This window comes from Neophocaena asiaeorientalis, unplaced genomic scaffold, assembly GCF_003031525.2.
Source record: "Neophocaena asiaeorientalis asiaeorientalis breed wild unplaced genomic scaffold, Neophocaena_asiaeorientalis_V1.1 scaffold689, whole genome shotgun sequence".
NCBI lineage: Eukaryota > Metazoa > Chordata > Mammalia > Artiodactyla > Phocoenidae > Neophocaena > Neophocaena asiaeorientalis.
Genome location: NW_020175666.1, coordinates 1,865,424 through 2,009,602, shown reverse-complemented (window position 1 = coordinate 2,009,602; position 144,179 = coordinate 1,865,424). Strand labels below are relative to the sequence as shown.

The window sequence follows — 144,179 nt, the reverse complement described above, 5'->3', positions numbered from 1 at the left end:
GCATTTAATGCAATCACTAATGAGATATTATTTACATTTGCCATTATGTTATTTGTTTTTACATATCTTATGTCTTTTTTGTTACTCCAGTCCTCCATACTGTGTCATTGTGTTAAATATTTTCTAGTAGTTTACCTTAAGTCCTTTGTCACTTCTTTTACTATACATTTTTTAGTTATTTTCAAAGTAGTTGCCCTGGTGGCTGCCAGGCCACTGAGATTGTGATGTTTTCACTGAGATGTTTTCACTGAGATTGTGAGCTGTTGGTCTTCAGGGCAACTGCAGAGCTGGTGAGAGATGAAAATAGGACAAGCTAAAATGCTGTATGTCAACTGTTCTTATCAAAAATGCAGCCATTTTTCTTGTATAAATGCCCCTTGGATTTCTGCAAGGCTTTGTTAATTTTCAGAGTTCTGAAAAAGTTGATTCTGAACATTTTTGCTAGTGTTATTATTACCTTTATGGAGCAGAGAATTTTTGGAAGCTCTTACTCTGCCATTTTCACTGATGTCTTTGTTATATCTTTTTTTCACATAAAAGTTAATTTTAATTTGTATTTCCTTGGAAAGGTTTACTTTAATTTGTATACAGTTAAATATATCTCTGCTTTATTTCATTCATTCTGGGTGTCCACTGTTCATTAGCAGAGTCTGCTCAACCTTAGACCGTAGTCTCCTAGGTTAATATATATAGAAATGCATAAGTACCCTATATGTAATATAAAGGTATAATATTATGCATGTATATGATACATACAAACAATATACATCATATTTGTGTGTAAACACACATATATATTCAATTTATTTATAGAATGGTATACTGACATAATGATATAATGGATTGTTTTAATAGATACTCTCATAATGAACCACCCTTAGTATAAAATCTACTTAATCACAATATGTTTTTCTTTAGATCATTGCCAGATTCTATTTGCTAATATTTCAGTTTGAATTTTGTACCTATACTTATAAGTGATATCGGGATATAGTTTTTCTTCTTTGTTGTTTTGTCAAGTTTCTATCATCTGGAACACTTAAATGGAAATTACCTATTCTTATGTTATATAAAATCTTAGCTTATAGGCCTAATGACATTTTCAGTGATAATTCACTAATCAGTTTGTCTATTTTTTCTCTAGTAATTGATCAAGTAAACATTTTCATTTCCTCTTAAATCAATTCTAATTGGGAATGTTTTACCTAGAATTAATACATTTACTCTAAGTTTTAAATTTTGCTAGTATACAATTCAAGCACGTAACAGTGGCATGTCTCCTTTTTCATTTCCAATCTTGTCTATGTTTATCCTCTCTTATTTCCCCCCTTAACGAGGCTTGCAAGAGATGTATCTGTTTTATTGCTTTTCTCAAAAAAAGTAGATTTAGTATTCATTTATCCTTTCTATTTTTAAATTTTCCATTTCACCAATTTCAAAGAAGGAATTAAAAAAGAAATTACTAGCTTCATACCAATGAAAAATATAACACTTTATATAAAAATAATACAAGACACTATAAAAGCAGCACGCAATTATTTACAGAAGGACACTGAAAAATAAAGGAACCAAGGGCTAACTTTAACTATAACAGTGAAATAAACCAAACAATCAGGAAAAAAGAGTAAGTAAAGAAAAAATTAAAATCAAAGAGCTCTTTCAACCCCGAGTCTTCCTTGCTTATGTTTTATCTCCACCTACAAGGTGAAGACCAGCTTCTTAGCCTAATGCATGGCACCTGAAGCCATTTATGATCTAGTACCTGTTTGCCTTTTAGCCCTATCAGTTGCCACTCCCCAGCACAATTCATGCTTCAATAATACCTAATTGCTTGAATTCCCAAAATACATTACATTGTCTTCCTTGCCTTCATTTTACTGCATGTACTCTTCCCATTCTCTGGAATGAATTTCCCATCTTCTTCCACCTGGCAAGCTCCTTTTAATTGTTCAAAATCCAGCTTTATGAAAAAGAGTCATGTACCACAATGTTCACTGCAGCTCTATTTACAATAGCTAGTACTATTGGAAGCAACCTAAGTGTCCATTGACAGATGAATGGATAAAGAAGATGTGGCACATATATACAATGGAATATTACTCAGCCATAAAAAGAAATGAAATTGAGTTATCTGTAGTGAGGTGGATGGACCTAGAGTCTGTCATACAGAGTAAAGTAAGTCAGAAAGAGAAAAATACCATATGCTAACACATATATATGGAATCTAAAAAAAAAAGTGGTTCTGAAGAACCTAGGGGCAGGACAGGAATAAAGATGCAGACGTAGAGAATGGACCTGAGGACACGGGGAGGGGGAAGGGTAAGCTGGGACGAAGTGAGAGAGTGGCATGGACATATATACACTACCAAATATGAAATCGATAGCTAGTGGGAAGCAGCTGCATAGCACAGGGAGATCAGCTCCGTGCTTTGTGACCACCTAGAGGGGTGGGATAGGGAGGGTGGAAGACACAAGAGGGAGGAGATATGGGGATATATGTATACATATAGCTGATTCACTTTGTTATAAAGCAGAAACTAACACACCATTGTAAAGCAATTATACTCCAATAAAGATGTTAAAAAAAAAAAAAGCACAATAGATGATTTTTACCAAAAAAAAACCAGCTTTGTGGCATCTCTGTAGGAAGTATCCCCAACTTCTCCACCAGGTGGAACAATTTTTTTCTTCTTCTGAGCTACACCTGCACCTCTTACGAGACTATGAGCACCTTGAAGGCAGTAATTATATCTGACTGGTTTCTATAATGACTCCCAGTTCAGTACCTGGAATGTATTATCAGCTTGAAAAATGTTTATTGAATGAGTGGATGAATGCCATGACTGTAATATCCAGTCATTCCAAGTCCTTCTTTGCTGGAATACTCTATCAGAGTGTTTTATATGCTTGCTTTCTCTACATTCTGGACTTCTGATTCCTCATAATCTTTTACATAATGCATTCTGCTCCCATCATTTCAATAAAATGGCTTAACCCAAAGTCTCCATTAGCCTTCTCGCTGCTGAATTATTCAGTGACCCCCTTTTCCCCTGGCTTTGTTTGGCCTTCAGGGAACATTTCTCCTGTAAAGCCCCTTCATCTTTTTATTTCCCTCCCTTGATTCTAGGGCAACATTCTTCCTAAGCATGTATTTTAAATTTCTTCACTTACCTCCTTCTGCATGAGTTTCATCAGTGTGGCTTAGTCTTCTTCTTCATTCTTTTCTGAGTGGCTTCATGCATTCCCCTGGGGAAAGATGGGAAATGTATTCTTTATTTATAAATTCACACTTTTATTTTATTTTATTTTTATTTATTTATTTTTTTTTGCGGTACGCGGGCCTCTCACTGTTATGGCCTCTCCCGTTGTGGAGCACAGGCTCCAGATGCACAGGCCCAGCAGCCATGGCTCACAGGCCCAGTGGCTCCGCAGCATGTGGGATCTTCCCAGACCGGGGCACGAACTGGTGTCCCCTGCATCGGCAGGCGGACTCTCAACCACTGCGCCACCAGGGAAGCCCTAAATTCACACATTTAGATTGAAGATCCTCTAGTCACTAGCTCCAGCCTGGACTTATGAGATCCAAGCTGACACTTCCATCAACTTACAAGCTGTTCCATAGGCACCTTAACGTCAACTGCATGTTTTTCCTGTAACCTCTCCTTTCTTCTGTATTCCTTATCTTCAAGAATTGCATAAATATTTCCCAAGTCACTTAATCTGTAAACTGTATATTTGCCTTTCTTGATCATTGCTCATGTCACCAAATCTTGTTTGTGCCTCTGAAATGCCTTTCAAATCTCTCCCCTTGTCTTCATTCCCATGGATATGGCCCTGCATCCATTCTCATCCTCTTTTTCCTAGATTGTAGTAATAACACTCTAATTGCTTTCTCAGCATCCAGTCTCTTTCCTGCTAATGTAGTTTTTACTTGGTTTTAATTCTAAACATATATCTGGTAATGTTTCTCCACTACAGAAATCTTTGTTGGTTCCCCACTACCTAAAGGACAAAGTACAAACTCCTTAGCAATGTACTCAAGACCCTCCACAATCTTTGAAGTTTGTATATTTTCAAGCTCATGTACAGTTTTTTCCCACCGCACCCCACACTTCAGGCACACAGGCTTGTTTATTTCCTAAGACCACCTTATTCATTGATATGTTTGACTTTTTAATACCTGTCCCTACCCGCTTATCTGTGAGCTCCATGAAATCAGAGACTGTCTTATTAACTCTTATATTCCAAGTACCCTGAAACCATCCCTGGCATTCCACAGGCGAGTGGATATATTTCCATGCTTCTGCACCGTTGCTGCTCCCTTCACCTGGGGAGCTCTTCCCTTCTGTTCTCCATGGTGAATGTCTGTTCATTCATCCTTCAAGGTCTAGTTCAAATATCAATTTCTCCATCAAGTCTGACCTAACACAACCTTCCCCAACTCAAAACGAGTGACTTTTCTTCTCTGTGCTCCTGTAACATTTTCTACAAAGTGCCGTTTTAGCATCTACCTCCTTGTACTACAATTATTTGAATATGTGTCTCCAACTTCAGTAAATTTGGACTCTTTGGAGGGAGAGGAATGTGTCTCACTCATGTACGGTTTCAAACACTGAACTTCACACTGAATAGGTAGGTGCTCGGTAAGTGAGCAGAAAGAAGGTGTCTGCCTTTTGATGATGTAGAGTCTTTTTTTTTTTTCACTTCTAAGCCTTTTTATTTTAAAAATGTATCTTCTTTTTTTAACATTTTTTCCAGTTTTATCGAGATATAATTGACATATGTCACTGTATAAGTTTAAGGTGTACAGTATCACGGTTTGACTTATATTGTGATATGAGTATCACAATAAGTTTGGTTAGCATCCATCACCTCATATACATATAACTGAAAAAAGGAAAAATGTCTTTGTGAGAACTCCTAGGGTTTACGCTCTTAACAGCTTTCCTATGTATTACACAACCGTGTTAATTATAGTCCTCATGCTGTACATCACATCCTTAGTACTTATTTACCTTATAAGTGGAAGTTTGTACCTTTAACCACCTTCCTCCCATTCTCTCTCCCCCTAACCCCTGCCTCTGGTAACCAGAAATCTGATCTCTTTTTCTATGAATTTGGCTTTTGAGGGTTTTTTTGGGGGGGAGTCCTCATATAGGTGAGATCATACAGGATTTATCTTTCTCTGTCTGATTTATTTCACTTAGCATAATGCCTTCAAGTTCCATCCATATTGTCATAAATGGCAGGGTTTCCTCATTTTTTTATGACTGAATAGTGTTTCATTGTATATATACACCACACCTTTATCCATTCATCCGTCAGTGGACACTTAGGTTGTTTGCATGTCTTGGTGACTGTAAATAATGCTGCTATGAATGTGGGTGTACAGGTAGTTTTTTGAGTTAGTGTTTTTTGTTTCCTTTGGACAAATAGAAGTGGAATTGTTGGATCATATGGTAGTTCTATTTTTAATTTTTTGAGATTCTCCATGCTGTTTTCCACAGTGGCTGTACCAGTTTACAATCCCACCCACAGTGCACAAGGATTTCCTTTTCTCCACATCCTCGCCAGCATTTATTTTCTCTTGTCTTTTTGATGTTGACCATTCTGTCAAGCGTGGGGTAATAGATGATGTAAAATCTTATCTCCCGTTTGGACAGGGGTCCTCTTCGGTGAAGCACTTCTTCTGCCTGCCTCTCTAGTTCACCTGTCATTCTCTTTCATTGAAGTATAGAACCACAGAATGTCAGAACTGGAAGGGGAAACTGAGGCCCCACAGTTGGAGTGACTTGTCCAAGGCTACATGGCAAGGATAAGAGCCAAGGCCAGGGCACTTTAGGACAGTATCTTCCCACTTGATGCTCTCTCGCTGCTCCCTCTTTGCATCACCTTCAACCAGCTGTCACCCTAATGGGAGACATTGGAAGGAAAAGTGTCAGAGAGTGAAAGGAAATCCATGGGCCATGGGGTCCATCAAGTGTGTATGTGCGTGTGCGTGTGTGTGTGTGTGTGTGTGTTTTGTGTGTTTGCCTCCTTTCTACACTATATACAGCCCTCTGTGTGGCTGCACTGGGCTCCTAGAAATGAGCAGAGAAGTCTCTGATCTTGTCAGGATCTGTGAGGAGAGAAGTCATCACTCCTGGCTCTTCCCAAGTCACTCACCTTCTAGAAGATGCCCAAAGCCCACCCAACCTGGGCTATGGCATACTTTACCACACCAGGGTCAGAGGTGAGCCCTGAACGGCGAACCAAACAGCCTTGAAATGTCACTGTTACCCAGAACCCAGATCCCTAAACATCATTCAAATTGATGAACATACGTCCCATCTCACTCCGTCACCTTGGCAAACAGCAACCCAAAGACAGCCTCTGACCTCTGTCCTGCTCTGGCCACCGTAGCCCAGACACAGAACAAAGAATAGCTCAAAGGGATGTCAAGTTCTAGCATCCTCCAGTATCAAATTTTAAAAACTGCATTACCATCGATAGATGTGGTTTTATTGTAATTGCTTGGAATTTGAATAGCATGCTATAACCATCCCCATAAATTGGACTTCTTTAGATTTATTCAGCTATTTATTGAATGGTGGGTAATAAACATTCAGGATTAACAGCTCTGCAACTGCTCCAAGACAGTTACATAGAGAGTTGCTAAAACCCCATGAAATAATTATGAATGAGTTACCATGCTGACAAACCATAATTGTCAAAAATTTCAGTGCAGACTTGGGGGCCTTATTTAACTGTTTGTTCTTGTTTGCAGCTTTGAAGTTCCTCTTCCTTTCTCCTGACATCCCCTTTCTTTCCTCTCTTTTTCTGCTTTCTTCCCATTCAATCTGTATTCTTCTCCTCTCCCACCGTTCTTCTTCCTTTCTTTCACTTATAATATATGGGAGAAGTAGCATGGTGTGAAGAAAAGAGCAGAGATGTGGAATCTGTGACATCTGAGCTCAAGACAGGGATCTGCCACCTGCTACCTCTGGGACCCTGGGCAAGTCTCTCTTAGGATTTATCTCCTTATCCATCCGTATGGAGGCACATGCAGAGCATCCAGGATATAACAGGCTTTTGATGACTTTTGGCTTCCTTCTCCTCCCCTGCCCCTCCTGCTTAGTTCATCCTGAGACTGACTGGTTCCCCTGCAGTCCCATTCTCTCCGTGTCTCTTTCCCATAGCTCCTCTTATGTCACAGCTCAGCTGGGCTGTCAAGGCCCTAGTCCACCATTTGGCCCACTGCCTTTCAGCTTTGTCACCAACTTTATCACTTTATCTAGGACCTAGCATTATCTGGATTTTAATTCAAATCAGATGAAAATAAACTTTTTAAAGTCATGGTAAAATATACATCACATGACATTTACCACTTTAACTTTTTTTAAGTGTACAATTCAGTGATGTTAAGTACATTCACATGGCTGTGGGACCATCACCACCATCCAACTCCAGAACTCTTTTCACCTTGCAAAACTGAAACTCGTGCCCATTAAACGGTGACTCCCCATTGCCCTCTCCCCTCTTCCCCGTTAATCACCATTCTAATTTCTGTCTCTGTGAATTTGACTAATCCAGTTTCCTCATATCAGTGGAAACCTTCTATGACTGGCTTATTTCACTTAGCATAATGTCCTCAAGGTTCATTCATGTTGTAACATGTGGCAGATTTCCTTCCTTTTAAGGCTGAATACTATTCAGTGTATGTTTACACTACATTGTGTTTATCCATTCATCCATCAATAGATACTTGGGTTGCTTCCACTTTTGACTATTGTCAAATAATGCTATGAATATGGGGGTGATAACATCTGTTTGAGTCCTTGCTTTCAATTCTTTTGGGCATGCACCTAGAATTAAATTACTGAATCATATGGTAATTTTATATTTAAGTTTCTGAGGAAGTACCATGCTGTTTTTCATAGTGGCAAAAATAGTTTTAATATATTTTCCTTCATTTTAAGGATAATATACATGCTTTATGAACAATTTGGAAAATATAGAAATGACTGTAAAAGAAAAGGAAATTTACTCATAATACCATCATTCAGAGATAAACTTTGTTAACATTTTGAAATGTTTCTGTCCAATCTTTTTCTCTGCAACTTTACCCTTATGGGCTTCCGATGATCTTATTTGTGTTTTTCAAGCAGAATTATTTAGATAGTACTATCTATACAATTATGATTTTTTTCTTTTATTCCACATTATATTGTGAGCATTTCCAAGTGTTGATAAATGTGTGTGTATGTGCCTGAATGGCTATACAGTATCCCACTGCATAAATGTTTCATTATTTATAGGACAGAGCTAAATGAGATCAATAAAAGTATCTATTAAAATTATTCTTGTATAAAATTCTTTTCCTTTTTATTCCAGCTTTATTGAGATATAATTGATACATAAAAGTGTGTACATTTAAGATGTACATGTTGATATGATACACTTACATATTGTGAAATGATTACCACTGTAGTGTTAACTAATACTTCCATCAAGTCACATAATTATCATTTATTTTTGTGATGAGAATATTTAAGGTCTACTCTCTTAGCATCTTTCAAGTATATAATATAATGTTGTTAATTATAATCACTGTACTGTATATTAGATCCCCAAAACTTATTCAGCTTGTAACTGAAAGTTTGTATACTTTGCCCAACATTTCCCTGTTTCCTCCAGCCCCCAGCCCCTGGTAATCGCCATTATACCCTCTGCTACTGTGAACTTGTCTATTTTAGATTCCAAACATAAGTGATATCATACAGTATTTGTCTCTCTCTAACTTATCTCACTTTGCATAATGCCCTCAAGGTCCATCCACATTGTCACAATGGCAGAATTTCCTTCTTTTTCATTGCTGAATAATATTCCACTGTGGAGTGTATATGTGTGTGTGTGTGTGTGTGTCTGTGTGTGTGTGTGTGTGTGTGTGTGTGTGTATGGCAACTTGCATTGCTTCCACTCTTTGACTACTGAATATATATATCTCACATCTTCTTTATCCATTCATCCCTTAATGGACATTTAAGTTGTTTCCACATCTTGGCTATTGTGAATAAACCTGCAATGAGCATAGAAAGGCAGATATCTCTTCAAGATCCCGATTTCATTTCTTTGGATACGTACCCAGAGGTAGGATTCCTGGATCATACGGTAGTTCTGTTTTCAATTTGGGGGAGAACCTCCATACTGTCTTCCATAGTGGCTGTACCAATTTACATTCCCACCAACAGTGCACAAGTGTTTCTTTCTCTACACAAACTCACCAACACTTGCCTCTAGTCTTTTTTTTTTTTGCAGTACGCGGGCCTCTCACTGTTGTGGCATCTCCTGTTGCGGAGCACAGGCTCCGGACGCACAGGCTCAGCGGCCATGGCTCACAGGCCCAGCTGCTCCGCGACATGTGGGATCTTCCTGGACCGGGGCACAAACCTGTGTCCCCTGCATCGGCAGGCGGACTCTCAACCACTGCACCACCAGGGAAGCCCTGCCTCTAGTCTTCTTGATGATAGCCATTCTAACAGATGTGAAGTGATATCTCATTGTGGTTTTGAATTCCATTTCCCCAATTACTAGTGATGTCAATAATCTTTTCATATATCTGTGGGCCATTTGGATGTCTTCTTTGGAAAAATGTCTATTCAGTTCCTCTGCTCATTTTGTTTATTTTTTAACTTATTTTTATTTTTGGCTGCGTTGGGCCTTTGTTGCTGTGCACGGGCTTTCTCTAGTTGCAGCGAGTGGGGGCAACTCTTCGTTGTGGTGCATGGGCTTCTCATTGCAGTGGCTTCTCTTGTTGTGGAGCATGGGCTCTAGGCACATGGACTTCAGTAGTTGTGGCACGTGGACTCAGTAGTTGTGGCTCATGGGCTCTAGAGTGCAAGCTCAGTAGCTGTGGTGCACGGGCTTAGTTGCTCTGCAGCACATGGGATCTTCCCAGCCCAGGGCTCGAACTGGTGCCCCTGCATTGGCAGGCAGATTCTTAACCACTGCACCACCAGGAAAACCTGTCTGCTCATTTTTTAACTGGATTGTTTGGGGGGGGGTGCTATTGGTTTGTATGAATCCTTTATATAGTAACCGCTTATCAGATACATGGTTTGCAAATATTTTTCCTATTTCATAGGTTGCCCTTTCATTTCATTGACTGTTTATTTTGCTGTATAGAAGCTTTTTGTTGCTTGTGCTTTTGGTACTGTATACAAAAAATTATTGGCAACTCCAATGTCAAAGGAACTTTCCCCATGTTTTCTTTTAGGAGTTTTATGGTATTAGTTCTTACATTTAAGTCTTTAATCCATTTCGAGTTCATTTTTGTAAATGGTGTAAGACAGGGATCCAATTTCATTCTCCTGCATGTAGTTATCCAGTTTTCCCAGCACCGTTTATTGAAGAGACTATCTTTTCCCCATTAAGTATTCTTGGCTCCCTTATCTAGTATTAGTTGACCATATTTGTATGGGTTTATTTCTGGGCTCTCTATTTTGTTCCATTGGTCAATGTGTCTATTATGTCAGTTCCATACTGTTTTGAATACTATATCTTTGTAGTATAATTTGAAATCAATAAGTGTGATACCTTCAGATTTGTTCTTCTTTTTCAGGATTCCTTTCGCAATGAGGGGTCTTTGTGGTTCCACACAAATTTGGGGGTTATTTTATATTGATATGAAAAATGCCATTGGAATTTTGATAGAGATTGCATTGAATATATAGGTGGCTTTGGGTTTTGGTTTTGATGAATCATCATTTTGATGATTTTGTATTTAAGTAGTTAATTTGAGTAATTATACTTTAAGTGACCATATGAACATTTAACTGTGAGTTACGTGATTTCCCCTTTGTATATTTTTTATTCCTTTATCAAAAATTAATTTACCATATAATATGGGTTTATTTCTGGGCTCTCTTTACTGTTCCACTGATCTATATGTCTATATTTTTGCCATTACCATATTGTTTTGATTACTATACATTTGTCCTGTAGTTTGAAATCAGGACTATGATTCCTCCAATTTTATTCTTTCTCAAGATTGTCCTTTGTGGTTCCATACAGATTTTAGGATCTTTTTTCTATTTCAATGAAAAATATAATTAGAATTTTGATAGTGATTGCACTGAATCTGTAAATAACTTTGGGTAATATGGGCATTTTAGCATGGAACACCTTTCCATTTACTTGTGTCTTTCTCAATGTATTTTACCAATGTCTTTTAGTTTTCATATGGCCTTTCACCTTCTTAAATTTATTCCTAAGTATTTATTCCTTTTGGTACTTTTACAATCCCATGTAAATGGGATTGCTTTCTTAATTTCTTTTTCTAATACTTCATTGTTAGTGTATAGAAATGCAACTGATTTTTGTATATTGATTTTGTATCCTGCAGCTTTACTGAAATCAGTTATTAGTGCTAACAGTTTTTTGGTGGGGCCTTTAAGATTTTCTACATATAATATCATGTCATCTGCAAAAAGAGTCAGTTTTACTCCTTCCTTTCCAATTTGGATGCCATTTATTTACTTTTCTTGCCTAATCGCTTGGGCTAGGACTTCCAGTACTATGTTGATTAAAAGTAGCAAGAGTGGGCATCCCTGCCTTTTTCCTGATCTTTGAGGAAAAGATTTAAGCTTTTCACCATTAAGTTTGATGTAAGTTGTCAGCTTGTCATATACGGCATTTATTATACTGAAGGACATTTCCCCCATTCCCAGGTTTTTGAGAGATATTTTTCTTTTTTAATTTTATTTAATTTATTTTTTTATACAGCAGGTTCTTATTAGTCATCAATTTTATATACATCAGTGTATACATGTCAATCCCAATCTCCCAATTCATCCACCACCACCACCCCACGGCTTTCCCCCCTTGGTGTCTGTACGTTTGTTCTCTACATCTGTGTCTCAATTTCTGCCCTGCAAACCAGTTCATCTGTACCATTTTTCTAGGTTCCACATATATGCGTTAATACACGATATTTGTTTTTCTCTTTCTGACTTACTTCACTCTATATAACAGTCTCTAGAACCATCCAACTTGAATGCCGTGGCTAGGACTTCCAAATCTATGTTGAATAATAGTGGCGAGAGTGGACATCCTTGTCTTGTTCCTGATCTTAGAGGAACTGCTTTCAAGTTTTCACCATTGAGAATGATATTTCCTGTGGGTTTGTCATATATGGCCTTTATTATGTTGCGGTAGGTTCCCTCTATGCCCACTTTCTGGAGAGTTTTTCATAAATGGGTGTTGAATTTTGTTAAAAACTTTTTTGTACCTATTGAGATGATCATATGAGGTTTTTTTGTTGTTTTTTTTGTTTTGTTTTTTTTGTGGTACGTGGGCCTCTTACTATTGTGGCCTCTTCTGTTGCGGAGCACAGGATCTGGACGCGCAGGCTCAGCGGCCATGGCTCACGGGCCCAGCCGCTCCACAGCATGTGGGATCTTCCTGACCGGGGCACGAACCCGTGTCCCCTGCATCGGAAGGCAGACTCTCAACCACTGCACCACCAAGGAAGCCCGATCATATGGTTTTTATTCTTCAATTTGTTAATATGGTGTATCACATTGATTGATTTGCATATATTGAAGAATCGTTGCATCCCTGGGATAAATCCCACTTGATCATAGTGTATGACCCTTTTAATGTGTTGTTGGATTCTGTTTGCTATATTTTGTTGAGGATTTTTGCATCTATATTCATCAGTGATATTGGTCTGTAATCTTCTTTTCTTGTAGTATCTTTTTTTTTTTTTTTCTTGTAGTATCTTTGTCTGGTTTTGGTATCAGGGTGATGGTGGCATCATAGAATGAGTTTGGGAGTGTTCCTTCCTCCACAATTTTTTGGAAGAGTTTGAGAAGGATGGGTGATAGCTCTTCTCTAAATATTTGATACAATTCACCTCTGAAGCCATCTGGTCTTGGACTTTTTTTGTTGGAAGATTTTTAATTACAGTTTCAATATCATTACTTGTGATTGGTCTGTTCATATTTTCTATTTCTTCCTGGTTCAGTCTTGGAAGGTTATACCTTTCTAAGAATTTGTCCATTTCTTCCAGGTTGTCCATTTTATTGGAATACAGTTGCTTGTAGTAATCTCTTAGGATGCTTTGTATTTCTTCAGTGTCTGTTGTAACTTCTCCTTTTCATTTGTAATGTTATTGATTTGAGTCCTCTCCCTCTTTTTCTTGATGAGTCTGGCTAATGGTTTATCAATTTTGTTTATCTTCTCAAAGAACCAGCTTTTAGTTTTATTGATCTATGCTACTGTTTTCTTTGTTTCTATTTCATTTATTTCTGCTCTGACCTTTATTTCTTTCCTGCTACTAACTTTGGGTTTTGTTTGTTCTCCTTTCTCTAGTTCCTTTAGGTGTAAGTTTAGATTGTTTATTTGAGATTTTTCTTGTTTCTTGAGGTATGCTTGTATAGCTCTAAATTTCCCTCTTAGAACTGCTTTTGCTGCATCCCATAGGTTTTGGATTGTTGTGTTTTCATTGTCATGTGACTCTAGGTATTTTTTGATTTCCTCTTTAATTTCTTCAGTCATCTCTTGGTTATTTAGTAACATATTGTTTAGCCTCCATGTGTTTGTGATTTTTACGGCGTTTTTTCCCTGTGATTCATTTCTAATCTCATAGCATTGTGGTCAGAAAAGATGCTTAATATGATTTCAGTTTTCTTAAATTTACTGAGACTTGATTTGTGACCCATGATGTGATCTATCCTGGAAAATGTTCCGTGTGCACTTGAGAAGGAAGTTTAATCTGCTGTTTTTGGATGGAATGTCCTATAAATATCAATTAAATCTAACTGGTCTATTGTGTCATTTAAAGCTTCTGTTTCCTTATTTATTTTCAGTTTGGATGATCTGTCCATTGTTGTAAGTGAGGTGTTAAAGTCCCCCACTATTATTGTGTTACTGTCGATTTCCTCTTTTATAGCTGTTAGCAGTTGCCTTATGTATTGAGGTGCTCCTATGTTGGGTGCATATATATTTATAATTGTTATATCTTCTTCTTGGACTGATCCCTTGATCACTATGTAGTGTCCTTCCTTTTCTCTTGTAACATTCTTTATTTTAATGTCTATTTTATCTGATATGGGTATTGCTACTCCAGCTTTCTTTTGATTTCTATTTGCTTGGAATATCTTTTTCCATCCCCTCTCTTTCAGTCTCTTTGTGTCCCTAGGTCTGAAGTGGGTCTCTTGTAGACAGCATATATATTGGTCTAGTTTTTGTATCCATTCAGCCAGCCTGTATCTTTTGGTTGGAGGATTTAATCGATTCACTTTTGAGGTAATTATTGATATGTATGTTCCTATGACCATTTTCTTAATTGCTTTGGGTTCTTTTTTGTAGGTCCTTTTCTTCTCTTGTGTTTCCCACTTAGAGAAGTTCCTTTAGCATTTGTTGTAGACCTGGTTTGGTGGTGCTGAACTCTCCTAGCTTTTGCTTGTCTGTAAAGCTTTTGATTTCTCCATCAAATGTGAATGAGATCCTTGCCGGCTAGAGTAATCTTGGTTGTAGGTTCTTCCCTTTCATCACTTTAAGTATATCATGCCACTCCCTTCTAGCTTGTAGAGTTTCTGCTGAGAAATCAGCTGTTAACCTTATGGGAGTTCCCTTGTATGTTATTTGTTGTTTTTCCCTCACTGCTTTCAATAATTTTTCTTTATCTTTAATTTTTACCAATGTGATTACTATGTGTCTTGGCATGTTTCTTCTTGGGTTTATCCTGTATGGGACTCTCTGTGCTTCCTGAACTTGGGTGGCTATTTCCTTTCCCATGTTAGGGAAGTTTTCGACTATAATCTCTTCAAGTATTTTCTCTGGTCCTTTCCCTCTCTCTTCTCCTTCTGGGACCCTGATAATGTGAATGTGGTTGCGTTTAATGTTGTCCCAGAGGTCTCTTAGGCTGTCTTCATTTCTTTTCACTCTTTTTTCTTTATTCTGTTTGGCAGCATTGAATCCCACCATTCTGTCTTCCAGGTCACTTATCAGTTCTTCTGGCTCAGTTATCCTGCTATTGATTCCTTCTAGTGTAGTTTTCATTTCAGTTATTGTATTGTTCATCTCTGTTTGTTTGGTCTTTAATTCTTCTAGGTCTTTGTTAAACGTTTCTTGCATCTTCTCGATCTTTGCTTCCATTCTTTTTCCAAGGTCCTGGATCATCTTCACTATCATTATTCTGAATTCTTTTTCTGGAAGGTTGCGTATCTCCACTTCATTTAGTTGATTTTCTGGGGTTTTATCTTGTTCTTTCATCTGATACATAGCCCTCTGCCTTTTTTCATCTTGTCTGTCTTTTCTGTGAATGTGGTTTTTGTTCCACAGGCTGCTGGATTGTAATTCTTCTTGCTTCTGCTCTCTGCCCTCTGGCCCTTGAGAGATTTTTTATCATGAAAGTATGTTGAATTGTGTCAACTGCTTTTTCTCTTTCTGTTGAGATGATCACATGATTTTTCTCCTTCATTTTGTTTACATGATGTATCACATTGATTGATTTGTGAATGTTGAACCATCATTCTTTTCCTGGAATAAATCCCACTTGATCATGTTGTGTAATCCTTTTCATGTGTTTGGTTTGCTAACATTTTGTTGAGGATTTTTGCATTTTTGTTCATCAGGAACATTGGCCTATAATTTTCTTTTCTTGTAGTTTACTTGTCTGGCTGTTGTAGTGGGGTAATGCTGGCCTTGTAAAATGAGTTTGGAAATGTTCCTTTCTCTTCTATTTCTTGAAAGATTGTGAGAACAGTTGGTACTCTTTAAATGTTTGGTAGAATTCACCAGTGAAGCCATCTGGTCCTAGTCTTTTGTTTGTTGGGATGTTTTGATTACTGTTTCAATCTCCTTGCTAGTAATTCATCTATTCAGATTTTCTATTTATTCATGATTAAATCTTAGAAGGTTGTATGTTTTTGGGAATTATCCATTTCTCCTAGGCTTTCCAATTTATTGGCATATTGTTATTCATAGTACTCTCTTATCATCCTCTGTATTTCTGTGGTATCAATTGTAATGTCTTCTCTTCCATTTAAAAGTTTATTCAGTTGAATCTTCTTTTTTTTTTTCTTGTTATGTGTACATAAAGTTTTGTCAATTTTATTTATCTTTTCAAAACAACAGATCTTGGTTTCATTAATGTTTTCTATTGTCTTTTTACTGTCTGTTTCATTTATTTCCACTCTGATCTTTTTTATTTCCTTCCTTCTCCTAACTTTAGGCTGACTTTGTTCTTCCTTTTCTAGTTCCTTGAAGTATAAACGTAGCTTACATATTTGAGATCTTTATTTTCTTTCTTAATGTAGGTATTTATCACTGTATACTTTCCTCTTAGAACTGCTCTTGCTGCATATTACTGCTTTTGGTATGTTGTGTTTGCATTTTAATTTGTCTAACAGTATTTTTTCAGTTTTTTCAGTTTTATTGAGAAATAATTGATATACATCACTGCATAAGTTTAAGGCATACAGCATAATGGTTTGATTTACATATATCATAAAATGATTATCACACATCAAGATTTTTTATTTCTCTTTTGTTTTCATCTTTGATGCATTTGTTGTTCAGGTGCATGTTGTTTAATCTCCACATATTTGTGAATTTTTCAGTTTTGTTCTTGTAATTGATTTCTAGTTTTATACCATCATGGTCAGAAAAGATGCTGATTTCAATCTTCTTAAATTTATCAAGCCTTGTTTTGTGGCCTAATATATGATCTATCCTGGAGAATGTTCCTTGTGTGCCTGAGAAGAATGTGCATTCTGTTGCTGTTGGATGGGACGTCCTGTAAATATTTATTAGGTTTGTCTGATCTAACATGTTGTTTAAGTCCAATATTTCCTTATTAACTTTCTGTCTAGGTGATCTACTCATTGACGAAAGTGAGGTATTGAAGTTTCCTACTATTATTTTATTTCTGTCTATTTCTCTCTTTAAATCTTTTAATATTTCTTTTATATATGTATGTAAGTACTCCTCTGTTGGACGCATAAATATTTACTAATGTTATAACTTCTTGGTGAATTAACCCCTTTATTATTATATAATGGACTTCTTTATGTCTCGTCACTGTCTTTGGCTTAAAGTCTGTTTTGTCTAATATAAGTGTAGCTACTTCTGCTGTCTTGGTTTCCATTTGCATGGAATATCTTTTTCACTTTCATTCCATTGTGCCCTTTAAGCTAAAGTGAGTCTCTTATAAGCAGAATATATTTGGGTCTTATTATTTTCTCCTTTTGGCCACTCTATGTCTTTTGATTGGAGAATTTAGTCTATTTACATTTAAAATAATTATTGATAGGTATTGACTTACTATTGCCACTTTGTTAATTGCTTTTTGGTGTTCTGTAATTCTTTTGTTCCTTTTTTCCTCCTTTCTTTCTCTTATTTTGTGAATTGATGATTTTCTGTTGTAGTATGCTTTGATTCCTCTCTACTTTTCGTGTATCCTACATGAGTTTTTGCTTTGTGGTTACAATGAGTCTTACATAAAACATCTTGTATTTATAACAGTCTATTTTAAGCTGATAATAACTTAACTCCTAACACATAAAGCTCTACATTTTTAACCCTCCCCCATTCTATGTTTTTGATGTCACAACTTACATCTTATCTTGTGTATTCATTAACAAATTATTGTAGTAATAGTTATATTAACACTTTTGCATTTTAGTCTTCATACTAGAGTTATAAGTGATTAATCCACCACCATTACAACATTAGAGTATTCTAAATTTAACTCTATATTTTCTTTTACCCCAGTGAGTTTTATACTTTCATCTGTTTTCATGTTACTAACTAGTGCCCCTTTATTTCAGCTTGAAAAACTCCCTTTAACATTTCTTGTAAGAGTGGTCTGGTGGCGATCGAAAGCCTCAGCTTTTTTTGGTCTGGAAAATTCTTATCTTGCCTTCAATTCTGAAGGACAACTTTGCCGGGTAGAATATTCTTGGTTAGCAGGATTTGTTTGTTCTATCAGCACTTTGAATATATCAAACCATTACCTTCTGTCCTACAAAGTTTCTGCTAAAAAATCTGCTGTTAGTTTTATGGTGCTAATGTAACTTGGTGCAGGTCTCTTTGGGTTCATCTTTTTTCATACTTTATGGTATTCCTGGGTCTTGATGTCTCTTTCTTTCCCCAGATTAAGGAAGTTTTCAGTCACTGTTTCTTTGAATAAGCTTTCTGCCCCTTTCTCTCTCTCTTCTCCTTCTGGGACCTCTATAATATGTAAATTGTATGCAGACTGATAAGAAGTTAGATCCTCAGGCAGCAGCTGGGAAAGTATGTACTTAAGCCCCTTCCAGGGATAAACTGGAAGATAGGTAGTTTTGTCTGCTCCCTCTAGACTGAGCCCATGTGTATAGCTGTGGTGCAGGTGTTCCTGCACCCATTAAGAACTGCTTCTTTGATTGCTACAGCACTATGGGACTCATGAATGGAAGTCTCTTTGGCTGTTGGAGTCATGGGATCCAGGAACCCATCCCTGTGTGGCAGCTGCAAAAAAGTAGAGCACAGAGGTGTGTATAAGCTCTTTTCAGGTAGATACTGGCAGTTTGGATCCGAGTATAGGAAGATAGCAGTGGCGGTGTCCACCAGTTTCCCTGGTCCTTAGGGAGGTTGCAAGCCAGCCCCTAGATATATGATAAATTAGAAGGCTGACACTTTGGCAGCAGCTCATAAAGTATGAGATGAAGTCTTTTCAGGAAAAGACTGGGAGATGAGCATTTTGTCTGTCCCCTCTGTGTTGAGTCAGTTAAAAACTCCTTCTTTGATTTGTATAGTCCTGTGGAATTCATAAATGGAAGCCCCATCGGCAATGAGACCCAGGCAATTGGGGGACATGTACCTTGGGCAACAGCTACAAAAGCTTTGGTGCAAATGTGTGCCCGAACTTCTTTCTGGGAGAAACAGGTGACTTGGAGCAAGTTATAAAGAGACAATGGGGGAGGTGTCTGCCAGCTATCCAGGCCCTGGGGAAGATCATAGCAGCCCCTGGATGTGTTCTAAATTAGAAACCTGACCCTCAGGCAGCAGCTTTGAAAGTTTTCAGATGAACCGCTTTCAAGGAGAGACTGGGACGTGGGCGGTTTTCTCTGCTCCCTCTGTACTGATCCTAGAGAGTGCCTGTATGCCCATTAACAGCTGCTCCTTGGTTATAGTCTTGTGAGTCTCCTGGATACAAGCCTCCTTGGCTTTCAGAGTCAGATGTTTTGGGGGTCTGTTGCTCGGGTGGCAGTTTTAAAAGTTGGAGCAGTAAAATGTGGGGTCCCAACCCTTCACACCTCACAGAAAAGCTGGGAGTTAGGAGTTCCCTCCCAGTTGTATGATGTTACGCCATGCATGGGGTTTATGACGAGCGTGTGTCTCAGCCTTTCCTATCCATTTCTATGTGAGTATTATGTCAATCACCTTATGTGTAGAAGTTGCTCAGCTAGTTTCTGAATTTCTTTGGGAGGTCGTTGTTCTGTGTGTAGCTGTACATTCACTGTGTAGGTAGGAGGAGGGGAGTCCAAGAACTTCTATGTTACCATCTTGGTTGACCTCCCAGCGTTCATGATTTTAGACAAGGCCCTTTATTCCCACTGCATTTAGACCCTGTTTGAGTCAAACAAATCAACTTTCTACCTACCATCCATGGGCTTCCCTCTTTTCTAGAAAGTCCTCCGCTTTTCTTCCCTGTTGAACCATGTGACTCATCTCCTGAAATCACTGCTCACATGTTTTGCCTCCTCCTGGAAGCTTTCCCTGACTGATCCCACTTGACATGACCCACCTAAATACTTTCTGATCCAGTTAGCATTTAAATACACACACAAACACTGAGAGCCAATGATAAACAGAGAGAATAAATTTCCAGATATATTTTACAAATAATACCGAGTCCACCTTCCTGAATTACAAACTCCCTTCAAATTAGTGTTCTCCAAAACAAAGTGATCTTTGATTCTCCATGTAAGGGATTATACGTGTGGACAACCCCAAACACATGGAATCATCACAAAAGCAGATAGTCTGACGTTTAGAAGGAGATTGCCTGCATATCAACCAGTGCTATATCTTACTGTCTGCATATCATTCTCCCAAGGAACCAACTAGATTAAAAACACATTTTAAAACAAGCTTCAGAAATGAAATATTGTCCATAGGGAAATCTGCCTACTATATCTCTATCATAACAGGCAGGATTCCAAGCCATATCCAAATTCAATCTAGCAAAATCTTACTTAATCTTTTCAAATAAAATAAAATACCAAGGTAAAATAAAATAAAATAAGCTTCCTTCAGAAGGGTTTAGATCACAGCTCTTTAAAAAATCCTTGATATGAAATCTTCTAGAAGGTACAGTCTCACATAAAAATTTGAAACTAAGAGAAATTCCCTTGGTCCCATATCACAGTCAGTTGTATCTCAGGTTCAACCAGGAACCTGAGATCAAACTGTTGGCAGGTCCCGCTGTGATCAATATGGTTATCTGAGGAGTGAACATTTATCTAAATAGTGAACCAGACTCAAAGTATACACACACCTCTATTAATACATAAGCATTTCTCAGGAACAGGGTGTGTCTGCTTTATTTTTATTTATTTATTTTTCTTAAGTTTTTTTTTTTTAATGTGGACCACTTTTAAAGTATTGAATTTGTTACAATATTGCTCCTGTTTTATGTTTGGTTTTTTGGCCCTGAGGCATGTGGGATCTTAATTCCCTGACCAGAGATTAAACACATACCCCTACATTGGAAGGCTAAGTCTCAACCACTGGACCACCAGTGAAGTCCCTAGGGTGTGTCTGCTTTCAAATCTTAAGCTGTTTTCTTAGTAAGAGTAGTCTTGTGATAGACTTTTCCCCTTAGACAGTGAATTTCTTAAGAATGGGTATATTATCTCTTTGTAATTCTTTGATAATTATTTGAAGAAACAGTTCCACTGATTCTTTTAAGAAAATATACTTTCAAAATGGCTAATCTCTTTCATCTCCCATTTTCTAGGCCAGGGTTCTTTCAGAGTTTTGCATTGCCTTATACACAGTTGCATCCTCAGGCAGTTACACCTTCAAGTTCCAAGTTTCTTTTTAATTATTAGAGATAAATCTTTCACCATAATGATGGTATGGCATTTTTCCAGCCAAATCAGTGTACTTGACAAGGTGTCGACAGATTAGAATTTCACGCCACATTCCTAGAAACAGAGATATCTGAGAAAAAGGTAATTTCTAATCCAGGGGCCCCTCACTGCTTTGTGAGCTCCAATGCAACGTACAAGGTAAAGAAAGAAAGGAGAGAAAGCACTCTTGGTCTGACCCCCTTGTCTCCAAGACTGGTCCTGGCCAGACAGCATCTCTGACAGCCGTGTGTCCCTACACCTCCCTTCTTACTGAAAAAAAAAGAATTCAGGGGCTTCCCTGGTGGCGCAGTGGTTGAGAGTCTGCTTGCTGATGCAGGGGACGCGGGTTCGTGCCCCAGTCCGGGAAGATCCCACATGCCGCGGAGCAGCTGGGCCCGTGAGCCATGGCCGCTGAGCCTGCGCGTCCGGAGCCTGTGCTCCGCAACGGGAGAGGCCACAACAGTGAGAGGCCCTCGTACCGCAAAAAAAAAAAGAATTCAGGTGCTGGACTGAAGGGATTCAAGGAAAACTTTGATTAACAATGGGAAAGGAACGATATTTCTTGCATTTTATTCATCACCTGCCTCTTTTTTTTAATAGATCTTTATTGGAGTATAATTGCTTCGCCATACTGTGTTAGTTTCTGTTGTACACCAAAGTGAATATGTCCCCATATCCCCTCCCTCTTGAGCCTCCCTCCCATCCTCCCTATACCCCTCTAGGTGGTCACAAAGCACCGAGCTGATCTCCCTGTGCTATGCGGCTGCTTCCCACTAGCTATCTATTTTACACTTGGTAGTGTATATATGTTGATGCTACTCTCACTTCACCCCAGCTTCCCCCTCCCACCCCGTATCCTCAAGTCCATTCTCTATGTCTACATCTTTATTCCTGCCGTTCAACTAGGTTTATCAGTGCCACTTTTTTTTTTTTAGATTCCATATATATGCATTAGCATATGGTATTTGTTTTTCTCCTTCTGACTTACTTCACTCTGTATGACAGACTCTAGGTCCATCCACCTCACTACAAATAACTCAATTTCATTTCTTTTTATGGCTGAGTAATATTCCATTGTATATATGGGCCACATCTTCTTTATCCATTCATCTGTTGATGGACACTTAGGTTGCTTCCATGTCCTGGCTATTGTAAATAGAGCTGCAATGGACATTGTGGTACATGTCTCTTTTTGAATTATGGTTTTCTCAGGGTATACGCCCCGTAGTGGGATTGTTGGGTCATATGGTAGTTCTATTTTTAGTTTTTTAAGGAACCCCTATACTGTTTTCCATAGTGGTTGTATCAATTTACATTCCCAGCAACAGTGCAGGAGGGTTCCCTTTCCACCACACCCTTTCCAGCATTTATTTTTTATAGATTTTTGGATAATGGCCATTCTGACTGGCGTGAGGTGATACCTCATTGTAGTTTTGATTTGCATTTGTCCAATAATTAGTGATGTTGAGCATCTTTTCATGTGCTTCTTGGCCATCTGTATGTCTTCCTTGGTGAAATGTCTATTTAGGTCTTCCGTCCATTTTTTAATTGGATTGTTTGTTTTTTTTATATTGAGCTGCATGAGCTGTTTGTATAGTTTGGATATTAATCCTTTGTCTATTGTTTCATTTGCAAAGATTTTCTCCCATTCTGAGGGTTGTCTTTTTGTCTTGTTTATGGTTTCCTTTGCTGTGCAAAAGCTTCTAAGTTTAATTAAGTCCCATTTGTTTATTTTTTTTTATTTCCATTACTCTCGGAGGTGGGTCAAAAAGGATCTTGCTGTGGTTCATGTCAAAGTGTGTTAAGCCCGTCTCCAGGCTTTCATGCTAACACACCTGGTCATTGGGTCAAGCCAATATAGCTTGATTCCTTAGTTAACGGCACTTGGGAGCTTATCGGGTCTGTGACTGATGCTTGCCTTTGAAATTGAAGAAGGAACAGAAGCAAGTCCAAATATTTTATTTCATGACCCAGACCTGAGCTCTCCTGTTCTGGTCCAGAGTCAGGCACCTTCTGTGGAGCCAGGGCAATCTCTTGATGGACGTGTTGTGTGTGGCTGTACCAAACCACAGACAGTATTTAGTTTCTTAGGTCCTTGAGTGACCAGCGGAGTTTCCAACTTTGCAGCAAATAATCTAGCTTGTCTGTGAGTTTCCAGTCTCACTGTTAACGGTCATGAGGTACAGGGTTGGCATAGATGACTGAATTCATAGATTTTCCTCTTCTATCCAATAGGGCTAATGTTGTAAGTCCTTCTTCTGCCAAACCTTTTGTATTAATTTGCCAGGATTTGCTGTAATAAAAGTATCACAAACTGAGTGGCTTAAACATCAGAAATTTATTTCCTCACTGTTCTGAAGACTAGAAGTCAGAGATCAAGGTGTGAACAGGGCCATGTTCCCTCTGAAGGTACTCAAGAAGATCTATTCCAGGCCTCTTTCTTTGAGATAAAATTGATATATTATATTATATTAGTTTTTCAGGGGTACAACATAATGATTCAATATTCATATATATTGCAAAATAATCACCACAGTAAGTCTAGTTAACATCCATCACCGCACATATTTACAATTTTTTTTCCTTATGATGAGACCTTTTCAGATCTACTCTATCAGCAACTTTCAAATATACAATATAGTATTACTAACTATTGTCACCATGCTGTACCTTATATCCCCAGGGCTTTTTTTTTTAATTAAACAAAAGATTCTTTAAATTCTATAGTGCTTTATGAGTTTCAAAAGTTTCACAAACATGATTTCATATAATCCCATTATAACCCTTTCTTTTAATCCCCTACCCCTATATTTCCCCTCCCCGTTCTCTCTCCCCACTAGTAACCATTAGTTTGTTCTCTATATCTGTGAGTCTGCTTCTTGTTATACAGTATTCACTAGTTTGTCATATTTTTTAGATTCCACATGTAAATGATATCATATGGTACTTGTCTTTCTCTGTCTGACTTATTGCACTTAGCATAATGCCCTCCAATTCCATACATGTTGCTGCAAATGCAAAACTTCATTCTTTTTTATGGCTGAGTAGTATTCCATTGTGTGTGTGTGTGTGTGTGTGTGTACATATATATCATATTTTCTTTATCCATTTATCTGTTGATAGACGCTGAGGTTGCTTCCATACCTTGGCAATTGTAAATAACACTGCTATGAACATTGGGGTGCATGTATCTTTTTGAATTAGTGTTTTTGGTTTTTTAGGACATATGCCCAGTAGTGGAATTGTTGGGTCATATGGTAGTTCTATTTGTAGTTTTTTGAGAAATCTCCTTACTGTTTTCCACAGTGGCTGCTCCAATTTATCATTACATTTCACCAACAGTGTAGGAAGTTTCCCTCTTCTCCACATTCTTGCCAACATTTATCATTTGCGTTCTTTTTGATGATAGACATTCTGACAGGTGTGAGGCAATATCTCATTGTGGGTTAGATTTGCATTTCCCTGATGATTAGCCATGTTGAGCATCTTTTCATGTGCCCGTTGGCCATCTGCATTTCCTCTTTGGAGAAGAATTCAGGCCTGAGTCATAAAATAAAATCAGATTTGGACTTGCTTCTGTTCCTTCTTGAATTTTAAAGACAGGTGTCATTCACAGACCCCAAGAAGCTCCCAAGTGCTTAACTAAGGAATCAAGCTCAACTGGCTTGCCCCAAAGGTCCCAAGGCAAGGCTTATAAGAACTGGATGAGCAGTGGACTATCGGAGACTAACTAACCCACGTCCCCTGCATCGGCAGGCGGACTCTCAACCACTGCGCCACCAGGGACGCCCGGAGAATATGTTTTGAAGACAGATGGGACTTACCAGGATCCGTCAAAGCTTGCTCCCACCAAATGCTCCCTCCAAATGCCCTTCAGTTCTACTTACAGCTTCCAATTCCCTCAGACATCTGGTATACCAGCCTTCTCACACTTCCACCTCGGCCCTAATACCTGGGCTGCAGTCTCCCTCTCTATCCCACAAAGAGAGCTGCTCATGCAGAACTACAAATGTTGTCCTTGGTGACAAAATTATCCTGTGAGGGCTGGGAAACCCACCCCACACAGTAGGCAGCCTGCAGCTAAGCATGAGGTACCCCAAAACATTCAGCAGCCAGACTCCAAGCACACAAGTTTCTGCCTTGCTAACATCTCCTCATACAGACATCTGCGCCTGTGAAAGTGAGACGAACATCCAGCTTTGCACGCCCCTTGCAGGCCCGTTTTCACCCGTGGGGGAAAACCAGTGGGAAACGTCGGCCTGTGCGTTCCCCTGGTGGGAGTGCATTTTCAGTTTTCTTTCCCTACCCCCTGCTCATTGTGGAAAAGATTAAAACTATAGAAACATGTAAAGACGGCATGAAAGCAATCAGCCACGATGTTGCCATACAGAGGCAGTTATGTGACAGCTTGGCATTCTTGCTACCAGAATTTTCCTGAACCATTGTTTAACATAGTTGAAATCTTATTGAATATATTATTTTGAGACTCACTTTTTTTTTTCCATTTGATAGTCTCATAGCATTTTGCTAAGGCTGGTTGTTAATCAACTTCATAGTGAGTATTATCTGGGAGACTGGCAACCCATTGATGAAGCAGAAATCCAGTTTGAGTCAATTCTTTGGCTCCACTGGTGGTTGTCCTCCACACTGACTTTGGGATTTCTTCAGGTCCGGGAGGGTTGGGGGGTCTTCTTTACCATTCTAACTCTCTTCGCAGATTGTAAGCCCCCTCTTGCCAGGCCACCGCTTAAAGGAAAATTAGTCAACGTACTGCTTGGTACCCCAGTGAGAAAAGTGGGGATCTGAGAATCAAGGAGGTCTAGGACCAAGCATGGGGCAACAGTCCCTCCAGGGACATGAGCAGTGTTCTCTCGGCATCTCAGCCACCAGGACCGGCAGCATGAACTGGAGACAAGTGGCTCCTAAGTCTTGTCCTAAATGTCCTGTGGGGTCAGAGATGGGGAGAGAGAGCCCAGGTGGGCAAGGCTCAGTTCACACATACTCCATTGCCCCAGATACTTGCCCACCTATTATACTTCTTTCTTGCTTGCCTGCTTGCTTTCTAAATTTTTATTGGCGTATAGTTGATTTACAATGTTGTGTTAGTTTCAGGTGTACAGCAAAGTGAATCAGTTATACATATACATATATCCACTCTTTTTTAGATTCTTTTCCCATATAGGTCATTACAGAGTACTGAGTAGAGTTCCCTGTGCTATATCGTAGGTCCTTAATAGTTATCAGTTTTATAAATAGGAGTTTGTATATGTCAATCCCAGTCTCCCAATTTATCCTTCCCCCACCACCCATTCCATTTAATCTCAAAGACTCCACAAGGTACTCATTCATCAGCCCCACTTTAAAGACAAATTGATGCAGACCTAGAGATTTTAGGTGTTGCCCGAGATAAGTAAGGGGCCATGCTGAGATTCCAGTCCAAATTCAAAGTTTTTATACCACACTCAAGTTGCCTCTCAAGGTCACTGAGAAGCCGCCCTTCCTTGAGGAAACTAACTAGTATGCTCTTATACTGGCAGCCTTCTCTCAAAAAATAAAGAGCCTGGGTATGGTTGGTATAGTGGTGTGGCGGGTAGACCCTGGTTCAGGACTGAGACGTTTGGTCCTGAATGTCATTCCCCTCCTTCTGGGCATGTTAACAATGGATGGTTCTCAACTGAATCCCTCTCCAGACATTTCCCTGAATTGCCCTTGACTGAAGAGAATCACCTCATCCGAGGTCATGCCTCCTCCCCAAAGGCAGCCTGCGTCCCATTACTGGTCCACCTGGGGGATTTAAAGGGCTTGCCCTCTTGCCAGTAAAGTAGGATAATTCTGAAGGGCCGTCCAGAGTCTAGACCTGCCAGTGGAGTCAGCTGAGACCTTTGCTGCAGTGGCCTCGATCCATTTGCTTCTATCCATAACCTCCCTCTATCCGTACTTCTTCCTTCATTCCCTTACCTGGCAAGCAGTGATCCCAGCACCAGTCCCCAGTAAACCTTGTATACATAAATCTCTTAGAGTCTGTTTCTCTGGAACTTGCCCTGAGACCACTAAACCATTAGTCATTGACACACTGTGAACGAAGGGGATATCGAAATGCACATCTTCCCTGTAGGACTCCTGAAGCCTGGCATACTCCCCCAGCACCGGGAAGAGAGGAGTGTGCTTAGGGGATGCACAGGTGCTCTGAGAAAGGGCAGGCCTGGATGGGGTGGCAGAACAGGGGCCTTTAGGCAGCCAGAGGGTGTGGTCTGAGCGCTGAACTATTAGAAGTGCCCCAACCCACAAGGGAGACAGAAGAGAAGGGACCCAGGAGGTAAGAAAGAGACTAAACCCGTGGTTCTCAATCCTGGCTGCATACTAGACTCACCTGAGGATCTTTTCAAATATATCATTGCCAGGAGCACCCTTACTCATCAAGACTGTGACTTGACTGATCAGGGGTAGGGCCCAGGCTTGAGCACTTTTTGAATCTTCCCAGGTGATTCTAATGCATAGGCAGGATGGAGGATCATTTGGCTAACAGAGGTGGGCAGGCAGGGAAGGCTAATGACGTCCCCTAAAACCTACTCTGCAAGTTTACTTTGCCCCCTGCTCAACGAACCCTGACTCACCACTTCCTGGGCCTCAGGCTGAGCTCACAGAGGGGAGCCCCACCTCCTGACCCTGTGACGGCTGGAAGGCCCCTCTGACAGCACCAATGTCTCAGCAGGGCCCATGTGTGCATGTGATGAGGGGGTTGCTTTTTCTAAGCAGGGGACCAGCCCCAGCCAGGCTACTACAGGGGTTTATTCTCAATGCCCCATCCTCATCCAAACCCTGAGATGCTTGTCAAACCTGTGGATTCTCTGGCCCTACCCCAAACCTACTAAATAGGAATCTCTGGAGTGAGGCCTGGAAATCCACCTTTTAAACACACCCCTACCCCCTCCAACGAGTCACGTGCACCTAAGTTTGAGAACTGCTACTGAGAGCTCACTTCCAGGGAACTTTCTCTTATGCACCAGTTTGCTGATATGAAAGCTTTGCTTTCTCTGCAGCAAAGGAGTCCTGGCCTGCTCCTGGTTTTCTGACGCACACTGGAATAGGCAGTCAGGTTCCTGGAGGATAAGATCGGCCTGCCAGTGACGATCTGAGCAGAGCCTGAGAATCCTCTTCAGCAAATTCTTTCTTTTTTTTTTTTCCTTTTGGCAACTATGGTAAACATGGCTTGTGAATTGTCCCAAATATTTTTTTTTGGCATTCTGCAACTGAATCGACAGTTTTGCATAATAAACGGTTAACACGATGAGCAAATAAGAAATGAATAAAGCTTGATTGTTCGGAGGCAGATTTGCCACTGAGCACCCTGTACTTCTCTTCAGGCTCGGCCCATTGTCTAATGAGTGCCCTCTCAAGATTAAGTGTGGCCCTGAGGTGGATAAAAATAGGTATTTATAGGCTTGTACGCACCACACCCCCCAGTAGCATCTTCTCATCAAAGAGGCACAACTGGGCTTCCCTGGTGGCGCAGTGGTTGGGGGTCCGCCTGCCGATGCAGGGGACACGGGTTCGTGCCCCAGTCCGGGAAGATCCCACATGCCGCGGAGCAGCTGGGCCCGTGAGCCATGGCCGCTGGGGCTGCGAATCCGGAGCCTGTGCTCCACAGCGGGAGAGGCCACAACAGTGAGAGGCCCGCGTACCACAAAAAAAAAAAAAAAGAGGCACAACTATTTCTTTGACCTCCCATCTTGGCTTTCGGGAGTCAAAACTGGTATATCTGAGCTTGACTGAAGTCCGATCTTTATGAGGCACTTCTGTGTACTCCTTATACACGGTTCTGGGCAGTTTAACGTCCTCATTTAGTTACTTTGTGAGGGTGCCACATCCATAATAATGAAATTATTTTGATTATCTTTCATAGAGAGTGTGTCAGTGGACAGTTTGCCATCCCCAGAAAGAGCACAGTGCAGATCTTCTGCTGGTTCAGACCCAGGGTTTCCCCTTTCTTTTCTCTCCAAGGCTCCCCCCTGCTCTCTCTTCTTTTTTCATGGGGATTCATTCATCTGCTCTGTCGTACTTCCTTTTGTCACCCCAAGACTGGATTAGATGGAGACAGCCTCTTCATCCCTTTCTTGCTGTCTCCACAATGAGCATAGGCACCCTTTTTAATTAGCTTTCTTGTCTATTACATTGGGAGACAGATGGGGAAGCCTAGAAATCCATAGGCAGAAGCTGCATTGGCCTAACCAGGCTCTGCAGGATCGTTTTCTTAGAGGTTCCCTGGAGCTCTCTGCCATCAGGACTGAGAGCCTCTTTTCAGGCAAATGACTCAAAATTAAGCAAGCCCGCTGTAGCCCCACGTGCGTTTGGGTTGATGCTGCCACCAGTTTAGTAGGATTCCCAGTCCCTGAAAGAACCCGCTTGTCATCCTTTGTCCTGGGCACACTGCCTCTTCCTCCCTGAGGTCTGCTCACCTCCAAGGTCAGTCACTGACCTTTCTGGGCAAGTGCGGTGTTTCCCAGCCTGGTTACCAAATGCCCTTCGTCTCAAGCCACTCTGCACCAACTTTGAACCCTTCTTATCTGTACTTGTTCCTACTCCATCCCATTTGTCACCTTTCAGGAAGAAGGGAGAGTTTTCCACAGTCCCCTGGGGTAGCTCAGGAATGAAAGCAGGGAGTAAGCTGACTCTAATCCTCCCTAATCCACCCACGTGTGTTGGTTGACCTAGGCCTTCTTGCCTCCAGTTTCTGAGAACTTCTTTACTGGGGACATAACCCAAGAAGGAAGCAGCAATAACAGTCCTCTATCCTGTCCCCTCACCCATACTGTAGTCTCAGGACAGTTCTGGTCCATGTGTCCTCCTCAGGCTGCAATGACAGTGACCACCCTTAGACTGTGCTTTTGTGGAACTGGGCGTCCAACAACGGAGCTTACCCTGAGGGATGCTGGAACGTTGACAGGGCCAGGGCAGCGCCCAGGGACCATGCCCCGACACAGACACACGTCTCTCAGGGTGCTGGCTTCCTGCTCCTTCAGCACAAGCAAGATGTGGGTTTCCCCAGTTTCCCTTCACCATGGCCACCACATCAGAAGGCAGGGAAAGGGGTCCAACTCCTTTCAGCCCCCTCATTACGAAGGTTTCCACTTTGGTAGCAGAGCTCCTTTCTACTTGGCCCGACGCCTCTGTCTTTCTCAGGTCAGCGACATGTGGCAACACCAGAAACAAACACATCATGCCGGTCTCTGTTGGTTTCTTCAGGCAATACTTATGTGGATTTACTTGGTTTTGGTTTGTTTATTTTTTGTTTGTTTTTAAATTTTTATTGGAATATAGTTGATTTACAATGTTAGTTTCTGCAGTACAGCAAAGTGAATCAATTATACATATATCCACTCTTTTTTAGATTCTTTTCCCACATAGGCCATTACAGAGTACTGAGTAGAGTTCCCTGTGCTATACAGTAGGCCCTTATTAGTTATCAGTGTTATATATAGTAGTGTGTATATGTCAATCCCAATCGCCTAATTTATCCCTCCCCCACCCTTACCCCTGGTAACCGTAAGTTTGTTTTCTACATCAGTGACTCTACTTCTGTTTTGTAAATAAGTTCGTTTGTACCCTTTTTTTAGATTTTATATATAAGGGGATATCATATGATATTTGGCTTTCTCTGTCTGACTTCACTCAGTATGACAATCTCTAGGTCCATCCATGTTGCTGCAAATGGCATTATTTCATTCTTTTTTATGGCTGTAAAAAAGCCATATGTTGTATATATGTACCACATCTTCTTTATCCATTCCTCTGTTGATGGACAATTAGGTTAGATTTACTTGTTACTGAAACAGAATTTTAAGAAATGAATGAAGACAAGTTTCATTTCCCTTTCCAGACTTTCTCTCCAACAGTGTAAGGCTCTACTTCCCTAGCCTGGGGCATCACCTTTATCCTTCCCAAAAGAGTCCATGGTTTCCACCTTAGAAGTCCCAGCCTCTCTGACGTAGTTCTCCTCAACTCCCACCAGCCAAGTACGGTCTGGCTTTACCAAATAACAGCCGCCCTTTGTTGCATAATTACTATGTGTCAGACTTAATAGTAAGCAATTCACCTGCCTTTGCTTTTTTTTTTATTATTATTCTCATAATGGCTGATGAGTTAGATTCAGTTATCATCGCTGTTTTGGAGTGAAGGAAACAGGCTTAGCCTTAAGTTGCTTGTCCAAAATTCCACGATAAGTAAGTGGTAATGCCGGGACATTTTGGTTTGAAAACGTGAGTGTTTCTAATGCTTCTCTTGAAGATACTGTTAGATTTGTCACCTACTGCTCTGAGTCTAAGAACATGACTTGCCTAATTCATCCAGAATGCAGCCCACAGCACAGCACCGAAGCGGCGTGAGCCTGCACTTCACACTGCTTGGCACTAAAAAAAAATCATCTCACTTTGTTGACGACTTTTTCCACCCAGAAAGGAATGTAAAAACACGTGAAATCTGTTAGATGAGCCATTTGATTACATGGCAAATACTCTGTACACCTGTTTGCCCTACCACACTTGTCTCCTTTGTCATATTTTGCAGGGACATTTGATTTAATCCCCTAAATCAACAATGAATTTCTTTTCTTTTTTTTTTTCTTTTTTTTTGTTTTTTCTTTTTGGTTTTCTTTCTCAGCTTTATTGGGGTATAATGAACAAAACACTGAATCTGTTTTCTTAAAAATGAGGAAGAGGATGGAGCTTATCAAAATGCACTGCAGGGGGGCTGGGGATAGTTTGCCTTGAGGCTATCCTGGAGGATAGTGATGGGAAGGGGGGGTCCCAAGTGGGCTTTGGGGTACTGGTAATGTTGTCTCTTTATCTGGGTGCTGGTGATTTGGGTCTCACTTCATGCAAATTCCTCAAGCTGTCCACTTGGCATTTGTCCTTTCTCACTGTGCTCACCCTTGCCTGGACTACATCACCAACCTCTTCTCTTGGCAGGCTCCCCACCCTCCATCACTCCCATGGCTCATGGGTAGAGATGAGGTTTCCCTCTTTTAGGCTGTGAATGAAAAATGTTCCTGCCATTATCAGCAGACAACGGATGTTGCAACCATCAGCCCCTAAAGCAGCCCCTAAAGCAGCCCCCGCTGGTGAGCCCTGAGGGAACTCAGGCTGGAGACAAACAGGGCTGCCCACTGCCAAGCCTTCAGGCACTGCAGCACGCCCACCCCCCAGGGGACTCAGGATGGGAAAGCACAGGATACTGGCTGTAGATAGCTAAGGTGCAGATCAAAGGAGTGATTTCAGTGAGTCCCCGCTCTTGCATCTTCCCATGCACAGAAAAGCGCCAAGTTCCTTAACGTGAGATGTCTGCTTTTCTTTAATTAACAGTAACCTTTTGATGTTCCAACTACCTGGTGTTTGTTGCAAAAACTCCTGTGTATCCTGACTCCTCCGTTACCTCTTCAGAGCCGTCCCTCAGAGCTATGTGAGAGGCTGCCTCCTGGGCTTGAAGTCCTAATAAGTCTCAGCTCTTAGGCTGTGCATTTTTTTTCAGTCAACACCTATTACGTAGGGTGAGCCATGCTCTCGGGAGTCTGGAGTCAGGAAGCGCCTGCTTTACACGCCTCATCCCTTTCTCCTTGAGCCGTTAAGCAGGGATGATGCGGAGACCTTCCCCGGGTCTCTCCATGGCCAAGGGTTCATGGGGTCTGCCATTTATATTTGTGGAAAGATCTTCTTCCTGCAGAAAGCCCAGGTGGTGTGATTTACTTTGAGCATCTGCTCTTGACGTGCAACACCTGGCGAAGGCACTTCCGGTGTGGGAATGAGGCACAAAGGAAGGACACTTCCCTGTCTCAGCACTTCCTCTGAAGGAGAAGTTGCTGAAGTAAAAAACAAAGCGGACGACCACAACTCAGGCAGCCAAGAAGTCGAAAGCTCGGGGCTCCAGGAAGTGAGGTGGGATCAGGTGGAGAGAGGCTTAGGGTGGAGCATCTTTGGGGAAGTTTTGCAATTAAATCCAATATCCTCTCTCCGGGAGGGAGGCACCCGGCGCCAGGCTGGAGTCATTGTTTAACTAAGGTGGGGAGGTAACTGCTGTGCCTGTATGAGGAAGAGCCTGAGGGGACGAAGCAAGCAGAGGCCTGCGCTGTGGGGCTCTCAGCCTGCCTTTTCTCCAGAGGGACTGCCACTGTCCTCCACCACCTGTCTCCTATGCCACTCTCCATCCCGCCGCAGAGCTGCTGCTGCCACCGAGCCTGTGGGACCCGCCCGGCCCCAACTCTGCTCCCCACAGGAATCCTGCTGACTAGGCCCCATCAAACCACCTGCCTCTGAAACAGGTAGGATGCGAGTGGTGACCTCCCAGGGCTTCGGACTAAGACAGTGCTCCAAACTTGAGTGAGCACATAAATGTTTCAGGGACAGTCTTAATTCTGTAGATCTAAATCTCCACCCCCAGAGATATGGATTCAGTAGCTCTGAAAAGTGGGTGTTTCTGATGCAAAGGGCCCAAGTATAAGTTTTAAGAAAAACTGGGGCAAAGGGAGAGTTGACTCCCTAAGAGAAGATAACCTAAACTTTGCACACTTCATACAGTGAGAGGATCTCTTAATCACTGCGTCACCTTGGCTTTCTGCTCATTTAGTTACAACCTAGAGGGCTACATTGTCATAAGGGATACCCTGATGGCAGGAACCATGTCTTTGTTCACCATTGTATAGTTTCTGACACATAGTCGGTGTGTAATATTTGCTGGAGGAACGGGGCCCAGGGCTTGCCTTTTGTTTTCTAATGATCTAGATGAATAATTATACCAAGTTGAAAAACCTGTGTTAATCCCCAAAGGCTGGTCAACACCACTGCAGAGATTCAGGTGGTTCCTATACCCCTAGAGCTGCTTCCTGGTCAATGCATGTGCCTCCATGGCTACAAATGTTGTGGAATCTGAGATGTGATTCTGTACTTGGGGAGACAGAGCCACAGCTATTTTGTCTGAACCCAAGCTGACCAGATTAGAATGAGTGCAGACATTTTTCCTCTGCAGTTACAGTTAAGTTATGACCTGCCAACTACCCTGTTTGTCCTGGGACAGAAACAGAACTTTGATGACCCCAGATGGCATTACCTGAATATTTAGTGAGCAATTCTCTTGGATTGGCCCACTTGTACCCAACTGGACCTAATTTTTGTTCTTGTGGGTGATAGCTGCAGGAGGACTCTGGTTAGCACATTGGTTGTTGAGAATATAATAATCTACCAATTGTGTAATAAGCGAGAGTTATATGTAACATAAACTTATTATTCCCAATTTGTAGATGGAATAAGAAAGGTACCCAGTGAGCCACTTGCTACTAAGCAAGATGCAGATGACTAAGAGTTATATTATTCCTGGCATGCTGTTTGTTTCTAGAAACTTGTCCATTTCTTCTAGGTCGTCCACTTTGATGGCATATAGAACAGTATTTCATAGTTCATAGTATTTTCTTATGACTTTTTGTATTTCTCCAGTATCAGTTGTTAATTCTCCTCTTTCATTTCTTGTTTTGTTTATTTGGGTCCTGTCTTTTCTAATTAGTGAGCCTGGCTAAAGGTTTATCAATTTTGTTTATCTTTTAAAAAAAAACAGCTCTTGGTTTCATTGATCTTTTCTATTGTCTTTTTGATCTGTTTTATTTATTTCCTCTCTGATCTTTATCATTTCCTTCCTTCTGCTGACTTCGGGCTTTGTTCTTTCTCGAATTCTTTTAGGTGGTAAGTTATCAACAGGTTGTTTGCGATATTCTTGTTTCTTGAGGAGGGCCTGTATTGCTATGAACCTCGCTCTTAGAACTGCTTTTGCTGCATCCCAGAGATTTTTGGAGTGTCGTGCTTCCATTTTCCTTTGGTCTTGACATATTTTCTGATTTCCTCTTTGATTTCTTCACTGGTAGTATTTAGTGAGTGATTTCACTGGAAAGAATGCCTTAGAAGAAAAGGTGCTGGTGAGAAATATACACATTAATGATCCACCTACTGACCCTGAGGGCTTACTCTATGTCTAGCACTGCGCTTGATGCTACCATGTGTGCTGTCTGATACTATCATCTGGGCATGTTACGGTAACCTGTCTGAGTCCCAGTTTCCTCATCACTAGAATGTAACAATAAATTAGATTAAATGAGATAATATATGTAAAGTGCTTAGCAGTGCCTGGCACATGGTAGGTGTTCAAAACATTTTAGTAGTTACTATTGACATTATTTGAGCCTGGGTCCTCTACAAAACAAAGCTTGAGGCAAAGCTTAAGTGCTAATGCCTCACTGGGAGTTGCAGTACCAGGGCAGTGAGAGTGAGGGAAATGAGAAATGGGGAGAGAAGGATGGGAAGCAATATAAGATGTTGTGTCACCCGCCTCTCTTCACATAGAGATATAGCCAGCTACTTGGCTAAAGCAGGACACCTGTGGACTAGCTTTGCAGAAATGCTGTGTCTTGGAAGAGTCCACAGGAGAGAGGCTGGAGAGGAAATTTACATGTGGGCTCCCTCCTGTCTCCCATCTCTCATTGCTCAAAGTTTGCCCCGTGGGGAATTCATGCTTCTGAACCTCTGGCTTGTGCCATGTGGCCCCTTGGCAGCCACTGGGAAATCCAGATCCTTCTCCTTGTGGCTTGGCACCTCATCTGAGTCCAGAAGTGGTGAGAAGAGCCACTTCTTTTCCTGGGGTCAAAGAAAACCCCCCAAAGAGGGGTAAGAGACCCAGAGACAGGTGAGACCAAGAGGACCTGAGACAGCACATAAGATTAGTCCAATACGGATCAAGTTATCATTATTATTTGCAGGACACTGTGCAAGGCACTAATGTTTCCTGATCTTAGGGAGTCACCTCCCCCTTTCTCCCATGAGGCAACCATGAAAGAGTCCTCAGGTCTACCCCATCTCTCCTCAGTGTTTGGAAGAGGTCAGACTGAGCACATCCTTCACTTTCCCAAACCTTTATAAGGCAGCGCATCCTTTGATAGTAAGAAAGGCTACAGCTGTGCAAAAGAGCAGAGCAGAATCGAGAGCAGAATGTTGATTTTTTTTTTTTTTTTTTTCTGCTACCTTTGGGGACTCTATCTCTTGGACAAGCATGCTACATGGAACACTACTTCTAGGAACTGTTGCTGGGAGCTCCTTGATATAAAGTTTCTGTGATCAAACGTGGGTGAATGTTGCCTCCTACCTTCCCCTCTTCGGAGAGTCATGACTCAGATTTACATAAAAGGCTTTGAGAAGGCAAAATAAAGAAACTGGTTGAACTGAGTGCATCAGCAATTCCCATACTCAACACGGGTCGGGAGCACTGCTTTGGACCCTAGTGACCCTGGGTTCGATCTCTCTCTGTCTCTATCCCTGAATTCTCAGGAAGCTCTTCTCTACCATGTGTGCTCACTAGTCTGCAAAGCTGGCCCTCCCAAGAGAAAAACAGGAAATCTCGGCCAAACACAATTTCCTCATCTTAATTTTTAAGGTAGTTGAATAAGGTGATCCCTAAGGAGCCTTCCAAACCATTGTAATCTGTGAGGATCATGTTGAAAGGCAGCTGAAGGTCATCTCACCCAGCTCCTGAGCTGCCTCAGAGATGACCTATTTAGCTAATAAACAAATGCAAATTTTGAAGCGATGATGTGGAAGTGAAGACTTGCCCCACTGCCGCCCCCTCTGGTAGAGTTTTTCTAAGATGAGAGAAGTACTGTGTACTAAGGGTAATGACCCTGGTGATGGACTGCCTCTGAGTCCCTGGGCTGGTAGAGAGCTGCAGCAGTGGGGTTAACATTCTCACTGTGTCACATCGGCCACAAGGGACCTTTAAAACTGAAAGTGGCCAAGAACTTTGACTTCTCTCTGAAAGAGTGGTCCCTTGGGCAGTACTCTGCCCTCTGATCACTGGCCAGGTCTGCCCTGCCATGCCTGTGGATCCAGCCTGACCAAGAATTCCCACACAGCTCAGAGAATTGAGCCAGACCCCATCACAGCCTGGGGACTAGAGACCCTGGGGGCTTGTCTCCATCCGGACAGACCACACATCTGCCCTCTGGAGGCGTAGCCGATGACTCACATCTGGATCCAGTTGGTTCTCAAGTAACTGAGGTAGGAGAGGTCACAGGACTTGTTCCCTGGGTCTCTTAGCCAAATGTCCTGTTTTCTCCCCAGTCTAATCCTTAACGAGAAGAGGCTGCCAACCAGCCGAGCTACATCATAACGCTCCATGTCTGAAATTTTCGGCTTCTCTTCAGGAACCAAAGTGAAGAGACTTTCAGATGGCATTGCTGGGGGGAGAACTTCAGGTCAGAGGCGTTCAGGATGGGCCAGCTGCTAGGACGCAGGCATGTGGAGTCTGTCCCGATCCAGACGCTGTCTCCCTCTGATGCTGTTTGAGGACCCTGGCTACCTCCTCAACCCGGTCACTTCCTCCAGATGGGCACAGGACTCACCTGCCCCCCTCACCTGTTCTGACCTGCAGCCCAGGCAGCAGAAGGGAGGCCGAGGTTTCCTGTGGCAGCGTCTGCATTCCGTCTTCCGCTGGAGGGATGGAGGTGTGGTCCCTCTCCCACCTGGCCTGTCGTTCCCACCACCTCCCCTCTGGCCCCTCCTGCAAGCAGCGGCTCCTAGACCATTTCTGCTCCTCTCTCTTCCTACTGTCTCTGATTCTTAAGAATGAAGAAAAGAGCATGGGAGTCCTGAGAGGCTTAAAACCCCCCTCAACCTGCTTTTCAAAACTGCTTCACTCACCCGCTTATACACATGTTTATACACATGCTCACACACAGAATCGTGTTCTAAGTTCATTCTCTTTCGTGATGCTCTTCAACATAATTAATTCAGAAAGCTTTTTTTTAATTTTTAAAATATTTATTTATTTATTTGGCTGCCTTGGGTCTTCGTTGCTGTGCACAGGCCTTCTCTAGCTGCGGCGAGCGGGGGCTGCTTTTCGTTGCCGTGCGCGGGCTTCTCATTGCAGTGGCTCCACTTGCTGCAGAGCATGGGCTCTAGGCGCGCGGGATCAGTAGTTGTGGCTCTAGAGCGCAGGCTCAGTAGTTATGGCGCACGGGCTTCGTTGCTCCGCGGCATGTGGGATCTTCCCGGACCAGGGATCGAACCCGTGTCACCTGTACTGGCAGGCGGATTCTTAACCACTGCACCACCAGGGAAGTCCCTCAGAAAACTCTTATTTTCAAAGAGACTTCTCCCCTTTTGCTGACCCGTGCCCTGTCCCCAACCCCACAAGCATGACTCCATCTACTTGGATGGAAGCCTGCTTTCAGAAAAGTCTCAGACCAAGTAGCTTGGCCTGGGCCTTTTGAGAACATACCATCATCTTATGTCCCTGAGCTGGTCAGAAAAGGGAGTCTCTCCCTTACAGTGCTTGGGTGCTGGTGCGAGTGTACCTCTCTCCCCACCCGCATCCTCACACCACAGTAAGGACTGGACACTGGCAGAACCAGAAGCAGGCTCCAGTCCAAGGCTCTGCCCACTCACCTCTGTGGCCTCCACAGGCCTGAGATGCCCAGAGGTGGCCGGGTACAGACCGGGATGCCCGAGGTAACCTGGCCAGAGGTCCAACTGCTGGTGTCCGTCTTTTTCTCTCCCCTGGGTGATCCCCTGGATCTCCACACATGGCTCTGTCACAGCAGGCGGGAACTTCAGAGAGCTCCACCAGGGAGTCTCAGCCGTTGCACATCTGTTTTCCAGGTGTGCCTCAAGTGCTCACGTCTGAGGGGTGAGAAAGCATGGTGATGTTTGCATATGACTTCAGCACGGTCGTATGCTGGCATTGCACACGGATGCACATGGATGCTTTTTATTAGTGGACTTGTCCTTCTCCATATCTTGGGCCTCTCGTTCCTCCCACTCTCTTCATCACCATCTCCGTCTCCGCTGGCTGGCTGTCTCTGTCTTTGTCTCTCTGCCCCTGTCTGTCTGGGTCTCTTTATCCCTGTCTCTCTGTTTTATCCGTTTTCTTTCTCTTTGTCTCATTTCATTGAAAGCCTAAGAAGACAGGCCAAGAGGAAATCGTTTAAGAATTCACTGATTATCTAAATGTGGTGTCGCCTTCCAAAGAAATTATTTAAAAGGCCCTAAACTCAGCGGGCTCAGTGCTTGCCTAGGCCTCTCTGGTTCCTGCCGCTGGGAAGTGAGCCGTCTGGAGCGATCTGGGGAGGATGGCTTGGAAATAGTAGCTCTTAAGACCAGATTATCATTTGATACATGACAGGCCCCAACTTCCTAAATCCCCCTAATTTGCTTAAAAGGGAGCTTGAATTAGCTAAATGGGAAGTATATCCTCTCTTTATAGATGGGGGGGAAAATATGCCCAGAAATCCAAGATCATACCGAATATTACAGGGTGTTTCCGGGACACATGTAATTATAGAACCCAGAAAGAACGCTCTGCCTTGTCCTCAGAATACACTGACAGTCTACTCAGGAACTTTCTAGGCCTCTTCGGTAATCGAATGACACATACCAAAGCACTTTGGGGTTGGTAAGGAGAATCATTTCATGCCAAAACGTTTTGATTTTTCGTGTTTGCACATGGCGAACCTAACTGAAAGGAATACTGTATTCCTGTTTCACTGCCTGCTCAACAATGTCACGTAGGGTGCGTAAGAACTCACGTTCCCAGTTCCAGAAACACAGAGCATTGCAGCTGAAAAGCACTTGGAAGAGTAAATCCAACTTGCTCAGTGTTCCAAATGGGGAACCTGAGGCCCGAGGAGAGGTGCGGCTCACAAATGCAGTGGAGCAGAGCAGGCTCCTTTCTGCCAGGCAGGCGTTCTCTTTGTTACCCCATAGCGTGCCTGGGAGGGACCCATCAGCTGAGGTCTCTGAGCTCCCTTAGGCCGTGAGTCCCCAAAGAGGCTGGGTGCACATGGCGAGGCCAGCAGAGAGAGCAGTGAAGGGTTGCATCGCCTGTGGCCATGCAAAGCGGTTTCTGCTTTTTGCCTCTCTCTTTCCAGGAGGCTCATCTCCTTGGCAGTCGGCCTGGCCCTGAACCCAGAGTCCCTGGCAGGCCATGGATAGTTCTATTCTGAGCACTCACTTCTCTGGCACCTGTTCCCCATCGGGGGCGCTGCGGCACTCTGTATCTGAAGCCACGTGAGAGGCTTCTCTCATTACTCCCTCTCCCGTGGCCCTTGGATCAGAGATTCTCTCAGACCCCTCTCAGCCCTAATGAAACAGAAGGTAAGGTGCCCCTTGGCAGAGACTAGGACAAGCTTTGTGTCCAGGCCAGGGCATCAGCCTTGAAGCTGGGGGCTGGACAGCTGTCCACTCCAAGCACTGTCCAAACGCCTCTTGTTTGATCTTAAGCCTCAGTTTCCCCTTCTGCAAAGAGAGCCCTGGGTAGTCTTCCTCTGAGGACTGCCTTTTTGGGGGCCACAAACCTCACTCATGGCTTTCAGGCCCCCAAGGCAGGGAACCTCACTGAGATGGTTCTGAAGTGGGAGAGTAACCCAGGGAAAGCACTGGTCTAGGTGTTAAGTTACATTTTAAAACCTAAAATGTATGTTCATTCTCACCTTTACACCACCACATACCAGCTCTCCTTGAGAAATAGTCACGTGAACTCCCAACTCACAGTAGATTTGCACATGCACAAAATTCCCTCTCTCCCTCCCTCTCCCCTCTCTTTGTCTCTCCTTACCTTCCCTCCGTCTCTCTCTTCCTCTCTCTCTCCGCCCCCAAAGCCCTGAGGTGTGCGAGGTATCACACAGCTGAGAGTGGTTTGCACGGGGCTTTTTTCCTCCAGAGAGCAGTTAAGTGCCTTATTTTCTCCACTCGGGTGGCTAAATTATTCTCAATGCATTAAACAGTGTAATTAAACACATACGCCTGAAATGCGCCGGTCCCCTCCCCCCACCCTTCCTCGCTCCTTGTCGGCAGAGAGCACATTAGCCCCAGCCTTCAAGCTCTGTTAGTTTTAATTTGAGTTGTGGAATTAGTAATGGGTTTTGCTGGAACACTGTTGTGGGAAATAGATCACTCCTCGTGCAGGGTGTGGGCACCATTTCAAATAAGTATTTGTTAAGGGGAAAACTGTCCCTTGTCGTGTTCTGCTACATTACATCAGATTTATTTCCATTGTTCTGGAAAGCACCAGCCAGGAGAGCGCGGTGTGCATCACTCCCTGGCAGGGAACAGTTGAACGCTGCTTCCTGTTTCTTAGCGGATTGAAAACAAAATGCAAAGAGAATCCCTCTTTTTGGCTGGGATGTTCTAAGCTCAGCCTGGAGGCCGGGTCACCAGGGCAAGCCTTGCACCTGTCACTGTGAGGTCTGTCCTATCGTGTCACTGACAGAAAGCAACTGGGTGGTTTGGTGGCAAAAATATCGTGTTGAAGAAAAGCAGTTGAGTGCAGAGAACCCCAGCAGGTCAAAGTGAAAGGATCTAACTCAGGGATACTTCTGCACCCCCCCCTTTAATAATCATCCAACCTCAGCTTGACTATCTCCCGTGAAGGGTGCTCAGGGCCCTCCTGGTTCTGTGGTCATTGCTGCCATTAGCAGCTCTTACTCTCGGCTCTGTCCAACAAGGTGGCCGCTAGCCATGTATGGGTATTTAAATGTAAATGTAAATTAATTAAAATGAAATAAAACTTAAAATTCAGTTCCTTAGTTGCATTTACCATATTTTAAGTGGCTACTCTATTGGACTCAACTTTGGGGACCTGAGGAGACCTACTGTTGGAAGTCCAGGAGTAACTGGCCAGTGCCTAGGGTGCCCCACCTGTCACAGGGACAGGGCAGTGGGCACCTGGGGAGATCCTGACAGGGTGATGGTCACGAGACCTACCTACCTAGACTTCATTATGTTCCATGCCAAGCTCTTTACAAGAAGCTTCTCCTTTAATACACACCTAGTGCTAAAAGGCTGGTTTTATTACCACCACCTCCAGTGCATTTTATACGTAAGAAAAGGAGGCTCAGGGCTTCCTTGGTGGCGCAGTGGTTGAGAGTCCGCCTGCCGATGCAGGGGAAACGGGTTCATGCCCCGGTCTGGGAAGATCCTACGTGCCGCGGAGCGGCTGGGCCCGTGAGCCATGGCCACTGAGCCTGTGCGTCCAGAGCCTGTGCTCCGCAATGGGAGAGGCCACAGCAGTGAGAGGCCCGCGTACCGCCAAAAAAAAAAAGAAAAGAAAAGAAAAGGAGGCTCAGAGATAGTAAGGGCTTGGCATTGCTCAGTCAGTCAGTCACTAAGCCACATCTGGATTTGAACCAAAGTTCCAGCCTGATTCCACATGCTCTTGACCACCTTTCCAGGATGTCTTTTTTTTTTTTTAAGAGACAAGGCAAAGCCCAGTTTTCTGAAAGGCAGTATTACCTTGGGGGTTAGAGAAACAGCAAGGAGGAGCCCAACTGTGGGACCAGAGGTGCTTAAATCCATGCTGTCTCAGACGGGGATTATTGTAGCGAGCTGGGGATCAGGACTACGGGACTGGCTCTGACAGTCATCGTAAGTCTTTCAGTCTGTCTTTCTCCCTATAAACGTTTCTAGATTTCCAATTTCCCAGGAAGTAATCTCTAGGTTCCTTGCATGCTTAGCTGATGGCATGTTTGTGCCAATTAGAAAAAGTCATCACGTTTTCCCGGTGGCTATAACCGCGTGCCAGTAAACCATCCTTGCAAGCAGCCCTATGCTACTCTAATACCTTCTCTGGACACCGCTGAGGTTGTTGATGTACCTCTTGAAATGTGGCCCCCAGAACTGAACAGGGTGGGTTAGACGTCCATGCGGTGTCAAGAGCAGCTTTGTACAGGGGGCTGGAGCTATCCTGTCTAGAGCAGCCCCTTACTACTGTGATAGCAGTTCAGATTGTGTCAAGTCTTTCACCACATTGCCTCATTTAAAACAGGAAGTCAAGTAAGCCACACAAAATATTTCTGAAATGAAATTTAGCCTAGGAAGAACCCACTCACTATTCACTTGCACAGTTAACTTTTAAATGTGAAGACAGATTTGCAGTTCCTTTGGTTAAATTCCATCTTGCTGGTTTTGAGGTCCTTTAGAATTTGGATTTTGCCATCTGCGTAGTTAATTGTTCTTGTTTTCTTTCTATCATTAAAAATGATGGGGCTTCCCTGGTGGCGCAGTGGTTGAGAGTCCGCCTGCCGATGCAGGGGACACGGGTTCGTGCCCCGGTCCGGGAGGATCCCACATGCCGCGGAGTGGCTGGGCCCGTGAGCCATGGCCGCTGAGCCTGTGCGTCCGGAGCCTGTGCTCCGCAACGGGAGAGGCCACAACAGTGAGAGGCCTGCGTACCGCCAAAAAAAAAAAAAATGATGAAAGCGTTAAAAAGTAACTTCATTTTCATTTCAACATCTTCATCCGGGACCAAGATTAAAAATGTTAGTGCAAAGGAAAGAGTTCTGTGACTATTACAGTATGATGATTCCAAGTTAATCCAAAATCATTCATCTATGATCTCTGGTTCAAACTGTGAATTATATTTACTAGATTTTACTTTACTGTGCTACTCTACACTGTACTTATGTAAAATACTGTAGGATATAACCTACCCAGTCTAGTGGTCTTGTTTGGTTTTACCATCTTATATGTAAGGAATAAAGGATGATTTTATCAAACACTTTTTAAAAATCAAGATATGTTATCTATCTGTATTTATATAAATCAATACATATGACCATATATATGGCATTCTCCTGTTCATCTGGAGTTGAAACTCTATTTTTAGAATCAGAAAAAAAAAGAGCAGGAAAGTTAAGTAACTGATTTTGGTAAGGCTATATTTGCTTCTAGAAATACACACATCATTTCCTAAGTACTCAATGTTTCTTTGCAAGTCCATTTCAGAAGTTTGCTATGAATATTATACTTCTTAAAAACATTATTATAGAGCTATAAAAACTTTTAACCAATGCTTTGGGGGAATGAATGTGTAAATTACAAATAAGCCTTCTGTTTATAAAAAGAGAATCACAAAGTTTCTTACATTAAGTTCCCATAAAAATTAACATTTGGCTCAATTTATAAAAATGAAATGTCTAAGAAAAGGTTCATAGCACATTTATATTTGTATAAAGTGAAGAATATCTCTGTTCATCCAAAGACATTGTAAAGGAAGTAAAAAGATAAGCCACAGACTGGGAGAAGATGCTTAGGACACGTACGACCAACAAAATATGAATATCCAGAGTAAATAAAGAATTCCTACAAGTCCATAAGGAAAAGATAACATAGACAAATGGGCATAAGATATGAATATTCATTTCATACAAGGGGGAATGTGAATGAAGAATATACATATTGAAAGATGCTCAGTCTTACCAGTAATTTCAAGGAGACATAAATTAAGACTGCAAGGAGTTACCACTTTACACCCACCAGATGCATACAAATAAGAATCCTGCCAATACCAAGTGTTAGCGAGGAGATAGAGCAGTGGGAACTCTTTTACATTGCTGGCGAGATTATAAATTGATACAATCTTGGAAAATACTGTGGCATATTTAGTGAAGTTGAATATATGCAAAAGCTAAACCACTGGTACTCGGTGGTCGTGCCATTTCCCATATGCACCACTAGTAAATGAAAGTTCTAGCTGTTCCATTGTCTCACCAATACTTAGTGTAGTCAGTATTTTTTTTTTTTTTTTTTGCGGTACACAGGCCTCTCACTATTGTGGCCTCTCCCGTTGTGGAGCACAGGCTCCGGACGCGCAGGCTCAGCAGCCACGGCTCACGGGCCCAGCCGCTCCGCGGCATGTGGGATCTTCCCGGACCGGGGTAGGAACCCGTGTCCCCTGCATCGGCAGGCGGACTCTCAACCACTGCACCACCAGGGAAGCCCATCTATTCTTTATTTTCAATATTTTATTCAATCTGTTCTTGACTTGGATACTTTTTATTGATCTTATTCTTTCCTCTCATTTCACTTATTCTTTCCTCTGTCACCTCCATTCTGCTCTTAAGCCCATCCAGTGAATTTTTTTATTTCAGATTTTATATTTTGCAGCTCCAAAGTTTCCATTTGTTTCTTTTTTATAACTTCTGTTTCTCTATTGAGATTTCCTATCCTCTCATTGATTTCAAGTGTGTTTTCCTTTATCTCATGGAGCATAGTTTAGTAGCTGCTTTAAAATCTTTTTCTTATAATTTCTACATCTGTCACTACAGCGTTGGCACCTGTCAGTTGTGTTTTCTCTTGAGAATGGGTCACATTTTCTTACTCTTTTATTTTGAGAAGTTTGGGATTATATCCTGGACAAAGTGAATGTTATGTTGGGTAGACTTTGTGTCTCTTATAATCCTCTGGGGAATGTTGATTTTTTTTTTTTTTAAAGCAGGAATCAACCTGATTAAGTTCAGACTATGCATTCTAGCTCACCTTTTGTGGGAAGTGATTCAAATCTCAATTCGTTTCTTTAAGCCTCTGCTGTGCTGGTTTGGATCCATACCACACAGCTGTAATACAGATGGGTTAGGCTAAGACTTGTGCAAGTTTACTTACATAATTAGAGGATCTCATTCTCTGGTGCCCTCTCTTCTCTGCTTCTTTCCCCTGGTGTTCTCCCCCGAGGTCTGTAGGAACTCCTTTCCCAGAAAGATGGCAGGGTTTCCTTCAGTCATCTGCACCAGGCCACTTCATGACTGGGGCCCACCCTCATGGCAAAAATGTGAGAGACAAATATCAAAGACCTGGAAATTCACCCTCGTGCTTGCTTCTTCTCCAAGTTTTGACTCCCCCATACAATTTTCCAGCCTTTGTTTTCAGATTCTCAGGTAGTTGTTTCCAGAGGTTATAGCTATAAGAAGCTCAAGAGGTGGGCTGTATAGGGGGCTTCTTACATTGCCATAAAGGAATTGGAACTGCTGTGTAATTTTTTTTTTTTTTTTTTGCGGTACGCGGGCCTCTCACTGTTGTGGCCTCTCCCATTGCGGAGCACAGGCTCCGGACGTGCAGGCTCAGCGGCCATGGCTCATGGGCCTAGCCACTCCGCGGCATGTGGGATCTTCCCAGACCGGGGCATGAACCCGTGTCCCCTGCATCGACAGGCGGACTCTCAACCACTGCGCCACCAGGGAAGCCCCCTGTGTAATTTTTAAAAGCTGAAAAAGAAGCAAAATTAAAACAAGGCAATGTAGAGATGCATAAATATGTGATAAAGCTATTTTTCAATAAAAGCAAGAGAGTGATAAATACAACATTCTGATGTTGGCCTCCTCTGGGGGAGGTGAGGGAGTGGCATCAGGGAGGAAATCATAGGTACCTTCATAAGTATTGGTAAGTTCATAACCTTGGCGGTAGGGTCATGGGTGTTCATGAGGTTATGATATTTTATAACCTATATAGCTTACATATTCTCTTATATGTATCTAAAGTGGCCTAATTTAAAAATTAAAGAATGTGTTGGTTTGTATAGTTTAAAGAGTTTGGTTACCTGTTGTCAAAGCATCCTTAGGAAGATTTCTATTAACTGAGAGACCCACTGGGGGAAAAAAATCCTGTTCTTAAATATGTCTGAAGCTCACTTGTCTTGATAAGATGATGACTACTCTTCAAAAAACAAAAACATTAGGAAAATTCACAGGAAATTGTCTTGGTATACATTAAAGTTATTTCTAAGAGCATTTATACACACACCCATACATGTTTATCTTCTCCATTTCCAAAGATAACCCAGTCTGTGAATTTCCATGTAGAACACCAACACAATTGTGTGTGTGTTGTGGGGGGGGGGCGTCTTGTCTGTGGGCTAAGTGCCCTTAATCCTGTGTCCAGGCAGAAGTATTTGGATCATCCAGCTGTGTATTCTTACAACTCTCCATCTCTGAGTGGGAGCAATACAAGAAAGGTTAGAACAAGATTATTGGAGTCAGAGAAATAAATAATATCTTTGTATAATGCTTCATGATTTAAATCCCTTCCCATATATTTTTCATTTTATTCAACAAAGTATCATTATACACATTTGACAGGAGAGGAAACTGAAGTTCTAAGTGCTTAGAAAACTTCCTCAGGCTCATATGGCTAATAAGGGACAGAATAAGGACTTGAGTTGGGATCTTCTGCAGTCATTTAACTTTGGGGCTTTTTTTTTCTTCTGAAGTCTTTTAACTTTTGTATATCTTCTCCACACATTAATAAGAACTTGCCAATAAAAAGACTTGCTGCTTATATATGTCTGAAACACTGAAAGCAAACTTAAATTAGTTTCTTTATTGAAGGACTTCTTGGAGTCTTTTGTGAATCTTCATAAAGTCTATTCAATATGAAATATTTTCCAACAGTTTGACCTCATAATTTGTTATTCATGGAGGCTTCTCCGCGGAACATGCTTGAGAATAGTTGACATGTGACATTCATTCCACCAACACTCATAAGAATTTTATAGAATACCTACTGTGTGCCAGGCCTGGCACGAGGTGCCGGCAGACCAAAGATACTAAGATCTAAGTATTGGTAGGCCCCCAGGTCCTCTTTGATCCGCACACTCCCTGAAATATGCAGCTGGGGTCGCGAGAGTTGTTTGTACAGCCTGGGGTTAGTCACTGCTGTGGACTGAATTGTGTTTAACCCAAATTAGGGTTTGAAGCCCTAACCCTCCATGTGACTGTATCTGGAAAAAGGGCGTTTAAGCAGGTCACTAAGGTTAAACCAGGTCATAAGGCTAGGGCCCTACTCCAGTAGGCCTGTGGCCTTATACGAAGAGAAAATGAGAGAGAGAGAGGTCCCCCTCTCTCTCTGCCACTCTGCCATGTGAGGACACAGCGAGAAGGCTGCTACCTGTAAGCCAGGAAGGGAGTCTTCACCAGAACCGGACCATGCTGGCTTCCAGATCTTAGACTTCTAGCCTCCAGAAATGTGATGAAGAAAATGTCTGTTGTTTAAGCCCCCCAGTCAGTGACATTTTGTTGCATCCAGAGCAGACTAACACAGTTGCCCATATCAATAGAGGACAGAGGGAAGGACTGAATCAAACTCATTTTATAGGCACTGATGGGAGCAGAAGAACAGGCTTGAACCACCAACTATATGCCTCTTACCTGCTTCTCATAATAGTTCTGAGGCTTGAGTCATTAGCTCACACAGTTCTCACCTTAAGAACTTTAACAGTTAGTGTCCAAAATATACAAACTGTGCATACAACTCAATCTGAAAAGAAAACCCAATCAAGAAATGGGCAGAAGACTTAAGTAGACATTTCTCCAAAGCAGACATACAGATGGCCACCAGGCACATGAAAGGTATTCAATACTGCTAATTATCAGAGAAATGCAAATCAAAACCACAATGAGGTACCAGCTCACACTGGTCATACTGGCCATCATCAAAAAGTCTACAAATAATAAATGCTAGAGAGGGTGTGGAGAAAAGGGAACCTTTGTACACTGTTGGTGAGAATGTAAATTGGTGCAGCCACTATGGAAGACAATATGGAGTTCTTTAAAAAACTAAAAATAGAGCTACCATATGATCTGGCAATGTCACTCCTGGGCAAATATCTGGAAAAGATGAAAATTCTAATTCAAAAAGATATATGTACCCCACTGTTATAGCACTGCTGTTTATATTAGCCAAGAAATGGAAGCAACCCAAGTGCCCATCAACAGATGGTTCAAGAAGATATATACGTATACAATGGAATATTGCTCAGCCATAAAAAAGGGTGAAATATTGCCATTTGCAGCGATATGGATGGACCTAGAGAATATCATCCTAAGTGAAGTAAGTCAGAAAGAGAAAGACAAATGTTAAGTGATAAGATATCACTTATACATAGAAGCTACAAATTAATGCAAATGAATCTATATACAAAACAGAAACAAACTCACAGACATGGAAAACAAGCTGGTTACCAAAGCAGAAAGGGAAGGGGGAGGGGTAAGTTTAGGAGTATGAGATTAACAGATACAAAGTATAATATGTAAAATAGACAAGCAGCAGGGATTTACTGTAGAGCACAGGGAACTGTATTCAATGTCTTATAATAACCTATAATGGAAAAGACTCTAATATATATAAATATATATAACGGAATCACTTTGCTGTGCACCTGAATCTAACACAATATTGTAAATCAACTATCTTTCAATTTAAAAAAATAACTTGATATCAGCTCTTTTTGCCGTTTTTCTAGCTCCTGTGCCATTTTTCTCACTAGACCCAAGAGATACCCCAGCAGCAAGACTGGGTTTTATCCTGAATATCAGGTAGACCTTCTGTCTTTCTTTCTTTATCCAGAGAGCAGAGTCTTCTCCTGCCTTTGTTTTTTTTTTTTTTTTTTGCAAAGTGAGGCAAGTAGGTCATAGAAGAAAAGAAATAAGCCAAAGAGCCCTCCCCAAAGTGACAGGTGGGAAAATTGTTTGGCCTTTCCTGCTGCACACACCAGCAAGATGTCAAATTCTGTAAACCCTTCCTGCCTGAGAAAGTGAGTCTACAGGCTGTTCCCTGGGAAAGCCATTAGCAATTTGGAGAGCAGGAAGGTGAGTCCAGTAGGTGTGAGGTCTGTTAAGGTGGAGACTGCCTTTCCAGCCTGTCTTCTCTTTTCCACATCAAGATTCTCCTTCTCCACAAAGCAGCGGACCGCCTCCTCCAGCAGCGGACACCCAGACCTGCCGCCAGTCCCCCAGAGCCTTCTCCTTCCTTTCTGGGCTCTCAGAGCAGTAGCTGAGCTGAGGGCACAGGTCTGATGTCCCACCCCTGGCCCTCACCCCTGCAGGCCCCTCTGAGCCTGGCCTGTCATTCATAAGAGCAGGTCCTCCTCTTAGAGGGTGTGGGGCTTCTGCACCGTAGGTAGGTGGTGAGAGCAGAGAGCAAACTTCAAAGCTCGTTTGATTGTTCGCTGCACTGCCTCTTCTTCTTCCTCCCCCACACCCTCGACCTCCCGCCCCTATATTCATCATCGGTTCCTATGGGTTCTACCTAAAAAATGACTCTGGAATCTGTCTCTCCACCATCTTCACTACCATTGCTCTAACACTGTCTCTCCTGTGGACAGATATGCAGCAGCCTCCAAGCCTCTGCCCCGTCTGAGACCCTCCCCATCCTGCTGTATGGCCTCCAACTTGCTCCACGATCCCATACACAGATCTGATCATAAGCCACCTCTTCAGTGGCCCCGCAGTGCTTGCAGGGCATAAAACGAAAGCAGTCCAGTTTTCCAACCTACCTTCCTGGCCTTGTCTGCCAAAACTCTCTACTCCCAACCCTCACTCCACTGCCTCTCCAGCCCCTCCCACCCCCTCTAACACCCATGACTTCTCCAATCCAGTTCCTGGTCCTCCATGTAGTTGCTACTCAGGGCACCTGAAGGGACTTTTTTTTTTTTTTTTTTTTCTTAACCTACCTGCCAGTTCTCCACCCGGCAAATTCTTCTTCTCTCAAGGCCAATTCCAATGTCAGTGCTTGTGGGAGAACCACCCCAGACTCTCCTTGGCAGTTCCTAGCTTCTCCTCTTTATATCCATCCACAGGACTCTGTACACATTTTTAATTAGACCGTTTCTGTTGAATGAGAGCTGGTTGTTGAAATGTCTAATCTATTTTTCCCACTTGATAATGAGCCCCCAGGGCATAAATATCATGTCATATTTATCCTTGGATTGCCGGCATTCGGAAAAGCGCTTGGTATAAAGTCAGCACTCAATAAATGTTCATTCATGTATGAATAGTCTCTCACGCACGTAAGAGCATCCTGAGAAGCTGTTCAGTACAGCAGACTGAAAACTGAACTAGAAGGAAGGATGCTTGGATTGTAGTCTGGGCTCACCTACCAACTGGCTGTGTCACCAGGGATAGCACTGATCTGGGTCTCGGTCTCCTCACTTGTAAAAGCGGGGGACATCTGAGTGCCTTTCAAGGGTTCATACCTAATGATGCAAAGGACTTGATGGCTTACCCCTAAAAATATCTTTTTTCTCACTGAAAGGGAAAGACCTTATACCTCTTCCAAGAAGAGTCATGGCGCACAACCAGGAGCTTCTAGCCAAGACCCCCATCATCAAGTTCAGGCAACAGGACTTTTACTCCTTGCGGGATTATTGCCTAAACAGAGGGCTGCTGTTTGAGGATGAGACATTCCCTGCTGAGACTTATTCCGTAGGTCTACAGCTGCTCAAGGGAAGAAACCTCTCCAGCCTAAGCTGGATGCGGCTAAACGTAAGTGAACCTCCTCTCTAGGGACACGCCCAGCTCCTGGACCCTCTGACATGGTGCCTCCCATGGTGCCTCCCCCTGAAATGAGGGGCCTGAGACCTGGTTTTCAGGGCTGGCCCAACTCAAACTGGAAGGAGACAAGTTCATCTGGTCCCTCAGCTACAGAGTTGTATCCACAGTGGGATGGAATGACCCTGTACCAGGAAGCAGGACCCCAGTTCTAAGACAGCATGTCACTAGATTACATGCCTCATTCCCACATAAAAAATGGGGATGCATGGGGAGGAGGATTGTAGTAGTAGCTGTGGGGTCTCTTCAATCTCCGTAAATGAGCCCCTCTGTCAGTCTTCATCATTCTTTAATCTGTCAGGTATCACTGTCTTTATCTTTTTTCTTTCCTTATTAGAATTTACTCAAAGGGAAGATAACATGTCAGTCACTTATATAATAGGATGAATTTCAACAATTGCCTTGCCTCTGTCGTGTATATTTGTATTTTCAATCTTGTAAAGGCTGATCACCTATAAAAGAGTTGTAAACACCAGCTGTAAAATTAGGGAGGTATTTCATGGCAATGTTCAAACCCCCCGACTCCCCCACCCCAGTAGACGACCACTAACTCCACCTTGAAGCCAGGCGAGCCCTGTTGGTTTTTTCTAGAACTATCTCAGTTTCAGGGCATGAAGCTCCAAGGGAAATTTCTCAGCCCACTAGACATTCTCATAATATCATTTTCATTGACGCACAGGACCTGGCTAAGGGCCACTTTGAGGGCCCTGATGCTCAAACCTCCTGTTCATGCTTCCAAAAGCAGCCAGCAGAACCTAGAAGAAGAGGAAAGAATCTAATGTCTGGTAAGCTAATGACTATGATTTCAGCAAGCATTACCGAATGCGAATGAAATGCCAAGCACTCTGTGTAACACGCTCAATGAAGCCAGGTTAGGTTATACAGAAGAGGTGTTTTCTGATGACAGAGAACATGACGGAAACGCTAGAGGTAACAACTCTTGTCCTAACTCAGGACCAATTTGTAGCTTTGGGGAATGGGAGGGTGAGTGGGGATCAGGTGGGGCTTAGGATGCTACTTAGTTAAGATGGGGGTGCTTCAAGCTTCTAGAATCCATCTTACCATCCAGAGGCAATAAGTCCCCAACAATGACTCCCTACTTGTGGACTTCACTCCTAAGGAGAGCTGAGCAGAGAACTCTATTTAGACCTTGGAAGGATTATATTTTTCTCCCTTTGTTATTTTCAGATGAGGTTCTTTTAGAATGTTTTTTTTTTTTCACAAGGTACTGAGCAATAGATGTGAGACCATATTTATAGTGTTAAAGAATTTATAACATTTTTATTTAGAAAGGGTTGAGAGTTTTTTATTATCTAATTCCAGCAACATCTCAAACTGTGATGTCTTTTGAGGTCCAGGAGAAACTGAGGCAAACAGAAATGAAATGACTCACACAGAATCGTTCCAGGAACCCAAAACAGAGGCAGCCAGGGGCCAGATACTTTTTACTCCTGTTCTTCTTTTACCCATCCAAAGGCTCTACCAGGGGGTCATTTTTCATTCCAACATTTCTTTTATAATGTATATGTGGATATGTCATATCTCTTTGTATCCCTTATCACAACTGTCAGCACTTACGCTTGTATAGCATTTTCCAGAGCTTTCCATAGGTCTTCTCTTACTTTGTCTCATGTTCTTTCCCAGTTTTATGAGAGAATATGCTCAGACAGGTGATGTGACTTGCACAATGTGACACAGTTAGTGAGGGAGAGAGCCCGGATTTAAACTAAAATTTCTGACTCCCCATGTTGTACTATTCCTCACATAGGATTAGGATTTGGGTGAATGAATAAGTGAGTGAATGAATGATTCTGTCCACAGGCACCTGAAATGGGTTTCAAGCTCTACATGTATAATAGAGAATTCTTGAGTTGACCTGTTTTCCAAGCAAGATGGTGGAGGAGAAAGCTGACGTACTCACCCCTTAAACATGGTGACGTCCTCAACTGCCACAGCTCACAGCTGCGACTGAAAAGAGCCTTGAAGGAGAAGCTCCAGCCAGCACGGAGCAATCCTACCTGTAATGGCCAACACTTAGATAGTGCTGACCACATGGCAGGCCTGGCTTTAGGTGCTTTGACTCACTGAATCCTCATCATAACTCTATGAGGAGGTACTATTATTAGCCCCATTTTACAGTTGAGAAACAGAAACAGAGAATTAAGTGACCTGCCTAAAGTGTTAGAGCTGGGACTTGAGCCCTGGAGTCTGGCTCTGAGACGTATTCCTAACACCACAACTGTGTCGCCTCCTGTAAGGCTTCATCATAAGCTCGTGATGTATTTTAGGCCCCTGTTTGCTGCTAATAATATCTTGTGCACCAGTAGAATCTCCTACTTGTCTGGGTAACGGAATCAATCCCTGTCTACCTTCTGCCCTTCTGTCCATTTTTATAGGTGAAAAGAATGAGGATAAAAATGGTGCCAGTACCTAACAAGATTATTTTAAGGAATAAATGAAGACAATACTTAGAACATTGTCTAGCACATTGTAAGCACTTACTAAACACTAGCTATTGTTACTATGGCTAATTTGGGAGGGACGGCATAGAGTAGCAGCCACAGGGACCATGCTCTGGGATTTCTTGGGCTTTCACTGTCCAGTCATCTCAGCTTCAGTGTTCAGCCAATTTCAGCAAACACTTGTAAGGAGAAATGTGGGTCAGAGGGAACCATCTGGGGAGGCCGGGGTAGCCTGGCAGGGAGCGTGCGTAGTGCTTTTCTTCTCACATTTTCTTGCCTATCACTATTAGAAGGTTGCCTCCCAATCTAAAGCTTGCTCAGTGCCTAACCAGAGGCCTGACTGGCATCCCCTAAACTTCAGTTATATAATGGCTGAGGTGGCACCAAGGCTCCTTAGGCCATATCTGCATTCTAGGCTTTTCTAGATAATGGGAAAGCTTCATACTCTAGGCAACTGTTAAACCATCATGGGTATCATTCTACCTCACGTACTCATCTAGGCTAGGTAGGTTCAACAACGGTGCAAGAGTCAGGGGCATGAAACTAGGATCAGCTTTCTACACCTCATGAAGAAGAAAAGTTGCTTCGCATCCCATAGTTCATGTTCTCTCTCTCTCTCTCCTTTTGCCTACCTCTTCCTTCTTCTTGTCTTCCCTCTCTCTAACAATTAACCCTAATCCATTTTGCTGCTGTAGAAGCTCCTTCTATTGCTTCCTTCAGCTTTTCTGGGTTTGAGGAATTGGTAACCCACTCCCCACACCCTCCCCTCCCCCCACCAGCAGGCAGTCAGGTTCTGTAAATGCCCGTGACTGCGCCTGGAGCAAATGGCACTGAAAGGATCCAACTCCTCCTCCTCCTCAATGTTTCTGCAACACCAGCCTCAGCAAGAGACAATGCTGAGAATTACACTTATACCTGGAGACTCTACGTGATATTTCCCCAAACTGAATTTGGCACTTAGAGTCACTTTCTTCTAAAAATTTTATTTCATGAATAATAACAAATTCCATTTATCAAGCATGTACCTATGCTAGGTATTAATCTAAGCACTTTACATACAACATTTCATTTAATTACCATAACAGGCCTACGAGATAGATAATATTATTATCCTCATTCAGTAGATCAGCACCGTCCAATAGAACTTTCTGCAATGATGGAAATGTCCTGTCTGCCAATACAGTAGCCGCCAGTCACATGTTGGTATTGAGCAATTGAAATGGGCTAGTGTGACTGAGGTATTGCAGATTTGATTTAATTTAATTTAATTTTATTTTATTTTATTTAAATGTAAGTTGCCAATATGGCTTGTGGCCACCATATTGGAAGACACAGAATTGTAGACGTAGATCTTCACAGCAGAGTTGCCACTGTGTCAGACTGAGGAATTGAAATTTCATCTTTGTCCCCATTCTTTAGTGAAAAACATGTCCATTTCTCAACTGAAGAATGGGCTGGGGGCCCAAAACATGTTCAGGACTCAGCACCCAGCCCCACTGTGGATTTTGGCCTGTGGCCATCCCAGAATGAAGTGTTGCCTACCCAGACACTGATGTTCATCTTCCAAGTAGCCAGAGCAGAGTTTCCGAAAGGATCATTTACTATAAATGATTCACCTTGGTTTCAGCATGAGTTATTCCGGAAAGGAAGGGGTTAACAAAGTGGAGCTCTTAATGTAGGCTGTGAAGGCAACAGGTAGCAGAAGGCGACAGAAAGAGAGCATGCCAACAGCCAATTGCCACTGAGCCAAAGAACTTTGATTCCAATAAAGCAAAGTTCTCTAGCAAAAATAGAAAAGGGAGTGACGCTGCCACCTGGCGCAGCCTGAATTGTGGCCACCGGCTGAAAGGGCCTGTGTCTGAAGACCAACACACTAAACCGGGTGTTTCCTCATCCAAGAGCAGCACACCATCTCGGGGAGGGCATGAGGAGCCTTTGACAAGAACACAGGAATCGCTGTCCAAAACATAGGAAGTGATGCTGTGTTAGAAGGGACACCTCCAGAGACAACTGCAGGGGAGTGCCTTGTTTGGTACCACTTCAGGTATGGGTTATGGGTGTGGATGCAGAGGGGAAGAGGGAGGAGGAGAGGGGAGAGGTCGAGATCTCCTACAGGACATAACCAACAGGAGCTATATAGATATATCCTATTGATTTATTTATTATGAGGAATTGGCACACATAATTATGGAGGCTGAGGCGTCCCAAGATCTGCTATCTGCAAGCTGGAGACCCAGGAAAGCTGATGGTGTAGTTTAGTCCAAGTGGGAAGCCCTGAGGACCAGGATGGCTGATGATGTAATTCCCAGTCCCAGGACAGGAGAAGACCAATGTCCCAGCTCAGCAGTCAGGCTGAGAAGGGGCGAATTCTCCCTTCCTCTACGTTTTGTTCTGTTCAAGCCCTCAGTACATTGGATGATGTCCATCCATATTGGGGAGGGCAATCTTGTTTACTGAGTCCACTGTTTCAAATGCTAACCCTCCTTAGAAATAATGTGTAGCCAAAAATCTGGGTACCCCATGAGCCAGTCAGATTGGCACATAAAATGAACTATCACGGCTTCCTTCTGTACAAATGATGTTGCAGAGACCTCAAAGGACCAATCCATCTCACAGAGTCAGAAAACACTGAAGACCCTGCCTGCCAGTGTGGTCCGTGGGGAAGGCATTATGGGAGCGGAGTGCCTGATGCACAGCCTGATTCCTGTGGGACCTAGGATAAATCACTCAACCTCTCTGAACCTGCTCCTTGCCCTGGCTGGGCCTCAGAATCACCTGAGGAGCTGTGTGGATCCTGAGCTCTACCTCCATCTGACCTACTAAATCCAGGTCATGGGGGGCGGCCTCCAGCAGTCTCCATGTCTGCGAAGCTCCTGCGTGATTCTGAGTCGCACTCGGGGTAGAGACTGCCCATAGCCAGTCTTACCACATTCTCTAACTGCCCTGGTGTGCCCAGCCCACCCAGTGACAGGGGACCTGCCCAGAGCCAGGGGATTTTTATCTGCCAACCATCTTGATCTATTTTCTCTGTGGGCCCGGTCTCACAAAGTCGGCCCGGCAGACTGAAATGCTTCTGGGTATAATTTCTGTCTCCTCCTACCTTTGCTCTTTTTGGATCACCCAGGACCCCTCTAAAGCCCAGAGTGAGGAAGGAACAGGCAGCTCAGGACAGGAGATAAAAAATGCTAGTTTGGTACCTAACTTTTATGCACACAATTCTAGTGTTTGCCCATAAATTTGATGTTGACAATTGATTTTTGATTTGAAATAATTATCCTTTAATTTTCATAACGTATCTTTCTATTCCTAATTAACTAAAATTTTGTTTTTTTTCATTTTCGATTTTGTTATTTTGGTAAATCAGAAAGTTGTGCATTTATCAAATGCCTTCAAGGCATTTATTGGAAAGATAGCAATTGTTTCTCCTTTGACCCACGTAAATGGTATTTTATACCATTAAATATCCTGATAGGAAACCATGCTGGCATCCTGCATTTCTATGGCAAACCCTACTTAATGGTAGTGGGTTAGTTGTATAATTTATTGTTGATTCATTTGCCGGGTATTTATTTCAGTATTTTTCCGTAAATGAAATCAGTCTGTGATGTGATGTGTGTGTGTGTGTGTGTGTGTGTGTGTGTGTGTGTGTGTATGTGTTTCTCTCTCTCAGGCTGGGCATCCAGGCTGTGCTGACTTCTTAAAATAACCGGTTGCAGGATTCTTTCTTTTTTTAAACACAAACTGTAGGCGACACAGGAATTATTTCCTAAAAGTTTGAGAGAATTCAGCAAGAAAATTTTGAGCTTAGAAGCCTTGACAGAGATAATAGGGAGATATTCTTTGATCATTTAAAAATACTGTTTCAAGGTTATTGATTTTCAGGTTATTTACCAACTTGGATCATTTTGGCCATGTTAATTCTTGTCAGAAAATCATCAGTATGCTTAAACTGATTAGTATAGAATTTTATGTCATGTTTTTATACTGCTAAAACCTCCTTTCTATTTCTAATTTTATTTGGGTTTCTCTAGCATATTAGCCAAAGGTTGGGTCTAAGTAAACCTTCTCCCCAAATACAATGTATTCAATATTTGCGTTACTGATCTTGCTGTGTTTCTATTTTGTAACTCACCAGTTGTTCTGTTTATCATTTCTTTCCGCGTATGTTTGTGAGGCTCTTTTGGTCTTTCTAATATCTAAAAGTAGACTGTGTGATCCACGTTTTTATTCCCTTTCTTCCTTCTTTGTCTCTTCTAATAGTCCTTATTTTAAAGTCTATTTTGTCTGATATGAAATTTGCTACTCCAGCTTTCTTTTGGTTTCCATTTGCATGGAGTATCTTTTTCCATCCCCTTACTTTCAGTCTGTATGTGTCTCTAGGTCTGAAGTGGGTCTCTTGTAGACAGCATATATATGGGTCTTGTTTTTGTATCCATTCAGCTCTCTCTCGTTTTATAAGGAATGCATTTGAGATGCTGGGTTTATCCATGAGTGTGGTCTTTTTAATTTTGCAAATATTACAGAAACAGGGAATCAATATTTATTGAACAGGTCCCTTGTCTGATGCTACACTCAGTATTTCACATCCTTCCTCCTTTGTAAAATGCAGACTCCTGCTTTGCAACTCTGTCGGGAGACCACTGTGAATGAAGCATCTAGTCCTCAGTGAGGGTTTGGTAACAGCAGCCAGGGCACCAATGGCTTTCTCATTTGACTCCCACTTTACATATGAAGAAACTGAGGTTCAGCAAAGTAAAGAAAATTGCTCAAGCTCACCCAGGGAACAATGCAGGCAGGATTCCACACCAGGCTCGGTTCAGTCACTCTCAGCACACCTACCCCTCCTCTGTCCATCATGGGGGTAAACCAGGGGTAAATGACGAAGAAGCTGCAGCTGTGCTGGGTCTAGAAAGCTGAGCCACACTGTCTGTTTTACCCCATCCAAAAACCTGATGGCCTCTACCCTCTTCTTTAATCCCTGAGTGGAGGATCTCCAGCTAGCCTCCACTGAGACCTTGAGTTCCCTTTTCCAGTAGAAGGTGAGGGGACAGCTAAAGCCACTGAAGTGCCCCAAGTTGCTTTGACACTGGGAGAGTTGCTTCCTCCAGGGCCCTGTGGAGAGCTGCCCTTCCTGCTGGTGTTGGGAGAGACCCCAGGTTCTGAGCAGCCAGGGGTAGGGCATAGGGTCAGCTGGATGCCTCCATCGCAAGGGCCTGAGCCTGAGCGCCCTGCCCTGGTCATCAGAGAGGGCTGGTTATGTGCAAAAAGATGGTGGGAGGAGGCCTGGTGAGGTGGGCTGGCTGACTTGTTTGCAGACACGCACACCTTTGTTTTCCCCTTGGCGGCTCCACCAGGAAACTGGCCGGCAGTATACAAAGGGCTGACAGGTCTCCCAAGATACAGGACTCCACACGTTCATGGCTGTTGAGTAGATGAATCTACTTTGCCGCCCTGCTCTCTGGGGACTTATTTGTCAATGTGAAAAGGAATGATACAGGAACAGTTACCAAATTATACAAATCCACACAATGGAAATCCAGGAAGAGCTGCACAGAGAGGATGCTCAGAATAATCCTGTGGGCTCCTGGTAGCAGGAAAACCTAGAGGCTGCTTGGGGTCTTCCAGAATCCGTCTGTGTGTTAGCCAGGGAGTGGGCAAGGTCCTGAATAATGCACATCCTCTGTCCTGTACAGCACATGGCTGGACTTGAACCTGGAGCTCAGAATGTCTACACTGACTTCTGAGAGATGACATTTCACGAGGAAGGCGTGGTCATGCTTATAAAAATTTCCTCTAATAAATGCATCCTCTTCTTTTTTGGTTGTTTATAAACTCCTAATGAAACAGTGCTGTTGGTACCAGGATGGCTGATCATTTGATGTAAGGATCCTGAGTCCTTATCTCTTGGCACAGATTGCTTATGCATTTATTGCCTTTTTGGTCAGTTACATATACACCCTTTTGACATCTGCCTTGCTGTTAGCAATAAAACCTGAAGAATGAGGGCAGCTTTCCTACCTCATATTTTAAACACCTGTTTAAAGAAGTAACCTCTACCCCTCAAAGACAAAGAGAGTGACGTCTTGGGTAGCACACTGGGAGATAGAGGAATGAAAGATGCTCATGGCTTTTCTCCCTCTTTTCTAAGGATTTATTGAAGGGTAAATCAGAGCCTCACTTCATCCTGGAAGGTGTGAGCAGTTTCGACATCCAACAGGGGGAGGCAGGTAAGAACTCAACCTCTTCCTTCCCAGCCCTGGATTGACGCAGGCTGCCCAAAGTCAGCCTCAGAGTAGGGGGGGTCAAGAGCAGTGCCCACCCAGACCCCCAGAATGCTGCCCCATCTTCTGAGGAGGCAAGGCTGGCACCCTCAGTGTTGCTGTGGACGGACTGTTCACACCCAGACCCTCAGCCTGGAAGTCGGCTCAGTAGCGTGTGTGCAGAGCCCTTTGGGGAGAGCAATTATCAAAGAAAAGAAGCAAATAGACAGAGAGTTTAATCTGAGTAGAGAGAAGCATCAGGGAAGCAAACGTTAATTGAACTTCTGCAAGGCTGTGCTAGATACTTTGTATGTGCTGTTTCGGTAAAACCATTACTCCCATCACCACCACCCCCCCATCACTCCCATCACCACCACCACCCCCATCACTCCCATCACCACCCCCACCCCATCACTCCTGTCACCATTCACCACTCACACCCATCACCACCTCCACCCCCATCATTCCCATCACCACCACCACCACCCCCACCCCATCACCACCTCTACCCCCATCACTCCCATCACCACCACCACCCCATCACTACTCACCTCATCACCACCTCTACCCCCATCACCCCTTTCACCACTACCACTATCTCCATAACCACTACCATCACCTTCTCTATTTTGCTTGGAACTGAACCCAGTGAATCTTTCTTCTGGTTCTCCTCTCTCAGACAGAAAAAAATGCATTATTCAGAAGGAGGTATGCTGACTCTGTGCAGTACATGGGATGGGGCTTCCAATTGTGTCCAGGCAGCTCTCATGGCTTATGTCCCCTCCCAGGAGATTGCTGGTTCCTGGCAGCACTGGGCTGCTTGACACAGAACCCACAGCATCTGCAGAAGATCCTAATGGACCAAAGCTTTTCATACCAATATACAGGGATTTTCCATTTTCCGGTAAGTGTGCTGCTGGGATGCTCCTTAAATGGGATTCTCTGTGAGCACAGGAAGGCGACCGTCGTGAAAATTCTATTGGTCTGGCAGCCCGAGATGTGGAAAAGACACTTATGTGTTAGTTACTCTGTGTTGGCTCGTGATCTGACGACACATAGGGAGGATGAGAGTTAAAATGTTTTCATGTAAATATAAAGAACGGCAGAAACAATCAGCAAAAGAGAAGAGTCATTCATCAAGAAGCCTGTACATCATTGAGATTTTGTCTGTCTATTCCTGTGCCATATCTGGTTATTTTGACTACAGTAGTTTTAGAATGAGTTGTAATATCTGGTGGCATAGGTTCTCCTTCATTATTCATTATGCTTGCCCCAAAAATATTTTATCTTGGTGATTCTTGCACATTTATTCTTCTATGAGAATTTTTAAATCATGTGTCTATTTAAAAAGAAAAGCCGGGCTTCCCTGGTGGCACAGTGGTTGGGAGTCCGCCTGCCGATGCAGGGGACATGGGTTCGTGCCCCAGTCCGAGAGGATCCCACATGCCACGGAGCGGCTGGGCCCGTGAACCATGGCCACTGAGCCTGTGGGTCCGGAGCCTGTGCTCTGCAACGGGAGAGGCCACAACGGTGAGAGGCCCGCGTATCGAAAAAAAAAAAAAAGAAAAGAAAAGCCACTGTGATGCAGAATAGAGCAGCATTAAATGTATGTATTAATTTGGAAAAATCAAACTTTTATTACTGTAGTTATTCCTTTCCCAAAAGACAGTATATCTTTCCATTTATTTGGAACTAGTTTTATGCCCTTCAGTAAAATGTTATAGTTATGTTTTGATATTCATGCTATACCCATCTTGGTAAATGTATTCTCAGATATTTTACAAGTTTGTAGCTAATATGAATGATTTTTCTAACTAGACGTTGCTAAAAAGAGGAAAGCTATTCCTTGTTTTATATTAAGTTGTATCTAGCCACCTTACCAAATTCTTTTATTAGTTCTAATTTTTTTCTTTAGTAGTGTCTGGATTTTTTTTTAGTTATCTAATATTATCCACAAAGATAATTTTGTCTCTTCTTTTAATATTTATAGAGCTTATTTTGCTCTTTTGCCTTGTTGCATTAATTAGAAGGTTGCAATTTTGAATAAGAGTGACAAGAGCAAAATCCTGCTGTCTCTTGGTTTTAGTGACATACTTTCCTGGTTTGTCATTCTTTTAATCCACTGTTAGATTAAATTTGCTAAAAATTTTATTAGAATTTTTACATCTATATCACATGTAGAATTGGCTTCCCATTGTTTGTTGTTTTTACTATGGAGTTATGCTTGCTTTTTAATATGAACCTATTGAGATTTACTTTGGTCTGAAATAATTTGTATAATGGCTGTTAATCATTGATTATCTGTTCTTTAAAAGTAAAATAGGCAATAGTTAAATTGTCTGGACCTATCTCCTTTTTATTTATTTATTTATTTTTATTATTATTTTTTTTTGCGGTACGTGGGCCTCCCACCGCTGTGGCCTCTCCCGTTGCGGAGCACAGGCTCGGACACACAGGCCCAGCGGCCGTGGCTCACGGGCCCAGCCGCTCCACGGCACGCGGGATCCTCCCAGACCGGGACACGAACCCGTGTCCCCCGCATCGGAAGGCGGACGCCCAACCACTGCATCACCAGGGAAGCCCCTCTATCTCCTTTTTAAATATGATTTCTTAAACTCTTCTGATGTGTTCAATAGCTGTTGATCTGCTTGGGCCTCTTATTTCTTCTAGAGCTAATTCTTGAAATTTATATTTTGCCAAGAGAACCAACTGTTTCTTCTGTAGTTCCAAATTTATTGCACCAAAGTTGCTTATATAATTCTCTGAAAATTTATTTTATTTCTTCTAATTTGTGATTAAGTCAACTTTATTAATCCCTAAACTATATTTTTATTTTTCCTTTTTTCTTAATCCAGCTCTTCTTAATCCAACCAATCTACTGTATTAGTTTTTGAATGACTCAACTTTCAATTTTCATTGTTCTTTCTATTCTTTTTCTTTTAGGGTTTTGATTTCCATATAATTAATTTCAATTTATTTTTATTAATTCCCATTTACTTTCTCCTGGTCAATTTTATTGGTTTTTTGTTTTCTGAAACTATACACTTAATATTCTTTCTTTTTTTCTTCATGATAAAAGATTTAAGACTAAAATTTTCCTTCTCAGATCTTTTCTGTATCCATCAATTTTAATGTCAAATGTCTTTTATTAATTTTAAGTTAATATGTTTTTAGCTTTTTTATGATGTTTTTAGTTTTGATTAAGTTTTATAGGGGATCATCTCTTGGTTGTAGAATTTTAGACTTATTAGATGATGATCAGAGAATATAATTCATAAACTCTCACATTTGGGGAAATTATTAAAGTTTTATTCATGGCCAGGTCCACAACAGTTTTTATAGATGCTTCATGGACATATGAGAAGAGTATGTATTATCCATGATAATATATCCATGATATATGGAATCAAGCTCTCTGATTTGCACATTGTATAATCTGCAATTATCTCTTCTATCTTGGCTTATTTTTTGTCTATTTGATTTGTCATATTCTAAAAGAAGTGAGTTAAAGTTCTTCCCCAAAGTTATAGTTTGGAGGGTTCCTCATGTTCTGGCTTTATACTTTTCCTGCTCTATTCTTTGGTGCCCAAATATTTACATTCTTGCTCTCCAGTTGTTGCAATAAAGCTTACACAATATCCCTCTTTGCTATATTTATGCTTCTGAACTTGAATTCCTCTTTATCTGATATTCACATTGCTACTCCAGCTTCCTGTTACTTACATTTCCCTATTATATTGTTGATCATCCTTTCACTATCAATTTCATTTTCACTACGTTACCAGTATATTTCTTGTCCAAAGAATATTCAAAACTCATTACTCACCATTGTTTCTTTCAGCCTTCATTTCCTCTTAAGATTTTTGTTCTAATTTCATCCACATTTGGTAGGAGTAGTTCCTTGAATAGTTTCCTCAGATTACGTGAGTATTTTTCATTTGATCTTACTTAAGAACAATATTTCGGTTGGGTTTAGGATTTTTGGATTACATTCCTTTTCCTCAAGAATCTGTAAACATTTCTCCATTGTCTTGTACCTTCCCCAATGTTGCAGAAGAAAAATCCAATGCTAATCTATTCTCTTGGCCTTGTATGCAACATATTCTCTCAAATTGCAAGTTTATATGAGGCGATCTCTCTCCTTGGTTCAGAAATTTCTCTAGAAATGTCCAGATGCATGAATTCCAGGCAAGATTAATCTTGCCTGGAATTCAGTGAGCACTTTCGTTCTGAAGACCTGCCTCCTTTTTCTGCTCAGCTGTTTCCCTCCATTTTTTCTGGGTGTCCTCCTTTATCCTGTTCTGTCTTCCTGAAGTCCAATTATTTGCATGCTAGGTCTTCTAACAAGCTCCCAGTTGATGCTGATGTTGCTGGTCCAAGGGTCACACTGAGGAGTTAGCCAGAGGGTGCAGTGTTTAGCTGTGTCTGGGCTCACCTCAGGGGTGCAAGTGTTGGTGGGGTGACAGGTAGTTAGGACAAACTGAGGCCCAGGCTGGACATGCTTTGCCCTTCTGGGTGGTGAAGATAGTCCCACAGTTCCCCAGAAATAGCTACAAATGCTGACCTCTGTACATCTCATCATTCTGAGCTCGGGCACACTTCTCTGGAAAGGGCCCAGTGCCTGGGCAACTTGGATGCTTTGCCCAAAACACTTCTGGTTTCCCTCAGACACTTGGGTACTGGCTCAATGGCACCAGCCAGCTTCTTGAAGGGCACAGACATTTTCAAGGTGCCAGCCCTCCTCACCCAGAGCAGTGAACCAGGAAACACAGATCGGTGGCCTCATTCTTGACCACCAGTCAGGCCATTTTCATCCTTTTTGGGAACGATGATCTTATCTGAGGTTCCCTTTGTATAGGGAGAACAAGTCTGGTCAGCATTACTGGTGTGGGAAGATGTGAGTGAGGGTAGAACCAACAAGAGGATCTCGTTCAAGCCAGGACTCACTCATTCTTTATGGCCTACTGTGTGCCAGGCACTAACCTAAGTGCTGAACGAAAAGCCTGTCGAGAAACAGTTCTTACTTTCAAACCTGTGATCTCACCTTCACACACTCACCTGATCCCATCACAGTAGGAGGTAGCTCTTACTCTTAGCACCATTTGACAGATGAGGAAACTGAATCACAGAGAATTAAGTGTCTTATCCAGTATCTATTGCTCAGGACAAAAAACCAAAACCAGGACTGGAGCACGGTTCCACTGACTGGATACCACCTACTACACTTTGCTATCCAATTAAACCCCAAATCCAGATGGGTCTGTCCGTCTAGTATCCTCCTTCAAGGAGCTAGAGTTAGCTTCCTTGATGCTTCAGACAGGTTTCACGATCTCACTGTAATAGCATCCCTGTTGGCTCCCAGCCTCACCCTCCTGTGTATCTTACTGCAGTCGGGATGCAGATCCACAGCTGGGGCAGCACCAGCTCCAGTGCACTGGTTCATTAAAGACTGCGAGGACATCTTCTTTGTTTTGTCTCCACTGACATTTCTGTCTTGGTCTCCCTCCCTGCTTCGAAAGTGCATCCTCATGTGTATGCAAAAGCCCAGCATCTGGGACATCCAGCTGTGGGCAAGTCTCCCTGTCACCACCCAGCAGATGATGGATTGCATCCACCCAGCTTTACTCCAAGCCCAACTATCGGAGGCTTGCCTGAATCTTGTCAAGACTCAGGCCTGAAGCCAGAAGCCCTGTTGCTGATCCAGAGACCAGCAAACCAACTCCAAAAAGCTGGCTTTGTTATGAATTATCCTCATTTGGCAATGCCCCCGGGTGAACCATTAAGAGTTGAATGCTGAAGATTAAACCACTCTGTTTTGAAGAGGAGCATCTGGTTCATTTGCACGCTTAGCAGCAACAGTGCCAGCGCGCCTCATGGCGGCTGCTCTGCTGGCAAAGACAGCTGGATGTGAGGAGAGGAGGGCCAGGGGGAGGCTGTAACTGTAACAGTCCTCCCGAGCAACCTCACCATTCGGCCCCTAGGCTTCCGCCCACACTGTCGCCGCCGCATCTGGGATGCCTTCCCTGCGCCTCGCCACCTGCTGGAATCCTGCCTCCTCTCTCAAGCCTTCAGCTCCCTAAAGGCTCTCCTTCCCCATCACAACACTCTATATCTCCCATTCTCCTTTGCTACTCAGCATCTGCTCCCCCTACTGCCATTTTGTACACAAGATGTACCCGGAGAGTCTTCAGTGCGCCTGAATCTCACAAAGGACTTGCCGAAGTGAGGCAGGAGTCAGCCACAAAGTCCAGCTGGAGCCCAAGACTCCTTCCTCCCTGCTGTATTTTCCTTGATTAACTTGATCTGTGACTCACCTGTCAGTGGAGATGACAGTCCGGTCCCCCGTCCGCCAACCTGGGCTGGGATTTTGGTCTGGATAGACTTCCTTGTTGCACTGTGGTGGTGAAGTGGCGAAGGTGGTTATCTTTTGACCTGGGTCGGGGGGGCCAGCACCTCCCTCCTGCCCCAGCTCTACTAGGGCGTATATTCCTCAATCTCCTCCAGTTCTGGCAGTGTGGCCAGTGGGTGGAAGTGGTGATTGACGATCGCCTACCTGTCCTGAACAATGAGTACTTCTTTGTTAATCCTTACAGCAAACAAGAGTTTTGGCTGAGCCTGCTGGAGAAAGCCTACGCCAAGTAAGGATGGGCCCGTCCCTCTGCCCAGGGCCTGGATGCTGGCCCTGCCTGCCCAGCCACTTGCCCTGACTGACGCTCCCCACCAGCCGGCGCTAAGACTTTTGGCAGCTCTGCTCAATGCAAGCGATGCCCCTGGGAGCTTCAGAGCCTTTGCCACCTCGCTGGGCATCCTCTATAAATAATCACTGTGCGCAAGGCTCAGCTGGAGCCAGAGGAGGGACCCAGAGACACATGGCGGGGGTGGGCAGGGCAGAGCTGGACAGAAATAGGCACTGACAACGGTATCACTGTAAGGGCTGGTGTACGGGCCCCAATAAAATGTAGTATCATGTTCAAAGTCTGCTGAGAGGGGCAGAGGAGAGAGACAGCAGTTCTGACCCACAGACACTCAGCTGGGACTGCACAGAGGAGGTGGCGTTGAGCAAGGCCTTGAAGGATGGGTAGGATTTCAGAAAAGAGAGAGGAGATATGAGGGGGGGAGTGATTTGAACAGTGACCCGGGCGGGACACTTGGGGACCTGGTGTGGCTACCGTGAGATTGCATTTATGACTGGGGGGCAGGGCGGGAGCTGCTTCTTATTATATGGTCCAAACACCATGAGTCAGGGACTACCTTCTGGTGTTAACAAGCTCGAGGACTTATAAACTCCCCAGGTCACCTGTTTCACTTAGACAATTTGGGTTGCTTTTATTCAACAGCTGTGTATGGAGCATTTAATCATAATCCAGGCACTGTGCTGGGCACTGGGAGAGACGCTCACGCTGGCACAGTCGGGGTGTGCAAGAGTATGTGTGTGTGTGAGAGGTCTCTGTCATCAAGACCCACACAAGTGAGGGACACATCGGAGCTGGAAGTCAATGCTAGGAGACAAAAGGTCAGGGGACCACACATTTCAGGAGAAAAATGAATAGTGGAGAGTGTCCTGAAATCAGGTTCCCCGAAGATCTTCCTAACCAATGCCTCATAATGACACATGGGGAAGCCAAGGCTCTGAATAGTGATGTGATGGCAGGTGTAAGCGATTAACCTGAGTCTACCGAGGTCTTTGGTCGTTTGATCAAGTGACATCATTTGGCAAGACTGAAGACCCTGCCCCATCCAATCCTGGGCCCTGAGGAGTGGTTACTGCCCCACAGACTACCCCAGTCCTTGTCCTTCTGGAGGCGCATCTCAAGGGCTCTTTTCGTGCATTCTTTCTTTTGAGCCAGCTTGTGCAAAACTAAAGCTGTTGCTCATTTCCAGTGTCAGGAAGAGCTGGTCGTTAGCATTTGAGAATGAAGCCCAGAAAACAGGCGAGGTGGATGAAGCACTCCATATGTTTGGGGAGGTTAATTCACTTCTAAGCTACTTATGCAAACACTGCCATTATCTTTCTGGGGTGGATTCGGTGCTCACCGCTCCAGGGCCTCTTTTTTTTCCTTATTGAAAGGGGGGAGCATGGCAGTTCACTTGGAGAATTAGAAAGCTCGCAGATGAAGTGATGACTTTGACCCGATCTTGTTAACAGCTGACCTAAAGCAATCATTCAGCTTGAAAAGAAATGGGAAACTGGACCCAGAATCCACATTCCACTGCCTGAAGAAATCTAGTGCAGGAGAAAATGTTTCAAACTCCAAAGCTATTTAAAAGCTTTGCCCTCCACCCAAAGAAGGGGGTTATAGAATGCAGGAGGAAATCAAATAGAATTACAGCACATCAGAGCTAGACGGAGCCTCTGTCAGCATCAAACCCTACCTTCTTTGAAAGATGAGGAAACTGAGGCTTGGGGTGGGGAGGGGCAGTGAAATGACTCACCCAAGGTCACACCGTGTTTGAGGCCAAGCTGGGATCAGGTCTGTCCTCCCCAGTCACGTGCTTTTCCATCATTTCTTGATACCGTCAGTCCTAGAGGAAAATGAGTTGTCTTTTTGCATCTTTGGAACTCAGTGTCTGGCACAGAGGGACCACAGCGCAAGCACAGAGAACCCACCTGTCCAGGTGGAGATGGTCCTCTTTCCCTCCAAGGATGTAGGCAATACCGAGTGTACATGTGGATCCCAAACTTTCAACCATTCTTGCAGCTGGGGAGTCAGAAATGAATTGGCCAAGTGAGTCAGATGTGGAGGGAAAAAAAATCTTTGTTTGCAGGATTTTTTTCCCCAGAGGTCATAAAATAGGAGAGTGGGAGACAAGATCTGGTAAGCTGCCTAGCATCCTTTCTAGAATCTCTGTGGCTCAGAATTATAGCCTTTCAGCATCCTTTTTGGATCCCGATTTGACATCTGAATTCTTCCCCCTCTCACATCATTGCCAGGCATGTAGACATTTCCCCAAAATGAGGCTGAAGCCGAGGGGTGAGAAGAAGGCTCTCTCAGAATTCCTGGGTTCAGGTGACACGCGTAGTGACAGGTGTGGCGAACACAGTGCTCTCCTCTTTCCCTCCCTTTCTATTTCCTGGCAGCAAAGGGAGCTAAGAGTTGACTTGTCCCTGAAACATGAGCAGGGTCTGTGAGCTTCTGTTTGTAAAGCAGAGAGGGAGAGCTCGTTGTCTAAGCACCCAGCTGCTGCTGGGACAGGCTTCGTGGGCATCGTGGAGACACGGCGAGAGAAGGCTGTGGAAGACACCGAGAGGGGGCCACTGGCCGTGGGTCCCTCCCCTTGCATTGGGTGTCTCTGTGGTGACTGCAGAGAGTGGGAGGTGCATGAACTCAGACCGTCAGACGAGGCCCATAGACACTGAGGCAGTGGCCCTGAAGTAACAGGGCAGAGCCAGCAGCTGCTTTCCTGGTGTGGCTCCAGTGAAGCTCTATTGGAAGCCAGAGGGGGGAGGTCATGCTGGTGGGCTCTGGAATGGGTTCCAGAACCCTAGTCTTGGTGATCTTCCAGCGCCCTCAGCAAAGCCCTCTTAATCGAGGACCCAGAGCCAGAAAACGTGGAAAATCAAGTGAGTCAGACGCTGAGACCTACCTAGGCACGATCGAAGCTTTGCAGTTGACTAAAAACACTGCAGAGATCAGAGTCTAATACCAGACAACCCTGGTCAGAGAGAGGGAGAGACAGAAAGATAAGACTTAGAACCAGTTTAATAACGAGCTGAGATCCATCTGCCACCTGGTTCCTGTAGAATGGCCCTTGGGTTCTGTGGATCCTTTGCTTTCATTAACACAAGACTCTCTAAGCCGTCCATGGTGTTTGTGCCTGGGACGGTGTCCTGCTGAGAGCGGCTGCTTGATCTGTATTTGCTGAAGTGAGTTTACGTGAATTCTGGGGGACCCCAGGAGGAGAGAACTGCAGAGGTGGAAGTATGGTGAGAGAGGGGTGTCTGAGGAGCCCCAGAGCTGATCCAGGTGAAGGGCCAAGGACCGGGAGGGGTCTTGTCCGAGGCCTCGGGCCCCAGTAGAGGCGGCAGCAGGGTGGACCCACGCCTGAGCCCCACGTGGTTTTGCATCACCAGAAAGCAAGCCACAGCTGGAGCTTTTCTGCGGCTACCAACCTGTATGGGGCTTGGCCTCTGCTTCCCCGTCAGGGACAGGAAATCTTAGGTCCCGGCTGGAGGCCTGAGTGACTAGGCAGTGTGGGAACATGCCCACTGGACAGCTCTGACACCAAGAGGCAGGGTCTCCTGCCTGGCCTGGCTCAGCTCCATGCTGTTGTGGGTTTGCCCAGCCTATATTTTAGGAGCCCATGGGAACCTTTCCAGTTCACCCCATCGACAGGAACTTGAGTTCTCAACACAAATCTGACCTCATGTGGCCCCTGCTTCAGTGGTTCTCCTTGTCAGTGATCAATCCGCCCTCTCTCCCGGGAATACCAGTCAGTCCATCATCACCCCCACTCCACCACGCTCTTCCGGCTCCGGAGCCTACCTGATTTGATTCTTCCTCCCCAGAATGTCCATCCCACTGTCCAGACCTGGATAAAACTCAGTTCAGAGTTGTGACCCCTCTCAGAAGCCTTCCTGGGACCCCCAGTTACTTCCTCTCTGTTCCAAGGTGATCCGCGCGCTCTCACAGCAAATAGACACCCAAGGAAGGCAAAGCAACCCGACGTGTCCTTCTAAGGGGGGAGCATGTGGGTGGTGAGTGCTGCTGTGGAGGGGTGGACGAGTTTGGCGGTAGAAGCAGGTGAGCATGGACTTGCTGTCCTGATCGTGCTCACAGCAAGCACACCTCCACAATCCAGACCCTCTCCACGTGCTGTGCGTGCTTCACCTGGCAGCACGACCGCAAGAGCTCATTCCCCGGAGGAGCAAAGGGGGCCTTGAAAAGCTCAGCTTCCCGCCCGAGAGGAGAGCTCACGAGAGGGGAGGCCAGCAGTTGGGCTGAGCAGATTGGCTCTTGAATCTGGAGACTCTCTAGTAGGTGACTGGGGGAGAATTGGGAGGAGGACAAGATAGGGCAATAAGACAGGGCATTTCTCAGGGTGTGGGTCCAGAAGCAGAAACCCCATGGGAGGGTGGGAAGAGGCATTTTTAAAAATATTTATTTTTTTTAAAATTTATTTGGCTGAGCCGGATCTTAGCTGTGGCACTCAGGATCTTTAGTTGCCACATGTGGAATCTTCGTTGCGGCACACGGGATCTTTAGTTGTGGCATGCGGGCCTGATCTTTAGTTGCCACATGTGGAATCTTCGTTGCGGCACACGGGATCTCTTAGTTGCGGCACATGGGATCTTTAGTTGTGGCATGCGGGCTCTTACTTGGAGCATGCGGGATCTAGTTCCCTGACCGGGGATCGAAGCCGGGCCCCCTGCATTGGGAGCATGGAGTCTTAAACACTGGACCACCAAGGAAGTCCCGGAAGAGGCATTTTGGAGAACAGGTCTGAGAGTTCTAGGTGGTTTGCTTTGGGGATATGTTATGTAAGCCTCACCCTCACCTGTGTTACCTTCAGTGACATCACCTCCCTGGTGATTCTGGGGGGAGTGGGTTAGTTCTGAGGATGGGAATGGGGATTCTGGGTCAAGCTTCACACAGAGTAAGAATAGAGGCTGCCTATGGCCACAGCGAGCATCACAATTGTTGACTGTGGGCTCTTGGAGGGCAGGAACAGGATCTCATTCATCTTTGAACGCTCAGTGCCTAGCAAGGTACCCTGCACACAACCAGTACTTACCACTGTTGTTAAACAGGAAACAGTAGATCCTTTTTTTTTTTTAACATCTTTATTGGAGTATAATTGCTTTACAATGGTGTGTTAGTTTCTGCTTTATAACAAAGTGAATCAGTTATACATATACATATGTTCCCATATCTCTTCCCTCTTGCGTCTCCCACCCTCCCTATCCCACCCCTCTAGGTGGTCACGAACCACCGAGCTGATCTCCCTGTGCTATGTGGCCGCTTCCCACTAGCTATCTATTTTACGTTTGGTAGTGTATATATGTCCATGCCACTCTCTCACTTTGTCCCAGGTTACCCTTCCCCCTCCCCATATCCTCAAGTCCATTCTCTAGTAGGTCTGTGTCTTTATTCCCATCTTGCCCCTAGGTTCGTCATGACCTTTTTTTTTTTTTTTTTAGATTCCATATATATGTGTTAGCCTACGGTATTTGTTTTTCTCTTTCTGACTTACTTTACTCTGTATGACAGACTCTAGGTCCATGCACCTCACTACAGATAACTCCATTTCGTTTCTTTTTATGGCTGAGTAATATTCCATTGTATATATGTGCCACATCTTCTTTACCCATTCATCCGATGATGGACACTTAGGTTGTTTCCATCTCCGGGCTATTGTAAATAGAGCTGCAATGAACATTTTGGTACATGACTCTTTTTGAATTATGGTTTTCTCAGGGTATATGCCCAGTAGTGGGATTGTTGGGTCATATTGTAGTTCTATTTGTAGTTTTTTAAGGAAACTCCATACTGAAACAGTGGATCCTTATCATAATAATAGCCAGTCTTTATTAAAGGCTTCCCTTGTGCCAGGCACTACTCTAAGCCCAGCCCCACGAGGTTAGGTAACTTGTCTAGGTGAAGCAGCTAAGTATCTGGTGAGACTGGGATTCAACATTTGCCCCGTAGCTCCAGCACCTGCATTCCTAAGCTCTGTACAATACTGCCACCTGTGGAGCTCCCCAGGCCCAGGAGACCAGGAGAAGGAAGCGATAATGGTGGCACGTCGCTAGATTCTTTATCCAGGAGAACAGATGGTGGGTGGGTTGCCATAGCCCAGGGGTGGTTGGGAAGTCCTGGGAAATATGCAGAGGTCCGGGTACACCCTCCCTGTCTGGGGGCACCAAAGGCACCGCAGGGGTTGATCTGCCTTTATCCCTCCCAGGTTTCATGGGTCCTATGTCAACCTGCACTATGGCTACCTCCCTGATGCCCTGGTGGACCTCACAGGAGGGATAGTCACCAGCATCAGCCTGCGTTCCTCCTCGTCTGACCTGATGACAGTGGTGAAGATGGTAGCCGAGGCAGGCTCCCTGATGACCTGCAGCACCCTGGCCGGGGTGAGTAGACCAGGAATCTCGCTGCACTGGTTCGAGCCTTTCCTCGCCCAGGAGTGTTCAGCCACTGGCCCATTCGGGGGAATGGCCAAGTGACCATCGCGGAGCATTGATGCTGTGCTTTACTGACACCACCTCATTTAATCCTCACGGTAGCCCTCCATCTGAAATAGGGATCGCAGAATTCACTTACAGAAGAAGAAATGGGCTCAGAGAGGCTAAGTAAAATGCTTACCGCCACACAGCCAGTGAGTGGCTGAGCAGGGGTTCAGACGCTGTCGTCTGATACTGAAGCCTTTGCCTAGTGCTTCCCTGTGACCAGAAGCAGTGGGGTCCAGAGTGAACGGGGGGCCCTTTGATTCTCACTGGCTTTAAAGGCAGCAGCCCAAAGGCAGAGTACCCCATTCTGAAAAGCCTGAATGACCCTCCAAATTATTTGAGTCTGTTCTGAGACAGCCAACACCGTATCCCTGAGGACAATTCCTTCATTCTTTAACCATGTGGGCTTTGAGTCACACACCCCTAGTCTGCAATGCCACATGAAACCAGAGTGCACTTTAAACCCCAATTCCTCATAGCTTGGAGGTGGTAGGTCTTCCCAACTCCCACAAAATGCCCAGAAGTTATGTCTTGTGTTGTGTCTCATTGATAGCAAGTAATTGGAGAAGCCAGCAGCCCACGTCCTCAGGACTTGGTGGCCTTCTGTCTGTCATGGGGTGGTCTCCTGAGGTGTGAAATGCTGGGGCCTCAAGCACCCTACAGCCTTCAAACTCTGCCTCTCTAGGAAAGAAATCCAGGAACACATGCCGTTCCGACATGAGTCAGTGGGATGCTTTTCTTCTGGCTACAGCCCGGCTGCTGATTGAATAGTGCTTTTCTGTCTTTTTGAAGAATGTGTGAATGTTTAACGCTTGGTCTGCTTTTCTCCTTTGAAGCCGACAACTGAGTCCATAAGGATGGCAAACGGGCTGGTGAGTCGGCATGCCTACACAGTGACTGGCGCTGAGCAGGTAAGGCTCTCCATGAACACGGTGCCCCAGGGTTCTTGCTCCCCTACACAGGAGTCAGAATCACTTGCCTCGGTGAGCCCAAGAAGCTGAAACAAGTAGTGATCACCCTTGCCTCCACCATGTCCAGGCCCATCGTGGACAACCTCATTCCCTGTCTTCATCCAGTAGTTCTGGTGCCCAGTATCCTCATCCCCCAGGGACCCACCAAAAATCTTACTATCCTTGAATGGCCTCAGACAGGCAGAGTGTCTAACTATGCTGGGGGATTAGCCCAAAAAGAAAGCAGAATTAACTACCCAATTGAATTTGGAGAAAATTTTGCCCCAAAAGTGTTTTATTTGTTATGTACCAACTGAACTGCTCTGAAAAAGACACTCGAAAATGCAGGGGCTCAAACGAGATCAAGTTCACTACTCAGCTAGGCGGGTGATTCCAGAGCTGGTAGCTGGCTCTGCCACCTGCAACATGGGGCTTCTATCTGTGAGCCCAGGGCAGCTGCCTCAGGTCCCCTCATTTCCCAGCCGGGGGAGGAGAAAGAGGCCAGGGACACTTATACATCCCTAAGGAAGGCACGTATCAGTAAAGGCACACACCATTTTCTCTCAGATCCAATGAGTCTGGACCTAGTCATGTGCCACCCTGAGGCCCAAGGTTGTCTGGGAAACATGCCATCTAGCTGGGCTGCCATATGCCCAGCTAGAACTTTATTCCCATGAATGAGGGGAGGATGGCTACTGGGGGACAGTCTTTCCCCTTGATGCAACAACCAACTTTGGGTGGACAAAAATGCATATCGTCAGTGTGTGCAGTAGCGTTTGGTCTGGAAAACACGACTAAAGTCCACCCTCCTCAATTCCTAAATGAGAAGCCGACACCTGAGAGGGGAAGGCCAGGGTGATAGAGCTGCCTGAAATGGCCGGGCCCAGCCACCACGACTCCTGGGTTCCCATCTATACTTATACAGCCGTGCAGGGACAGCACTTCCTGGCCTTGTGATGGTTTCCCACAAATGTTCCCCCATCTCTGTAGTTCTCACAACTCTTGAGGTCTGATAATGTCTTCTAGGTCATAAGAGACAGTGTCGCAAACCCCAGGGTCCATTTTTCACAGGTATTTACGGGCCAAGGAACGCAGAGTATCAGCTTCTATTTATGGCCTATTTCTCATATCTGCCTTCCCTCTCTGTGTGTAGTCTCTCCTGTCCGTTGACCTAAGGTCCGTTACTCCATTGCTTTGTGTTTGGGTGAATGTTCCAATCTGCAAAACAGAGGCAAGGTGGGAGGGAGACGCAAGAGGGAGGAGATATGGGGATATATGTATATGTATAGCTGATTCACTTGGTTATAAAGCAGAAACTAACACACCATTGTAAAGCAATTAGACTCCAATAAAGATGTTAAAAAACAAAACAAAACAAAGCAAACAAACAAACAAACAAAAAACCAGAGGCAGTATTTTCTCTCCCACCTTCCTCCCTAAGGAAATCAGTACCAAAATGCTTCCTCTGCAGGGCAACTGGAGGAGAGTAGGCACCTAATAAATGCCTGTTGGATCAGTGGACGAGTATGCTTGCATGAGTGAATGAATGCATTTGTCTTTGGCCTATGAGGATGACATCACGGATTCTCCATCATAGAATATGTGAGGAGCTCCAAGGACATTTCCCACAAGCAAGGAAGAGACCCTGATAAACCGAAGCCATAAGAGATCCCAGTCCCAGTGGTTCCAGATGCCCTTCCTCTGGGATCTCCCTTGCCCTTCTCTGAATTCTCAGTGGAGACAGACAATACCATCATCACATCTGGCCACGGATGGACATTCTGCTCCCCGTAGCTCCCCATCCTGGATGTGGACAAGTCTAGGTTAGAGAGAGAAAGTCAGCTTTCTTGTGTGCCAGCCTTGATCCAGGCAGTGCTGCCTTGGATTACTGTGTTGACAAGACTTGGGCTCTGCTTCCTGACTTGGAAAAAGAGAGCTGTGATCAATGAGTGATATCTGTGCTGGGCATGAAAGGAAGGAGCCATGGTACCTGCGTGATGTGCTGGCCGTTCCTGGCAAGGCCCTTTTCATACATTGAGACGGCCTTTCTTTCTCCTCTGAATGCAGGGGAGAAGGGACTTGTGTATCCAGAGGTCCAGATGGCCATGGAATGTGAGTCCCGCAGAGGCTGGCCATGGGGATGGCAGTGACTGCCGGCTTATAGAGCAGCCAAGTAAACACCTAGGGCCAAGGTCACGGAGGTGAACTGGGGAGTGGAAGTGTGGGCTTGGCTGGGGTTGGGGCTTGTGATGATTCTGCTCACAGCCCGGATGTTTCCTCCCCCACAGCACACGCTTTGAGTTGTTCTTATAACACACAGCAGTCTAAACAGGACACTTCTGTGACAGTAGGTGATGAAGACCGTGTGTCCTGCATGATCCATTCCCACCACTCTTGCCACTCTGCGGCTGCTGACGCTTCCCAGCCTGTGCTCAAAGGAGCACCAGCCTGGTGCGATGCTCTATGAAAGCAGTATTCGGATGTTAACATGTTAAAGGCTCTGAGAAGGCCTGTATTAACAATGTATTAGCAATATAAGTACAGCTTGGTTTTAATCTACCATTAGCCATGAAACCATTTTTTTCTAGGAGTAACAATTAACTGCCTCTGGAACTTGCATTCAAGAGAATACTTTCAAGGAATTATTATCCTAGGACAGATAACCTGGATCACCTCTTCCCAGTGGCACCCTTTCTGAGAGATCTGACCAGGGTCAGGGTACAGTCAGCAGCCAGGAGAGTGAAGCAAGAAAGCCCGCCCGTTCTCAGATGCAGCTGTGACCTTAGCCTCGAAGGTTACGCCTGAGGCACTTGGCCAAGGCCCATGTGATCACCAACAGAGCACTGTCGAAAAGAAGTGACACGGTCAGACAAGCGCCCGAGAACTTGATTAAAGGTTCTTCCTGCAGAAAGAGGAGGTTATAACTCTGACCACAAGTGGTAAGATTAAACCAGCCCATAAATGCAGTGAGCTTTTTAATCTGCTCACCCACCCTCTGGGCGGGACACAGACAGGAAGATAAATGAAATTGGCATGTTTTACTATGCACCTGGCTGGGTCAGTGACTCCCCGGGGCCAGGGGGTACATGTTTCTCTGCATGCCTCATTTAACCCCTTCCGGGCACTGGCCCCTCTTCTCCCCTGTGCCTGCCTGAGCCCCTGACTGTCCCTTAGGCACTGAGGGTGGCTCATTAAGCTATTTGGGCCACCAGGCGCCCGTTTCTCACGTCCCTGTTCCATGGGCTCCGTCACATGCTGGCAGTTAAGAATACACTGTGTGCAAAGCCTGGGGTGCCTGGTGGGGGGCAGAGAGGGGCACCCGCATCCCACGTGGCATTAAAAGAGTACCTTTCACTGCAGTGTCAGCTAGACAGAAGTAGACAAGAAAAGAACCATACCCAAGCTGGGTTCTTGGGCCCTTGTCTGACCACACCGCTCCTTCATGCCACTGCCCTACTGGTAATCACGTGCTGGCCCAGGGTTTACGTGCAAGGTCAGGGTCTCGTCCACATGTGAGAATGAGCTGGGCCCGGGAGCAGCTGTATCCTTTATCCACTCCCAATTCCAAAATTAAGAGCCTGGGCTTTGGGGACTGACAGTGGCTGGGATCAGAGTTCCTCCTCTGCCACTTACTCTGTGGCCTTGGGAAAGTTGCTTAACCTCTCTGATGCTCAGTCTCCTCTGCAAGACGAGGATTATATGAATATCCACCTCAGAGGATGGAAGGCCGTAGTGCACATCACACACTCAGCCAGGCCTGTCTCCAAGCCCTGCCTCCACACACGGGTTTCTTTTCCACGTTGGGAATATTCCACTCGGGACTTTCTCCTGTGACCTGGAATCAGTGAACAAGTCCGCCCCTTCCTCACCTCTCCAGGCCTCTGTCTCCTCAGACAACATTAGCACAGATCAATACTGCCGCTACAACTCAATCATGCTTTAATTCCTCTCACCAGGCGGAGGCCTCCTGGATCCAGGAACATAAGTTCAAAGGGTTGTGATTGTTTTGTTGTAACTTTTCAACAAACAGTCCTGCCCTCTGGCCTCGGTGGTCTGAAGGAGTAAATGTGCCGGCCTCTGTATCTGGGACAGATGATGATGTGATCCCCTGGGGAAGGAAGGAACGTTCAGGCCACGGGGATGCCCTGCTCGCTGACAGAGGCAGGCTGCCAGGGGGGCCGGCTGCAGCCCCGGGGCCGCAGTCTAGGAGGGCTCCACTCCCAGGCCTCAAAGGTCTTGGTCGTGCTCAAATCAGCCTCCTACTGGCCTTGCTCAGGACAGTGCTGTGGAGACCCCAGCACAGCTCCCAAGGGGCCGCCAGCAAGGAAACAGCTATTTGAGTGGAATAGAGATGCCGGCTGTGACAGGGCATGGAGGAGGCTGGAGACCCATAAAGATCTCCCCTCTGCAGCCCATGGCACCATCCGTGCTATTTATCTGCTGTTGTCTCAGCTGGCTCAGATTTTAGGATGCAGTCGTACAGACTGAGGAAGCTGCGCCTGCCCTTCAAGGTGCTGCACAGAAAGAAGGACCGTTTTCTCCTCGGTCTCATTCCAACTCCACACAGGCAGAGACATTGATTTTTTTTCCTTTCCATTATTTTTTTTTCCTGCTGCAGCCAAATGAGGTCAGAAGTTAAATCAGCGCTTGGAAGTGAAAAGCAGCTGCATTCATATCCCTTCTGCTGACTCTTGCTGGAGACCACTGACAGTTTTCCTTTTCTGTTCTTTGCAGATTCAGTACAGGAGCGGCTGGGAATAACTTATCCGCCTGTGGAACCCCTGAGGCAAGAGCGAATGGAGAGGGCGCTGGAGTGACAGGTACGGCTTTTGGAAACCTCTCTCTCTCCTTCATGGAGACCCGGTGTTTGGAGAGCATTCTGACCCATGAGGGCAGCAGGTAGATCTCACTGCAGGTCTGCCCAGCTCACACCTGTGTGTGACTTTCAGTCGAACTCACACTCCCGTGATACCATTCACCAAGCATCATTTAAACACCTGCTGTGTACTCCGGACTAAGTACACTGTGCTGGGTGGGTGCTGTGGGATGCATACAGATGACAAGAGACAGTGTCTGTCCTCCAGAAGGAAGCAGTCTTGAGCGATGAACCCATATACCTAGAATAAGTACGAAATTAAAAGAGGGGCAGGGTAGGGCAGGAGTCAAGTTCTACTTGGCAGACAGAGATGGGGAGAAGGAGTCTCCTTCCATAAAAGGATCCCATGGGATTCTGACCCAGATGATGCCATGTCGTCAGGATGGAAAAGACTTCATTCTAGGGGGAGCTGGGGAGCTGAGGCAAAGATCTGGCTGATCTTTTGATTCAGTCCACCTGCATCATCCATCCTGCCATATTGGTCCAGACTCCCACGAGCAGCCAGTGCCTTGCTGGTGGTAGGAGTGAACAAAGCTACGTGGGTCTCAGATGCCTCTGCTGGCCGTGTCCCAGGCAGTTGCTCGCTGACCCAGCTGATCTATGGGGCCCCCGCTGTGTGGTCTGTAGTTCCTGGAGAGCTGGGCTGGTGTTTCCCAGCTGCCAGGAGGATGGATCCCTGGTCCCCACCCCTTTGCTGACTAAGAATGAGATGACAGGCCTGAGAGGGATGGCAGGCCAGCCACAGGGGACTGGCTCCTCTCAGCAGCCAGCAAGGCCCAGCCTGCCCGCAGGTCTCTGAGGGCCTGTGTTAGATCCACGGAAAGAGTCGAGACACGTTGGCCAGCCGTGGCAGCTTAGCACGAGGGAGAACATGATCTGAAAGGAAATACATCGCGTTCAAGCAGGTGAAAATCAATACACGGAGAAGTGTGTTCTGGAGGCGAATGCAGAGTTCTCCCACCCCTGCCTGAGCCTGATGCCCCAGGCTGGGCGGTGCCCACCAGCCGAGGCGCCTGCACAGGTGGGGCTGGAGGGTAGGAATATGAGAGAGAGGGAGAGGCAGAGACACGAATTCTTAGCATAAACCTGGGTGTGACCTCCCTCAGATGCCCCCTGGAGAACAGGGCAGCTGAATCCCCTCCTCCCGCACAGAAGGGGAATGAAATTGCAAAACCACGAACCACTGGACAATATTTTTACTCCCCGCCGCACTCTCTCCTTTTATGTTGCCTCTGTCCTTTCTTCCTCCCTGGGGATATCCATGGCCCTTTCCAGCCCTTCCCAGTCATCACCCCAAGCTGCCCAATATGGCGCGGGGTGGGATCCGATTAGCCTGAATCCCTGATTCGGGGTTGGCTGTTGCAGTAGGAGTGGAGGAAGGGCAGATGTCAGAGGCACAGTCCCCTTGAGTAGAAGAGGCAAGAAATTCACGTGAGCTGACGTTCTGCCCACATCCCCCAGGCTAAAGATCAAATGACCAGTGAAGGCAATAAGGGACCCCAGAGGTCAGGGAAGAGAAACTTCCCATGGGCGGGCCTGTTCAGGGAAAGCGTCTTGAATGGGGTTGAACTGGAGTTCAACCAAAAAAAAAGTATGACTCACTTTGGAAGCCATCCCTAGGTAGGCGGGAAGTGTCGGCTGCTGCGCTGAGCCAGAAACAGTGGCTCAGCGTGTGTTCAGGGCCAAGAAGCTGGCCTGAGGCAGAGGAACCTAGGGGAGACGTGTCGGGGGCTGGAACCAGAGAGCCTGGTGCCAGCCGAGAGGTTTGGATTTGTACCTACAGGCATGGGGGTTCACAAAGGCCTTTGAGCAGGGAGGAGAAGTGTGCAGAGCAGAGACGGGGGATGGACCCTGCCACACCTACTCTGGAGGATCACGTACCCCGGCTGAGGGCTGAGGTTCCCCATTCCCCACCAGCAACCGGGCTGGAAGGAAGCGATATGGCCGCATCATCACTGTCTCTGTGCACTGGTCGATTTCTTCGCTACGTTTTTTTAAATTATTTATTTATTTATTTATCTTTGGCTGCATTGGGTCTTCGTTGCTGCGTGCGGGCTTTCTCTAGTTGTGGCGAGCGGGGGCTCCTCTTCATTGCGGTGCGTGGGCTTCTCACTGCGGTGGCTTCTCTTGTTGCAGGGCACGGGGGCTTCAGCAGTTGTGGCTCACAGGCTCTAGAGCTCAGGCTCAGTAGTTGTGGTACATGGGCTTCACTGCTCCACGGCATGTGGGATCTTCCCGGACCAGGGCTCGAACTGTATCCCCTGCACTGGCAGGAGGATTCTTAACCACTGCGCCACCAGGGAAGCCCCTTCCCTACGTTTTAAGGAGTGGAGACGGATGGGGAGGGCGGGTGGTCTAATCTCAACCATAATGGAAATTTCAATCACACACACTTAAAGACAAACTTGCATGAATCAATAATGTATTGATTTACACTACATTTATTTTCCCTTACACACTGCAGAAAATGTAATTATCACTTAATTATAAAATTACCATTTTACAATAACACATCTGACTGGCTCGGCCTGCAGCCAGAAGCCTGAGTGGTCCCTGCGTTGCTCTCCTGGCACAGAGGTGACCCAGGCCCTCCATGCAAGTCAGTTCCAGAGAACTGGACCCTTCCAGAGAAGGGTCCCATTACACTTTTGTGCCTTGGGGGCCGTCACCTATGGATGTGCCTCCACTTTCAGGAGTGGGCTGGGAAGTGACAGATGCTCCCTTCTGCCTGTGAGGTCTCCCTCCTTCACCGCAGACTCTAGAACTAGCTTCTGGAACACATTATCCCAATGAAGTAGATGGCTTTAATTATTAATTAATTAAGCCAGCAAAAAATTATGGCATCCCACCATGCACCAAGGCATTGTGTTAAAGCCCTATGACGGATAATATAATGGTGAGCAAGGTCACTGATCTCATGACACTTGGGATCTAATGGGGGACAGCAAGAAATAAACAAGCACTAGTAACACAGGGTGCTAAGTGCTGAGATGGGAGTGGTACAGTGTGCCATGCGGGCTCGAAGGAAGGGCACCCCAGGGGGGACAGGGAAGGTTTCCCAGCAGAAGTGCCTTTCAGGAGGAAAGATGAGTAAAAGTTATTGGGTTATAGGACTGAAAGGAGGAAGTGTATTCCAGGCAGAGGAAGCATCATGGTGAAGGCCAAGGCGGGTCTGGGTTGGGTGCTGCCACTGCCACCAGACACACAGGTATTTCTAAGGAAATGAAGATGTTCATTATTGCTGGAGTGTACGGTTCAAGGGCAGGGGGATAGGGAGCTGCTCGGGTAAACCTGGAGAGGTAAGCAGAGGCCAAGTTCTCTTTCAGAGTTTGAAGTTCATCCTGAGAGTAAAAGGGCAGCACTGATGTGTTTTAAGCAGGGAAGTGCCCTAACCAGACCTCTGTTTTAGAAAGATTGTTTTGATTGGAGGTGTAGAGTATGAACAGGAAAGCGGGCCGGACTGAGTTCCGGGAGACCGGTGAGCAGTCCAAGAGGGAGATGAGGGTTCTTGAACTTGAAAACAGAATAAGGATGGAAATAATTCGACGGCTTTGAGAGGGGTTTAGGAGGTAGAATCAATAAATCATTAATATTTGGTGATGGCTTGGACGTGGAGGGTATGAGAGAGAATAACCCTTCGTGTTCTCACTTGGGCAATAGAAGGAGGCAGAGGATGAGTACATTTTGGGATACGTTGATTTCAAGGTCACGGTGGGGCTCTGGTGGAGACAAGGAATGGACCATAGCATGTATCCTTCTGAAGCTCAGGAAAGAGGATGGGGCTGGGAGACAGCTTGGAAGCCATCAGCATAGAATCACCAGGTAGAGCGACACTGTCCACTCACACCCAGAAACTACTGGAGGCCTGTGCAAAGGGCCCCTGTCGGGCCATGTGTGGTTGAGATGAAACATCCCAGGAGGTCTCATCCTATGGTCTGTCTCTCCACGCCCAGGTCTCTGGAGTGGCAGAAAACCCACGACCGCCGGAAAAGCCAGTTGTATGAAAATAAGGATGATGGCGAGTTTTGGTACTTACACTTTTTTCAAAATTAGATTTTAAATCTTTAACTATTGCCCAAACCCTCAATCCCCACCCTTTTCCCTAAACTTTTGTGAGAATAAAGATTCGCTTTTCAGAGATCTAGGTAGAAGGAGGCTATTTTCTCCACCAAGACACAAAAGCTTTGAAAAGGAAATTGTGTGTTCTCTCTTTGCATGAAAGGTATTTCCTCTCTGAAATGTTAGAACTCTCAGGAAACGTTAATGGTAGAAGGGAATATTGGCACCAAAGCTTTGAAACCACCAGTTTCCTGGAAACCAGGATGCATGGTTATCATGCCTGTAACTTCTTTTGCCATCTTTTTTGGAGCCCTGGAGTGCCACAGTCTTTCCTGGCATGAATCGCAAGAGAGGAACATGGGGGTTAATCTCCCAGCCCTGACTCTAGAGTTCTGGGTGAGTCATCGGTGTCATCACTCAGCAGCTATGTAGGACTAGATGTTTTACAACACATCCCCAGCCCTATGCTCACATCTTAAAGAATAAGATGGACATTTCTCTGAAGGGCTGTCTGGTTTATTCAATGACATACTTAAATAAAATTTAGCATGTGTGAGAAAGAGACTGGGTCTAAGTAATTAAGAATCAGAGGAACACATATAAATTAGGAGGAAGAATATTTCCAGTATCGCAACTTTAATCACAGGTATGATTTTAGGTGTTGAATCCATTGTATTCTGATAAGACCCCAACCGTGCATTTGGCAAAGGGCCCTAGGGAAAGGTGACTTTCTTCGCAGTGTGTAGGACCCAGGACAGAAAGAGACTGGCAGTCGTCTTGCTGGCCGTGAGAGGGACCTGAAGAACTCATAATTTGACTCTGTCCTTGTCCTTCCGACCACTGGAGACATCAGAAGTGTATCTGACCACGAAGGAACCAGAATGGGGCTCTGGCCTTTGGGTAGGACGGTGGTAAATCAACGGATACTATAGTTGACAGGCAGAGGTACAGTGAAGTTATGGGACAAACCCGTAGTCGTTAAGTGATGTGTCTCTCTTCATAACAGGATGTCATGTCAAGATTTCCAAGATAACTTCTTCTGCCTATTTATATGTAAGCAAATTCCAATCAGCCTGGACCATGGAAACGCACTCCATGAAAGATGGTCCCAACTGATGTTTAAGAACCACTTAATTCCAGGAAATGCGGAAGGTAGTTATGACCTTGGTAATTATTCTGCCAGATGGGAAGCTGCCAGCCTTTGCTCTATCCCAGCTTCAGCTCTCAGGGGCCCTCGATTCTAGACCATCAGCCTGAAGAAGAGGACTTTGTCAGCCCAAAGGGACAGCTATACTTCTCCAGGGGAAATGATTGCTGGTGGGGGTGGGCCGGAGAATCTCCAGTGTGAATCCCCTGCTCTCTTGTTTTCCCACTGTCCTTCTAGTAAGCTCCATCCACCTCCCAAGAGTAGAACGGGCTCACTGCTCTTCAGTAATTATCCAGGGGCTTCCCTGGTGGCGCAGTGGTTGAGAGTCCACCTGCCGATGCAGGGGACACGGGTTCGGGCCCCGGTCTGGGAAGATCCCACATGCCGCGGAGCGGCTGGGCCCGTGAGCCATGGCCGCTGATCCTGCGCGTCCGGAGCCTGTGCTCTGCAATGGGAGAGGCCACAACAGTGAGAGGCCCGCGTACCGCAAAAAAAAAAAAAAAAAAAAAAATTATCCAGGACATTGGGGGAGCTATGAAAAGAACACTGGGCAAAAGTCAGGGCCTGGGTTAAACCATGTTTTTGCCACATTTTGGCTTTGTGACTCTGGTCTCTCTGTCCTCAGTCTCCCCAACTGTACATAGGGGAATTTAGTCATCTCTATCTTCCCCTTGAAGCCACAAGGCACCATGCAGGCATCAGGGAGCATATTCCTGCCCATGTTGGTTGATGCATCCTGCAGCACCATACTGAGATCCCAGAGGTGGGCACCTCAGAACCTGTCTTTGGGCTCCCAGGAGATGAATCTCATTGATGTGATTTTAAGAGAGCGAGGGACATACTCTCACTGCATCTCCGGCTCCCCGTCTGTGACATGGCTGAGTGAAATATCACCCTCTGAAGATGAACCTGAGTGCTCACACATCCTGCATAGGAAAAGCTATACAAACAACATGGTTGTGCATGTATGTGTGTGTGTGTGTGTGTTTGCACCCCGACACGTGCATTCCCTCACCTTGGCACCAGCCTGTTGAGAATGGTATGCTTGAATGACCCCACGCCTCCAGGCTCTTCACTCTGCTGGTCAGAGAACCTAGTCACCAGGAGACCAAGGACAGATTCTAAGGAACCGCCGAGTCGCTCGGGCAGCAAGTTTACTGATTCATCTTCCTGAGCTGCACCTGTCTGACTGTGGGCCAGCACCCCCAGATATTAGTGCAGATCTATGAACTGACCAAAATTACACATTGTGCCATCTGTAGTAATTCCTTACAAGGGAGAGAGGGAAGGGAGGCAGCCGGCGAGCACCTGCTCTGTGCTACTAAGTGCACTTGAGTGTGTCATCTTGTTTGATCCTCACAAAAAGCCGATGACCGAGATGGTCTCTATGTCTCCCTATTCCCCTTTCAGAGCCTCCCAGTCGTACCCCAACCTTCTGATGTCTATTAATTCATTTCTAGCTTGTCTCATCTTCATTTACTCTTCATACATTATCTCTCATGCGTTTGGTTGTGTTGTTTTGTTTGGTTTTTTTGGCTGTCAGGTGTTTCGTTGCAGCACGTAGGCCCTTTGTTGCAGTGTCCAGGCTTCTCTCTAGCTGTGGTGCACAGTCTCAGTAGTTGCGGCATGTGGGCTCTCTAGTTGTGGCACGCGGGCTCAGTAGTTGCGGCGCATGGGCTTAGCAGTTATGGCTCGCGGGCTTAGTTGCCCGGTGACATGTGGGAACTTAGTTCCCCGACCAGGGATTGAACTCGCCTCCCCTGCGTTGGAAGGCGGATTTTTAACCACTGGACCACCAGGGAAGTCCCGATCTCTCATGCATTTGAATCTAATGGTTTTCACGTTAGTTGTCTCCCTCTGGCTTTGGTGAGGACTCTTGGGTAGCAGAGTTCTATGAATTGCCATCTCTCTGCCTCTCTTCCTCTGTCTCCATTGATGCTTGGGGGATTGACACCATTTCATGGCTCCATGGTTGTCACCAATGCATACCTGAGGCCTCTGGAATTCCACTTATTATTATAAAAATAGCCCTCAACTTTACAGTGTAAGAAACATTTTCACCAAGTAGGAACTATACTTTCCCTCCTTATTTTTAAGAGGAGGAGACTGAGGCTCACAAAATAAAGAAGCTTGTGTCACAACTAGTAACTGTGGGGAATGGGACCCAGGCCTTAGGTCTATTAGCCCAAATCCAGAGTTTCCGTCACAACCATCACAACGTTGAACTGGCTCTCTGAAGTGGTCACCGTCTCATCCTGGAATGCCAGAGATGAGCTGAAGTCCAATCACTGCCCTTTTTCATGCAGGACCCCAGAGGGACATCCAGTACATCTTCTCTGTGCCAGAAAGTATGGGAAACAACTATGTCATCGTGTCCTTCAATTTTATCATGCCACAAAATTTAAAGGCAAAAGACAGGACATTTCCACTGAAGTCAGAGGTGTTCAAGGTAAGGCAGCATGCTTCCGGGCTTTGCCCTTTGAGGACATTTCTGTACACCTTGGAGAAAGCAACCAGCTAGGCTGGGAGATTTCACCCAGCTGCAGACTCAGAAATAAAACCCAAAGGGTGACAGAGTTCAGGGAAACCTGAGACGAAGGAGGTTACAGTGGGCACAGCTCCTGCCCTGCTGCAGGCTCTGATGCTTGCTCCTTAGAAAGTAGTCTGGTCCGAGACCAGCTGTTGCAACACTGCAGATTCTGGGATTGCCCCCAAACATTCTGAGTCCCGATCTCCGTGGATGGAGCCTGAAAATCTGCATTGTAACGAGCTCCCCAGGGACTGCTTATACACAGAACTGTCTGAGAATCTTTGGCTAAACTCTGGGAGGAGTTTAAGGGAAAAAACAATCCTGGGTATACAGCCGGGAGGTACGTTTTTCTCTTATGCTTACACCAACATCGGTCAAAGCTCCATGGTTGGCTTACGAGCATCTGCTCGGCCACTCATCCAAGGCCAGGTCTTCCTCTCCGCCTAGCCTCCCCTCCCCTCTGATGGCTCTTCAGTCAGCCCTTCAGCTCCTAAGGGGCCATCCCGCCGCACAACCCCCAACACACACTCACCTGCACACACACTAGCTGTGAGGAGGTGATCAGGGAATTCCTTTTTTTTTTTTTTTAATACCATGAAAAAGAAAGGAGTTACAAAAGAAAATCTGATACCTGTGCTCCCTCCTCCTTTCCCCAATAGTTTAATGCATCCCACAGATAAAGTGAAGGGTTCTCAAACCATGCACCCCACAGCCTCCGCACGAACATGGATAACTGAGATCGTGCAACCATCAAATGCTGGGATCCCCTGTCCCCATATTACAGGTGAAGAAACTGAGGCCCAGTGACGTGATGTGACACAGAGTTAATGGCAGAGCTGGGGACCGGGTGCCAGATGTCCCTCGAGCCTTCAGTCAAACACACCCATCACTTGTGTGGCTGAAGCTCTGACAGCATCTCTACGAAGGATCCCAGGAATGTTCACTGAGACTAAGGCAACATTCACAACTAGGGCCTTAGCCCCGTCATGGACAGGCAGGGCTCCTGGGTCCTGAAACAGTCCTGTGCGCTGGCTGTGGTCCACTCTAACACGAAGGCCTCACTGATAGAGAACTTCAGAGTTCCAAACATGTTCACACTCACTGTCTCAAAAACCCCAGTACTCCTGCTTTTATAGATGTGGAAACCAAAAGTCAGCATGAATGACCTGCCCAAGGTGCAGCTGGGTGGTGACGGGAGTGCCCGATACCAGAACTTGTGGTCCCAGGATGAGGGCTCTCAGCAGGACATAGGCACTTGCCTTTCTGGTGGTGCTCACAGCTCAAACAAAAATATGTTTCTGGCTCTAGAAGGAGGAGAACCCTTTGGGTTCTGCTCTCTCTGAGCACATTTCCACATCCTAGTTGCATGAAATCAATGGAAAAGAAATTGATGGGGTTTAGCGCCATACTTTGGAGGTTCCGCAAACCAGCTGAGACTATCAAAGAACATCTCCTAAGGATGCGGTAGTGGACAGTTGTCATTTTCATCACCACTAGGCACATGGACACCCTTTCCATGTGGGGGGGAACCTTGGTGAAAGGCCAGACCTGGTCTCCCACTGCAGCAGTCAAAGAAGCCAAACATTCCCTCTCCCCAGCCGTTGGATGCAAAGGGGTAGACTTGTGGCCCAGGCTTGTCCAATTAGATGTTCTTGGTTACTCTAGGCCTTGAGTCTTGAGGAAGTAACTAAAGGAGCTGGGACCAGCTGAGGGATTCTTCGCAGCAAATCTTAGGTACAGCAATGCAGGCAGATCCTGTGGTGGTGTCCAGCTGTGTAGCCACCTCTTCTCATTCCTGCCCACCTTCCAAGTCGCGTTCTCTAGATTTCCCATTGACTCTGATTTATCTTTCCCATAAATGACCTCCTGTTCGCCCCACCCTGGATTAGTTTCCATTGTTTTCTGCCAAGGATCCCAACTGATTCAGGTACCTTGTAAGAGGATCCTCATCCTCAGAGTCCCCTAATCTCACCCCTGAGAAGAACAAAATGAGAGGAGTTGGGAAGGGCTAGGAAGGGACTGAGACATCTGGTCTACCAGCAAGGATTGAACAATTCAAGTCCTGAACCAGACAGGACTCCTAAGAATATCTCAGCCAGCTCTTCCTTTTCCTAATGAGAGACAGAAGTCCAGAGAGGGTATGAGGTCTGCCCCCCATGCACAAAAACTGGGGGTGCTGTTCATATTTTCATCTGATTCTAGTGTCCCAGAGCTGAGCAACACGGCAGCCTTGTGTTTACTGATTTGCCCCAAGTCTTTACAGTTCAGGAGCCCTGGCAATATTGTAATCATATGTTTTTCTAAATGCTGCCAAGCCCATTTGTCTACTTTTCGGCCAGAGGTACCTTATTTCTCAGCTGCCCATTTTGCCGAAGGGGCAAGCAGACCTGTGACCTGCTTAGGCTCCCTGGAGATCCCTTTGGGTCTTGCAGGATCCTGATCGAGTTAAACACCAAAGAACAGTCCAGACCTTGACAACTCAAGAGACACTTGGATTCCTTTGACAATTCTGCTGAGAAACAGGCTACGTTGGTGCCAGCAACTAGGCTGTCTGAGACTCCAGGGCTCTACTGGTGTTCATGGGTACAGCGCTGCCCACATGACAGCCGCATACATTTCTGCAACCTTGGCATGGGCCTGTGACTCTCCAACTGCTATGGGAGCACTGCTCTGCCTTGCATCAAACCAAACACAGGTGGTGTACAAACAGGCAGGGAGAAGACAGGACAGAGAAAAAGAGCAAGGATGGATAAGCTCCATCCTCCCCCAGGCTGGAACTTGCCACCTCCCTTCCAGCTCATTCCTGATCTCCAGATAAGTCTGCCCAGGCAAATCAAATGGCCGGTACGCCTAAGTGGAGCCCAGGATCAGCAGTAGGATAGAACTGAAACCCGTGCCAACTGTGGAAGACAGTACATGGAGGTGGTGGGTATTAATTACAAAGGAAGCAACACAGCTTGCTCTGTTCTCACCTCTGCTACTGAGACTGCAAATTCTCAGTTTCGGAGCCTAGCATATGCTTAGGACTACTGTGACAACTCAACACATTCCATGCAAATACTTTGCAAACCATGAAGTGGCTTAAAAATGGGACTGCATCTTCAGTGCCTCCTTATGCAACATGAACAGACCGAAACATAGATATTTCCACATTCAGACCCACACATACATCCCTACAAACACTGAGGTACAGTGATTGGGAGGAGGGGAATGCTAGAACAAATTCCCACCATGCTTTACAGTGGTCTGATGGAATAACAGTTTCCTTCTCCTTGGAGCTCCAACTCTGGGGAATCTACATTTGATCCAGGTTCTGTCTTACCTCCAGTTCCCATCACTGTCTCTTTTCCTTCCAATTTTATCATCACTGCTGTGAAGAGTAACCAAGCTGAGATGAGAAAGGGAGAGTCTCCTTTTCTCAGACACCTTCCTCCCACTTCAATTTCCTTTCCCCTTCATGCTCTCTACAGCAGTTGGGTTTCCTTTGTCACAGCTCTGCACAGAGAGTGAGTGATGGTCCCTGTTCACTCCCAGGTGTTCCAGGGAACAGGCTGAAAGTGCAACAAAAAGGAACGCAGGGCCCCGAGCCAGCCTTCTCAGATCGGCTCGCCTTTGGGTTGTAGTTTGGGTTCCTGAACCTGCCTTTCTTCTCTTCCCTCAGATCGACTATCAGGTATGGCCACCGCCCCTGCTGCCGTCTGTCCATATTGTTACGCCTCTTCCAACACCCTTGACCTCAACGTGTCTCTTGCTGTTCTGTGGCTGCCAATTCAGTCTTGCTATGTCCTGTAATAGATACAAGCTTAGAACTTCCGAACAGGTCAACAACGCAGGGAATATTTCAGCTGTCCTTGTCTAAAGCTGGATCCCTTAAGCTGTTCTCTGGTTTGACGTTGCAGAGGGAATGCAACCATGAAACCATCTTCAAGCATTTGGCCCCTGATAGATAAGATTGATGCTGCCCGTTCCTTTTAAGATGAGAGACAGGGCTCATGGGTCCCTGGTGGGGCAGGGGGTAGATCTTTAGCCTCCTCTATTCTTTGTCAGCTCCCAAACCCACCACAACCAGGATGCATGCAATGCAAATGCAAGTTCAAGGCACATCCTCCAACTCTTCTTACAGCCACAGCACCGCCACCACCCTCCCTCCCCACCCTCCCAACCACCCACTACCACCTGCCCCTCCCCACCCCTGGCCAGTAAATATTCTGGCTTGGCATGGGTGAAAGGTGACCAAAATATGGGTAAGGATGGAGAAGGAAAGATGGAGTTTGGGAAACCTAACCTCACAGGCACTCAAACACCTTTAGACGTGAACTCTGTAATGCGGCTGTTGCCCAAGGGGAGGTACATGTGCCAGGACGAGGATGGAAGGGAAGAGGGAGGGAGCAGGATGTAGCCACAGCCAACGGGTGGTGACTGCAGCCTGCTAGCAGGTCCAGGGAAGCTCCTCCGGCCCTTCCAGACGTCCCCCGACAGGGAGACAGAGGCTGCGACAGGTGGTCCTTGAGCACGGGATACACAAAACCCCAGGCAGAAAGCAGACAGCAAGGAGGTCTGCCTGTCACAGCGGCAGCCCAGCCACAGAGCTGGGTTTAGGATCCAACTCTGGTTCTCAGCACAACAGTCATGGAATGAGAACTTCTGGAAGGGCTTCAAGGGAAGCAGTCAGGTGCAAGGAACGAGTCAGGGTTCTAGTTCCCAGACCTGGAGAACGAGGTGAGGACTTGATCGAATAAAAGGTATGAGCCGCATCCCTAGAAACAGAGGGTCAGGTCTTGTGATTGTAGGAGGCTCAAAGCCCACACCCGTCTGTACACAGTGCCTCCCCATGTGCACACGTGTGCATTCACACACACACACACACACATACACACACACACACAACAGTGCTGACTCTGGAGAAGAACTGATCTCATCATTTCTTTTGCCAGAAAGGCCCAAGCAAGTCAGGCTCCAGAGACACTGGGGCTGCTGATAATGTCAGCAGCATCAGTTTGGAGACTCTGCCCAGCGCCCCGTTGCACACAGCAAAAGTAACCTCAGCCGTAGCCCAGCCTGGTTCCCACCCCTTGAAAAGACCCTCTCCCCGTCTCCTTGTTTCCCCCCAAGGCAGAGCTCACAAGCAATCATTTCATGCTGCGTGACCGTTCTAAATGGAATCCCCATCTCAGTTGTGTTGGGGAAAATTTATTTAGTAAGGGGTTTTTATCATGTAATATGTATGTGACGTCCAGTAATAGGACCTGCATGATATTTATTGTTTTATCTCCAAGAAAATATTGAAATAAAAGGAAAATGATGAGGGCCTATTATTCTCCAGTGAGAAGGCATTTCAGGGCTTTACTGGAAGGAAGAAATGGAGGGAGCGAAAGGACTCCAGCCCCGCAGTGCTGCAGGGGTCCAAGGAGTGCTTTGCAAAAGGGTCCAGAGAGAAAGGACTCCAAACTCCAATACTGAATTACGTTTTGAATTACTGAATTAATTCAGTATTGGAACAATCTCACTAGTTTTCATGATTTGTCTTTGTATATAAGCAGGGAGATAAACCCAGAAGCCCAGGATGCTGTAAGATTTAATGAGGTAAAACCATGTATCATATTCCCCTCATTCATTGTAGTGTTAGCATCTATATTAAATAACAGGCTGAACTCTATTGCATTTCGAGACTTTGGGTAAGCAGTGTCTCCCTTTTCAGGGCCTGTAGTGCTGTTTTGATGGATGGAGAGGGGTCTGGGAGGTAGGGGTCTCTCCTGGTAGCTGTGGCCCATGCACAGAGGGGATTTCTCACCATCATCACGTCTCTTCCAGTTCCAGCATTTCCGAGAGAGATTGCCGTCCACCTTTTTTTCCAAATTCAGAATTGCTGAGAAGGGCATCATTTCTGAAACCGCATGCAACCTTACAGAGTGTTTCAGCCTGAGCCCTGGGACCTATGCGGTGGTCGCCTCCGCAGGCAGAGAAGCAGTTGAGTTCTTGCTCCGAATCTTCCTAAAGATGCCAGACAGTGACAGGTACAGAACTACTGGGATTCTAAACGATTTATTCTACTTAATTTTATAAAAACACATTGCACCATCTGTGCAGCAACGCACTCAGTTAGCAGGGGACACAGCACGGCCCCCCCACTCTCAAGAAGCTCAGCACAAAGTGGAGGCGAGAGAGTCTGTGAACCAACACGTAGACCACGAACAGGATGGGGCCATTGCCTGACGGAAGTGCAGGGTCGTGTGGGAGGACAGAGTGGAGGGATTCCCTTCTGGCAAGAGGGACAGAGGAAGGCTTCTTGGGGGACATGGAATATGAGTTAGTCCTTGATGGAAAACCTAACAGTGTTTCCCAGGGGAAGGCAGTGCAGGTGGAGGAAAAAGACAGGAGCAGAAGCAGGGAAGTGGGTGAGCATGGGACTCTTTGGAGAATGAGCGATGTTGTCCATACACGCAGGAAGGTGGTACGCGGCGTGCATGGCAATTGTCTGAAATGTGGACAGAATGTGGGGTACATCGGGGAGACGGTGAGAGATGGGCCTGAGTGATAGTCTGATGGTGGAGGCTCTTCACTGCAGTGAAGACCCTGCTGGGCACCTCATGTCTTCTTGGCCCCGAGGCAGACATCACTACAATCGTGGCAGTCTTTACCGTTGAGCATGGACGAGGCCTTCTCAGTCCAGAATGCCAGATGGTCACTGTGCCACCATTCAGAGTTGGAACCTAAGGCAAATCTTACTGGCCATCCTGGCAATGGGGGTTACGATACACATATATCTGGTTGTGAAAGGAACAGTTTACAAAATGATTTGAAGACCGGGGTGGGCCACCCGAAAGACTGGACACGAGGTCAAGATGCTCGTCTGTCTGCTGACTGCCACGGCTGCCCACTTCACAGCTTGCTGTGCTGAGGGCTCTCCACGTGTGTCCTTGGCATAGACGCCCAATGCCTGCAGGGGTGCCTGCCACATGTAAGCGTGAGCCTCCTTTGAATAGTGAGCTGGTCATCCTTGTCACACTGTCCCCCTGATTTTCTAGGAACCTGGACGATGATCCCAACCTCAGACCACTGCAGGTAAGGGTGCGGCAAGGCTTGGTTGGCAGACTTCACTGGGTCCCCTCCCCAAGAGCTTCTGTCTCCTTCCTTCTTGCCTCACCACTGACCAATGAAAGCACAGATACCACAACGGGCTGGTGATGGCTCAAAGGTGATGGCAGGGATGAGGTGAGAAGACCAGGCCTTGAAGGCCAGGCTGGACCCAACCATCTTCCTTCCACAAATTTCCATTTTCCCATTCCCCAAAAAGGTTTGATCCAATTGCTGGATGAAGAAGCCTCTGTCTCAGATCCAGGTGGAAGGTTTTGGGGCCCTCACCGTATCAGACAGGCAGCCTCCTTCCCCAGAAACTTGATGTTGGCTATTCTTCCTTAGATCCAGGCAAGTCGTCCAGAAATGGCTCCCAACGAAGCATTTTCTACAAATACGCTCAGCAGGTACAGTAGTTAGCATGACGGCGAGGGGCCCTACACAGGACAGGTGATGGAGGGGCCAGAGGGAGGGAAACATCTCCCAGGTCCTTATCAGGATAGAGAGAGGAAGATGACTTGATGGGTGGTCGTGTCAGCCTCTTTCCCTGGATGTCCAGAACTGATCTGGAGAGACGGGGCGCCCCCCCACCTGGGTGACATCTGGGGTGAAGTGTAGTTTGGAAAGGAAGGGCCTCATTATAGGGGAGTGAGCTTTTTAAAGCTTTAAACAAGCAATTGGCAATACCCCTTGAAATCTTTCCTTCTCCTGTTCTGCCACCTCCCACCAACGCTGGCATCCCTCTCAGGAGCTGGCCAGCTTCAGAAAGCACCAACAGCCTTCTTCCTGCCAAGCCACCTACGTGCACAGGGGATTTTCCTAATGGTTTAATCAGCCGTTATAAAGAACTCCTTGACTTGTCAGGAAAAAACCCAGCTGCCAAGGGCTCTGCACGATGGGCCTTTTACCATTAGACGTCATGTCGGTGTGGGAAGTGAAAAGTCATATAGGTGATCGAGTGTACCATGCCGACCTCGGGCAGACAGGGGCCAAGGACAGGAAGATGCCAGACATTCAGAAGGCTAACGGGGCATTGGTAACCAGGAGGCAGCCAAAGGGAAGTTATTCAGGTAGCCTGGGCCCAGAGATATAAATAAGGAGAGATGAAGAATGTGGCTGGCATGAGGGTACACGTTATAGGGAACAGCTCAGTATGAACCTCCTTGAAATCAACTCTAGCCCAGGATTCAGGCCCACATCTGGGCTGACTCAGAAAGCACTTCCCTTGATGCAAAACAGGATCTACTATGGTGAATGTCTCCAGTCTGTGAGCTTCTGAAGGCAGGGATGACAACGTATGCATTCCTTGTCCCCAATAACTATCACTGTCCTTGGCACAGAGAAGGTGTTCAATCAATCTGCACTGCATTAAGACAGATTCACTTCCCCAGAGCAGACGCTCTAGCTAAGGTTACTTCCCGTAGGTGATCAGCAGGACCCGGTTAGGATACGGGAGGCCAAGCTTCCTTCAGGGGCAGGTGGCAAAGTCCTCAACATGGTCCATGAACCTGCACCTCTGAAATAAAAAATATAATTTGTCATATGATAAATGGCACAGATTCCCTAATCAGGACTTTTCCAAACAACAACCAAATGTCTTCTCATAGAGGGTAACTGGCAGCCCATATGAGGCCTTTGTAGGAATTAGAATAGAAGAGAGATGGAGCTTTGCGCCAAGGTGCGTGGCTCGAGAGTAGAACCCAGACTGGACTCCAACTTCCTTTCTCCCCTTGGTGGATACCCTTGAGCAGGGCCAACCTGGCATCACTCTGCACAACCTGCAAACTATCCTCAGAGGTTGTGTCCTCAAAAGAAAGTTGAGAGCAAAATATTCGTCCATGTCCTCACTCTGTCCTTTCTCCCAATCTCTTGTACCCCTTTATCAGCCATAGTAGTGGTAGTGGTACCACAACCCAGGGTCTGCCTGTGGGAAAAGGAAGGACACACTCAGCCTTTGGGACAGGCGACATCCATCATCTATCATTTATTCAATCAGCAAACATGTACAAAAAGGCTAGGATCTTCCAAGGAAAGCGAGGCATCAGTCCTTAGGCATCTTCCATTGAGGTGGTAGAGGCCGACGTGAGATTCTTTGGGCGTTTTGTTCAGGCAACCTTTATCTCCATTCCTAGCCCCATCTCTTCCAACATTCTGGTGTTTACTGGGTGCAGGGACCAGGTCAGGGGCTGTCCCAGCGTGGGGGCTGTGATCCATGCCCCACAGCTGCTTACATTCTCATGTGACTCCATGTAAGTTGGCATTCCTCACCATGGCAACTGCTCTTTATAGTGAGGTGCCATGATTCTTTCGAGGAAAAAACTCAGTTGATGGTGGGCACACAGCACCAACTTCCCTGACGTGACCAACCAGTGAGGCGTTGGAGGGATGACCTAAGGGCCAATTTCAGATGCTGGCAGGATGTGTTGCACTGGTGACATCACTGGGGGTCATTTTTCCGGCTAAAGGACTCCAGTAAGGACAAACTGTAGGGCTGCTTTTGCTGTGTGTTCTGGGTGGTGAGGCCACCCTGGGGACCGCTTATCTGTTGTCTGTGTGGTACTGGTTCTCAGAAGACCCCAAGGAGGCACCTCCTTCCTCCTCACCTAGTGCCCCTCTACAAAGCCACCTGCTGGGAGCCCTCACTCCAACTCCTCCCACGGAACAGCTTCCCCAGGGTGGTGATGTCCCATCATGCCCTCGGCTTTTTACCAGGCTGGGTGAAAGAAACAGCTGCATGGAGAAGAGCTCTGCTTCTCTGTCAAATCGTCACGGAATCTGCTGCCCATAAAACTGTTGGGGTCAGCGTCCCAAACAGAAAAGTGAAGGCAGTTAACACCTTCAGAAGTTCAGGCCAGGAAAAGTTTCTCTCCCCTCAACCTCAGCTGCTTCCCATTTTTTATCTGAGGAAAACCATGATGTCTCCCTTTCTGCTTCTGTGGCTGGGAAGACTAATGCTAAATTATGTGCTCAATTAGAGCAACTTGTCTTAGCCTGGATTCCTGGTGTTTTTATCTCCCCTCGCCACACACACACACACACACACACACACACGCACTCAGTAGTCATGTTTTCTCTCACTTCCTTTCTGGAAGCAGATGGGGGAACACACCTGTAGGGCTGAATTGATTCATTCAACAATACTTCTCCTGAGGGGCTCCCAAGTGCCAGGTATGGTGAGGGGGAAGCAAACACAGCTTTCAGCCCAGTAATGAATAAAGAGAGAAATGCAAAGTAACCCACACCAGGTATCAAATGTCAGGAGTAATCAGCACTACAGATGTTCAGGGAGGGAGTTATCACCAGGGTAGTGCTCAGAAATCCCAGTGCTTTTACAGTCAGGCAGGTGTGCCCCTCTGCTCCTGGGCACCGATGTGATTCCTGCATCCCTTCCTCGTTTGGATCAGGGGCTGGACATTGATCCAGGACTTTGCGCCAAGGTGCATGGCTCGAGAGTAGAACCCAGACTGGACTCCAACTTCTTTTCTCCCCTTGGTGGATACCCTCCGAACCCAGGTTCAGAGACTTCTCAACCAGGAATTCCTAGAAGGTAAGGAAGAACCTCCTGGCCCCAAACCCATCCCCATGGCCACGCCAGTCCTATGCCCCCTCTCTGACATTTCAGTCCTTCCTGTTCTCCCCCTCAGGACCTCCAGGGGACACATTCTCTTTGGATGAGTGCCGGAGCATTGTGGCTCTGACGGATGTATCCTTTGCAGTCATCCCCCCTCCCCCAGCTCTAAGAGCCTGTCTGCTCCTTGGGCTTCCCCAGGGGTCTATTTAGGACACTGGGGAACACTTTTCTCACCCTCATTATTTTCTTTCTTGGTTCTGAGGGCTCACCGAAGAGCCTGGGCTCCTGGGGATTCTGCACCAACTTGCCCTCCAGAACCGCCACAGCAACGATAACCAAACTTACCACCTATCAGGCGTCTACTGCCTGCCAAGAGCTGTACTGACATATATTTTTTTCCTCGTAATTCTTGCAATAACCCCTGTGATATAAGAAGTATTGTCCCATGATCCAATGGAAGAAACAAGGGTTCAGCCCAGATCCCACAGCTAGTCAGAATTTGTGTCTGGATTTGCAGTGGGAGTTTTCAGCCTCCGAAGCCTGTGTTCTAACATTATCCTTCACTGCCTCCTTGTAGCACCAGTGGGAACTATGTTCCTTACACCCCTCTCCTTACCACTGCAGGAGTCCTCGCTATTTAAATTCCTTGCTCAGCAGGCCCCCAGTTCAATAAAGATAACAGCCACCAACCTTGCAGAAGACTCTTCGGGCCGCACGGCACTTAACACCCCATTATTACCATCGTGCTGCACTCGTAGATGAGACTGGGCTGGGACAGTGCACTGACCTGCCCGCGTTCCGTGGCCACAAGTGGCAGGGCTGGGACCCAGCCCCGGGTCTCCTGCCTCCCGTCCTGACTTCCACTCTCCCCTGAGCCGTTTCTCCCCTGCCCGCCCCATCTCCCCTCTGGCTCCTCATGGGCGTATCCCCTGGCAGCTCTTCCCTCGGGTGTGCACGGTCTCCCTGGGGTGACACGGATCCCCCGGCTCTTTCACTCTTAAAAAGGCTCGACTGGGGATGTGAAGCCAGCCATTGTCAAACAAGAGGCCGTCCTGATGAAATCATCCGTCAGGCCCTGTCTCTGCTGGCTGTGGCTTGGAATCACCCAGAGACACTGCTCATGCCTGAGGATGAGTCCAATGGCCCTCGGCAACCCCACATCCTGGGGCAGGCAACCCTAGGGGAGGTCATGTCTGCAGGACCCCTGCAAAGCAGACAGGTCTTTTCTACCCTTCCTGTTGCTCACCCACCAGCTCCCCTCCAGTGCCTCAGAGATCCATTCTTTTCATTAGTTTTCATTAAACCCATCGTATGGAGTGACCAGGGCTGACTTGAATACACAGAACGTGGTCCATCCACTGGCGCACACTTAGCGGGTACACTCACCTCTCATGCTGCCTCTGGAGTTGCAAGGCGCTCTCCTCCCCCCAGCTGCTCCCCACTCCCCCCTGCCAGGGCCCCCACCCCAACTGGTGAAGGCTGTGTTTGGGGCTCGCTCTCTTCCCCTGGGCGCACGTGATGTTGGCTCTCCTTTCTCAGGGCCGCCTTCTCCTTCCAATTGATTGTTTTCCCTGTGAAATAAATCTAAGCCAGCTGGTGTAGGGCCACATCCAGGTGACGCTGGACTGACTGTGCTACTAGTTGGTGGCTGGGGCTGCTCTCTGCTCACTGCACGAAGGACTGCTTGACTCTTAACTGCCCACCAGCTGAAGGTGAACGGGCGGCTTGACCAAGAGGAGTTTTCAAGGCTGTGGAGCCGTCTTGTCCACTGCCAGGTACCTGCGTGTTCCCTTTTGACTAGCACTCTTATTCTGTCTGGTTTAGCATATGTTTACAGGGTAGCCCGATCCTACACCAGGGTTGAGGGCTATGAAAGGAGAGGAGACTCACCCCCATCCTCAAGGAGGGCCCCTGTTTTGCTTGGGGATCTGTACATGCACCACTAGAAGGAACGAGGCAATGCCCGGTCAGGTGGCAGGCTGAGGACCGCTCTAGGAGGCTGGAGGAGAAACGGGTCACAGTGACTGTAGCTAAAACTGCCAGCTAGCACTGCTCTCCTCATTGCTCCCCGAGCCCACTGCAGCATCCCCTAGGCCACCAGTTCACCTCATCCCCTTCCCCTCTGTCTTCCAGGACATACATCAGAATCACAGTTGTGGTCTGTGGCCTCAGTGTGGCCTCACTGTTGTTCTCAGGACAAAGTTGAAACTCAGGGCTTCCCTGGTGGCGCAGTGCTTGAGAGTCCGCCTGCCGATGCAGGGGACACGGGTTCGTGTCCCAGTCCGGGAAGATCCCACATGCCGCGGAGCGGCTAGGCCCGTGAGCCATGGCCGCTGAGCCTGCGCGTCCGGAGCCTGTGCTTCGCAACGGGAGAGGCCACAACAGTGAGAGGCCCGCATATTGCAAAAAAAAAAAAGTCGAAACTCATCAGCTATACGTAGGATCCTCTGAGTTGGGACCCACTTTGGAGTCCAGGAGAAGCCCTTACCCTCATCCCACTGACTCCATCGGACGCCAGCTCTGAGACTCCTTGTTCTTCCGTCCCTGCACTCAGAGCCTACCTGATGCCCACCCAGCCTTCGGGTCCAGCCCCAAAACCCCTTCCCTGAGGGGCCTCTCCTGGGGGCCTTGCCTGCCCCCCCAAGACCCAGCGAGTCCCCCTTCAGCTCCTAACACTTGAACCCACAACAATAAAATAAAAACACTTTCTATTTACATGTTATTTATTTATATCACCTAATCCCTGATTGGAATCATTTAGTTTCTCACCAGGCACTGCAATGGCCGACAGTCCTCCCATTAGATTGCAGGGTCCTCCCGGGCAGGGATCCCTCATATTCATCCTTTTCCCCAGGGCCTTCCACAGTGTCCAGCACACAGAAGGCACTCAAGAGTGCTGAACAAACGACCGAACGAATGCGTGACTGAATGAATGAGTCCGTACCTAATTGAAAACATGCTAGGCCTCTGAACTCACAAAAGCCAACTAAGGCCAGAAAAAAGTTGTCAAGCCGCTATTTCCCAGTAATCGGCTCCCACGAGCTGCCTCAGCTGCACACCTGCTTGGGAGTATTTTGCTTTAAAACAGCTCCTGGGCAGCGGCTGAGCATAGGCCAACGTTAGGAGTCCCGGGTTCAGTCCTGCGGTGCCTGCCTGCTCCATTCAAGGCAAGTTACTCACCCCCCTGTGTCCTCACCTGGGAAGCAGGAGGAGCCTGAGGGTTTGAGTGAGAATTAGGGGGAGGGAGAAAAGTCTCTGGCAAACGGAGAGCCGCCCTGTACAAAATCGGGGCGTTCAGGTGACTCCACACCACGGCCGTGCTTGGTCCCAGGCGCAGTTCTCACGTACCTTCAGTGCTGCCTACACAGCACTCACTATCGTGCAAGGCACGCTCCCAAACGCTTTATAAAGATGTGCTCATTTACTCCTTGCAACGAACCTATGAGGTAGGTACTGTAATTGGCCCTGTGCTACAGAGGGGGAACCTGAGGCCTAGAAAGGTTAGGTCACTTGACCCAGGTTACACAGCTGGTAATAGTCAAGCTGGGATTTATACTCAGCGATTTGGTTGTAATGTCTGTGCTATTAACCCCACCCTAGGCAACCTCTAGAGAGCTCTCTACCTCCCTGGAAGGCAGGAAGCCTCCCGGGCGGCAGGAGCCCAGTCTAGGAGGTGAGGAAGAGGAAGGAGAGCAGGTCGGGGGAGCGGGGGGAAGGTGCGCGCCTGGGAGAGGGACCCCAAGCAGAGCCCATTCCCCAGCCCCGGCCTCAGCCATGCACCCTGCTGACCTCTGAGCTGGGCCTACCCGTGTTTTAGTGAAGCAGCCTCCAGGGCTGGGAACGAGATTTATTGGGACCTCCCTCTACCCAGGTACTCAGGACATCCTCTCCCAGGTGGACACTGGGCTCACACGGGCTTCTTGCTTTTTCTCCCATATCAGAGTGTTTCCCAAAACTCCTGGGAGAACTCTGGAGTTTTCCCGAGCTCGGATTTGTGGAAGGCCATAAAGGACACAGGTAAAGCCGGCGACCCTTTGAGCCGTGATGACGTGTGTGTGTGTGTGTGTGTGTGTGTGTGTGTTGCCCTCGCCCCCAGCATGCTATAGGCAAGGCTGGTAGAGAGGTGCCGGGCATGGCGGGGAGAGAGCAGAGCACACAGTTTGTGCCCTCCCCTGCTTTACACTGGGTCTGTGAGCTTCCTGGCTCCGGACGCAGACTCCACCCTCCCCCACCTGAGTTCTCGCCTGCCAGTTAATTCTCCTGATTGCCTTCTCTCCCCAGCACAGCTCTAATTGTGTAGAAATGACCCCGCATGGTTGGTCCCCTACCAGAAATCTAGCTTGCCTTGAAGATGCTTCCATCTCGGCATCCGGGCCATCAGGGTTAAATACCCGCAGGTGGGCTGATGCGCTCTCTTTACAGAGGGTCTGGGGCTAAGTGAAATCAAATGGCCTCTGTCTGCTTCAAGGAGGCAAGAGCTTTCAGTCCTGGGAGAATGATAATAACGGCGCAGGGCGCAGATGCTTCATATTTCAGCAACAACTTGCGCTCACGTCACCTCATTTGATTGTCTCAACAGCTCTGGGACTTGGGAAGGACAGGAATCGTTATCCTCACTGTACCCATGGGGGAAATGGCTCACAAAAAGGTTAGGTCAGGACATTGCCACCTTCCTGAATACAATATAAAATCAGGCTCCAACAGGTCCCCTCCTGGAAGGGCAGCCTCCACGGGTCTCCGTCCCGGGGGCTCTCAGCCTGTTGAGCGGGTAAAAACCTGAGCTGCTGCCCGCACCCCGCCTCAGCCTCTATCCTCGCCTTACTTTTCACAGCCGAGGGCTGTGGTTCTCACACTTGAGCCTGAGTCAGGACCCCTGGGGGCTTGTGAAAGTGCAGATTGGTGAGCCTCACCACCTGCCCAAAGTTTCTGCTTCAGGGGGACTGGGGTGGGGCTCAAGAATTTGTACTTCTGACAAGTTCCCTAGTGAAGCCAAAGCTCCAGGTCTGGGGAATCACACTCTGAGAACCACTGAATGGCCAGTGAAAGACGAAACCTTTAAAGGAGAACCTCACTAATGACTCCAGAATAATAAAAGGGAGAAAGAGAATAGTTGGAATTTGGCTGAAAAGCTGGCAGGGGCCAGTCCGGTAACTGAAAGGGGCAACAGAGCTGATGTGATCTGAGGGGGCAGTTTGAGAGCATGCAAGCTGCAGAGGCATGCCCTAGCTAAAGGCATTCAAATTCACATTTTATGAGCTCTGCAGGAGAAACCGAACATGTCTCTGGCTGTATGGGGCCCACAGGCCACCAGGCTTGTCCCCTTGATGGATGGTTTGGTTTACAGTGTTCTGATGGCTCACCGGGGTGCACAGGCCCCCCTGATTTTCAGTCTGCCGTTGTGGTTCTGTGGTCAGTGCCCCCCTGGAGCTCACAACTAGACCTGCACAATCACAGGACTCGAAGAGGGCGAGGGAGCTCTCTCCCGTCCACCTGAGGCCACCACCTGAGCTCTCCGCTCTGAGGACAGGACCACCCCAACTCCCGACCTCCTCCCTGCTCACTGGCTCCCCCTGTGTCCCAGACTTCCTTGCAGGGATCTCCATCACCAATAAGCGGCTGGATCTCATGAGACTCCGCTATAGTGACAGCACAGGCAGGGTCAGCTTCCCCAGCCTGGTCTGCGTCCTGATGCGGCTTGAAGCCATGACAAGTGTCATCCTGGGGCCATCCTGGAGACCTTCACAAAGAACACAGGAGGGGACCAGGAATGTGCTCCAGCCCCAGGCCTGGGCTCGTCCCACGGGACAGAGCCAACGTTAGCCTGTGTGATGGTGTAGTTGCCTGGAGTCCCCAACCTCCCTTCTGCACCCTTTTCTCCCCAGGACATTCCCCCACCCCAGATGGCTCATTTCCTCATCACCCTACTAGCGCATCTCTCAGGAACCAGGTTAAATCGCTGCGGCCCCTCTCCAGATTGTGTTTATGGTTTAAACCTACTCTTTAGCCATGCAACGAAGGGTTTGATCCCTGCTGAAGGATTGCACACACAGCGAGTAGGTGGGAGCAGTAGGTCCCCCCCGACCAAGGCCTCAGAAATCCAGCTATGTAGGCCAGAGGTTTTGACACTTTTTAGCAGCAAACCCCTTTGTTTTAAATGACATTTCACATGAAACCCCAAGCCACAATATAGCTCTAAATGGAGCTGTTGTGGTTGAGGTCGAAGTGGGATCTGGCCTACGCTCACATCCTTGCACCGCCCCTGCCATGTGGCACTAACCCCACAGCTCTGAGGCAGGCGATTAACAAGGTGGAGAGAGCAGAACGCTGGGAGGGTAAAGGAGAAGCCAGAGGTACAGTCTTGCTCCAGAGAATTCGCAGCTGGACAAGGGAGGTGCCCCGAGATACCTGCTAAAACAAGCCCCGCATCCCCACAGCCAAGTGTGGAGAGTACAAAGTGTAAGGAAGCTGCAGCGGGCAGGGGCGTGTGGGGCAGAGTAGTCAGGGGGCTGTTTTGAGGGCTGAGCCTGAGCCACGGGTATAGAGTTTGGCTAGAAAGAGAAATGGAGGGGAGGCCGAGCACACTCCAGGGCTTCACACAGAATCACCACGTTGGCTTTCATCACACGTGGGCCCAGGCCTGTCCTGATTCTTCTCCTCCTCTTTACCCTAGAAGCGTTCCAGAACCTCTCCAAGGACGGAAAAGGACTCTACCTGAGAGAAATGGAGGTGAGGTACCTTCCCCTCACAGAGACAGGGCACAACCCCAGGCTACCTCCCCTCACCTGATTCCAGGGGGCATTTCTCTCCCTGAGGTTATTGAACAGTCTGTCAAAGGCCCGCCAAGCTGCCGGCCCCCTGCCTCCAATTACTGCCTTTATATATTGCTGGCTGCCAAGGCTGCTTTAGGATCCTGGCAGACAGATTTTATTTCTTCCAATAGCTTAATAAAGCAGAGGATTGTGTGGAAGTCATAAATCCAGGAGGGAACTAAGGAACACCTGCAGAGCTCGCTGTTTTCTTTAATTAATTTATTTTATTTATTTATTTTTGGCTGCGTTGGGTCTTCGTTGTGGCGCGCTGGCTTCTCACTGCGGTGGCTTCTCATGCTGCAGAGCACGGGCTGTAGGCACGCGGGCTCGGTAGTTGTGGCTTGCGGGCTCTAGAGCGCAGGCTCAGTAGTTGTAGCGCACGGGCTTAGTTGCTCCGCAACATGCGGGATCTTCCTGGATCAGGGCTTGAACCCGTGTCCCCTGCATTGGCAGGTGGATTCCTAACCACTGTGCCACCAGGGAAGCCCCATGAGCTCACTGTACATTAAACTTACTCCCAGTGAGTTTTTAGAAAGAGCCTCCTGACCCAGCCAGCTGGTTGACCTCAGCTGTCCCTCTCAGTGCCCGGCTATTCAGGGAGCAGTGGAAGATATGCTGTAATAGAGGGCCGAGACCTCCTGCTTGGGTTGGAATTAGCTGGAAAAGGTTGATGAGACTAGACTGAGATCTTTCAAGGGAAGAGGGTACCATTTGCCCTGCTCTGTGTTAAGCTAACTAGTTTAAAGTTGTGTTGTAACGAGGATGCTTATTTCTCACTGGATGAACCTGGTGATGTACAACTGAAGCCAGGAGGAGAGCAGACCCCAGAGCCCAGATAAGACGACATAGCTTTAGAATCATTTCCTCCCAGGGGCACAACGCATCTTCCCCTCCAGGAACTGCACACAAGACTCTCTCCCTGGGGGCAGCCTCCCCAGAGATTACAGAGCCCCTTTCTATGTGAGCCAAGGCTCAGCTGCTTGGCCCATGAGTTTCAAGGTCAATGCTGCAGATTTCATCCAAGTCATGTAGAACAGGGGGCATCCATGAAAGAGTGTGGCCTGGAGGTTATGAGGGAGGGATTTAGAATTCTTTTTAAATTTTCTTTTTATTGAGATATAATTGACATTTAACACTGTGTTCATTTTAGGCGTACAACATAATGCTTTGATGTATGTATGTATTGTGAAACAATTACCATGATAAGTTTGGTTATCACCTCACATAGTTACAATTTTTTTTCTTGTGATGAGAACTTTTACAATCTACTCTCTTAGCATCTTGCAAATCTAGAACACAGTATAGTCACCGTGCTGTATGTTAACCGCCCCAAGACCTCTGTATCTTATAACTGAAGGTTTGCACCTTTGGACCACCTTCACCCATTTTGACCAACCCCCTTACCTCCCACCAGTGGCAAGCACTTTGTTCTCTGTATCTATGAATTCAGTTGTGCTTTTTTTTATTAGATTCCACATGTAAGTGAAATCATACAGTATTTCTCTCTCTGACTTATTTCACTTAGCATAATACCCTCAAGGTTCATCCATGTTGTCACTAATGGCAGGGCTTTCTTCTTTTTTATGGCTGAATAATATTCTGTTGTATGTATATATGTATACCACATTTTCTTTATCCATTCGTCTATTGATGGACATGTATCAGTAGGTTGTTTCTGTGTCTTGGCTACTGTAAATAATGTGGCAATGAACAGGAAGGTGTCTGTATCTTTCCGAGTTAGTGTTTTTATTTTCTTTGGATAAATACCCAGAAGTAGAATTGTTGGATCATATGATAGTTCTATTATTAATTTTTTTTCAATTAAGTGACCGTTTATTGAATAACACCTATATGAGAGACACTGTGCTGGGCTCCAGGGATACAGAGATAAATGAAATTCGTGTGGTTTCTGCCCTCAGTTCCTCTCTGTCTAGTGGGAGAGGTAGTTCTGTAATAGGAAACTACACTCTAATATACAAGATGCAATGAAAGAGGCTTGGGTGCTGTACGGACACTAAGGGGTGTCCAGATGAGTTCAGCTTTGGATATGGTGATGTGCTTGTGGGACACCCATATGGAGATCTCCGATAGACAGCTGAACATACAGGTCTTTAGGGAAATCAAACTCGGTCATTGCCCTGGAGGGTCTTGCTATGGAGTGAAAGAGACAGAAATGTAAATACTGAATATAATAGATCAATTGCAATACTCTGTAGTGAAAGGTAACACAGAAGTTTGCACAAAGATGATGGTACAACTAAGTTGGCCTGGAAGTTGTGATGTCTCTCTAGGAGACAGCCTAGGAGCTGAGTCTTCAATGATTAGGAGTTGCTGTCCGGTGTTGTGGGCTCTTGATGAGGTCATCGTTCACATGGAGTACTTTGGATGGACTGAGCGAGACTTCAAGGTAGAGGGACATCACCAGCTGGGCAGTCAGCGGACAGTGTGCAGGCAGCTGGTCACGGAGGCCCTCCTCTGAGGGCAAGACCCACAGCTCACAGTCTTCCTTGACACAAGTAAAAGGTGGCATGCTGTGCCCACTCCAGTGGTGGGTGTGTCCGATGGTACTAAGAGTTGGTTTGGTGTCCTCTGGAGAGCAGACACCCAGAGCCTATTACAGATTTTTTAAGGAAACTCCATACAGTTTGCCATAGTGGCTGCACCAATTTACATTCCCACCAACAGTGCACAAAGGTTCCCTTTCTCCACCTCCTCACCAACACTTGTCTTTTTGATGATACTCATTCTACCAGGTGTGAGGTGACACTTCATTGGGGTTTTGATTTGCCTTTCCCTGATGATTAGTGATGTTGAGCATCTTTTCATGTGCCTGTTGGCCATCTGTATGTCTTCTTTGGGAAAACGTCTATTCAGATCCTCTGCCCATTTTTAAATCAGATTGGGATTTTTTTCTATTGAGTCATATGAGTTCTTTATATATTTTGGATATTAACCCCTTATCAGATATCTTTATTTCCTTCAGTGTTTCATTCTTTTCCCAACCTTGCCCTTTGCCCTTACTGTCTGCCCAGCCCTGGGTTAGTCACCTCATTCTTGATCCTTCACGTCTTGGCCCCATTGGGTTTCCATATTATTTATTCATGTAAACCACTTCCCCAATCATAACATTCAAAACACTGTTTTGTTGCTGTGGCTCACTCCTTCCTTTTTTTTTTTTGTAGAGCCTTATTGAAATATAATTCACATAGCATACAGTTTACCCATTTAAGGTATACAGCTCAGTGGTTTTCAGCATAGTCACAGAGCTTGGCAACCATCACTACAATGTAAGTTTAGAACATTTTTCATCACCACAAAAAGAAACTCCATGCTCATTAGCAGTCAAGTCCTATTTTTGCCTCATCCCTTTAGTCCTAGGTGACCACTAATGTACTTCTGAATCTATAGATTTGCCTATTCTGGACATTTTATATCATTGGAATCATGCAATATGTGGTCTTTTGTGACTGACTTCTTTCACTTAACATAATATTTTCAGGGTTCATCCAGGTGGTAGCATGAATTAGTACTTCATTCCTTTTTAGTGCCAAATAATATTTTCATCTTGTAGGTATACCGTATTTTATTCATCCATCATCAGTTGACGGGCACTTAGGTAGATTCTACTTTTTGACTGTTGTAGCTAATCCTGCTATGAATGTTCGTGCACAAGTTTTTGCGTGGATGCATGTTTTCATTTCATTTGTATACTTAGAAATGGAATTGCTGGATCATGTGGTAACTTGATGTATAACATTTTGAGCAACCGTCAAACTGTCTTCCAAAGCAGCTACACCGCTTTACATTCCTACCAGCAGTAAATGAGAGTTCCAATTTCTCCACATTATCGGCAACACTTTTTTTATTAAAGTATACTTGATTTACGATACTGTGTTAGTTTCAGGTGTACAGCATAGTGATTCAGTATTTTTGCAGATTATATTCCATTAGAGGTTATTACAAGATAATGGGTATAAATCCTTGTACTATACAGTGTATCCTTGTTGCTTATCTATTTTGTATATAGTAGTTTTTACCTGTTAATCCCATACCCCTAATTTGTCCCTCCCCACTTCCCGCTTCCCTTTGGTAAGCACAAGTTTGTAACCACAGACTCTATGTCTGTGAGTCTGTTTCTGTTTTGCATATACATACATTTATATTATTTTTTAGATTTCACATATAAGCAATATCATATAGTGTTTGTCTTTCTCTGTCTGACTTATTTCACTAAGCATAATATTCTCTAGGTCCATCCACATGGCTTCAAGTGGCAGAATTTCCTTCTTTTTTATGGCTGAGTAATATTCCATTGTATCTATACCACACCTTCTTAAGCCAGTTGTCTGCTCATGTGCACTTACATTGCTTCCATGTCTCAGCTATTGTAAATAGTGCTGCTATGAACATTGTAGTGCATGAATCTTTTTGAGTTAGTTTTAATTTTTTCTGGATATATACCCAGGAGTGGAATTTCTAGAGCATATGGTAGTTCTATCTTCAGTTTTTTGAGGAACCTCCATACTGTTCTCCATAGTGGCTGTACCAATTTACATTCCCACCAACAGTGTATAAGGGTTCCCTTTTCTCCACACCCTCTCCAACATTTGTTATTTGTAGACTTTTTGATGACAGCCATTATGACAGGTGTGAGGTGATACCTCATTGTGGTTTTGATTTGCATTTCTCTAATAATTAGCAATGTTGAGTGGCTTTTCATGTGCCTATTTGTCATCTGTATGTCTTGTTTAGAAAAATGTCTATTGAAGTCTTCTGCCTATTTTTTATATTGAGTTGTATGAGCTGTTTGTATATTTTGGATATTAACCACTTGTCATTCGCATCATTTGCAAATATTTTTTCCATTCCATAGGTTATCTTTTCATTTCCTTTGCTATGCAAACGTATTTATTTTTGCTTTTATTTATTTTACCTTAGGAGACTGATCCAAGAAAATATTCCTATGATTTATGTAAAAGAGTATTCTGGCTATGTTCTCTTCTCAGAGTTTTATGTGAGCGAATGTTCTAACCTCATTGTTTTACATGTGGCTGTCCAGTTTTCCCAGTGCTAGTTGTTGAAGAGCCTGTCTTTTCTCCATTGTATATTCTTGCCTCCTTTGTCATAGGTTAATTTACCATAGGTATGTGGGTTTATTTCTGGGCTCTCTCTTCCGTTCCATTGATCTATGTGTCTGTTTTTGTGCCAATAACATGCTGCTTCGATTATTGTAGCTTTGTAGTACTGTCTAAAGTCTGGAAGGGTTATACCTCCAGGTTTATTCTTTTTTCTCGGGATTGCTTTAGCAATTTGGGGTCTTTTGTGGTTCCATATAAATTTTAGGATTATTTGTTCTACTTCTGTAAAAAATGTTCTGGGTAGTTTGATAGGGATTGCATTAAATCTGTAGATTGCTTTGGGTAGTGTGGTCATTTAAATAATATTAATTCTTCTAATACAAGAGCATGGGATATCTTTCCATTTCTTTAAATCATCTTCAATTTCCTTCATCTCGCCAACACTTTTCATTGTCTTTTTTATTATAGCCGTCCTAGAGGGTATGACGTTATATCTCATTGTGGTTTTGATTTGCAGTTCCCTGATAGCTCACGATGTTGAGTACTTTTTTGTTGTTTATCGGCCATTTGTATATCTTCTTTGGAGAAATGTCTGTTCAAATCCTTTGTCTGTTTTTAAAACTGGGTTATTTATCATTTTGTTGCTGAGTTGTAAGAGTTCTTTATATATATATTCTAGTTACCAGTCCCTTATCATCTATGTGATTTGCAAAAATTTTCTCCCATTCTGCAGGTTGTCTTAAGTTTCTTGATGATATCATTTTCAGTGTTTTTAATTTCGATGAAATCCAGCTTATCTATTTTTTCTTTTGTCACACTTTTGGTATTGTATCTAAGAAATCATTGTCTAACCCAAGATCATGAATATTTACTCCTATGTTTTTCTCCTAAGAGTTTTATAGTTTAGCTCTTACATTTAGGTCTCTGATCCATTCTGAGGTAATTTTTGTATATGGTGTGATGTAGGGGGTCCAACTTCATTCTTTTCCTGTATATCCAGTTGTCCCAGCACCATTTATTAGAGAGACTATTATTTGCCCCATTTTATTGTTTTGGCACCCTTTCCAAAAACCAGTTTATCATAATGTAAGGATTTATTCCTGAACTTTAAATTCTATCCCATTATCTTAATGTCTATCCTTTTGACAGTACCACACTCTGTTGATTACTATAGTTTTGTAGTATGTTTTGAAATCAGGAAATGTGAGTCTTCCAACTTGGTTTTCTTTCTCAAGATTGTTTTGGTGACTGAGTTCCTTGCATTTACATATGAATTTTAGGGTCAGCTTGACAAACTCTGCAGAAAATAAAGGCAGCTGGGATTTTTATGGCAATCACATAAATCTGTAGATCAATTTGGGGAGTATTGCCATCTTCACAACATAACATTTTCTGATCCATGAACATGAGATGTCTCTCCATTATTTTTAGATCTTGTTTAGTTTCTTTCAACAACATTTTGTGGTTTTCAGTGTAGAAGTCCTGCACTTCCTTTGTTAAATTTACTCCTAAGCATTTTATTCAATTTGATGCTATTATACATAATTTCACTCTTAGCTTACTCATTGCTAATGTATAGAAGTAAAATTGATTTTTGTATGTTCGGCCACCTTTCTGAACTTATTTCTTAGTTCTAATAGTTTTTTAGGGGATTCCTTAGGTTTTATGTATATAAAATCATGTCATCTGCAAATGGAGATAGTTTTATTTTCTCCATTCCAATCTGGATGACTTTTATTTACTTTTCTTGTCTAACTGTCCTGGCTAGAACTTCTAATACAATGCTGAGTAGAGGTGGAGAAAGCAGACATTCTTGTGTTCCTGATCTTGGGAGAGAACTCCCAAGTCTTTCACCGATAAGTATATGTTAGCTGTGGGTTTTGTTTTTTTGTTTTGGCTGCACCACACAGCATGTGGGGTCTTAGTTCCCTGACCAGGGATGGAACCTGCACCTCCTGCAGTTGAAGTGCAGAGTCTTAACCACTGGACCGCCAGGGAAGTCCCACTCTGGGGTTTTTGTAGATACCATTTGTCAAGTTGAGGAAGTTCCCCTGTATTTGTAGTTTGCTAAATCAGCATGCTTTTAATTACTGTCTTGATGTCTGTATTCCCTGCTACGCTGTAAGCCTAGGTATGTCTTATTTGTTGCTATCTCCTTAGCATGTGGAGAAACCACTCAGTAACGATTTCCAAAATGACTGAAAGAAATTGTCCTTTCAGCTTTGTGTCTTCCTTTGTTTTGTTCTCATCCCAACTTTTGTAAATGGGGTGTAAACATTGTTAAAATTGTCAACATTGTCTTAAACCCACATCTTCCTGCTATTTCAGCTATTTCTATTTTCTTGCCCATTGGGATTACTGGAGAGCAGATAGCTAACATTATCTTGTTATAATCTCCAATACATCATGACCTATATTCTTTTATAAAGGCTATCGTCTAACCCATTGATCCTCTCACTCTTTTGAAATCTGCTTTCCTAAGTCTCAGGAACATTTCAACTCTGGCCAACATTCCCTTACCCTGCTATTACAAAGTCAAAGTTACTTTCTTCCAGGATTCCCATCACTCCCGGGTTCACTGTTGGCCAACACTCAATCCAGAGGCGGATTCCCTCACCTTGCTCATTTGGTCCTCCGTGCCAGGAAGCAGTCACGGGAACTAGGGAAGGCCTTATCAGATGAGCTATGTGAGCTTCTCCCCAGAGACTTGGGGTTGCTGAAGCTCCTCTCCAGTCTACCCATTCTGGGCTGCTTCCTACAAACTGTGTACAAGAAGCTTCTACCTGCCCTTGGACTCACCAGGAAAGCTGGGGTGTACTCCCATTGTGAGAACATTTCTGTTCCTCTCTCTCATCTTCATCCCATCTGCTCTCCTCTAACTTAGTAAACTACGATATTAAAACCGACCGGACAACTCCTCTTCCTCCCCTCTCATCATATCTGTTTCTTTTGAACAAAGCACACACTTCGGTTGTCACACTGGGGGCCATGTTTATGTTAAAATTATTTTGAAATATTGAACTCTTACTTTAAGGAATGCTAATACTCTGTGCTTTGGTGTATGGTCCTTGGACATTTGAGGCTATGTTGATCTTAACTGATTTCAGAGTCTAGAGATTTCATACACTGCAAGTCACACCCTGCTGAGAGTTTGTCTAGCTGATGTCATCTACATTCACGTTGATCTACTGTCAATATGGCAGTAAAGTGCCTTATTCTAACAAAGTTAGCGTTTAGAACAGTTTCCCACTAGGCTTAAATAAAGTGTCTGGAGGAAGGGGCCACCTCCTCCTACTCTGCATGAGGGTGAAATATGGGCAGCGGTGGCCCTGTTTCTGCTGATTTACCAACAGCAGTTTTCACAAGAGTGAGTCTGCTTCTATCCTAATAAATCCATCTCTCCAGCCTTCAGACCAAAGAAATTCTTTCTGAGAGCTGAGAGTCTGGATTTGCCTCTGGTGTTAGGAAAACTCCCCACCTCCTTTGGCAAACATACACCTGGTGATTACCAGGCACCTTTCACCCCTAGGGTGTGCAGCTTTCCAGAGCTAGCTTTTAAAGAGAAATGTATCCAACTAGGACAATAACATGAAAACTCCAAGGACATAAACGAAGATGGAGAAATAGTTGGAATCCAGGAAACGGGAGGTCCAGCACTACATCCTTCACTCACTACGGAAGTCCAAAGGCCAGAGCTGCAGAGCTGAACGAGAGAGCCAGAAGCCCAGCAGGGAGCAGGAAAAGCGACCTATGGGAAAAACGGAACCAGTAGTTTTATCTAATTGCTTAATCATGGGAAAAATAGTGTTCCAAAGGATTTTGAATTTCTGCTGGGGGTTAGAAGAATTATTAGGATAACGACATAGACCAAGCAGATTTTTTTAAAATTAATTAATTTATTTTTGGCTGTGCTGGGTCTTCGTTTCTGTGCCAGGGCTTTCTCCAGTTGCGGAGGGCGGGGGCCACTCTTCATCGCGGTGCACAGGCCTCTCACTATCGCGGCCTCTCGTTGCGGAGCACAGGCTCCAGACTCGCAGGCTCAGTAGCTGTGGCTCACAGGCCCAGTTGCTCCGCGGCATGTGGGATCTTCCCAGACTGGGGCACAAACCCGTGTCCCCTGCATCGGCAGGCGGACTCTCAACCACTGCACCACCGGGGAAGCCCCAAGCAGATTTTTTAAATGAGGTAATTGCTAACTCCTGGAAGAACAAAGACTTCTTAGAAGAAAGGAAATATGAACCTAGAGTTTTTCTTCACTCAGCAGAATAAAATAAAAATTGAGTATTGATTTAACAAAAAAATGCGACATAATATATTAGAGAATGGAGGGAGAAAAGATACAGGCATGAAAGTGGGGTTAGGAGCACCCCAGCCCCATCTTCCATGAGGAGTCAGTAGCCATTTAAAATTGATAAGTCAAGGGGTAACCATATAAAATATTATTTAGAAGTAAAGAGTTCAGAAGAAAGAGTTCGGAGAGAGGAATTTTGGATAGGAATGGGGCAGGGGACTGCTGTTTTTGCTTCATGCTTTGTATGAATGTCTTGAATTTTTAAATTATGTACCTTGGGCTGGACCTTTATGAAAAATAAATAAGCAAACTAGCAAATAATCTGAGAGACAAGAGTTTAAGACTCAAGAGAAGAGGAGGGAGACGGAGAAGAACAGTTGAGGTGGCTTCTTTACCAGGTAGGCAGGAAAGATGTTTGATTATAGTTGTAGAAAAAAATGTCTATGCAGAGATATCACTTGAATCCAAGAGACAAGCCCTCGAGAAAAGCCACTATTCCCCGGGGGTCCACAGCCAGCAGACCAGAACTCAGCTAGACCAGAGGACAGAGTTATAGTTATTCTAGCTGCCCCTCTTCTCAGCCCTTCCATCCTGTCCAGGGGATCGGAGGAACTGACTTCCCCTCCACTTTGCTGCAGGCACTCAGGTGCTAAATGGACTATGGTTTGTGCTCAGACAGGGCAGAGTAGGTGGGTAGGGTGCCTCTGGGGAATTTTGAAGAATAAAGTAGGGACATTGCCATCCATTGGAGCCATGGGTGTGATGGAGCTGGTCCAGCCTTGCCAGTAGGTGGTACAGGTGCTCCCTCTGTTGTCTGGTGGACCTGAACAGCATCTGTGGGAATGGGGCCTGGCCTCTGTAGTCACTCGAAGGAAAAGCTTCTGTACTCACCCCGGACCTTTTGCATTTGAGCATCTGTGTCTTTCTCTAAGACAAATTCCCAGTGATCACTCAAGAATCTGGCCCTTGTTCCATTGGGCTGTGCTGCCCCCAAAGGTGTGATACATCAAAGCCTGCGCTGCTTGGAGCATAGTCAAAGCCGCCTTCGAGGATCCTGGGCCAGGTCCTCAGCTGGGTGAAGCTCTGGTTAGCCCACGATCATAGAACAGGTCATCTGAATACTTCAGAACCCCAGCCTGGAATCCCAGGAGAATGAAGCAGAAGATGATCCCTCGTGGGAGAGCAGGGGAGAAGCTGCATCTCGGTGTCCCCCCCATCAACCCAATCATTTCTCAGTCTGCCCGCCCACAGGGTGCTGTGCGTGACATCGGAACGGTCCGTTGGGTGTTTGCAGAATTAGTCGTACTCTCCGATATCTGAATCCTGTTTCACAGCCAGGTGGCAAAATAAAGGTCTTCAACTCCATGACAAATAGGATCTTAGTTCTGGATGAAAAATACCTTTGGGGGAGGGGAAATCCAGCCAGCAAGGTGGACGCCTCCCTCACTCCTATAATCCATAAAATGGTCATCAGATAGCTCTAAAAGATCATGCCCCACCAGAGTGTAGAAGAGCTTCCAGAGAGTGACCAGGCCAGACCCCACTTAGGAGAACTGACATTTGAGAACTCATTCCTAGAAGCATCTCTCCAGTGAGGGAATCCTAGCAAATGCGTGTGTCAAGAGAATAGGAGGGCTAGAAACTGCCAGGGTGTGACCGTTCTGAGAAGAAACCATCAGAAGGTTGATGCCATGGGCAGGGGTGCGCCATCATGCAAACGCCCATACTCAGGTACTAAGTTAGCGTTTGGAGGTGGATGCATCCCGGTACGAGGAACAAACACACAGCCGACTAACCTGCCTCTCACAGGAACTGCTGCGAAGTGTTTGCAATCATTTCAGTAGCATAGCAGGGTCAGACACACAGCATAGCTTGGGCCACGTCATTGGGCCTCCTGGCCCTGGGCTTGGCTGACCAGGATAGATGGCCATGGTTATCAGCATGGACTTCAGAGGTAGACAGAGCTAATGCCTGAAGACCCCAAGTCCTGGGCCATCAGACTGCCCTCTTAGGTAAGATTTTCTGCATGCGAAACACTGGTCCCGACTGGTCAACACAGACTCTGCTTTAAAAAAATGGACAGCTCAAAAAAATGAATGGGCTGCTTTGGCAGGACTCAGAGATGACCTTCACCTGTACCTCCGGGTAGAAGGTCCAACACACCTGCACACTTCGTTGCTCCAGCCACACGCCTAGAAACCCAAGTCCCCTGACTCAGTGACTGTGCCCTCCGCAGCAGCTGGGCCTAAGCAGCCCCCAAGCGGAGGGACACAAAGGACAGGCCTGCTTCCCCGGAGCGGGAGGTTACCCTGGTGGGAGTGCATGTGTGTACACAAACACACACACCGGGGAAACCCAGGCCCAGAGAGCAGCTCTGCGTGCAAACGCGGTGGTTTGGGGTGACGTCAATCTTCTCCCTGGAACAGAAATAGGTTCCCTGGTTCTTGCCACCTCCAGGCCCAATGGGGACAGAGGCAGGATTACAGTGGAACAGTACAGCACATGTCATGCCTGTGCTTTCCCTCTTCCCTCCCCCATCTCCTGTGCTCCATCAAGGGCCCTGACCCACCAGGACAGAATCCAGGAGGACCTCAGATATAGCCAACTCAGTTCAACGATGGGTTTTCCAACCTCAAAAAATGTTCCACTCGCCTATGTTTTAAATTAAGATGATAAAACTTATCCAAATCTAAACATTTAAAACTTTCAGTTTCATATAATAGCCAGTTAGGAGGAGGGGCTGGGAATAGGGAAAGGGCAGGGAGTGTGGAATAGAAGAAAAGGTTAAGCGGAAGGGAGGAACGGAGAGTATATCAGGTGAGAAAATAGGAACCACTCAAGGTATATCAAAAAGGACGTATTTAACACAGGGAGTGAGTTGCTCACAAAATTGTTGGGTTTGCTGGAGGAGCGCAGGCCAGACACAATCACCACCAGCTCCCAGGTTCACCACTAGCTTTCAGAGAACCAAGAAGCTGCTGCTGCAGCCGCCACACTTACCAGATACGACAGGGGGCGGCCAGAAACGGTCACAGCTGCCTGCAGGCCTAAGCAGGTGACTTGCAGGACAAAACCTCACATCTGCTGAAGCCCCCGTGTCTGCCCGCCCTGCCAGAGGCAGAATAATAAGGCTCTGCCTCTCTGCTGCCTTTCAGGTCATAAGTGCATCTCACCGATGGGACTTAAAATATATCCGGGACTCTTCTAAAGGCTTCCAGCCCCTGCCAAATGGAAGAGGGTATAGAAAGGGGGTATAAAGATTGTCAGGTGCCAACAGACAATAGTCAGCACAGGGGAAAGAGAAAAATGGGAGGAGAGGGAACGACAAGCAGATGGAGATGGAGAGCTGGCGGGGAGGATGATTCAGACAGACAGGGGCAAACAAATGAGGCGTGGCAGGGAGCAATACAGACAAATAAGACAGGAGAGACTGAGGACAAGACAGAAGTCAGGAGATTATGTAACAACCTAAATGGGAAAAGAATTTGAAAAAGAATAGGTACATATATGGGCTTCCCTGGTGGCGCAGTGGTTAAGAATCCGCCTGCCAACGCAGGGAACAGGGGTTTGATCCCTGGTCCAGGAAGATCCCACATGCCGCAGAACAACTAAGCCCACGAGCCACAACTACTGAGCCCGCATGCCACAACTACTGAAGCCCGTGTGCCTGGAGCCCATGCTTGGCAACAAGAGAAGCCACTGCAATGAGAAGCCCGTGCACCGCAACAAAGAGTAGCCCTCACTTGCCACAATTAGAGAAAGCCCATGTGCAGCAACAAAGACCCAGTGCAGCCCAAAATAAATAAATTTATTTATAAAAAAAAAGAATTGATACATGCATATGTATAACTGAATCACTTTGCTGTACCCCTGAAACTAACACAACATGTTAATCAACTATACTCCAACCTAAAATAAAAAGTTAAAAAAAAAAAACAGAAGGAGGAAGACTGGGGTCTATGGATGTTGATCGCAGTGGTGGCCATAGACCCAATCATCTGAAATCTGTTGCCAGTGGAAATGCTGACTTGCCCGACACCAATCAGAGTGGTAGCTCTCAAACGTCATTGTGCATAAAAATTAGGAATAGCTTTTCTAAAAAACTTCAGAAATTCCGATCTGGAAAGTCTGGTGCTAGACCTGGGAATCTGCTTTTTTCTTTGAAAGCTCTCAAGTGATCCTGTGGTCCTCAGGTGACTTTTCAGGACTCACTGCTTTTGCAGCTCCGCTGAATGGTGGAAATGCTCCGGGCTGCAGCAACCAGGATGGCTATGAAATACCCGATGAATTCAAGCTTAAAGTCTGCTCTGGTCAGAGGCCTCCCGCCACCCCTCCCCCACCCCCTCAGCCCCACGCCTGCTGCCCTGGACGGCTGAGATCCCTCCCCACCACCTCCCAGCTCGCTGTTCCCCTCCTTCCAGCTCCCAGAGAACTGATGCCCTAGTTGATTTTTACCTCTAAACAAGCTAATTAAGCAGTAATCCTGGAAGAATCCATCACTCTGACAACGTTGTTGATTAACCATCCCCCAGCCAAGCCAAAACTGCTTAATATCCCAACGGAGTGGTCAGTAATGAGTAGAGCTGCGGCACTGGGCTGCGCAGAGCAGGTGATGCCTGGATATCAGCAGTTAGATGCAGAAAGGGCAGGCGGGCCAACTTTGCGGCCAGGTGGAGGACAGTGGAGAGGACGATGGATGGGCTTGAGGCTGCACAGGCTGCGGCATCCCTAGCCAGATTCTAGACCATTCTTTCTGAGACCACCGAACGCCCCCAGAGGGTTTCTAAGGTTATGAACAACTCTGGACCATGGGAGAAGGACCATGTGAAAGGGGCTCCACACAGAGACATAATTCTCCAACTTCATAGCTGTGGCAACTGTTTAACTGCCGAGTAAGAGAAGGTTTACACAGGCAAAAACAATAGAATGACTGCATTCAGGGATCAATTTCAAGTCCAGACTGATACATCTTTCTTTTTTTCCACACTTAGACTCTTGTTTTAAACACCCCTCCGTTCCCTTAAAAGATTTACTTTCTTCAGTGCTCAGAAAACAAGTCTCTTGGACCGAGCAGGACGTGGTAAAACACTGCCCCCTGATGGTCACAGTTGAGGCCGCTTCAAAGCATCCACCTTCCAAAGGTTCCTTCCCCTCAAGTACCCAGTGTGGGCTCAGCAAGGAGCCTCCAGCCAGCCTGGCTGGAGCTCGCCATCTGAGCTGCCATCTCTGCAAAATTGCCCCATCCTCTGTCTGACTTTGAATCCTCATCTCATTTCTTCCCTTTTTTGGCATAAAGGATGGATGACATTGGTAAATACTCTTTTGTGTTTTGTTTTGTTATATTAGAAGATAACAATTTATTGTTTGAACAAGGGAGTGATATGATGAAAGTAGAGTTTATGGTAGATTAATCTAGTAAAATGTGTGGGATAGATAAGAAGCAAGAGAGTTGATTCAAGGAAGCTAGATAGGAGAATGTGGCAGTTAATATATAAGGGCTTGATTTAGGAGAGAAGACATAAAAATTAAGCATGTAGTCATGAATCTAATAGACCCATATCCACAGTGTGCTGTTTCCGTCACTAAATCAGGTTTCACTTATTTTACTCTATTAGCTATGTCAGTACTTACTAGAAGACTCTATGTTATCATTTAGAAACTGCATCTCTCTCTCTCTCCCCTCCCCCCCACCCCCCGACTTCCAGGTAGAATTTGATCTTACTCATGTAAAGCTCACTCAAATAGGAGTAGTCCTTGTATGGAGAAGAATTCTGAGTTGGTAAATACTCTTGACCAAGGGAAGGAAACTGACCCCCAGCTGTGCCCTTCTGATGGGATCACTGACATGCCATGTCATCTTATGTCTTGAAGAGTTTCCAATTCTGTTCAGGCACAAAGAAAAGAAAAATAGTTGAGAGTAAGTGCTCAATAGAGTTAAGAGAATGAATGGCTGAGCATGTGTGGTGTAGAGACAGGGAGCATGGTGGAGTGGACAGAGCACTGGGAAAGGCCTCTGGAGTCCCAGGTTCCAGTCCTGGTTCTGCCTCCATCCAGCTATGTGTGCTTTGGGAATGGCCTTCTCTTTCTCGGCTTCCCTTAAAATGAAGGGACTGAAGTTGGAGATCTCTAAGGTCCCTTCCACGGCACACACTTGGGGAGCCAGAGCCTAAGAATTCTAAGCCAGAGACAGCAATTAGGCAGGAAAAAAGAGCCCCTAACAATACAGCAGCAAGAGCTCTTACTGGGACCCACTCTCTAGAGAAATAAACGATGCTGTTTTCCCTCAGCCTGGGAGGGGCTACTCCTTTTATGATTTTTCAGCGATGAAAATTTCAAAAGCCCCTTCTCTGTATATTACAGCATAAGGAATATGGTCCATAATATTGTAATAACTCTGTGTAGGGACAGATGGTTGCTAGACTTACCATGGTGATCACTGCATAATGTATGCAAATGTCAAATCATTTTGTAGTTTACCTGAAAATTAACATAATATTGGACATCAACCATATTTCAATTAAAACATTTTTTTAAAAAACCTTATGCATGGAATGAGAAAACAGTGCCCCTTCACTCACCCAGAGTTGGTCATTAGCTTTGACACTGCCCTGGAAAGGTGGAATCCAGGCCACAGTGCAGCCACGGATGGTGGTGAGACAGTGACACCTCGTGGCTATCTCCACTAATCACAGCCCAGCCCTGCTTCTCGGCACTTGCGAAAGCCCCGTCCTTCCCAGGGCAGCATTAACCCTCAGTGAGTGGGAATGATGCAGGGCCCTGGGTTGTAATCTGAGTCTTGCCACTGCCTCTCTGTCTGACCGTCCTCAGTTTCTTCAAAAGGGAGTTTGGTCCTTAAGTCTTTCCCTTCCAACTGCCTTGTTCTCTGGACTTGCATGACTCACGGTGTGTAGTCAGGGATCCTAGGTCCATGCAGTGTGCAGGATGTCCCTACTGAGAAGGCATGGCCCCGAGTTCACCAGTAGGACCCTGGGGTCCCACCCACCCCGTGATCATGCACGGTCCTGCCGCACACCCACCTCCTTGAGACAGCCAGACCATTGACCACAGATGTTCCATCCAAGGCGTGCCTCCATCCCGGCTGCCAGTTGCTGAGGTGGGAAGAGGTAACAGGACCAGCCAGAAGGAAACCTCATTGAGCCAGCTTTCTATTGGGTGTGGGGAGGACTTCACCTGCTCTTGTCCACTTTGGGTACCAGAATCTTGCCCTATTGGTGGGACTCATAGGGTTCATGCATCCCCAAAGAACAATGTAGAAGGCTTCTTTTTAATACACTTTCCTCCCTGTACTGATACCCACACAAGCTGCAAAGAACGAGGGTTGTGTGCCGAAGATTCTGAACCTCCCGCCAGGTACTCAGGATGTTTTGGCATGGCTGGAGACACAGAGGCTGAGTTTTGGGGTCTTTCCTGAGTATCACATTATTCTTACCCTAGAAGAACTGGGCTTCCTGCCTCTTGAGCCATGTCCCTTATCACTAGTTTCTGGTCTGTATTTACTTGTCTTTCTCCAAGTGTAATCTCTGAGTGCTGCATGGTGTCCGCAGAAGACCGTGATGCTTTCCAATATGGCTGTGTTCATGTCACCATCACTCCCTATGGCTTCCCTAGACTGTCCCCAAGAAGTGTACAGTGGTAACACCCAGGAACCCCTTGAAGAGGGAAGTCATTCATTCAGGTTGGGGATGCAGTTTCTAGAGTTGCCACAGCTTCTGGTGGTATGTGGCAAATTTTCCCTGGTTATTAAGGAGAGTATGTAAAAATACTTTTTTGGAGATGGAGAGCACATGAGCTATCATTTTAAAACACCTACTCTACATTAATCAGGGTCCAGTCCAGAGACAAGAATCATACCAGCTGTTGGAATAGGGAAAATTTAATACGAAGAATGATTAACTAGTGAAGGGTAGTTAACTACTAAAAGGGGCAATAGAGGACTCTAAGGAAGACAGGAATAGGAAATGCTGGAAGGAGCTGCCACCTCCAAGGATAAGGGAGGTTCCCCAATGATGGAAGGAAGAACTTGGATGAGATTCAGACCACTTGGGAGAGAGTGTGGCTGCAGCCCACTGGTTGGTGGAGAAGTTCACTGCGGCTCCAGCCAGGAGCTGAAGCACAGGAGGTACCCCTGCTGGGAGCCAGAAAAACTCCCTGAGAGAGCCCCACTGGGTGAGAGAGCCTAGATGCCGCTGGCAGTCACATTGCAGGAAGAAAAAAGGCACACTGGAGCCAGGAAGGGGAGCTCTTCCTCTGTGCGCCTTGCAGTGTCCCCCTAGCACCCTCTACTGTCTCTCTGGTAAAGGACAAGTGTTGACAAGGTCCAACTGCAGTATTACAAAGCAGGGCAAGGAAGGGTGAATTTGGAGTTGAAAGCAACAAATTGATCGCAGGAACACCTACTCCATGGCAGGCCCTGTGCTTGCATTTCTATCAAGAATCTAGTATAATCTCAAGCATAATTCCTTGAAATAGATAATAGAATTCCCATTTTAATGTTAAGAGGGTACTGAAAGCTAGAAGTAACCTGAGAAGGACATGCAGCTAACATACGTGGCTGGGCTGGTGTTTTGACTGCTGTGTGTGTGATTCTAGAGTCCAGTCTCCTACCGCAAGCTAACAGTGCCTCTCTCCGTAAAGGGTGAAGGGCAGTGAGATCCTGCTCTCCTCCCTTCAACCCTCCTCCTCCATGAACTCACATAAACCTTCCCAGCATTGCTTCTTGGGCTCTCCTCCTGAGAGAGACCGACAGTGTGACAGACGCCCTGGGGTTGCTCTAAGGCAGTGATTCCCAAACCGGAATCACTGGAAGAGCTTGGTGAAAATAGAGGCTCCTGGGCCTTCTCTGTAGGTACCAATTTAATAGGTTGGCAGGGGGAGCTGAAATCTGCATTTAACAAACTCCCCAGAAATCCCGATGCTCCAAGAAAGGAGCATCAACCTCTCCACTGGGCTGGAAGTGGCAGGTGAGAAGCTGCCTGGCCTTCGCTGGGGGGAAGGGGACTTCACGCTAACAAGCTCCTCTCAGCCCCAGCGCCCCGCGGAAAGGTCAATATTGATACCTGGCTTCTGAAATGAAAATCAAATAGGACACATGGATCTGCTTCATGGGTGATGAAGTTGTAATGGCTCTTACGGAGGCTGAATTGATTCCTATCTGTCAGCTGGAAAATTGGAAGATGGGCTCCAGGACTCCTGGCCCCCTGGCCTGGCAGTCCTTTAGGCGTATTGTCTGGACAGGAGGTATTTCTGAGCTAGAGCTTGCCAGGCAATCCCATCCGGCGCAGGAATAAGAGCCACCAGCTTTTGAGCACCTACCATGTGCCAGGAACTATGCTCCAATCCTTAAACACGCCTGCAAAGGTTAATACCACAACTAGGAGACAGGAAACTGGGGGTCTGCCCAAGGCCACACAGATACAGGGGCGGAGCTGAAATTCAGGCACGTGTGGGTCTTACTCCAAAGCTTACTCCATGGCCTTGGGAGGGGGACCAGCTCCTGGTTCAGACCCCCTGCTGGGGGAGAGCCACGCTCCAGGAGGCCTGGGGGCCATGTGCTCATGGTCAGGTAGTTAACATCTTCCCTTTGGTGGGGGTTTTAACATCCATAAACCAACTCAGGAAGCGTTATCAGATGCTATTATCTAGGTCCTTCAGAGAGGAGCTAAAGCAGAGGATATAGGCGAGGAGTCTGTCCTGGTGAGGGGTCTGTCCCAGAAAGGCCTCACAGGGTCAGTGACATAAACCCATAGAACTATAACACCAAGAATGAACCCTAACATAAACTGTGGACTCTGGGTGATAACGACATGTCAGTGTAGTTCTTTGATCGTAGCATATGTACTACTCTGGTGGGGGGATGCCTCCCACCAGGGGACAGGGGGCAGGGGTGGGAGGGCACGGGGCATATGGTAACTCCCTATACTTTCCCCTCAGTCTTTCTCTGGACCTAGAATTGCTCTACAAACTAGTCTATTTAAAAGAGAAAAAAACCTACTGCCTCTTTATTTATTTATTTGGCTGCGCCGGGTCTTCGTTGCGGCGTGTGGGATCTTTAGTTGCGACATGCGGGATCTTTAGTTGCGGCATGTGGGATCTTTAGTTGCGGCATGCGGGATCTTTAGTTGCGGCATGCGGGATCTTTAGTTGCGGCATGTAGGATCTTTAGTTGCGGCATGTGGGATCTATTTCCCTGACCAGGGATTGAACCGGGGCCCCTGCATTGGAAGCACAGAGTCTTAGCCACTGGACCACAGGGAAGTCCCCCAAATTACTGCCTCTTAATGTGGTTGTGAGATTGTTAAGTAAGTTATAAAAGGGCCTAGCGCAGGATTTGGCAGGCATCAGGGTCCCTGGCAGCTGAATGAGGGGAGGTATCACCCCGTAAGCTCAGTGTAGACCCAGGAGGACCCTGACAGGGGAAGAAGAGCAGTGCTCCTCTCTGCCACCTCGTCCCCCTCAGGGAGCCCTCTGGGGGTGTGGGGACAGGTGTAAGAATTAAGGACCAGACTGAACCAAGTGTTAATAAACCAGAAGACAGGACAGCAAATATGGCCCAGGGCTGGATATGATAACAGGCCCAGGTCTAGGATTTGTAAGATCAGTCCCTCCCTCTCTCCCTCTCACCACATAAACCTCATAGCGAACAGAAGGAACCAGAAGGGACTGGCTATTTGGAAAAAGCATAAATCTGGCGGGCCATTCCCCTGCTCTGAAGCCCGTACTTGCTCCCCAGTACCCTCACCTGGCACACAGGCCTTCCCTCCACTTCCTCTGCTCTACGGCCACTCTGGGTACCATTCAGTGGAATAGAAAAGAGAATGGGTGGGTGTCCAGAAACCCAAATTTTAGACCCAACTGTGTGGTAGCTGTGTGACCTTGGGAGCACCTCTCCTCCTCTCTGTGCCTCAGTTTCCCCAGACTGGATTCTTTCCTTCCTCCTTTCACTGAATACACTACTGAGTGCCCACTATGAGCATGACAATCTCTAAGGTCCTTCCTGTTGTGATATTATGTCTTATTCAGTGTAGTTCAAATGCACTGGGAGAGATATAAAACACACACGAAGTGTAATAATGAAAATGAAGAAGTCCCCTTAATCATGGTTCCCAGAGATGTGCATTTCCTTCCAGGCTCTGCCTTTTGAATCCCCATTTGTGTGCCCACCTTTGTGGGAATGGAACACTTGTTTGCAAAGTGCTTAGATAACTTCAAAGATTGCAGGGCTGTGACTTTGCCCTCAGTATCTGATCCAGGATAAAAGTGGTTGCCTCCGGACCAAAGAGCTTGATCCTCTTTGAGTCCCCCTCCATGGTCACACCTGTCCTCCCTGTCAATCCCCCTCCCCTATGAGACGATCTAGAGCTTCTCTGGGGGGAAGCACATGATGCTCAAACAAGCATGAGATCGGCTCTAAACAGGGTTCCAATTCTAGCTCCAACGTTTACTTGCTGTGTGACCTTGGGGAGTTACTTAACATCTCTGAACCTTGTTGTCCTCTATCTGTTTGGTGGAGGAAGTAAATTCCTACCTGAACAGGTGTTGTAAGGTTAAGCAAAATGACACAGGTAATGTTTCTGGTCACATAAATAGCAGTACCACTTTATTTAATATGAGCTATTAGGTATCTTGTCCTCACATGAGAGAATCCATGTAACGCATTAGGACAGTCAGTGCCTTGGTAAGAACTCCACAAGCTATTTCTCTCACCCTCTTCAGTCAGTTTCATTTTCCTCCCTGTGACTGCCAGGTGGCAGCATGGGGCCATGGAACAGAGCCCTCTCATAATGTGAGTGCTGTCAGGGACCCTGGAGTGACAATAACCACAGACTGTTTATTGAGCTCTTACCATGCTGGGTGCATGAGGGCACCTCATAAACACCTTCCTTTAACCCTTGTAAGTTCATATGGGGGGAGGTTCAGTCACCTGCCTCGTGCAGGGGAGGAATGACGGGCTCAGGCAGGAGGATCCATAATGGAGCAGAGCCTATAATCAAAAGCTCCCCTGCACGCAGCCCGGGCACCTGCCCGCTGCACTTGGCAGCCTGGTGGGTTGCAGGAGCCTCACCAGGTGGATGAGGACAGTGGGGCCCAAGGAGGGGAGAAGGGACCGGAAGCCAGGGCCCTGACCCCAAGCAGGTACGCTTTCCTGCAGGACCCAGTCTCCAGGGAGGATCCCCTCGGCCAAGGCCCCCTCTGCCGTGAGGCTCAGCCTGGGGCACTCTGGGGGCGCTGGGAACCCCAGGAAAGCAAGCACATGATGTCCTCCTGTCTGATCCTGCTCATCCAACAGGACCTCTTCCGATCCTCAAGTAATCTTTACCTCCAGGAGCCACGGTGATTTGTGGAAAACTTCCTCCAAATCCCCAGCTAATCCTCCTTTGGCTGAACCCTTCAGTGATCGCATTTGCGGCTGGTGGCCTCTAATCCCTCCGGCCCCAAGAATTCCTGGGAAAGCACATGTGCAGACCTGTGGCATGCTGGGGCCTGGTGCCCAGTGAGTCTGAGCTGGGCGCACCGGGGACCTCCAGCTTGTCCCTCAGCGTCAACCTCCTTTTCTCCCTCCCGCGAGTCTCACCGGCAGCAGGTGGGGGAGAAGCCTGGGTCTGTGCCTGGCGGTGCCTGGACAGGGCAGCTGGCCGACAGCCGAGAAGCTGGGGCTGCCACCCTCTACACCGCGTGATTCTCAGAGGGATGCTCTTGTTTGAGGTTAGGGCCTCAGTTTCTTCCTCTCAAAAATGGGGATAAAAATAGTCTTTAGGGATGCTTATGAGGATGTACGAAGGTAACGTATTTAATGAGCCTAAGGCAGAGGCTGGAACCTAACCAGCCATCAGAGCTGGGCAGCTGTGGTTAACCTAGAGTGTCTCCCTGCCATCCCCACCCCTCAGTAACGACCTCAGCCCTCCTCTCTCTCCCACCTCTGGAGGCGCGGACACCTGCACAGCAGCTCCTCACACAGGCTGCGTGGTGCAATGGCGCGAGAGCCACTGTGGGCTGTGCGGGGTCTAGGGCTGCCAGTAGGGCCACGGTTCCGGTGCTGGGGAGAGGCCGAGGACCTGCAGCTCCGAGGTGTACCCAATGCAGGAGAGATGCCTGGTGTGGCCACCGTCAGGTGCGGGGCTCAAGCTCTTGAGAGGTGAAGGAGTGCAGGGCCAGGGAGGCAGGCAGGCTGGGGTGGGGCAGCCCCGCATCCCTGGCAGGGGTGGACCAGCCCAGCTGGACAGACAGGGTGATCCCAGGTGCTGCCCAGGCAGGCAGAGTTTACAGAGAGATGCTACAGGGGCCAGCTCCATGAGCCGGGATAAACGACTGGATCTTTGAGGCACAGTATTTTTATAACCCACAAGTCAGCAGGGGGCCCTGCCCCTAAGGAGGGCTGGCTCACACTCCCCTGTGGAGGTTCAGCTCCCTCCTGGAGCCCCTGTCCTGACCCCCTGCCTCTGCACCTTCCATCTCCACTCTGGGCTCACAGCTGTGCCCTTATCTCCCCCCAGGTGTGGGCCTCTTTATGGATTCCTGTTGCCTTTCCCTCTGTCCATGCAATACTGAAAAAAAAACAGTAAAAACTAAACTCCCTCACACTCTTCAGGATAGAGGGCTCCAGACTTTTCCTGGGGTCCTGCCTGTTTAACCCAAAGCACAAAAGCTCGCCCTTGGCCAGAAGCCAGCTGCCTCCTGCCGGGGAGACCCCTGCCCACCCTAGTCCAGCTACTTTTGTGGTGTTAGCTTCCACTGTGGCCCAGAGGCTGGAGCCGGAGCCGCCATGTGCTGGCAGCCTGTGTGTTAGAAAAGAGGCCGTGGCTTGTATTCCGAGGAGTGTGTCTTACTGAAGGTGTTTGAAATCTAGCTCCTCTCTCAGCCTAGAAGTCATCACCCCTCTGTTCACTGGAGTTCCTCCAAGGAGCCTGGCATATAAGGAGGCAAGGAATAAAATATGGGGTCTTTATTCCTGCAATTAAAATACATGGCATTCAATCAATACTTTGCTAACTTTTAACATAACAGAAACACTTTGCTCATCATCAAACCTCATGCAGAACCCCAGTACAGGTAAAATAGTGAAGACAGATGGCTTGGCTGGATCTGGAGGAGACATGAGGGCTCAATCCCACCCCTCCCCCCACCCTCACAGGAGGACAGAAAGGGAAACTAAAATGTCTCTGTCACCAGTGTAAGGTCATCCAGCTTAACTCTTACTAAGACAGATGCAAATTAAAACTGCACTGAGAGTACGACCTATCACATCAGACAGTTGCTGTAGACCTTCTCTGAACCCTAACTTCTCTTCAGGAGCCACACCTAAGCTCTGAGACTGCTAGTCAGCCAGTACCACGCAGAAAGAAGTGATACAGTAAGCACGTCCAAAAACTCTGATATGGTCTCATCCCAGGTACTTTGCACGTAGGCAACACCAGTACATCACAAAGTATTCATTCCACTGGAAGGCAGATGACATCATTGATTTTGTTTCCAGAAAGAGGGCAGACAGCAGAAGCAAGAAGAACTACAATTCTGCAGCCTATGGAAGGAAAACCACATTCACAGAAAGATAGACAAAATGAAAAGGCAGAGGGCTATGTACCAGATGAAGGAACAAGACCAAACCCCAGAAAAACAACTAAATAAAGTGGAGATAGGCAACATTCCATAAAAAGAATTCAGAATAATGGTAGTGAAGATGAGCCAGGACCTCGGAAAAAGAATGGAGGCAAAGATTGAGAAGATGCAAGAAAAGTTTAACAAAGACCTAGAAGAATTAAAGACCAAACAAACAGAGATGAACAATACAATAACTGAAATGAAAACTACACTAGAAGGAATCAGTAGCAGAATAACTGAGGCAGAAGAACAGATAAGTGACCTGGAAGACAGAATGGTGGAATTCACTGCTGTGGAACAGAATAAAGAAAAAAGAATGAAAAGAAATGAAGACAGCCTAAGAGACCTGTAGGACAACATTAAATGCAACCACATTTGCATTAGAGTGAAGTCATATCAAGCATCTTTTCTGAACAAAGTGCTATGAGATTAGAAATCAATTACAAGGAAAAAGCCGTTAAAAACACAAACACATGGAGGCTAAACAATACGTTACTAAATAACCACGAGATCACTGAAGAAATCAAAGAGGAAACCAAAAAATACCTAGAGACAAATGACAACGAAAACACAATGATCCAAAACCTATGGGATGCAGCAAAAGCAGTTCTAAGAGGGAAGTTTATAGCAATGCAATCCTATCTCAAGAAACAAGAAATATCTCAAATAAATGATCTAACCTTACACCTAAAGGAACTAGAGAAAGAAGAACAAATAAAATCCAAAGTTAGTAGAAGGAAAGAAATATTGAAAGTTCAGAAAGAGAAATTAAGGAAACACTCCCATTCACCATTTCAACAAAAAGAATAAAATACCTAGGAATAAACCTACCTACTGATTAAAGAAATCAAAGGTGATACACACAGTTGGAGAGATATACCATATTCTTGGATTGGAATAATCAATATTGTGAAAATGACTATACTACCCAAAGCAATCTACAGATGCAATGCAATTCCTATCAAATTACTAGTGAAATTTTTTCAGAACTAGAACAAAAAATCTTAAAATTTGTATGGAGACACAAAAGACCCTGAATAGCCACAGCAGTCTTGAGGGAACAAAACGGAGCTGGAGGAATCAGACTCCCTGACTTTGGACTATACTACAAAGCTACAGTAATCAAGACAGTATGGTACTGGTACAAAAACAGAAATATAGATCAATGGAACAGGATAGAAAGCCCAGAGATAAACCCACGTACCTATGGTCAACTAGTCTATGACAAAGGGGTAAGTCTATACAATGGAGAAAAGACAGTCTCTTCAATAAGTGGTGCTGAGAAAACTGGACAGCTTCATGTAAAAGAATGAAATTAGAACACTCCCTAACACCATACACAAAAATAAACTCAGAATGGATTACAGACCTAAATGTAAGACTGGACACTATAAGACTCTTAGAGGAAAACATAGGAAGAACACTCTTTGACATAAATCACAGCAAGATCTTTTTTGATCCACCTCCTAGAATAATGGAAATAAAAACAAAAGTAAACAAATAGAACCTAATGAAACTTAAAACTTTTGCAAAGCAAAGGAAACTACAAACAAGATGAAAAGACAACCCTCAGAATGGGAGAAAATATTTGCAAATGAATCAACAGACAAAGGATTAATCTCCAAAATATATAAACAGCTCATGCAGCTCAATATTAAAAAAACAAACAACCCTTTGCAAAATGGGCAGAAGAGCTAAATAGACATTTCTCCAAAGAACACATACAGGTGGCCAAGAAGCACATGAAAAGCTGCTCAAGATCACTAATTATTAGAGAAATGCATATCACAACTACAATGAGGTATCACCTCACACCAGTTAGAATGGGCAGCATCAGAAAATTTACAAACAACAAATGCTGGAGAGGATGTGGAGAAAAGGGAACCCTCTTACACTGTTGGTGGGAATATAAATTGATACAGCCACTATGGAGAACAGTATGGAGGTTCCTTAAAAAACTAAAAATAGAATTGCCATATGACCCAGCAATCCCACTACTGGACATATACCCAGAGAAAACCATAATTCAAAAAGACACATGCACCCCGATGTTCATTGCAGCACTATTTACAATAGCCAGGATACGGAAGCAACCTAAATGCCCATCGACAGACAAATGGACAAAGAAGATGTGGTACATATATACAATGGAATATTACTCAGCCATAAAAAGGAATGAAATTGGGACATTTGTAGAGACGTGGATGGATCTAGAGACTGTCATACGGAATGAAGTAAGTCAGAAAGAGAAAATCAAGTATCATATATTAACGAATATATGTGGAACCTAGAAAAATGGTACAGATGAAATGGTTTGCAGGGCAGAATAGAAACACAGGTGTAAAGAACAAACATATGGACACCAAGTGGGGAAGTGGTGGTGGTGGTGGGATGAATTGGGAGACTGAGATTGACATGTATTCACTAATACGTATAAAACAGATAACTAATAAGAACCTGCTGTATAAAAAAATAAGTAAAAATTTTAAAATTTAAAAATAAAAATAAAACTGCAGTAAGATACTATTTTTGCTTGATCATATTGGCAAAGATCCAAAAGGATGGGAAGGCTCTCTGTTTTGGCAAAGGTGTAAGAAACAGCCACTCTTACGCATTGTAGATAAGCTTAATGTGATATAGATTTGGCAATATCTATAATATAAATACACATATCCTGAGACCCAGAAATTCCATGAGCAGGAATTTATGCTACAGCTCATCTCTGCCAAGAAGATAAATGACCTTACAACACTGTTTGTAAACAATGTAAAAGGCAGTAAATAACTAGGTGTCCATCAATGGGGAATGACTAAAGAAATGGTAGCCCATACAGTGGGGTCCTCCGTAGCCACTAAAATGAGAAAAGAGCAGAAAAAGATCTCCAAAACATACATTGCTAGGTGAAATAACAAGGCAGTAGAACAGTGTGTAGAGTATGCTACCATCTGTATAAAAATCAGTGGGGAAAGAATAGAGGTATTTTCTTATAGTTGCATAAAATAGTTCTGAAAGGGTAACAAGAAACCTGTAACACCAGCTTCCTGTAGAGAGAACTAGGTGGTGGGGGAATAGGAATAGGAGGGAGATTTTTATGTATAGCCTTTTCAATTTTGAACCATGTGATAGTATATCCTATCCAACACTTAAATTTAAAAATATATATGTATGAACAAAAAGAAAACTAGTCGCATGAGACAAAAATGAAGACCTTTATTAGTCTCCTGCTTTAACTATGCATAGAGTGATTTGTACTCTCTAAGAATCCAAAGTCAAGATACAAATTCTATTTTTAAAGATTTTCTAACATTGCTCAATAAAGTAAGCCTCTAGACTTTTAAATTTTTATTTATTATTATTTTTTTGGCTGCGTTGGGTCTTTGTTGCTGTGCACGGGCTTTCTCTAGCTGCCGCGAGTGGGGGCTACTCTTCGTTGCGTTGCGCGGGCTTCTCATTGCAGTGGCTTCTCTTGTTGCGGAGCACGGGCTGTAGGCGCGCGGGCTTCAGTAGCTGCGGCACGTGGGCTCAGCAGTTGTGGCTCATGGGCTCTAGAGCGCAGGGCTCAGTAGTTGTGGCATGTGGGCTTAGTTGCTCCGTGGCATGTGGGATCTTCCCGGACCAGGGCTCGAACCTGTGTCCCCTGCATCGGCAGGCGGATTCTTAACCACGGCTCCACCAGGGAAGTCCCAGCTTTTAGACTTTTAAATGCAAAAGGCTGTTGGAGTTTTGGCTCCCACTTAGGGTGTAGAACTCTGCAGAAAGCATTACTCTCACCCTTACCCCCCAAAATGCCAAATCATTTACAAAAGGACCCCTTTTCTTGAACTCATCAGAGAACTGAGAGGGAAGGCAAAAAACTAAGCTGAAATCTAAGACATAATAGACACCTCCAAGGAGAGATGGATCACAGGTCCTTGCTTACCTGTTACAGATGTTGGATGGCATACAAGAAGGAAAGAAGAATCCAACCAAACTTCTTAATGAACTACTAAAGGCCACATGTGGGGCCTGTGTGAATGTATAGCCCCCTTGGGAGCTGCAGACTTCAGGGAAATCCACACCCACCTGCAGGCTCTTCTCCATGGAACACACTGGATGCTCACAAGAAAGAGCGGGGGAGGTTAAGAGACCTGGGAAGACCTCTCTCTTGGTTCAGGTCTGGGGAGGGGGAACAGTGCTTCTAGAAAAGGATGAATTTCCACCCAGATCCTTCTCTCCGTATCCCTTATGGAAAAAATATATAACCATTGGGGAAAGGGCAGCCAACCATGTTGTCCTTAGGGCACAGGATCCATGGCAGCTGGGAGAAGAGTAAAACGCTCTACCCTGGGGGTGAGGGGCAAAACTACCTGCAGACCAGTAAGTCCCCTACTGATGGGGGAGGGACAGAATCACTGAACTGTCCCCCATCCAAGACACAGCACCTGCCTAAGACTGAAACTGAAGCAGAACAGCAGAGGCTGCCTCCCGACCCCCACTCCATCCCAACCACAGTCTAGCAAGTGTTGAGTAACAGCTAACAGCAGTCCATCGCTGGGGGATGATCGAGGGCAGGAAGAGAAATGTTCCCTAAGAGGGAGCAAAGGTGCAAAGAGAAGCCCTAAAGTGAGGGCTTGTTATTGTGTCAGTTCACCCCGAGATGATCTGTGTGCTGCAGTCCAATAAAACTCCCTGCAAAAATTGTTAATAGAAATTGACGGGCTACTGCCAACATTTATATGGGAAGGCAAAGGAGCTTGAAGAGCGAAACCAATTTCCAAAAAGAGGAAAGTTGGAGGAACTGACTTATCTGATTTCAAGACTTACTAAACTATCTATGAAGCTACGGTAGTGAGGTTGGTGTGGTTTTGGAGTAAAATATAAATATTAATAATAATACTGTATAATAATAATGTATTTATATTACTGTTCATAAGTATAAATATATTAAATATATACAAATAAATATATGATACATATTTTATATGTATGTATACTTCTGGAAAAAATGTATCTTATGTAATATATATTTAATATAAAATATATTTTTATGTGTAATATATATATATATATACATCAATCAGTAGTACAGAAGAAAGAATCCAGAAATAGATCCACATTTTTATTTTTCTTTTTTTGGGCCACGCCATGCAACATGTGGGATATTAGTTCCCTGACCAGGGATTGAACCCATGCCACCTGCAGTGGAAGTGCAGAGTCTTAACCACTGGACCACCAGGGAATTTCCAAGATCCACATATTTAGTCAACTGATTTTTCACAAAAGTACAAAGGCAATTCAATGGAGAAAGGATGCTCTTTTAAATAAATGATGCTAAAACAATTGAATATCTATAGGCAAAAAAAGTAAAAAGCAAACCTTAAGCCATAGGTCCCACCCTATACAAAAATTACCTCAAGATGACTCTAAATGTACCTAAACGTAATACCTAAAATTGTAAAGCTTCTAGAAGGAACATAGAAGGAAATCTCCATGACTTTGGCTGCCTGACACTCACACCCGGAATCAGAGGCCTGAGTCCTGTTTCCCCATCTCCTACCTCCCTGATTTACTTCCTGGAGAGATTTGCAGGTTGCTGGTTATTTTCATGTGAATGCAGAGCTGAGGGTGTGCATCCTTGCAATCGTTCACCTTATTGCTCCTCAAGCTTGCCCTGCCATCCTGAACTTGGCTTCGGGTCTCTCACACCCGCACTCAGCTTTGGGTCAGCTGTGAGCCTGGTCTGTCTTCTTGGCAACTCCATCAAAGTCAGAGAGCAAACTGCTCATTGCAGCCCCTGGCTGGTGCCCCCTGGGGCCTTCTCTCTTGCCCTCAGTCAGTTTTCCTCCTATTAAGCATGTGTTCAGTGAAGTTGCAAGAGAAAAAAAAATAAGCACCCAAACCCACAATTTCTTCGCTGTGGGTTTGGTCATTTATTCAATTCCTCTCAATTCTCTCAGTCTATCCGCCTTTCTGTCTGTTTATCCATCACGTTACCTAGGCCTGAGTCAGCTACAGAGTCTCAGAATAGCAGTTGTTGAACCAAAGGTCTGCCTTGCTGTGTGCGTGTGTGTGTGCATGGGTGTGTTTATACAGAAGTGTGGAAGAGGCAGGAGCAGAGGCAGGAAGACATGAATAGGAATGAGAAACTTTTTTTTTTTCTTGGAGGGAAAGAGCCAGAAATTACATCCGTTCAAAAATATCCTGCCTCTCTCACAGATAAATATAGCGACATGGGTAGATGTGTCACCGAATGAAACTTTCAAAACAAATCCGGGAAGAATCACTTGAAGAGCCTGCCACTGCTGGCTCTGTCCTGCTGCCCCTCTGTCCCCCGTCCCCACCCCCACACCGGTGCGCCCCACAACGATCAGGACGGAGAGCGAGATGGGAGGTCTGTGCCCAGCATCCCCCAGCATTCTGGACAAGGGGAAGGGTAGCAGGAGCAAAGGTGCCCCTCAAGGGCTGCTGGCCAGAGGCGCTAAGTCGCCAGATGTCCCCCACAGGGAAGAGCTTGAGAGATCACTTCTCTCTCTGTTACAGGGGAGTGAAAGCTCAGAACGGGAGGGCAGCCCCACGGGCTCATATCCACCAGCTGTGGTGGCTGAAGCTGGAGCTAAGGACCCATGACTTGGACACAAGGGTGCCATTAAAATCATTTGGCCACCAGTAGAGCAGAGGCACCTACCAGCCCTTGACAAAGGGGAGGTACGGTCACCACCACAGCTCTGCATGCCAGCTGAGACTCAGCTCCCCTTAGACCCACGTGCAATCAATTCTTCCAGCGGCCCTATGAGGTAGGTATCGTCACCCTATTTTTTAGATGGGGAGACTGAAGACAGGAGTGATTCAGTGATTAATCCAGGGTCCCATGGTTGGTCATGGCAGAGCTGGGCATGGCCTCTTCTGAGAGTGTCATGGGAGACCACTCTGCCTCCACATATAAGAGGGTAGAAGCCCTGCTGCCCCGCCCCCAGCCCAGCCCTGCCCTGTCTGTTGGCAGAAGCCTCGGCCAGCTGCGGTCACTGAAGGGGCAGAACCTGTGTCCTAAGCCCTGCAGGAACAGAGGGTTGTCAGATCATCGTGGGTCCTCGAGGAGGAAGGATAGAGCCATTTTGCACTTGTGAGCTTCTCGGTACCTAATACTCCCCTCACCTCCTGACTCAGCCTGGACCCCTCCGTCCAGTGCATCTGTCCCTCCAACTCTGCCACGGGCCTGGGACACCTCTCTTACCTGGCCAAGCAATAGCACCTTCCGCTTATCAGCTCTGAGCTCCATTGAAAAGTTTCTTAACATCTTTTGGACCCGTGGAGTCAGACCAACCTGGGTTCAAATCCCACCTCTGCCACTCCCCAGCTCTGTGGCCTTGGGAAAAGTAATGCCTTGTGTATTAGTTTCTTATTGCTGCCGAAACAAACGACCACAAACTTAGCTCCTTAAACAGCACAAACTTTTCACCTTACAGTTCTGAGGAAAGGTGGCAAAATCAGTCTCACTGGGTTACAATCAAGGTGTCTGCAGGGCTGTGCTCCTTCTGGCTCCAAGGGAGAATCCAGTTCCTTGCCTTTTCCAGCATCTAGAGGCTTCCTGCATTCCTTGGCTTGAGCCCTGCATCACTTGGACCACTGCTTCCATCACTGCATCTTTCTGACTCTGGCCCTCCTGCCTCCCTCTCATAAGGGTACTTGGGATGACATTGTGTCCCTCTGGGTAATCCAGGACAGTCTCCCCATCCCCAGATCCTTAATCACATATGCAAAGCCCCTTTGCCATATATGGGAACCTAGTCACAGGTTTTGTGGTTTAGAGCATGGACATCCCAGGCAGAGGCAGGGAATGTTAGCCTACCACACCTCAACTTCCTCATTTTACAGATGATAATCTGTACCTCCCAAGTCTGCCGGGAGGACCAATTACATTACGAAGTACCCAGCCTGGTACCTGGAACAAAGTTTAAAATGAGGTCCTAAAAAAAGGGTCTCTGCCCTGTTCCCATTCCGGTCGTCTTTCTCTAGAATCGCGGGTACCCGTCCCCAAGCCTGGCTCTCCGTGGGGACTTCAAGAATCCCTGTGGAAATAAAACACGGGGGTGATGGATGGCCCTGACCTCCCAAATGCCGAAGCAAGGCTGTTTGCAAATTTAAAGGCTTCTAGGCAGCAGGGGGAAGAATGCGAGCAGAAACGTGGAACGGTATGTGCAGGGACATAAATTCCAAGTGGTTTTTGTTGGGAAAGCTGAACAGAAAATCATTCCATCCACATTCCCCACGTCGGAACTGCTCTCCCAGGTCGGCTGGGGCCGAGACCCATTCCAGCAATGGAGCACCTCTCCCCGGAGGCAGGGCTGAGGCCCTCGTGAGGGGGGCAGGGCAGACTGAGAGCCCCGTCCCCTCACTGCCCAGGCCTGGGGGGTGATGGCTCCGGGCGACAGGGGCTGGAGCAGCAGATGGCTAGTCCAGAGCTCAGATGGCACGCCTCATCTTCTGGGAAGAAGTGAGAGTGCTGAGCGGGGTCGGGGAAGGGGGTGCAGACCCCCCTCGTGATTCTCCCTTCACCAGAAGGCTGTCACCCAGCACAGTTTAAACCCATTTAAATCCAATACCCTTATCAGTAAAACATCTTTCAGCATGCCCTCCAATAAATGTGTATTTATTTCTAAATCATATGGCATGAATTAATTCATTTGTATAATAAATCACAAATACACGATGCACATTCAAACTTTCAAAAAATATAAACACAGCAAAGTAAAAAGCTAAAAATAAATATAAATAGAAGACCAACATGGTGACCGTGCATTCAAATAACCGAATCAGTGGGCACGCTTCACTTTGGAGGTAGTAGAAACTGTACTTGCATTTCGTTGCTCTCCTGTTTCCTCAAATCCTGCTTATTCGTGTGTCCAATTCAGTGAGCTCCTCTCCCGCCAGGCAGGGTTGGTATCTTGTTTCTCCTCCTGGCTTATAAAGTTGCCAAAGGCTAAGAGCATTTATGCTTTGGACGGTGCAGAGTGCAGGGTACACAGCTGGTGCCTAATAAAGTCGGTCAGGAAATATCTTCTGAACACGTGCTTTGACCCTCAGGTTTGTGGCCGGCACTGGGGGTTCAAAGAGCAAGATGTGGTCCCACCCTCATCCCCAAGCCCAGTTCAGGCAAAGCCACCCTTGGGAGCGGCACCAGCTCTGGGTGGTGCTGGGGCAGGGATGGGACGCACCTCCAGCACCAAGGCAGGAAGATGCATCACTCCAGCTCGGCAGGGGCAGGTGAGACACGGCAAGTCTGCAGGCAGGAGATCTGTGTACTCTTGTGTAGAGACTTGGTGGCAGGAGCTACTGCACAGTCCAGGGGGTTCACCGAGCCCTCAAGAGCGAGATCCGCCCGAGGCTCAGGCCAGCTGAGGCCTGAGGGCTGCCAGTGTTGGCTCTGCCCCTGACCCCTGGGACCTGGCTTTAGGTTCCTTATCTGGGCAATGAGGAGGGTGGGCTGCATGCTCTGCGGGGTCCCTTCCAGCTCTGACATTCTTGGTTCAGTCCAGGCTCATCCAGGCCCCCCGCCCTGCCCTTTTCCATCTTCCAGCCTGAGCCCCCCAAAACACGGGGCCACCTGAGAGGTGAGTGGACACTGCTCTGGGGTTTCTGAGACGTTGCAAACAACTAGCAGTTCCTTCCCGAGAAGTAGGGGAGGCATGCTGAGCCCTGTGCCCTACACCCACCGCGCTCCACCATAGGTGCCGGGGAGAAAGCGCCACCCTCTCCTCGGCTCCCGTGACCCCCGTGGCATTCTGTGAGTGAGCCAGAAAACAAAGCATCAGAGGGAGAGAAAAGAAACCGCTCATCCCAAAATAGCTCTGTGAAGGCTGCCTAATCCCATGTCTTTGCAGCCGAGACGGTCTGTTATTTTGACACAGCAGAGCGAGCTACCCGATGGATCCTTCTGGAGTCTCCCTCTTGGGAGTGAGCTTGCAGTGTGTGCGCATGAGGACAGGCTGGGTCAGGAGTGAGTGTTCTGGTCATGGGGCAATGGATAAAGCCCTTGGACCCAGGATGGGACGCTGCGGGCCTCCTTTTGCAGCTTTCCTTGGCGGAGGGACAGTTAAAGGACAGTCTCAGGGCCAGAGGCACCTGATCACAACCCAGTGAGCAGAGATGTGGAGGAATGCCGCCCCTCCCCTCCTCCGCCCCCCGCCCTGATGGTCGCCAGGACTTAGAGCAGAGAACGAGCCCCAAAGAGCTCCACCGAGCCAGGCCGTTGTGCCAGCTGCTCCACAAAAGCACCCCAACACTGATAATTAGGGCTACAAACTGAGGTGTCTGACATGCGCTGTGCTGATGGATTTCCATGAGGGGCTGGGGGGCCCACGGACAGAATTCAAAGGATCTGGACACTTGGATGGGAAAAAATTTTACACCTTTATTTTCGCTAACCTTCGGCCAGAATTTAGCATTTTCTGCTGTTGTGAGTGTAGGCAGAGGACCTCAGATGTTGTAGCTGCGTCTGTGATTTGCCACCAGTAAAATCCCATCTTCCCATCACAGCGTACTGGTTGCAGATATCTTCGATTATTGTTTACGCTCATCACGGCTTGGGAATTATGCTAGTTGACAGCCCTGTTACTGGATCTTGCTGAACGTGTTAAAGAAGCACCTGCGGTACTAGATCGCAAATTTGATGTTTTAAAAAATCTTTTGATAACTGTATTTCAGTGTAGTTGGTTTCCTTTGTAATCTTATGTTTTCTCTCGAATGCATTTGAAAATGTTGCTCAGGGGAGGGTTCATAAGCCTCACTGGATTGCCTGAACAGAGACGGTCGGGATCTGCTTTCCCTGCAGAACCTGGTGAGATCCTCCCACCCAAACAGCCAGTGTGGTGGGTGCAGGGCTGGGAGGACTCATGTGGTCCTGTAACATTTTGGGGGTGAAGATACCTTCGCTCAAACACAAAGTTTATCAGGAAGCCCAGCCCAGCCCGTGAGGTGAAGGTGGCGTGCTGCTGCTCTGGCTGGAATTGGAAGTGGGCATTTCTTGCAGCTGCCTGACCGCTCCACCCATCACTCCCCATCAGACGCCCTCCTTCTCTCCCCTCCCACCCCTTCCTTCCTGGCAACCTCCGTGGAGTGCCTACGTTTCCACAGAGTGCATCCGCAAATCATCAACCCAACGTAAGCGCTCACTGGGGACCTGAGGGGCAGCGCCACGGACTCACCTTGCTGGCCGCAGAACTGCTCATACCGTCCTGCCCATGGGAAGTCCTGTGGGCAGGTCTTGTGTCATTTATAAACACAAGCCTCCCGTGTATGTGGGGAAAAAAAAAACAAAAAAGAGGAGAGAGAGGAGATCGTAGCCCAGGGTGGTCATCCCCATGAGTTCTGGGCTCAAATACTGGTTCCACCACCTCCTAGCTGTGTGGTGTGGCCTCAGTTTTTCTTTTGTTTTTTTGCTTTTTGCGGTACGCGGGCCTCTCACTGTTGTGGCCTCTCCCGTTGCAGAGCACAGGCTCCGGACGCACAGGCTCAGCGGCCATGGCTCACGGGCCCAGCCGGTCCGCGGCATGTGGGACCTTCCCGGATCGGGGCACGAACCCGTGAACCCCTGCCTCGGCAGGCGGACTCTCAACCACTGCGCCACCAGGGAAGCCCATCAGTTGTTCTTTTAATTAGCGGTGAGTGATAACAATAGCTCCCACCTTAAAAGGCTGGTTGGGGGATGAAAAGAAATAATGCCTGTAAAGAGCTTCGCAGGCTCAGGAAATTCTGCTGCTACCTTCTCCCCAGGAAAGAGATTTTCGTCTGCCACAGCTTCTTCCAGCCACCCCGCTGCCCATCCTCTACCTCGGAGGTGTCTCCCTGCCAGAGGCGACCTGGGAGCTTGTTTTCACCATCCAGGCCTGAAGCGTTTAGTCCTTCCCATCTTTGCAAATATGTCACTTGGCATCCGCGGGGTATTTTGGTAGCAGCAGCAGCAGCTGACCCAGACAGCACACACTGTAGCTATTATCTCATCATCCAATAATTAGCTTGACATTTATAATGGGGCCTCTGGGGCCTTGGGATGACACTGCCTTTTTCAAATGCAAGGATACTGTGATTTTGCACTTCCGCAAGGCAAGATGAGAGCAGAAGGGAAAAGCGACCCAAGGTTTTGCCTGCCATCGGCAGCCCTGAGCAGAGGCAGGTGACTGGGGAGCTAAGGGAGCGTAATCTCCAGGGCCCCTCAAATGCACAGTCCCACGTTTTCTGTGAATTATGCATAAGTAGTATATGTTTCTTTTGTTTTTCCTAAAGACACTCTCCAAAATTATATAGACTTCAGGCTCCATAAAACATAATCCACCCCTGGGTTTAAAGCCAAGTTGTCTCTTGGGTCTGACCTGTCTGGAAACTGACCCCGCATATCATTGCCATTAAGGACCAGCAAGTGGATTTGGGGATGCAAGTCACAGAGGGTGTTGCACTGTGAACTAAAGAATTTGGTGATGTGTTGGAGCACAAAAGACCCCGGGACTTGGGTCTGCAGAGAGTCAGAGTGCTCTGCTCACACCGGGAGCCTTGGGTGCAGCCTAGGAGCCCCTGAGCCTGAATATAAAGAACAAATGTGTCATCAGTCAATGTGCTGAGATGGCGGTGTCAGTGGTGATTGCAAAAACACACAAAACATTGATTTAGAAATGAAAAAGGCCAGAGATAAACTCCCCGCCTCAGCCCTGGCAAGTCATGGAACAAGGTACATAGCTTGTGTGTGCCTTACTCGACCAAGGAATAAAATGGGAAATGCAAGCTACTCCCCTCACTCATTATTGGTAGGAGAGAAGGGGCTGGGGAGGAGAAAGCCACGGTCCGCTCCATCACCTAGAGCATCGCTCTCTTCCAGTTTACCTTAGGAGCCCGTGGAACAGATGACCAGAGAAGAGCATGTAGTTTCAGCCAGGACACGGAGGAGAGAGGTGAGAAGTAAAGGAACAGCTCCCGCAGCAATAAGACCGGGCTCTGTCTTTACTCTGTCCAAGTCCTCACTTCCCTCTGGGCTCAGAACTCACAGCCTTCTGATGCCTTCCCTTCTATCTCCGCCCCCCCCCCATTTAATTGGTTGGGCTTTTTAAAATTTATTTTATTTTATTTATTTATTTTTGGCTGCGTTGGGTCTTCGTTGCTGCGCGCAGGCTTTCTCTAGTTGCGGCGAGCAGGAGCTACTCTTCCTTGCCGTGCGTGGCCTTCTCATTGCGGTGGCTTCTCTTGTTGCAGAGCACGGGCTCTAGGCACGTGGGCTTCAGTAGTTGTGGCATGAGGGCTCAGTAGTCATGGCTTGCGGGCTCTAGAGCACAAGCTCAGTAGTCGTGGTGCATGGGCTGAGTTGCTCTGCGGCATGTGGGATCTTCCACAGGGATCGAGCCTGTGTCCCCTGCATTGGCAGGTGGATTCTTAATCACTGCGCCACCAGGGAAGTCCCTAATCGGTTAAGTCTAAAATTCCCACCCTCAACATCTGCTGCTTCATCCCCGCCTCTCTATTCCTACCAGCCATCATCCGTTTCTTATCTGGAGGAGAGCAACAGACATCTATGCAGGGCTCCAGACAAATGGGCAACAGGTGTGCTGAGAGTTCCATCTCCTCAGCCCTCGGGGTGGCCAGACCAGGCTTGTGGAGGCTGCAGCCTCTAGACCAGCATCTTGCAGCCTCAGGAAGTCTCGTCTGTTAATCTCGGTGTGCAATTCAAATGCCATCATTTTTTTATGTTGCTTCCACGTGGGAAATGTGGGGAAGCACCGATCTTTCTTCTGCCCACCCAGCCCCATCCTAGGCACTGTGGCCAGATTCATCTCCATGGAGTCCAACTAAGGTAGTACAGCTTGCCTTCAGAATGGCCATCAGGATTCTGAACAATATGAAGGTCACTGAAAGCGACAAGGGCAGGCAAGAAAACCCAACACAGGGGTCCTTCTGACAGCATGGTCCCGTGGATTGAGGAGATGTGCAGTGAAAAGCAGCCTCCGAGGACATCTAGGAAGCTCACTCCTTCAGCTGGAATGGCTGTTCTCACACTCTACAGTGTACAAGTATCACCTGCTGCAATTGTGGGAAAATGCGGATTCCGGGGCCTCCTCCTGCCCCACCCACATTTTTAGTCAATGTGTTTGCAACCAGACCCAGCAGTCTGCATTTTTAGGGAACACACTGATGGTGGACACAGATCTTACTTTGAGAAACGGTGCCCTGATGATCTCAGCTAACGGCAGATTTCACCTAGTCACCTCAAAGGATGAAACAATAGCATACGGGCAGGAATTTGCAGTAAAAAGCAGTGTCTTGGCCTAAAATCAAACACACCACTTTGAAAAAAATGTAAGAATAAGGGATCCTTAAAATATGGAAAGTCGTTGAAAGGAAGACCATCTGGGCAAACCAAAGTTACTCATCCTCAAGAACATTCCCCCAGAAAGGCAAATTGCATGGAAAATATAAAATGTAATCCCAAAGGAAAAAGGAAGCTTTGAAACTCTGGAAAGAAACTGCTTATAACCTATAACAAAGGCAGCCCACTGGGCAGACAAACACAGCAAACTGCTCTCAAAAATGGGACAAGATGGGGGGCTTCCCTGGTGGCGCAGTGGTTGAGAATCCGCCTGCTGATGCAGGGGACGTGGGTTCGTGCCCCGGTCCGGGATGATCCCACGTGCCACGGAGCGGCTGGGCCCGTGAGCCATGGCCGCTCAACCTGCGCGTCCGGAGCCTGTGCTCCGCAACGGGAGAGGCCACAACAGTGAGAGGCCCACGTACCGCAAACAAACAAAAAAAATGGGACAAGATGGAAGTTATAGTGAAGGCAGGGAATATGCGTGTGGCCACAGGGGTAATGTACAAGTTCCCGTAGGAGGTTCCCAGGGTAGAGAGAATGTCATTGATGGCGTTACAGTGCCAGCCAGCTCAGGGACCTGTGTCCTTACTCAGCCAGTAAGGTGACTCTGCTGGCTGTTGTGACTTTTTCTGGTCCCCAGATGAAAAAGGGGTCTGGCTCACAGAGATGCCGTGAACTCATCAGGCAAGTGACCCGACGTTTGAAAGCCGGGCTGACTTGAAAATATGGACCACCTGTTCACTGTGATTCTGTGGGGATGCTGAGCTCTTAGAGCTGCAGGTGTTTGCCATCAGCGTGGGGTGCTGTTGCTGCCCACTCTTCTGCCTCCTTTCAGACACGATATGGACCGTTCCACGACCATTCAGACTCCACCCAGAGCATGGAGTGGGGTGCGGGGCTCCGGATCTGCTCTGGATGGCTAAATAGCGACTGGAGAGCGACTCCAGGCTTCCTGCAACCAGGACAAAACCTGGGGTCCTTCCTCTTCACTGGAAGAAGGCTGGGAGGGGGAAAGAGGCAGCACCATCTGGTTTAAAAGCACCTGACCTGGGCTGGTTAGACACCAGTGGGACAGGCACCGGCTGACACTGTTTCCCCAGAGGCAATGTGGGATTTCTTGCCTTGCATCTCCAGGACATCTCAGTGAACTAGCTCCACCACCATGATTCAGGAGGAGGCTGAGAACCAGAGTGAGTGAGGAAGGGAAGAGAGGAGAAACCTGTTTTCAGCTCTGGCGTGAGATGCTATTTTTAACTGGGATAAAATATCTGGAGGAAAGAAATATAAAAGCTTCAGTGGAATCCTTTTAGAGCTGTGGCGAATACTCATCTTGGCCAGAGGTAGAATGGCCAAGTGTTAAACACTGAGCTGAAGCCCAATATTGCCCTTATAGATACCCTTCAGGATGCAAAAAGAAATATGAAATTTTAAGTGTGTAATTAGTGCCACACTTTTAGTATTAAAATGTTTAGTGCTCAGATTTCTAGTTTGACTTCACAGTAGAGGAACAATAATGTCTTAGCACTGAGTCCACTATGAAACGGGCCCAGCTGTCTCACTGTCACTCACACGGATCACCAGGCTGTCTTGAACTATAACTGACGAAAGACAATTCCTCTCGGACTCCTGGATGTAAAGAGGTCTCAACCAGGACTTCTTGAAAGACTTGTGGCACAT

At 46.1% G+C, this 144,179-nt stretch overlaps 1 protein-coding gene across 1 annotated transcript; it reads left to right on the top strand.

The window, feature by feature from the left end:
- Positions 1-33,342: 33,342 nt before the first annotated feature.
- CAPN13 (calpain 13) lies at positions 33,343-126,257 on the top strand. Its single transcript, XM_024731517.1, is given in 23 exon segments — positions 33,343-33,414; positions 50,984-51,213; positions 59,890-59,968; positions 60,790-60,905; positions 66,506-66,639; positions 72,905-73,079; positions 74,012-74,086; positions 78,860-78,945; positions 82,955-83,029; positions 84,067-84,212; positions 86,514-86,656; positions 90,399-90,410; positions 92,549-92,751; positions 93,763-93,799; positions 94,129-94,218; positions 97,216-97,229; positions 97,315-97,358; positions 97,456-97,514; positions 99,089-99,157; positions 101,324-101,399; positions 102,964-103,092; positions 104,053-104,108; positions 126,147-126,257. Coding segments are annotated over 22 exon segments (2,127 nt in total). The 5' UTR covers positions 33,343-33,414; positions 50,984-51,015.
- Positions 126,258-144,179: the final 17,922 nt, after the last annotated feature.